Source organism: Electrophorus electricus, chromosome 24, assembly GCF_041902795.1.
Source record: "Electrophorus electricus isolate QZ-2024a chromosome 24, ASM4190279v1, whole genome shotgun sequence".
Classification (NCBI taxonomy): Eukaryota; Metazoa; Chordata; class Actinopteri; order Gymnotiformes; family Gymnotidae; genus Electrophorus; species Electrophorus electricus.
In genome coordinates, this window is record NC_137520.1 from 9,109,209 (window position 1) to 9,249,321 (window position 140,113).

General features: G+C 41.1%; 11 protein-coding genes and 3 long non-coding RNA genes across 21 annotated transcripts in view; 4 read left to right on the forward strand and 10 right to left on the reverse strand.

Annotated features, from left to right (window-relative positions):
- Nucleotides 1-4,954: 4,954 nt before the first annotated feature.
- On the reverse strand, nt 4,955-9,013 carry LOC113575469 (N-fatty-acyl-amino acid synthase/hydrolase PM20D1.2). The gene is made up of 13 exons (XM_027006995.3): nt 8,589-9,013; nt 8,036-8,122; nt 7,682-7,917; nt 7,495-7,581; nt 7,233-7,366; nt 7,018-7,137; nt 6,682-6,757; nt 6,509-6,570; nt 6,315-6,393; nt 6,151-6,222; nt 5,599-5,764; nt 5,329-5,428; nt 4,955-5,187 (listed from the first exon to the last, which is right to left on the reverse strand). Exons 1-13 carry the CDS (start codon nt 8,875-8,877, stop codon nt 5,058-5,060), a joined length of 1,638 nt encoding a protein of 545 aa, XP_026862796.3. The 5' UTR covers nt 8,878-9,013; the 3' UTR covers nt 4,955-5,057.
- Nucleotides 9,014-9,073: 60 nt separating this feature from the next.
- On the reverse strand, nt 9,074-16,321 carry lemd1 (LEM domain containing 1). Its single transcript, XM_035522546.2, has 10 exons — nt 15,148-16,321; nt 14,142-14,253; nt 13,604-13,741; nt 13,132-13,193; nt 11,482-11,547; nt 11,072-11,155; nt 10,540-10,620; nt 10,311-10,415; nt 9,869-9,933; nt 9,074-9,773 (listed from the first exon to the last, which is right to left on the reverse strand). The coding sequence occupies exons 1-10, from the start codon at nt 15,340-15,342 to the stop codon at nt 9,488-9,490; spliced, it is 1,194 nt and encodes a 397-aa protein (XP_035378439.1). The 5' UTR covers nt 15,343-16,321; the 3' UTR covers nt 9,074-9,487.
- Nucleotides 16,322-23,121: 6,800 nt separating this feature from the next.
- Nucleotides 23,122-28,118, forward strand: LOC145653530 (uncharacterized). Of its 2 annotated transcripts, XR_014119764.1 has the most exons (4): nt 23,122-23,220; nt 23,614-23,871; nt 24,416-26,480; nt 27,311-28,118. It is a non-coding gene; the product is annotated as an uncharacterized LOC145653530 (long non-coding RNA). The 2 variants fall into 2 exon arrangements; XR_014119763.1 differs by having other exon boundaries at nt 24,416-28,118.
- Nucleotides 28,119-29,060: 942 nt separating this feature from the next.
- slc60a1b (solute carrier family 60 member 1b) lies at nt 29,061-35,097 on the reverse strand. The gene is made up of 10 exons (XM_027006939.3): nt 34,579-35,097; nt 32,077-32,266; nt 31,611-31,853; nt 31,004-31,148; nt 30,797-30,912; nt 30,527-30,700; nt 30,279-30,426; nt 29,946-30,016; nt 29,741-29,861; nt 29,061-29,631 (listed from the first exon to the last, which is right to left on the reverse strand). Exons 1-10 carry the CDS (start codon nt 35,004-35,006, stop codon nt 29,510-29,512), a joined length of 1,758 nt encoding a protein of 585 aa, XP_026862740.2. The 5' UTR covers nt 35,007-35,097; the 3' UTR covers nt 29,061-29,509.
- A 426-nt stretch (nt 35,098-35,523) lies between these two features.
- Nucleotides 35,524-38,138, reverse strand: LOC145653531 (uncharacterized). Its single transcript, XR_014119765.1, has 3 exons — nt 38,072-38,138; nt 37,948-37,968; nt 35,524-37,583 (listed from the first exon to the last, which is right to left on the reverse strand). It is a non-coding gene; the product is annotated as an uncharacterized LOC145653531 (long non-coding RNA).
- Nucleotides 38,139-39,931: 1,793 nt separating this feature from the next.
- Nucleotides 39,932-45,386, reverse strand: nucks1b (nuclear casein kinase and cyclin-dependent kinase substrate 1b). The gene is made up of 8 exons (XM_027007016.3): nt 44,906-45,386; nt 43,639-43,688; nt 43,424-43,475; nt 43,023-43,051; nt 42,812-42,934; nt 42,310-42,477; nt 42,067-42,207; nt 39,932-41,942 (listed from the first exon to the last, which is right to left on the reverse strand). The coding sequence occupies exons 1-8, from the start codon at nt 44,920-44,922 to the stop codon at nt 41,656-41,658; spliced, it is 867 nt and encodes a 288-aa protein (XP_026862817.2). The 5' UTR covers nt 44,923-45,386; the 3' UTR covers nt 39,932-41,655.
- Nucleotides 45,387-45,682: 296 nt separating this feature from the next.
- LOC113575468 (acidic mammalian chitinase-like) lies at nt 45,683-48,425 on the reverse strand. Its single transcript, XM_081706791.1, has 9 exons — nt 48,274-48,425; nt 48,119-48,175; nt 47,868-48,033; nt 47,471-47,595; nt 47,173-47,296; nt 46,909-47,094; nt 46,591-46,710; nt 46,318-46,459; nt 45,683-46,122 (listed from the first exon to the last, which is right to left on the reverse strand). Exons 1-9 carry the CDS (start codon nt 48,408-48,410, stop codon nt 45,830-45,832), a joined length of 1,350 nt encoding a protein of 449 aa, XP_081562917.1. The 5' UTR covers nt 48,411-48,425; the 3' UTR covers nt 45,683-45,829.
- A 3,267-nt stretch (nt 48,426-51,692) lies between these two features.
- On the forward strand, nt 51,693-56,955 carry uba3 (ubiquitin-like modifier activating enzyme 3). 4 transcript variants are annotated; one of them, XM_035522544.2, is made up of 18 exons: nt 51,694-51,760; nt 51,873-51,911; nt 52,644-52,758; nt 52,852-52,932; nt 53,189-53,271; nt 53,409-53,489; nt 53,619-53,662; nt 53,765-53,829; nt 54,068-54,223; nt 54,553-54,655; nt 54,912-55,025; nt 55,134-55,187; nt 55,407-55,443; nt 55,596-55,677; nt 55,784-55,884; nt 55,991-56,054; nt 56,133-56,187; nt 56,372-56,955. In XM_035522544.2, exons 1-18 carry the CDS (start codon nt 51,741-51,743, stop codon nt 56,458-56,460), a joined length of 1,383 nt encoding a protein of 460 aa, XP_035378437.2. In that variant the 5' UTR covers nt 51,694-51,740; the 3' UTR covers nt 56,461-56,955. The 4 variants fall into 4 exon arrangements, with proteins under 4 accessions (XP_081562915.1, XP_035378437.2, XP_035378436.1 ...); XM_035522543.2 differs by having other exon boundaries at nt 51,696-51,760; nt 51,873-51,943; XM_081706789.1 differs by lacking the exon at nt 52,852-52,932 and having other exon boundaries at nt 51,693-51,760.
- Nucleotides 56,956-57,973: 1,018 nt separating this feature from the next.
- On the forward strand, nt 57,974-64,898 carry LOC113575480 (chemokine-like protein TAFA-4). Its single transcript, XM_081706792.1, has 6 exons — nt 57,974-58,066; nt 58,847-58,946; nt 60,179-60,334; nt 61,401-61,525; nt 61,966-63,516; nt 64,763-64,898. Exons 2-5 carry the CDS (start codon nt 58,847-58,849, stop codon nt 61,981-61,983), a joined length of 399 nt encoding a protein of 132 aa, XP_081562918.1. The 5' UTR covers nt 57,974-58,066; the 3' UTR covers nt 61,984-63,516; nt 64,763-64,898.
- Nucleotides 64,899-65,993: 1,095 nt separating this feature from the next.
- On the reverse strand, nt 65,994-90,016 carry tafa1a (TAFA chemokine like family member 1a). Of its 2 annotated transcripts, none has more exons than XM_027006989.3 (6): nt 89,555-90,016; nt 88,523-88,652; nt 69,811-69,948; nt 67,203-67,327; nt 66,941-67,002; nt 65,994-66,627 (listed from the first exon to the last, which is right to left on the reverse strand). In XM_027006989.3, exons 2-5 carry the CDS (start codon nt 88,650-88,652, stop codon nt 66,976-66,978), a joined length of 420 nt encoding a protein of 139 aa, XP_026862790.1. In that variant the 5' UTR covers nt 89,555-90,016; the 3' UTR covers nt 65,994-66,627; nt 66,941-66,975. The 2 variants fall into 2 exon arrangements, with proteins under 2 accessions (XP_026862790.1, XP_026862789.1); XM_027006988.3 differs by having other exon boundaries at nt 69,811-69,951; nt 89,555-90,014.
- A 20,544-nt stretch (nt 90,017-110,560) lies between these two features.
- Nucleotides 110,561-113,713, reverse strand: hsd17b10 (hydroxysteroid (17-beta) dehydrogenase 10). Its single transcript, XM_027006942.3, has 6 exons — nt 113,566-113,713; nt 112,866-113,030; nt 112,503-112,667; nt 111,964-112,092; nt 111,762-111,870; nt 110,561-111,333 (listed from the first exon to the last, which is right to left on the reverse strand). The coding sequence occupies exons 1-6, from the start codon at nt 113,587-113,589 to the stop codon at nt 111,143-111,145; spliced, it is 783 nt and encodes a 260-aa protein (XP_026862743.3). The 5' UTR covers nt 113,590-113,713; the 3' UTR covers nt 110,561-111,142.
- Nucleotides 113,714-114,054: 341 nt separating this feature from the next.
- LOC113575444 (uncharacterized) lies at nt 114,055-118,544 on the reverse strand. The gene is made up of 3 exons (XR_003410417.3): nt 118,408-118,544; nt 114,980-115,040; nt 114,055-114,561 (listed from the first exon to the last, which is right to left on the reverse strand). It is a non-coding gene; the product is annotated as an uncharacterized LOC113575444 (long non-coding RNA).
- Nucleotides 118,545-119,733: 1,189 nt separating this feature from the next.
- On the reverse strand, nt 119,734-138,609 carry fam120c (family with sequence similarity 120 member C). 2 transcript variants are annotated; one of them, XM_081706660.1, is made up of 17 exons: nt 137,209-138,609; nt 136,591-136,837; nt 136,409-136,491; nt 136,157-136,285; nt 135,938-136,040; nt 135,622-135,695; nt 135,214-135,500; nt 133,947-134,193; nt 132,065-132,236; nt 131,232-131,481; nt 130,024-130,138; nt 129,425-129,634; nt 129,072-129,291; nt 127,306-127,441; nt 127,085-127,145; nt 125,644-125,927; nt 119,734-125,501 (listed from the first exon to the last, which is right to left on the reverse strand). In XM_081706660.1, the coding sequence occupies exons 1-17, from the start codon at nt 137,713-137,715 to the stop codon at nt 125,495-125,497; spliced, it is 3,132 nt and encodes a 1,043-aa protein (XP_081562786.1). In that variant the 5' UTR covers nt 137,716-138,609; the 3' UTR covers nt 119,734-125,494. The 2 variants fall into 2 exon arrangements, with proteins under 2 accessions (XP_081562786.1, XP_026862765.2); XM_027006964.3 differs by having other exon boundaries at nt 127,085-127,148; nt 137,209-138,608.
- Nucleotides 138,610-139,356: 747 nt separating this feature from the next.
- The window catches only part of LOC113575448 (isocitrate dehydrogenase [NAD] subunit gamma, mitochondrial-like), a 7,145-nt gene continuing 6,388 nt past the window's right edge, over nt 139,357-140,113 (forward strand). The window contains exon 1 of one of the 2 annotated variants that reach the window (XM_081706661.1): nt 139,357-139,702. In XM_081706661.1, coding sequence (XP_081562787.1) covers nt 139,625-139,702 — 78 coding nt within the window. In that variant the 5' untranslated portion in view covers nt 139,357-139,624. The remainder of the gene's footprint in view (nt 139,703-140,113) is intronic. The other variant, XM_035522676.2, reaches the window with a different exon arrangement.

The following is a 140,113-nucleotide window of genomic DNA, read 5'->3' on the forward strand; positions in this document are numbered from 1 at the left end:
ATTTAAGATTTTAAATTAAAGTTAAGATTTAAATAAAAAAAAAACATTCTAAACAATTAGGTTAATAACCTTTGAATGCATTAATAAGCAATTTATGTTTATTTTACCTTGTAGAAATTTACCTATTGAGTCCTTTTGGTAGGTTTATCTATGTGAAACTTTGTGAACTAACTGACTATTTCTAATCTACACTGCCTGGCCAAAAAAATGTTCACCACCTGGATTTAACTAAGCAAATAGGTAAGCGCCTCCCGTTGGATAATTACTGCATGGGTGATTGTTTCAGCTGGCAACAAGTTATTTAACCGTAACTGCTGCAGTGAGTAGCTTCTCATTTGTTAAACAACCATGTTGAAAGACATATCCTGTGGTCATGGAAAAGATGTTAATCTGTTTCAGAAGGGTCAAATTATTGGCATGCATCAAGCAGAGAAAACATTTAAGGAGATTGCTGAAACTGCTAAAATCGGGTTAAGAACTGTTCAACGCATTATTAAAAAGTGGAAGGAACATCATCTTCGAGGAAGGAATGTGGTGGGGAAAAAATCTTGAATGATCATGACTGGCGATCACTTAAAGGTGTGGCGAAATCAAATCGTAGAAAAACAACAGTAGAACACAGGGATACGTTTAATAGTGAAAGTAAGAGCATTTCCACATGCACAATGTGAAGGGAAGAAGGTCATGTGGTCTGATGAGTCCAGAGTGACCCTGTTCCAGAGTGATGGGTGCATCAGGGTAAGAAGAGAGGCAGCTGAAGTGATGTGCCCATCATGCCTAGTGCCTACCATACAGGCCTGTGGGGGCAGTGATATGATCTGGAGTTGCTGCAGTTGGTTAGGTCTAGGTTCAGCAATGTTATGTGCCCAAAGAATGAGGTTAGCTGACTACCTGAATATACTGCACGACCAGGTTATTCCATCAATGGATTTTTTTTTCTTCTTTTCTTTTTGGCACGAGCATATTCCAAGATGACAATGCCAGGTTTCACTGGGCTCAAATTGTGAAAGAGTGATTCAGGGAGCATGAGATATGTTTTCACACATGGATTGGGCACCACAGAGTCCAGACCTGAACCCCATTGAGAATCTTTGGAATGTGCTGGAGAAGACTTTGCACTGTGCTCCAAATCTCCCATCAATACAAGATCTTGGGGGAAAAACTCTGGGCAGAAATAAATGTTGTGACATTGCAGAAGCTTGTGGAAACGATGCCACAGCAAATGCATGCTGTAATCAAAGCTAAAGGCGGTTCAACAAAATATTAGTGTTTGTGACCTTTTTTTGGCCGGGCAGTGTATCTATAGTAAAATCTATATATTGTGACTTTTTTTTCATAGGTTTAGCTTCTTAGTTTATTTGTTATTTCACAACTGGTCCCAGTATAGACCTAATGATGGGAAATAATTCACTGTGCATTCATTGTCATGACCAATGCAAAAGTGATCACAAAGTGATAGGCCACGTAAAATGCTGAGGCGCATAGTGTGCAGAGGTCTCCAACTTTCTGCAGAGTCAGTAGCTACAGACCTCCAAACATCACGTGACCTTCAGATTATCTCAAGAACAGTGTTTAGAGAACTTTATGGAATGGGTTTCCATGACTGAGCAGCTGCATCTAAGCCTTACATCACCAAGCACAATTCAAAGAGTCAGATGTAGTGGTGTAAAGCACGCCACCACTGGACTCTAGAGCAGTGGAGACATGTTCTTTGGAGAGACAAATCACACTTCTCTGTCTGGCAATCCGATAGATGAGTCTGGGTTTGGCAGTTGCCAGGAGAATGGTTCTTGTCTGACTGCATTGTGTAAAGTTTGGTGGAGGTGGTGGGGGGTTGTTTTTCAGGAGTTGAGCTCGGCCCCTTAGTTCCAGTGAAAGGAATTGTTAATGATTCAGCACACCAAGAGATTTTTGACAATTTCATGCTCCCAACTTTGTGGAAAACGTTTGGGGATGGCTTCTTCCTGTTCCAACATGGCTGCGCACCAGTGCAAAAAGCAAGGTCCATAAAGACATGGATGAGTGAGCTTGTTGTGGAAGGACTTGACTGGCCTGCACAGAGTCCTGACCTCAACCCGATAGAAACCTTTGGGATGATTTAGAGTGGAGACTGTGAGCCAACATCAGTGTCTGACCTTACAAATGTGCTTCTGGAAGAATGGTCAAAAATTCCCATAAACACACTCCTAAACCTTGTAGAAAGCCTTCCGAGAAGAATTGAAGCTGTTATAGCTGCAAAGGGTGGGCCGACATATTAAGCCCTATGGATTAAGATTGCAATGTCACTCAAGTTCATATGCATGCGATGGCAGACTAGCGAATACTTTTGGCAATATAGTGTATTTGATTTCACAGAAGTCCCAGTTTGAATACAATTTTGGCTGTCGGAGGACAGAACTTTGGTCCTTCTCAGTAAGAGTTCCTGCTGTGAAATAATATTTAATGGATCTTTGCAAGAATCTGTACACATGGTGCCACACCACCTTGTGCTTCATCTTCTGCACTTAAATCCCCATTAAAAAATGTTATAGCATCATAATGGATGGTCATTCCCTACCAGATCTGTAGCATCCTTTATGGAACCAGCATAAAATGTACTGACAATCAGAAAGTACCTTTTGCTACCAGAGGAAATGAGGGGGTTGGTTTTGACACCAAGGAGAGCTATGAAATGAAGGTTTGGAAGGGCCTTTGTCTGGGCTCTGGATGTGGATGACTTTGCAGGGAAGTTTTGTTGAGAGGGAACGTACCCTCTTATTAGCCACCTCCAGAAACTCCTAAATATTGGTACACTGCTTATTAGATAAACAGTAGCAATGCTTAATCAATATTACAGGTTATAAATATACAGGGGCATAATTTGTTCATAATTTAATTTAAAATGTAAACTGTCATATACTTTATATTGATTACATTTAAAGTGACATATGCCAAACATTTCTTTGTTTTACTTTTGGCTTATAGCTCATGAAAATTAGAATCCACTATCTCAAATAATTAGAATATTTCATTTTGAGTTTGAGTACTATTCAAACAGTATAAATACTGTGTATTTCTCATCTAGTTCAGCACATGCAACCACAATCATGTCCCCATGACTGCTGACTTGCCAGTTGTGCAAAAGACAATCATCAACACGCCACAGGGAGGGTAACCCACAGAAGATCATTGCTGAAAAGACTGGCTGTTCACAGAGTGCTGTATCAAAGCATATTAATTAAGTTGACTGGAAGGGGAACATGTGGTTGAAAAAGGTGCACAAGCAACAGGGATGAGTGTAGCCTTGAGAGGATTGTCAAAAAAAACCCATTCAAGAACTTGGGAAAGCTTCACGGGGAGTGGACGGAGGCTGGTATCAATGCTTGAAGAGCCTCCACGCACAGACATCTCCAAGAACAGAGCTACAACTGCCGCATTCCTAATATCAAGCCACTCTTGAACCAGAGACACCATCAGAAGCGTCTTACCTGTATTAAGTAGAAAAAGAACTGGACTGTTGCTCTTTTCAGATAAAAGTCCATTTTGAATTTTATATGGAAATCAAGGAAAAGTAGGGGAAGAGTGAACAGGCATAGAATGTGACGTCTGCGATGGTTTGGGGTGCCATGTCATCTGCTTGTGTTGGTCCACTGGGTTTCATCAATTCCAAAGTAAACGCAGCTGTCTACCAGGAGATTTTAGGGCACTTCATGCTTCTATCTGCTGACAAACATTCAGCAGATTCCTTTACCAGGATTCAGAACCTGCCCACAGTGCCAAAACTACTACCAACTGTTTTGCTGACCATGATATTACTGTGCTTGATTGGCTAGCCAACTCACTGGACTTTAGCCCATGGGCTACAAACTTACTGCCACCATGCCACACCATACTGATGCAGTAATTTGTGGTAAAGGAGCCCCATCCAAGTACTGTATTAATGAATGTATTAATGAACATACTTGTCAGAAGTTGGACATTTCGGTATAAAACTAAAACAAAAATAAAGCTAGAAATATTTCACTTTACATATAATGAGTCTAAAATATATGACATTTACATTTTTTATTAAATTTTGAACAAAAATAAACTTCTTCATGATATTCTAATTTTTCATATTTCCTCTGTGGCCAGCCCTATTTGTACTGTTTTTGCCCTTTCTGGCTTGTGACCTATTTATTTTTTGACCAGTTTTGGATGTCCCCTCTCCATCTGAACTCCATCATATGCATCACAGCTGGTCTTTAGGCAGGCGTTTCTCTTCACAGAATTCCAGGCAAACACATTCCACACATTAATGCCCATGTGTGAATTTATTTTCCTGCACAAAATAAAATCTATCTTTCTGAGAAATGGATTAAAACCTTATGAGGTCATGAATCAGTTGGAATCGTTCCATGAATGTGTTACGGGGTGCTCCCCCCCCCCCATAAGTCATGTGGTACAGCCTGCCGTGTGTGTGTGTGTGGGGGGGGGGGGGGGGGTCACGCCTGTTTGTAGCCACACCCCCGCGATGGCACGCACCTGTACGGGGTTAATCGTTAGTGTTTTGTCAGTCTATTCAACCCCCATCAGTGCATGCCTCACTGTTGGTCATTGTAATGTTAGGATCCATGTTAGTATAACCCATGTTGTCATTAGCGTTAAGTGTGTTTATGTTTGCTGTTACTGTTATGTGAGTGCCACTATTGTCGTACATGTTTCTATGTCATTAAATGTTGCACAAAGTCGAGGAAGTCTGTGCGTCCTGTTCCGCGCCCTGCTGCACTTGGAAAACGTTATAGAATGAAGAACTAGCACCTTAAAAGCTGCTTTTCAAAAGTCCCTCATCTGCCCTGTCTCTTAATTCATTTATAACATTCTTACAAAAATTAAACAATATCCATGTATATATAAAAAAAAAAAAAAAAAAAAAAAAAAAGGTAAATTACTAATGATAAAAACTTAGAGGAGTCCACTTGTCATGAAAATGAGATTGTAATGACTGGTCTGTTAGTTAGTTCAGTTGTAAACACCCAGTTTAATTCACCCAGTCTCAACAAAACAAAAATGTTGTGTCCAACAATGAAAATATTTTATCACAACTCATGCTGGCCAGTATGAGATGGGGGTAATATTCGGATGTCACTTTTCTGTATGAGCTGAAAGTAAAAAAGCACAATCTCTTCATAGTTCTGCACAGACATCCTCTCGTTGATGCCATGGATTCTAAGTAAGAGTTTAAAACACAAGAGCAGGTGATGTCATACACTGTATTTCTTACAGTACCCAGCATTCCTTTCTGACCTTATCTGGCTTTATTGCCCCCACCAAGCACCCACCTCCCCTAGCTCAGTTCCAGGCACTCACCTCTCAGGTTCACCTGGCCTGAGCCAGGTCGGGTTGAAGCGGTAAATGTCCTGGGTGAGGTCCATGTAATGACGGCTGTCGGTGTTGCCAATGCAGATGCCTAAGGAGAGGACACAGGTAGTTGAGCAGCAGCAGGGTGAAAGTGAGGCAGGGAACAGAAAAATAGCTTTCTTCAGACGCAACTGGAGCTTAATGAAGAGGCACAAGCACCACTTCAGAAGTAGCGGTATGAGGAGTAGATGAGCATAAAAACAGGCCTGAAACTCTTACTTGGGGCCACTGTGACCTGAGGAAACATGTCCAGCAGTGTCTTCTTTATGATCTGGTACCCAAATGACTGCTCGTCATAGGAACTGATGGGCAGGGAATCAAACCCGTCCACCAACTCCAACTTCACGCGGTTGTCAGATATAGTCGACTTGATCAAATCCAGGACCTACAGAAGAGATGGGAAGAGGGAGGGAGCAAGGTGTCACAAACTCAGAAGTGATGTTCCATTTTCAGGGTGTCATGCAATTTGCACGTGTTAGATTTATGCGCATCAAGTACTATGATTATACTTCTTGGGGCAGGAGACGTTTTAAGAGAATTCAGCTTTTTAGATATTAAATATTTAATAATATGTAATGATTGATATAGTATATATACTATATAAATTACTATATAAATTATATTCAGTTATATGTGTTTTATGTGATGTGAAAAAAATATGGTGAGCGTTCTTCAAATCTTTTGGCTCCTCATAATAAGCGGAGCAGTGACGTTCCCTTTACCCCAAATGGTATAAAGTCAATATCCCCAAGACAACATGTGACCTCTCACCTCCTGCAGTGTTTGGGCAGGGTGGATGCGCAGATTCACAAAGGCCTCTGCATGAGATGGGAGTACATTAACCTGTAGAGGGAGAGAAAATTATATGCCTCGATTCAACAAATTAACCTTTCCCTACGCATATGTGATTTATGAAACAAATAGAAGTGCTGTACCTTAACACCAGAGTTAAACATGGTGACCGCGGTAGTAGTGCGCACAAAAGCATTCATGTCAGGTCTTCTCTCCATTACCCTACAACAAACAGCTGTTCAGTTCAATGCCCACTCCAAATGATGTTGAGTAAATTATGGGGCAGTTAGCAGTGCTGTGGTTTGTGCGTAATATTACGATATAAGATATGAGCTACCTGCTCAGCAAGGGGTTGAACAGCCACAAATTGGACATCATGAACCTGAGAGGGAACTGAAACTGCAATGTAAATGAGAGGTGATTAAAGCTACTCATAAAAAGTAAATTTAAAGCAAAAAAAAAATGATGACAGGATTTGATTTATAATGTCTAGAGGGAGTTTGAGCCTGCCTTATGTGCCAGGTGTTCAAAGGTGCTCTGCTCAGGACCATAGCCAAACAGTCTGGGCATTGGGGACTCCTCCAACCTGCACACAGGACAGTGCAAGGGCAATAGAATGTTTTATAAAAGTCAGCTCTACTGTTAGATTCATTTAAACTTTACTGGCAAATTCCATGGCATGAAGGTGAAATCTAACTAACTTAACTAATGAGAGAAAATAAAGAAATCAGAGATCAATGTTTTCACAGATGGCTCTTGAGCGCAAGAATAGGCAAATTATTTATTTATGAAGAAGAGTAAGGTCTGCACTATGCAGTATTAAGAGGTTATAAGGACTGCTTTTACCTTGTTATTGCAGCAGCCAGAATGCCAATACTGTTCTCCTTTGGGGGCATGGAAGAATGACCCAGCCTCGTACTGGCACTAAGTTTCACAGTGGCCTGCCCTTTCTCACTGACACCAATCCTATGACCAACAGGCACACACACAGAGGGTAAAACCAAGTCTGAATTGAGGTTTCAGGTGAGGCTGTGTGAAACGGCTCAGAGAAAGGGTCTCACAGCGCTGCCGGTCCATTCAGGCCAGTTATAATTCCATCCATCACTGCCAGGCCTTCATCCAGAATATACTGCAGCTTCACTCCACCACTCTTCAGCACTTTGGCTATATTCACTGCCCCATTATATCCATATACCTTAAGACAGCCAGGAGAAGGCAGCATTTCATCAGGACAAACCTGCGGTGGCTACCTCTTCTAATTGGTTGTATAATGCATAGCACAATCACACTGTGGGAAATGCCCAAAGTACAAGCATATCTGACCTCCTCATCATGGCCGAGGCCGATGTAGAACCCTCGCCGCGGAACATATCCTCGCTCTAGCAAGTACTCCACGGCCTGAAGGATCCCCTTGTTGGGTAGATGCGATCACATTCAATAGCAGTTTGCAATGAACAACTGTAATATTGCTTTAACCAACAAAGGGCACTGCCCTGCAGGCTTGCCGTACCATGACACACTGTTTATTGTCGATGGTCCCTCGTCCATAAATGAATCCATTCAGCTCTTTAGCAGAGAAGGGAGGTGCCTCCCACCCGTCCACCTCGTTTGCCGGCACCACGTCGATGTGTGCCAGGAGCATGTAGGGTACCAGTTCCGGATCAGTCCCCAGTACAGTGAACAGGTGGCTGTAGTTACCCACCACCTCATGCTTAACCAGGCTGGATGAGAATACATTTGGGAAGACTGCCAAAGACAAACGTAACTTGCATTTCAGTTTACGTGCAGAGGTTTTAACGAAGAATGTAAACAGTGGCGAAAGAACTTAATTGCGATTTTCGACAGTGGCCATATGGGGTCTAACCTCTTCTCAGAAGCTGGTCGAACTCTCGCAGAGCGCTTGTGTTCTGGTGCGTCTGCGAAAATGACACAGAAGGGATCCGAATAGCCGCTAATTAAATAAATAGGAAAGAAGGGAAACTATGGAATTATAACCACTAGAATTATAAAAAAATTTTTTAGAAAGAACAGGGCAACAGGAGACAGTAGACGCCAGATCAGTAGTAATAGTCTATTAGGCTATGCCGCAAATTTCCGAGCAAGTACCTAGCTTGTTTGTTGTGCCATCGCCATGTACAAATAACTGTACATATTTAATTGTGTAAACAATTGTACAAATAGTGAATCTCAAATAATTCATGTTATTCGCACAATAATTACATTTTGCAGACAACACCATTAGTATAACAAAGGACTGTAGGTCTACACAACGTACATAACACTGGGTCCACACGTCAGTCGTATCAAGAGGAAGTGTTGGGTGCAGGGTTAACCTTAGCAACTTGTTTACAAAAATTCAAAATTACGTCCAATAGTTAACCTATGTGGTTTGTAATGCACGAGTTTAACACAGATACCTTTGAAATTTGCAAGAAGGACCTCTCTCTGTTGTTTGCTTATATCGGCGGATATGATGGTTGTATTTTCCCACTGTGCAAACTGAAGTCCCAGATTTTCCTTTAACGTGAACGTCCTAGACATAACCACGATAAACAATATTAACAATACCAGTAGCAGACTCAACCCCACCAATGTGAGGAGTCGGATTATTCTCCATTTATTATGTACAAGCATCTTTCGGTAAACGAATGCGTGCAATGCGGCACATTCAATGGGACTCTCCGGAACAAAGGTTGAATGTTGCATTTCTGGTCACATGATAGCACCGTTTTTTAGACGTCTGATCTGTGTAGACCGGGGTATCCAAACAACAAAGATTGCATGTGAGCAACAGGTTTCATAAATCAAGGCATTTCGCGGTTAGTATTTAATGAAGTCTTGCATTGATATAAATAAATAAATAAATAAATAAATAAATAAATAAATAAATAATCATGCATAGTTCAGTGATCAACAATACTCAACATCAACAATTTATTTATTCAGCAAAAAATATATATATATCAGCAGAAAGTAAGAGTAAAATGTATTGTGGCTCCTGTGGACATGAGCTGGGGCCTTGTTGCTCTCCAACCAAGAATTTATCATGAATTTAAGCAAGAAGAAAAGAACAGGCCAGACATTTTAGCAAACAAGCAAACAAACAAAACAGGGAAATATAACAACAAACCACACACATTCCACGACTTACACATATTTGTACAGACATTTGATCATACGCTCTTACTGCGAATAATAAAAACACTTTGTAAATTCATGATTACATTGGAGCTCTTTGCAAATACAAACACTGAAGGTCAGTAAACAGTATTAAAAACTAGCTTACACTCTGTCTAGGTAGTCATCTCAGATGGACCTACGACTTACAGCTCCGGCTGAGGGTGGCCTCATCACGGACTGCCTCCTGACTCGGGCTGTCCAACAGTGCACTAAAAGAATTCTCTGAAGGGTTCTCCATTAACACATAAATAAGGTAGAGAAGACCAGCTAGTAGCAGAAAGACGAAAATCTGCACCCACAAAGGCACCAAGCGCTGTCGGATTTCCTGTCGCACCTGTGCCGTGGGACTCATCAGGGTTTCTGGGTATTTGAACTGCACAGGACGACCTGCAGCCCCTTTTATAGGCCGTCTTTTAGTAGCACTAAAGAACCAAGACATCAAAAGGGGGGAAATGACAACATGTAATTAATTCAGGGTAAATTGAAAGTAAAAGCACTTCTAAAAAAATGAACTCACGTGATTCCAGTTGGTGTAACTACAGCATCTGGGAACAGCTCCATCAGAACATCAGTTATTGGTTCCTACAGAGATATAAACAGACACCAGCTAAGGGAGGGGGTGGATTATATAGTAACATGGAAGAAAACAAAGATATGGAAGAGGCAGCAAAACATCCTGCAAATGAACTTATAAAGCTTAAAATTAAGAAACAAAGAGTACAATGTCTAAGAGCAAACAGAGTGAATCTGAAAGCTGTTTGGAAAAGGCTGGCTTATAGTAATGGATCATTCAGAACAATCCACATGATATACGGAAGAGAACAATGAGCAGAAAAGGAGTGCTCCGAGGTTCAGGGAGTGAAAAAGCCCATTAACTAAGACCCTGGGGTGCGATAACAGCCTGCAGTCAAACACCAGAGTGTAAAGAGAGAGAGATGTTAAAGACAGGGCAGAGTTACAGCAGCTGGTTGTACTGTGGCAGTTTGTTTCTGATGGGTCAAACACTCAGGGGTCAGAAAAAGAGATGCATCCGTCATGGTGTTTTTGCTGAGCCGCTGAAGATCCTGATAAAGATACAACATTGACATATGCTCATTCTTTGGGCATTTGCCGCAGTGTGACTGTTGATTTTTAAATCAGTGTGATTTTTAAAAAATGAGTCACTACGCCCCTAGTAGGGTTACTGACCCACTGCCCCCTGCTGGCCACTGGTGTGTAAATACATCCCCTCTCAGTCCCTGCTGGCCTTGATTGAGGACTTAGTCTGTTCTCCATCTGTAGGTCACACAGCCACTCATTAAACTCACATTCTTGGACAATCAGTGAAGTAATAAATAAGCACCTTACACCTTATAAAGCTGAGATTCTATAAGTAAGATAGTTCACGTGTTGAAAACAGGTAAATTGTGGGTTTAGCTGGTTAAATGCTGTGCTATTAGATGTGCTATTAATTCCAAAACAATACTAAAACACATTTACATACATCAAGTCACTGACTATGTTTGCCTCAAATTAATATTTTTGTCTTTAATTTAATTAAAAGGGGAAAGAAAAGTTAGTTATACAGCTAAAAGGATGTTGTTCCAGCATTTAAATCAGGGTGGGAAAAAAAAAAAATTGGAAAAATCTGTGTATGTGTACCCCTTTAAGGCCAATGACACATACATACCATCTCACAAAACAGCACACTTCACACACAGACACACACAGACACACACACACTTCCCTCTGCCACCAGCTGGGTGATGCTGAAGAATTGGGAGCTATTTCCACTGCTCCCCAGTGACCTCTGTTGATTATTGCCCTGTAATTCACACATCCAATCAGCCACAACCACAATCACAACCAGTAAATCACAGCCACAAAACAGCGGTATCATTAACAGGAAACAAGATGAACAGCTAATGCATCACAATTAATTATTCATTCTGCACAAAGAGCACCAATCATTCTCATTCATAATACACCATTTGTGCAATGACCAGGGGGGACAGTCAAAGTGTGATTTTGCAAATAAAAATACAGAAAAAAAGGGGCGGGGGGAGGAAACTATGAGGATTAAATAAAACAAAACTTCGTCCCATCACCTCACCTATCACAAGAAAGACCTGTTCAGTCTCAAAACTGTACCTGTCTCACAGGGGGGAAGAAGCACTGAGGATAAAACATTTCTTTGCTCTGATTTGACAATCCCACCTGCAAGTACAAAAATGCAGCAGACAAAAAAAAGGAAAAAAAGTTTGCAACCTCAAGAAGCTCAAACAGAACTTTTGGCCACAGGTCTGTGACAATGTACTGAAGTACATCATCTATATAATTTAAACAGACTCAACTATTTTGCACAACAGTTTTATTTATTTGCTTGTCAGTTATAGCTTATTAACAACAGATGTGTGTGTCTAACAAAATCAACCTGTGTAACAGTTATTCTTCACCCCTGCAACATTCGCAGATAAGCCTAGTTAATCCCGCACTCATTTTTCTATCCTATCGGTGCTGTTGGTGTGCATGCCACAAAGCGGGGTATAAAAAGGCATACATTTATAGCATTTGGTAGTTGCCCTTGTCCAGAGCAACTTAAAGGAGTGCCTTGTAGTCTCCATCATAGTACAGTATTGTTAACACTGATGTATCTATCAGGATAAAGCCCCAACTAGAATGGAAAAGACAGAGAAAAAAAATTCCCTACAAGTGATTCTTAGTGATTCAGTGACAAGGTGTCTTCAATCTTCATTTGAAAAGACTGTGACTCAGCCATACAGCCAGCCAGTGGAAGTAGGCAGGTGCAGTGGTAGCTCAGTGGTAGCTCAGAAGGTTGCTGGTTCAAGCCCCACCACTGCCAAGTTTCCACTGTTGGGCCCCTGAGCAAGGCCCTTAACCCTCAATTTCTAAAGCTGTACTCAGTCATAATTGTAAGTCGCCTTGGATAAAAGCGTCATCTAAATGCCATAAATGGAAGTTACTGCCAGGACAGAGAAGAGCCTTGGTGCAGGTGTTCTTGAGGGATGGTGGTTCAAGTCAAGCAGTACTAAATACATGAAGTCAGTGTTGAACTGCAAACTTCTTTTTTTTTTTTTTTTACTTTTTTTTTCTGAAAAGCAAAATGAACAAAGGCTGGTTTCAACTTGCAGAATGAAGAGCAGTCTAATTAGGTGCAACCTTAATTCCAGCCTTCCAGTTTTGTAGTATCTGCTGCATCACAATCAAACATTTCTAGTTCCAAACAGAACTATTCATTAGTCAAGTGTGCTAATGCATCAGTGGAGTGTTTGCTGTGGATGCAAAGATGAATTGCAGATCTTCATGCAGCCTGACAAAGTAACCACACAGACATGGTGTGTTCCTGTGACTACACACTAAAATGATTTAATCAAAAGTTAACTGCAGTTAGTAATCATAATCACAAGATGACTGAAAATAACATCCTTCAAAATAAAGCAAACTGCATAACAGCACTCTACATTTCCATGACATTCTCTACTTCTTAAGTTTTATATTTCTATATTTAAAAAAAAAAGTTTTATATTTGTGGTGGGCTTTGCTACAAACATTTTCAGTCATTATACATGCCTCAGATTTAAATTTTTCTTTTAGAATAGGTGTTTTACTCAAAATAGGGGCTCCTCAACCAAAGCTTTGAGGTTCTTGTCCTGAAACACTCAAAACTCTGCTCTCTGTGATCTAGTAATCCAAACTTTTAAAAACAACAACAACAACAACAACAACAAAGAACTAAGTCTGTATAGAGCTGTATAGATAGAAATAAGAGATTTCACACACCGAACCAGCAGTTGCACTAGTCTCAGCATGGGATGGCATCTTGGAGCCATACAGTTCTGATCCTACAAAAAAGCAAAAAGGAAAATAACTGACAAATGAATAACAGCAAAGAAAGGATGCAAGGGATAGCCGTTTTGCTGTATGGGGATATGCTGCCCTCAGCATGTTCTCAGAACCTTCAAAACTTTTAAATCCAGTTCTCAAGGGCTACTCCACATGTCTGCACAGGTGTGATAGGAGCTGTTCTGGCTCCTGTCACACCTGTGCCATGTAATAGACTGCAGAGCCAAGGTCAGTTGTTTGGGGAGGGTATTTTGCTGCTTTTCGTCTGTATTCGGGAACAGAGCAAAAAATGTGCTCTGGCTGGGGTCTGGAAAATCTGTCTTGAAAACCTGTCCCATGACGAATCATCAAGACGATATGCTCAAGATAGAATAAAAGCTGGGGGCAGAGAATTAACAGTAGTTCTTACCAGACTCCTCATCTTCATCTCCTTCCTCCTCCTCGCTCTCGGAGTAGTGTCTAGCATCAGCTGCATTACTGCCCCCATGCTCTGGGGCATGCACCAACAGTCTGTGCAGCTTTCGCTCATACAAATCTCTGGTGCTGGCTGCATCCACACATTAAAAAGCACTTAAAAACCACTCAGCTGTTAAAAATCATCCAATAACAGCCATGTAAATAGTCACTGCCTGTTGGGGAGTTAATCATTGATTTTTATTTTGGTTTTGGATGATTTAACTTGATTTAGTAAACCCCAAAATTGCATAGATGAAATACATCTGAAAATGTAGCTCAGCTAATTTTTTAACCTTCCCGAGAAGCAAAGAACATCACTGAAATTATTTACTTTAGCAGCTGCAGTTCACTGTGGATCTCTGGAGGGCTTTCTAATCTATGGACTATTAACATTAATTAAATAAGTGAATTCTTAGAATTAAAAAAAGAAAAGAAAATATTTTTCTGGCACTTCACATTTTAGAAAAGGGTTTTGGTTTGAATGTACCAACCTAGAATTGGTCCAGCTTTGATTCCATATTCAAGTAATTTGTCTTTTAACTGATCATCAGTCAATGAGCTCAAGTTCACCATGTCTGACGACCATTCTTCCTCCGTCTCCCCCTATCCAGGTAAACATGCAATATTCATCACCACACAATCGAAACATTTAAAACAGCTTAAGCTTATAAAAATGCCATTAGTAACAAAGGATATTGAAATCATATTTCTATTATTCGCATTCCTATTTAAAATGATAACACTGTGTCCAAACTTTAACAGCCCCAAAATATAATTTTCTAGCTGTAAGTGAAGAAATGTCCAAAGGACTTCAATACAACTAAAAGCAAATTACACCAGTAAAACCAAAGCAAGAGATTACAGTGCATCAAAAAGGGGTTTTAACTGTAGTTTCAAACCGAGCTGGCTCAAATCCCTAACACTCTATCAGGTCACTGTATTTGAAATGCTGGTCTTCAGAGTGCCAATATAGCACTGCTCACAAACTATAAATCTGACACCAAGACTGGATTTCCAGAGTGTGACCCAGACACCCAATCCTTATATATAATTAGGGGTGTCTACTTATAACACACATGCGTGTGCACACACCCCTGGTTTATCACTCCATTACACCCAAACTGATGTGTGCGCATATGTATAAGGGACAGCTGCAATGTTACCCCAGTGCCCTGAGGAGTCCTGTTTCAATCTTGAGAAATAATAAAAGATTCTATTTGGTTTCTTTACTTGTCTAACTTTAGCTGTTACTGATGGATATAGTTTCAGTAATTTAATTGGCTGTAGAGTAGACTTCCATTACGGTAGGAACAAAGAAGCAATAATAGTAGTATTTTCATCAACTTCCACTTCAGACACAGGTACCATCAGTCAATACAATGGAAAGCCGATTTGGCCAGTATACTAGCTAGTCAGCTACTTATCTGTCTTTGCAGTACTTCAGTGGAAATTGCCCTCTTGGAAAAAGTAGTCAGGCAGAACTGGTCATGAACTTACGTCGCCATTCTGAATTTGGTCCTCATCATCACTAGAGAAATCAGCGGTGAATTCATTCCCGACATGTTTCATATAAAGTTCCACGTAAACCTGTTTCTTACTTTCTCTTGAGGGCAGTTCCACATTATGCGATATGAGTTCGGACCTAAGTCGCTGTTTGGAAAACTGACCGGGATCCTCTGCAAAGACCGGCATATCAACTTTTGGGAAAACAATTTATGCCCCCAAGTCACGCAACCTTCTAAGCTACTTCTCTAGAACAAGGAGGGACGTAAACTAACCCTAACCTAGGTTAGCTCTCTTAAACCCCTCAGTAACCAGCACATACAACGCAGACACATAACCTCTCAAATTCCCAACAGCTATGCTATGGTATGGACAACAGGTGTTCGCAGAGCAACTGAGTAGCATATTTAGATATTTAGCTAGGTTAGCTGTGTAGATCAATTGCTAGTAATGTACTGAAATATCTAGCGTTAGCAAACTAAATATTTTGTGATTCCTGACAAGTTGGCATACTAGCAATTGCAGTTTACAAACAGTCTATGCCGTTCTTATGTTCATGTGCAACACTGGTCAATATTCACACTTAACTCACCACTGTAGTCATATAATAACTACATTTTCGAGTTAACAATAACTCGACATCCAAACAAGATAAATTAGACCTCTAACTAGCTAAACTTTCTTGCGCCTTTTTACCATAAGTAGTATTATGGGCGTGAAGGAAGGCTGTTGTTTTTTGTTTGTTTGTTTGTTTGTTTGTTTTGTATGAGCGTGGTTGTTTTTATGAATTAAACTATAATACCAAATTAAGCAAACGCACGAACTTAGTATCGGTGCTCTTTTAGTTTGATACATCCATGACCCGATGCCTAAAGCTACGTTGCGCTTTTAGTTTTTAAGCACAAAAGGCGTAGTGCATAGCAAACTGCATTGCTGTGACTCAAGAGCTGCTCATTATTGCTATATGGGGCCGGATAGAATGTGGGACTGTTGTATAAAGTAGCTTACACTGACCTACCTAATGTAAATATGTAACTAGAAAAAAAATACGACCAACCTAGACCGCCAACATAACGTTCATAATAGCAAAACCCTATTCTAGCAACATCTGCGAAGGTATTTTAAGAAGCAAATTATATATTTAAAATGTAAAAAAAAAAAAAAAAAAAAAAATCCATTTCAAGAATTAATTAGCAAAATAGGTATGAAACTTACACTTCTAGGTTATAGATAAACTGCCTACTGATACAGCTGATTCTCTTATAAATGCTGATAATTGTTTTTAACATTATAAAATTAGGTAATTTTGATATTTATTCTGTTTTGATGAAGGATATTGACTAATTCTAGCCTGGTGACAATTGATAAATTAATAAAAAGGAAAATAATATTTCTGCTCATTTTCTCAGCACATGAAGCAACTTGTTAACTTTCTACACACTACTTAATAGCAGTCATTTAATAGCCTATAAAATCTTCTACAACAGAGATCGATAAAAGTAGCTATAAATATACACAAGATGAGTGTAACAGAATTACAAGACCCACCATGGCTTTTCATTTAAGCCAACACAATTGTATTGTATTGCCTGTACTGTATAAGCAGTTTAGAAACATAACAACAGTTCTAACATGAGAAAATGTTACTCATTTAAAACAGCTTTGCATAAACAGAGCTCTAATGATTTGCCTAATAGCAGTTTAACTGAATGTGGTTCGAGGTGAAAGCCAGGTCTAGCTTAATTTGTCTGTGTCCAGAAGTGACCAAAGCTTCCCAGCCGTGCAAATAAGTCATTGAGACAAGAGAAAGAATTGCTTTTCGTTCTCATTCCTTACACACTCCAGGCTGTGAATTCCATGTGGACTGAACTGTGTTTTAGTTATTCATCAGGCTTATATCTTCCTGATGCATTACTGTGCCCGTCTCCCAGCAAAAGGATTATCCTGTTCTACAAGGCACTTTAATAGGCTCCCACAGTTGAGTAGGATGTGCCAGCAGGAAACGTGCCGAGCATTACAACTGCACTCCTTCTCCCTCATGTCACCAGCAAGTGCAAGCACAGATGCCCCGTGTTCTTCCACTGTGGTGCATCCCTAGTGTATGAGCCTTGAGTCATTATTATCCGCATTCTGGGAATGCGGTGTCTGTTGCCCAGACTAGAGTGCCACGCTGTCACTCATCAGCATGCATAGCGTGGTTCCCTCCCTCTTCTCTGTTTGGGCTTTTTTTTTCCCCCTTTGTTTCTTGAATGGCTGTGTCTGTTCTCCTCGAAAATCATAATGCACGGAGAGGAGAAACGTGAATAAAATGTACTCCTTCACACTTGTGAATCTAAATGTCAAGGCTGTCAACAACAACAAAAAAACATTGCTGATATAAACATCAAAATAGAAATTAAATTCAACAAAACATGTTCCCTAAACTATAGCCCTCAGTAAGGTCCTTTTTAAGCACTGTCATTTACATTCGGTAAAAATTATTAAACAAACTAGAACTCCATCGAAGGAAAAAGGGCAGATACTCATGTGGTTTTGTGACCTATTAAGACTAATATTGTGATACTGGGGTCTATGAATAATTCATCTTAGCTTCATTTTCCTTTTGCCGGTTTGCCACTCTGCACCTAATGGCTTTGAACCCTACATGACATGGTAGAGAAATCACACAGGAATAGAAAGCCATAAGACACAGCAGTGATTTATGCAGCATTTCATTAAGTGCTGACAATAAAAGAAAATGAAAATAAGTTGCTCTGTTTTGAGCTTCTTATTGTGGCGCTTTATCACAGCCAAAAGTATATAAACCACTTGAGTCACAAGCAGCACAGAAGATTAAAAGAATCACATCAACATGAATAATTAAACAAAAGAAGGAGTATTATTCTGTTTGGAGTATTATTCGCCCTTTTCTGGCCTGAAGGAATAAAAGTGTTTGTACCTCATTATTCTTTTTAAGATAACTCCTCAGAGAGAGAGAAAGCTTGCCTTAAAAAAAAATATCTATATCTATCTATCTATCTATCTATCTATCTATCTATCTATCTATCTATCTATCTATCTATCTATCTATCTATCTATCTATCTATCTATCTATCTATCTATCTCACATCTCACACCAAGCCACCTCTAAGCTCTTCTTGCTGCTTCAGGACTGAGATCTGACTGAAAGTCACTCAGTCCCACAAGCCATTCAAAACAGTCTTTGATGAAAACATGGTAACCATGCCAAGGAATGAAAGGTACAATGCTAATCAAAAGGATTTTGTAGTTGCCATGGCTTGGTGAATGCTATGGGGATTACACAAACATTCATTTTCCATTCGACACCACAACTCTTTGACTTTCGCCTTCCAAAAAATCTCCTGGAGAATTACTTCACTGATCGAGCCTACTGCCTGGAGAGCTCAGTAGATTTAGATGATTAACACAATCTTTGTGTGAATAGTTAAAAGCGAACTCTGGGTTAAGAAGATGCCACATAAATTCTGCCCATTTCAGCCTGCATCGCATGTTTCATGCAGTAATCTGTATGAACGACCCATTGTGGGTTCAGTCTACATTTAGCATCAGAAAGGAACAAAAGGGAATCCATTTTACTGACTTGTCTCTACAGCCTTTAAAACTGGGTCAGGGTTTGTGTTCACATTTACTGTTGTATTATTCAGTGGCTCTTCATGATGGTCCTTTGGTTATTGCTGTTATGAACGTAGTCTCCTGATATTTGTCCAAGGGTGTTTTCTCAAATCAGTTTCCTCAGATCTCCTTCAATTACAGAATTAAACTAACTTGTAAGTTCTTTAGGTCTTGAACAAGACTGTGAATGTGTTTTTGAATATCTGATAAGATGTTGATACAAACATTCATGAGAATTATAATAATTGTTTATATGGATCTGCTAAGAACAAGCCTGTTCATGTTTCTAGATGATCAACATTTAATTAAATCTTTTTATAAATCCTGTCTGCTGAAAAGCATCACATCTGTGCTTCCAATTTAATGACCGCATTATATTTATCCTGAGGGAATTAAAATTCTGTGCTATTCTATCAGATTTCTGCAGTAATTCAAGATACATTCAGTAATGTGTTTATCTTTCAACTGTAAATACAAGTGGGGCTCACAGGATTAACTGTCATTATAAGTAAGTTAGATGCTTTTTAATAATATTTTATTTTTAATGGTGGTTTAGTTTCATCTTTTAGAAAGCTGCTAACTTCTTAATCATTTTACTCTGTGTTAAATTTACAGTAATATTTTTTCTGCAATGTTGGCCTATACCCTTGATTCAATTTACACATTCTTCTTTTTTTTTTGCATTAATAAGCTTAGGTTGCAAACACTAAGCCACAATATTAAGATGCATTTTTTTCATTTATTACAAAAAAAAAAAAAAATCACAGACAACAAAGCACATTTGAGACCTTGTTAAGACACCAGGTGAAATCTATACAACTGAGGCCTCACGTAAGTGCAGGAAGAGAAAAATTACTTTGGACATTTCTTCTCCACTGGAATAAAATGCAAAATCTTGAGGTAGACTACTAGAGAAAAAAATAAGTCTTCATTATAACCAGTTGTTAACCAGCCAGTCATGAACATAAGACAACATGCATTACCTACTGTTCTCTTCCTCAGCTCCTTCTTCACACCTTCATGCTCAAACACAGACCGGTTGCTCTCTTTTCTCTTGTCTTATTAGCTATAAATTGGATTCTAGGCTTTATGCAAAGCACTTGTACCTGCCCAGTTGCATTATTTCAATTGACCTCACTTCTGCGGTTCAGAATTTAACACAGCTCCCTGTGATCTTTGAAAGGCATCTGTGAAGGGTACTAAATGACCCCATGGTTTCTCTAGTCAATTCTATCCTGCCATTTCTCCACTGGAAAAAAAAGAAAGAAGTTATTTTCTGTTTTATGGAGCATTTATTTTGGTATGTTTATGAACCCTGTTTTCATTGGCCACCTCAGAAAAGAACTGAAATGATCACAGTGAGTATGTTTATTCAAATGGAATGGGTTCTTTACTCAATGTGACGTCACAACAAAGTAAATTGTTAGTAAGCCTGCATATGGGGATTCCAACATACTCTACATATTTTATGTTGTATATTGCTGCATTGCGCAGAAGGCTGCAATACTGTAAATGAGAAGATATAATTAGAACCTTATAAAAGTAGCTAACAGGACTGCAGTACCTAATTTTGAATGCCCCTGCTAGTAAACCTCATCAAAATCAACATTTACATTTACTTCCAATAGGAAGTAATAATTCCAATAGGCCTACCGAGATGGTTACAAACACATTGACTTTATAAGTCAGGACAGGAGATCTCCAGCCTTTGAGTTGGATCACTGTGTAGTGCACGCAGAGGGCAGCAATCATGGCCCAACTTTAACTTGAGTCTTCCACATGGCAAGGGTGTGGATTCTTTAGTAGTCTTACAATGTTAACACCATTTCCAAGTCTTTCTGAAGATTTGTGGGATGGGTGGTCCAAAGTGAGGGTGTCATTTAGCTCCGTGTATGCTAGAAGTGTTTAATTGGAGTGACCTAAATGAAACTTAAGCTTCCAAAGTCAAGGTCTGGTACTAAACTACAGACTTTTGCATGGTAAAAAAAAAAAAAAAAAACCCCAATAAGGTTTCCTGATCTGTTTTTGCTGCCTGCAAAAATACACTTCTATGATGTCAATATCCAATGGCCAGAACAGATGATTATTATCAGGCCCAGTGCCACTGGTTTTAGATCATTAAGATGGGAGAAGAGCATGCATTGTCAGTCTGACTTAGATTACACATCTCCATTCTTCCTAAATGGAAATACTAAAATATTTGAATATGAAATGGACTACTGTAATATGAAATACCACAGGAACCAAAGCACCTCTTGAGACCTGGTTAGGACACCAGGTGAAATCTATTCACTTGGAGGCTCACAGAAGTGCAAAGGGCAGAAATATTACTTTTGTCATTTTAGCTTCTTCTTGCTCATCTTCTTCGTTTTCGTCTTCTTCTTCTTCTGTTCCCCTCCCAAAATAGCATCGATTCATGTAATCTGACTTCATCTGTAAATGTGTCCTCAGGGACATCTTAAAAGGTATGGATTATGCAGAGCCCATGTGACGGGTTGTTTGAACCTTGGTACTGACAACATTTATAGGAATGTGCAATGGTGTATTGTAAAGTATATCTTAACCCAAAATTCTCTTTTCCACAAAGTCAGTTCTGAGTCTTAAATTTAGTGACTTCACTATATACGTACATCGTTTTTTTTCCCAAAGGATATTACACCTGCTATTGTTCAGAAATGGAGGATACTTTAAATCTTATGACAATATGTTTAATGTGTTTTAAGTTTAAAACTGCATGGTGTTCGTTACTGAACTTTTTTCACATAAACAAGATAAGGTATATTATACATCTGTGAAGCATAAAAAGCATAGCAAAACTTCATTCCATTTCCCTGTGGAGTCTCCCATAGCCCCTCTGTGTGCTCAAACATTCTCCATCAGTTGTAGCAAAGCTAATTATTCGCTATCAAAGCTGATAATATGTGGATATACAAGTATCGCACATTTTCAAGATACACGTGTTGCTAGCAAGTGTAAAAAAACAACACAAGAAAAAGCACGCTTACCTGAACTTCCACATCCTCTGTGTTTGAGTGTGTGCAGATGACGGGGAGAATGCTAGTCCGCACTGCTTACTGTCTGGGCTGGGGAAAGGGTGGAGGGATGCAGAAACAGAAACTTAAGATATATTTTTAAATAAATAAAGATGTGGTCAAATATAGCCATTGTGAAAATTCTTCATAAACACATATTTTTAGCTCACTGCATGCAGCATAGTGAGTGGAAAGTGGAGAATAAAAAAAAAAAGAAAAAAGTTTAAACCCTCCTTAATAGCAGCATAAAGGGAGAGCGGGGTGAGAATGGGGCCCAGCTTCATGCAAGCCTCTTTCTTACTTTCTTCAATGAGTCCTTGCTTCAGCCTTGGCTCTGTGCCCCTGCCTCTTAGCCTGAAAGAATATAGTGGGAGGGGGGAGTTCTTTTGTTCCTGCCCCCCTCTGCTTAAGACTAGAAGCCGATATCTAAGCTGTACAGCCAGCAAATGCCAAGTTTTCATAGTCCAAGTCCATTTTTTTCCCCCCAACTGTTCATCCATGTGAAAATAGAATGAACTATTCTAGTATCCTTAGAAACGAACACATGCAACTGTCGTCATCGCCCTCTTAAGAACAGACTTGAAATTGTCACATAGCATCACAGAAAAAGGAGTCGGTTTGATTGGAAATGGTGCGCAGCATTTGCAGTTTGTGAAAGCAGGTGCAGCATGTCTTCCTCCACTAGTCCTGAGCAGGTTTCTCCTCTGCATGAGCCCTTGAGCCCAGACAAGAGGGCTTTGCTGCAGGGCAGCAGGTGCTTTCTTGCCCCTGGAGTCCCATTCCTGTTTCCCCTCTGCATGCTTCTCTTCTTTCAGTCCCATGCCCTGTCCCTCTGCCTCTTTGCACAGGCCTGCCTCGCTTAAATGCCCTTCCACAGAAATCCAGGAGGGCCCTCCAGGAGACCCAGCAGCAGTGCTGGAACGACAAGTGGGAAAAAAAAAAAGACAAGAAAGGGGGGGGGGGTGAAAAAGGTAAAGAATTTGAGTTGCTGAAGATTCCACAGTATGTCATCTTCAGAACTCTCTGCCCGTTGACAGGAGAGAACAGGAGGGTGGAAGCAATGAAAGGAGAAGTGAAAGAACGTAAAGACTGACGGATTATTTGGCTGCCTCCATTCTCCTCTGCATCCCTCCACTGCTCTGTGCTTTATCCTCACAGCTCTCACTGCATCAATACACACACACACACACACACACACACACACACACACACACACACACACACCCTCTTCTACTCCCCCCCTCCTCTTTCCCTCTGTCAAATAGACACACCAGCTTAGTTCATTACTATTCACCGGCTTTCTCAGAGACACACATCGCTACTCTACAGAGAGATGGTGGATGGGAGAAAAAAAGAGACAGACAGATACAGACAGACAGAGGCTGAGACCAAGAGAAGGTAGGTGAGTACCCAAGGAGAAGACATTTAACATTATCCAATAATCCCTTATTTATAGTCACGTAAAAAAAAACAAAAAACATTTTTCTGGCATGTTGCATGTTACATATTATTACACATCAGAATGCTAGAAAATGATTTTTGCACTAGTTCCACTGCCAATAACAACATAAACACAAACAAAAGCCTTGTGATGCAATGTGTTGCAATGGAATTTCCCTTCTCTTGTGACCAATGCACTGTTTGGTGCTCCAGCAGCAAAGCTTTTAGCTGAAACCTGATTTGAATGTATATGCCCTGCACTTATTTAGTTTCCCCTCAACCTTCCACTGAAAACTCTCACAATCCACTGACCAGAGATGGTGGGGGGTTGTCCCTCTCCCACTGCTCTCTGCAGGATGGTCAGTTGTGCATGGCTGAGCAGTTGTCAGCAGTGTGAGAGTTTAGGAAGTGGGAGACAGAGAGGGCACTGAGGTCTCCCACGCGAGTCCAGTTTCGGACCACTACTAGCCAGCTACACTGCAGCTGCCCATAAAGGGCCTGGTGATTTCCAAGCACTGCATTCTCAGAGGAGCTGAAAGCAGAGCATGGTGGGAGTGCAGTAAGAGCAGCGGCTTCGGTGCTGTTTGAAGCGGTGTGAGGAACTCACCATTGTGTAAGTGTTGGCTTGCTGCCTTTTTATTGGTTTGAAAGTCATTTTTGCAGTGGGTTTTCCACAGTATTGCTTGGTACAAGCTAATAGGTGCCAGTGTCTTGGTGTCTTCTGCACAAAGGAAATGAAATTGTTTGGAATGTTTCTGCCTGCACCAAAAATGAGGATTTTCCCACCTCCAGAGTTTTGTCAAGGCCATTTTACAACAGAGTTGGGTCACTGTCTTGCTGATGCTTGTTTCTCAGCTCAGTCCCCTCAGCCCTCCTGAGAAAAATGAGGCTCAGTATTAATTTGACTGACAAGAAAAGAGGATCAAAAGTAGAAAAAAGGGAATGAGGATAAAGATTTAGGATCATTTTAGAGGACATATATGGGCATTGTGTTTAAGGATTTAAAAATGCTGATTTAGATTTGCTATAACAGAAAATACAAGAGATAGCTTCTGTGCTGGTGGGGAGGTAATTCTCTCTCTCTCTCTCTCTCTCTCTCTCTCTCTCTCTCTCTCTCTCTCTCTCTCTCTTTCTTTCTTTCTTTTTTTCTCTCCCAGCTGTCAGTTTGCTCTCGTCCAGTCTGGCTGAGTTCTATTTTAAGCAGGGGCACGGCTGGGGGATGTAGACTCCTAGATTGAGGCACCAATTCAATGAAAGATACCAGCATGGTGAAAACCCTTCCAGAGAGCCTAGAAGCTCAGACACTACTGGACAATACAGGCCTGCTCATATCTTCTAACTGCATACACCTTAAACCAAAAAAAGAATATTTATCAAAATTATCAAAGTCTAACCTTAATTAAAATAATAAAGACTTAAGGGTTTAGCTGACAAACTGATCGATCCAACCATATATACAAATACATTAGAAAGTTGGAATGTGTTCGTCTTCTCATTATCTACCGAATCGTGGTAAGACGATTGTGTGCAGAGCTCTTGAAGTTGATTATTAAGGTCTTGTGTGTCATGTAGCCCTGACAGGACAGCAATAAACAAACCATCATTATAAGAACAAGGGAACTGGCTGTGTCGCATTACAGCCATCTTATCTCCCCTTGCCTGCTCCATCCACCATCTGGATTCTTCTGAAATCGTCAGAGCGTCCCACCCAAATACACAGCCGAATAGCAGACAGCACACCAGGCTGATCAGGGCACAGATTTGCTCCGGTGTTAAAGGGTAGCTGTCACCACATCACATTGCCGTGGAGACAGTAAATCTGACTGCAGTCAGGAGGGTGACACTCCTCTGCCTTCCCTCACTCAAATGCGTGTCAGTAATTGACAGAAATCTAGATCCGCTGCCTCCAGAGGCAAGCAATGCAAACCAGCAGAAAAGCTGTTGTCGATGTTTAAACAACATGGAGTCTCTTGTTTGTTCATTTTAATGGAAAGTTAATGGAGAACAAATGATCTTTCACCATGACGACCCAATGAGTCAATGACAGGTATCTGGAAACTGAGACTCAGGCTGTTTGGACAGTGCTTTAACTGCATTCCAGTGCTTTAAATGTGGTCTGGCTCAATCTGCTGGGGCAGCCTGGGGGGGGGGGGGGGAGGCAGCGGGCTGGGAATGCTCAAGTCATGCCAGCACCAGGCCCAGTCTCACGCCTGCCATGGCCTGATTGATCTTGTTTAGAGGGGTGAGATTGGCTTTTCAGAGAAAGTATAGGATACAGTTCTGCGTTTACCTGGAGGCGGTGAGATAGATAGGCTGCCTTGCTGTGTCACGGTGCAAAGGATTGATTTGTGGCGACTGTGGTCTGGGGAATAGAGGATTCTGGGAATGACACAGTGCTTTCATTATCTCTAAATCCTGAGGCATTCTTGACCAGAGTCAAGAGTGTTGATCTGCAAATGTAGGCTGTATATCTACAGTTCCTTCACATTAAAGTTTCTGCAAATTTTATGTCTTTATTTATCTGGTTACCAAGTATTTACCAAGGTTGTTTTTATTATAATTAGTCAGTCAGGCCAAACTAAAACCAGGCAGAGGTATATCAGACTCAGGCACATCAGACTCAGATATATCGGACTGGCCTGTCTCTGTAGAGAGGGAGCACACAGCAGCGCAACAGCAGAGTGGTGAGAAATGACAGTGGAACACAATGGGAAATTTACAGGGAACCAAAAAAGGTAAAAATGAAACATTGATGAACTGTTTTCATCAAATGTTTTACTTATCAGGTAAACAGTTTTGTACAAAATGCATTTTTTCAAACTGTTTTACACAAATCCTTTCTTTTATAGAAAAGTATAATTACTACAGCCATTAAACTAAGATTTAAAACATAAAATGTTTTATGCAGCTAAATAGGTGATAGTCTTAGTAGAACTAAATTAAAAGTAAGTAAAGTAAGAAAAATATATATTTAGGGCACATTTATCACAGGTTAAGCTGACCTGTTAAGTGTTGTATAAAGGGAAAAAAGACTAGAGAAAAACCATGTACAAATTTATAGGCTTGATAACAGATGAAATGATTAATGGACCAAAAAGGTCTGAGAATAAAAATATGTCTTTAGACTTTTTAGATTTAAAAGCAGAGACGGATGGAGCACTTCTAATATGCACTGCTTGGCCAAAAAAAAAGGTCACCACCTGGATTTAACTAAGCAAATAGGTAAGAGCCTCCCATTGAATAATTACTGCATGAGTGATTATGTTTCAGCTGGCAACAAGTTATTTAACCCTAACTGATGCAGTGAGTAGCTGCTCATTTGTTAAACAACCATGTCGAAAGACACATTTTGTGGTCGCGGAAAAGATGTTAATCTGTTTCAGAAGGGTCCAATTATTGGCATGCATCAAGCAGAGAAAACATCTAAAGAGATTGCTGAAACTACTAAAATTTGGTTAAGAACTGCCCAGTGCATTATTAAAAAGTGGTAAGATAGTGGGGAAACATCATCTTCGAGGAAGGAATGTGGTCAGAAAAAAATCTTGAATGATCATGATCAGCGATCACTTAAACATGTGGTGAAATCAAATTGTAGAAAAACAACAGTAGAACTCTGGGATATGTTTAATAGTGAAAGTAAGAGCATTTCCACATGCATAATGTGAAGGAAACTCAAGGGATTGGGACTAAACAGCTGTGACTTGTCAGTGAGGCTAACTGGTAAAAATGGCTTAAATTTGCTAGGGAGCATAAAGATTGTACTGTGGAGCACTGGAAAAAGGTCATGTGGTCTGATGAGTCCAGATTTACCCCGTTCCAGAGTGATGGGCGCATCAGGGTAAGAAGAGAGGCGGCTGAAGTGATGCACCCATCATGCCTAGTGCCTTCCATACAAGCCTGTGGGGGCAGTGATATGATCTGGGGTTGCTACAGTTGGTCAGGTGTAGGTTCAGCAATGTTATGTGCCAAAAGAAGGAGGTCACCTGACTACCTGAATATACTGAATGACCAGGTTATTCCATCAATGGATTTTTTCTTTCCTGATGGCACAGGCATATTTCATGATGACAATGCCAGGATTCATCGGGCTCAAATTGTGAAAGAGTGGTTCAGGGAGCATGAGACATCATTTTCACACATGGATTGGCCACCACAGAGTCCAGACCTGAACCCCATTGAGAATCTTTGGGATGTGCTGGAGAAGACTTTGCACTGTGGTCCAAATCTCCAATCATCAATACAAGATCTTGGGGAAAAATTAATTAAAATTAACTCTGGACAGAAATAAATGTTGTGACATTGCAGCAGCTTGTGGAAACGATGCCACAGCAAATGTGTGCCATAATGAAAGCTAAAGGCGGTCCAACGAAATATTAGAGTGCATGACTTTTTTTGGCCAGGCAGTGTATGATAACAACTGGTTCCACAGTTTAGGAGCAGCAACTGCTAATGCACTGTCACCTTTTAGTTTTAGTCTTTACAGTATATGGAAGGAACTCACATATCAAACGAAAATGACAGCTGAGAAGGGCTCTTTCAGAACACTGTCAGAAAGGCTGTGTATGCCCAAAGCCTGACATCTAGTGTTGAAATGAGGAACAATGGTCACCATTTTCAGGAACAGGGAACATGAAACCTGAGATATACAAAGGGCTGAGAGAAGAGATGGAAAAGATGTGTAAGTTAAAGGCAACAGCGGTTTCCATACTAATCAGAGCACTAGGGGCTGTGACCTCCAAACTGAGAGAATCCCAGGAACAACATCCAAGAGCTCTGTCCAGAAGAGTGCAATCCTGGGTACACTTACTATGTAGATACTACGCAGGACCCAAGCTTGAAGAAAAAAGACAGGAGGGTGCATGAGAAATTGTTTGTTTATATATATATATATATATATATATATATATATATATATATATATATATATATAAACAATTTCTCATGCGATAGATAGATAGATAGATAGATAGATAGATAGATAGATAGATAGATAGATAGATAGATAGATAGATAGATAGATAGATAGATAGATAGATAGATAGATAGATAAAACATTCTCTCAAAATTAGAGTGTATATTATCCAAATGGCAGTGAAGACTAGATGGAAAAGTCCTCAGTGAGTTGAATAATGAGGTCCAAGGGCAGATCAGTGTGGGGTGAAGGTGAACTGGACCCAGTGGTTAGGCGCAGCAGATGAAAGGACTGCAGTAAAGATGACCCTTTCTTCAACAAATGTGAGTGTGATGGTGAACCAACATCATGTTTGTTACATCATGTTTGCACAATTGTAATTTATTACTAATTGTCAATTGTAATTTATTTCTAATCATTCAGTTTGTGCCCACAATCTGCTCAGACGATTAGGACTTCTTCACCATAGCTCTTTTTTTTGCTGATGAGTAATTGACTGGGAAATGCATCGTTCCATAGTAATTGTTAAAATGTGTTGAGCACCTCTCAACAAATAAATACAATAAATGCAATCATACAAACAGTAAACATTTGTACTGAAATATAATTTAAAATGTATTTCTGGATTATTTGTAGCAAGTTATCTGAATATAATGTTAACTATAGGGCATATTTTAATAGGATCAGGTAGCTACTTACAAATTTATGTCACATATGGACATTAATTAACAAATTTATTACAGTAAAACTGTAGCACTATAACTACAGACTAGGAGGAAGGTAATTGTGAATGGGCCCAAAGTGGCCTCAGTGGAAGAAGCGACATGGAATTAATTGCCTTGTCAGATGGTGACACAAAACCCATTATCAGGTAACTCATCACAGCATGTTTCATTACTCACTTAGCAAATTACCAAGAGTACCTCGGGAGTAATAATAATGTTTATTTATTATTTATAGAGGTGAAAATATGCACAGTGAAAATATCACTGACAAATCACTGTGACATACACAGTGAAATATATTTACAGTATCATACCATCTACAATAAATGCAAGATGCAATGCAAATAGAAGCAAATGATATTTACTACTACTAATAAAGCTTCAACAGTAAAATGCACAATGACTACTACTTTCAGCACTGAAATAAACTCAAGAGACCAGTGACCTTGGTGGTGCAATAGAAGCACACAGAATATTAAATTGGAAACAAGATTTACTCGATTGTGGCATCAGTAATAGGTTAATGACAGGTACCATATGTGACAAATACTGACAAAAATTAGTTTTGTGTTTTAGGTTGCAGGGGATTGGTCTAAAACACAGTCCTGCAGCTGCTATGTCCCTTCTGCTGTCTCCTCGGTCTTCTTCTGTGCATTCTCCACTGGTTCCTCATCTACTCTTTGTGGTGCATGAATTGCATGTGGAGCTGCTGCTGGTACTGTCTTTTTGGGTGGACCTTTTGCAGGAACAAGAGGAGATATAGATGCAGAGTGACACTACTGGTAAGCCCCATGTAACAAGAGGTCATTTGGTGTGCTGCTGAGGAAGTAATGTTGTATGGTTACCTCTGAGATAGTTCCCGTGGAAGCGCTGACATAGCACCAGGCCGAAGAAGAGCACTAAACTAATACAACCAGAGGTCATGCTGCAGAAGAGAAAGCTATAGCTGCCCGCTGTCTGGATGATCTAGAGCCAGAGTGTGCACATGATTTGTCTGTGTAAGCTCAGTAATTCTGGAATATTGGAGAATACATGATCCTGACTTCTTACCGATCCAAGCAGCACTTGCAGGACCATTTCACCCATCCCAGCACACGTTACCAGGACTGTGGTGGCACATCCTGAAAAGAGCAGGTTGATGAGCTATGTAGAGTACGGTCTGTTCATGTCCCCACATTGAATTAAATGTTAAAATATTTGTCTTACAAGGACATTATATGAACCGTAAACTGCCACTAACAGAGTGCAGACAGACAGTAAACAGACAGGCAGGCAGATGTGTTTGTGTGTGTGTGTGTGTGTTTGTGTGTGTGTGTGTGTGTGTGTGTGTGTGTGTGTGTGTGTGTGTGTGTGTGTGTGTGTGTGTGTGTGTATTTGACCCACCCTGGTAGTCCAGAATATCCTCAGCATAGGCAAGCATGCATGGGAAGACGTTGCTCAGGAACAGGCCCAGTAAACACGTCCCTACAAACAGGAAGACCCTGCTGGTGGAGAAAACCAACAGCAGCACCACTGTGGCTATCACCCCCAACTGAAGAACAGACACAGTGAGAACAGTGTTCACAAGGTACCCTCATACAGTAACTGAGGTTAGAGTAACCGAGGACCAGAGTGAGGCAGCCAGTGCTTACCAGGCTGATTGTGAGCAGGTACACTGGTTTGAAGCGACAGGCGAGTGGGATGGACATCAGTCTTCCACCAGTGATGGCCGCCCAGAAGATGCATGGCAGGTAACCTGCCATTTTGGCATGCAGTGACATCGGTGGTGACACAGCATATGTGTACGCAAACCCAGCATAGACCCCCTACAACCAATGCTGTCAATGTGTGAGACAAACGAAAACTAAAGCTAAAGCTAGAATGGCCAAATGAATTACTACTGAAAAAAAAAAGCAGCTTACCACAATGCCATCGGTCATGAAGAGGACAAATCCACCAAGAATATGGACTCCGAAGAACGAGGCAGGGAGCCCACGGAGGCTGTCGTTCGTGCAGCAGCTGAAAAGGTTACTGTGGCCTAAGGAAGTGAGTCAAGCATACCTGAGGTCAGCCCTAGTCACAGATGTCTCTGGTGCTTTCTACCGATGCTACCTGCTCTCCAGCCATACCTTCTACATCCTTCTCTGGGGCCTCAGATGCCGGGGTCTCCGTGGCTAGCTCATCTTTGTTAAGCAGGCATGGTGGCCCCATGGGGCAACATGGGATCAGCTTCTCCTGATACATTAGCACAAACACAGCGATGGGCACAGGCAGCTGGGACACAGGAGACAGGGGGCGAGGCTTTAGTCCAACACCAAAACACGGCACTTTGTGACAGTCCCTGTTTGTTGCAATGGGAGAAAAGGTGATCATTTTATTGATGAGAACTGTAAATAAATCTGTAGGGTTAACAAAAAAAGTTCCAAGTGCAATTCTGAGGAAGCTAAAAGCAGTCCACATGTTTGTACCAGCTAACAACAAGCCTAAAGTGGGTTGGTTGGGAGCTGAGATAGGAGACAAATATTGACTTACTGGGACTTACTGAAGGATGGACTGTGAACTTCTGTTAAATAAATAATGATTGTTCTTATCAAAACTGAAAGATCCATTACAGTCATGATTTATGCTGTAAAGTGATGGTCCTGCCAGCAACCAGAGTCCCCTGAAATTGTGTCCTTACTACCATCTTTATGGCAAAAGTAGTCAAGGGCATATGAGGGTGGTTCAGTGGCCTACATTAATAACAGCCATTATCCAGAAGGCGTAGGATACACCGGCGTACTCTATCACTGGTCCGGGCTGCTGAGAGAAGTTGAGAGGCACGGGGCTCCTGAAGCCAGATACCAGGCTATGCCTGAAGTGGTCCATTAGCACTGTGCCATCTCCTGTGCTGTTGCTACCCGGGCAGTGCTCTGACAAGAATGGGTCTGCAATCAGAGGGCTCACCAGAGCCCCAAATCCAATGAAGAAATGCAGTGCCTGGGAAAAAGGAAAGACACAGATGCATTTTTTTCTTTTCATATATATATATATATATATATGGCATGTAATGTACATACATGTAGCCTAATTTACTAAATGTTTTCAATTATACACATTTGTTTTTCCTGGTGGATAAACATTTAATTTTCATTGTGTAAAAGCAAGCAGTGACTCTTGTGAGAGCATGCCGGAGTAAATATATGCTTGTACTTTCACTTACCTGCAGGAAGATTGCAGAATCTTTCTGATACAGAGTCACCAGCTGAATGTTTGCAATAGTGTCAATGATGCCCATCGCCAACCCTGACACCGCCATGGCAACAGCTAGAAGCAGCACATTGTAGCAGAGAGGGATGATGGCAAAAACCAGTGAAATAAGGAGGGTGGACAGGAGCAGAGCAGCAAGGGCACTGAGAGAGAGAGAGAGAGAGAGAGGGAGAGGGAGATAGAGGGAGAGAGAGAGAAAGAGTGAGAAAGAGAGAGAGAGAGAGAGAGAGAGAGAGAGAGAGAGAGAGAGGGAGAGAGGGAGAGTGAGAGAGGGAGTGAGAGGGAGTGAGAGAGTGAGAGAGGGAGAGAGAGAGAGGGAGAGGGAGAGAGAGGGAGAGAGTGTGAGAGAGGGAGAGGGAGAGAGAAAGAGAGAGTGTGAGAGAGAAAGAGAGGGAGAGAGAGAGAGGGAGAGGGAGAGAGAGAGGGAGAGGGGGGGAGGGAGAGAGTGAGAGAGGGAGAGAGTGTGAGAGAGAAAGAGAGGGGGAGAGAGAGAGAGAGGGAGAGAGAGGGAGAGGGAGAGAGAGGGAGAGAGTGTGAGAGAGAGAGATTGAGAGAGAGAGAGAGAGAGAGAGAGAGAGAGAGAGAGAGAGTGTGAGAGAGAAAGAGAGGGAGAGAAAGTGAGAGAGAGGGAGAGAGAGAGAGAGAGAGAGAGAGAGAGAGAGAGTGAGAAAGAGAGAGAGGGAGGGAGAGGGAGAGAGAGAGAGAGGGAGAGAGTGTGAGAGAGGGAGAGGGAGCGAGAAAGAGAGAGAGTGTGAGAGAGAAAGAGAGGGAGAGAGAGGGAGAGAGAGGGAGAGGGAGAGAGTGTGTGAGAGAGAAAGAGAGAGAGAGGGAGAGAAAGAGAGAGAGAGAGAAAGAGAGAGAGGGAGAGGGAGAGAAAGAGAGAGAGAGAGAGAGAGAGAGAGAGAGAGAGAGAGAGAGAGCAAAAATCTCTATGTTTTTCCTGATATTATGTTACAGTATGTCACTATTATGTGTTATGTTAAAAATCACCTTTTTAAATGTGAATGTCCAAAACTATTTCTGGTATTACTATACTTTGTTAAAGAAAGCAGATGACATCAGTGTCAGCCTTTCCATCAACAGCAATTTGGAATCTTGGTGTCCATACTGACTTTCGAGGCACATCTTAAAAATGTATCTAAAATTTTATCACTTATGCAATATTGCCAGGTTGATAGCATTTTTATCACAGAATGAAGAAAGACTAATGCATTCTCTTTTTACCTCATGCACTGACTTACTGTAATGTTCCATTTATTGGCCTACGTGCTAGACCCCTTAGGAAGTTACAGTATGTGCTGGATTGTGAACCTTGTGGCCTTACTCATATGTCTCCTTGTAAACATATCAATACTGTGTTCTGAAATTACATTGGCTTCTTATCTGTGAGAATATTAAATGCAAAATTCTTAACATAAAAGGCAGTTCACAGTGCAGCACAGAACCAAACATCTCTGTGATTTAATTAAGCTTTATGTGCCTTGTGCTCTTGGCACAGCAGGTTCCCTCACAATGCTCCAGCATTCCTGTAAGCTTAGATATATGGCTGTAAGAGCCCTGTTGTGGGATGCTGCTCAGTCATAGGATGCCTTGTCTGAACATTTACGAAACGCCCCCGCACTTGACAGCTTTGTACAGAGTTTTCATCTTAATGCTTTTTCTATAACACTTAAACATCATTATTGAATTGTTGCTTGCATTTTACTTTTCTGGTTTAATTTACTCTATATTATAAAGCTTTTTATATATATATATATATATATACACCATTTTTATATAGTTACCTCAAATTTGACAGTGAGTTTATATTCAATGAACATTTGCATGTGTGAGCATTTTTTCATTACCCCAAACATTTCATCTTAAAACAGGATTAGTGGTTGCTCTGTTAGACTTGCATTTTGCACTTGCATTAGAATATGCACTTTATGAACTTCCCAATTACGTTTTAGATTAGGTTCTAGATTAGGTTTTACATTAGGTTTCCCAATTAGATTTTAAATTGGCTTCTAGATTAGGTTTTAGATTAGGTTTCCCAATTAGGTTTTAGATTGTATTACTCTCTCCAGTAAAAACAACGCAATATTTAGATTCTTTTCCAGTGCACTACAGTGTGTGGCTATGAATGAAAGACCTTTCTGTATGTCTGCTCTATTTAAAAAAAATGATAACATAAAAGTCACACAGCTATACTTCATCCAAATCTTTTAGCCAAAAGGGACTGATACCAAATAACACATTGACTCCATACAGCAGTTTATGCAACAGATCAGTGAAAAGCTTAAGCATGGTCTGTTCAGATAAATTAGTACATTTGTTCATATTTCTACGGCGTGTCATGAACTCTTCATAATGCAGATATCTTCAGGGAGGAAGGGAATGACAGCATAGCTGTCCTAAATGACCTTTTTGCCTTTAACAGACTAAGCTGTACAAAGGGCAAAATAAAACTCACGTTCTCTTGAAAATGCCGCCAATTGAACTGCCAAGAAGGAGGCAGAACTGCTGTGAGAAGAACACCCAGGTGATCTCCTGTAGGGTAGAGTTGGTCTGACATTTCAGATCTAGAATGGTAGGCCCCAGGAAGGCTATGCAGAGTCCAAAACTGAAAAATACACTCCAATACGTCAGGGTATGTTGACAGTTATGTTTGAAAAGTGTTACTACACGATCCTCAATAAACATATTGTCCTGAGCAAACAGCTCGAAAACGAATGTTTGTTGGATGTCTCTATTTCTGAAGGTTTTGGGGGTTTCCTGCTCAGCGCTATGCTGCCAGTACCTTTCTGACATAAAAATGTAGAAGTCTGTCAGAAACAGCAGATGATAGTTTATGTTTATAGAGTCATTCACTCCCTCTCCCCCATCAGAAAAGACATACATATTTTAAGTTAATACCTGAAAACAGGAACTTCTCCTCTTGAACTGTCAATGATTCTCACATGTTGAAATGTGTTGAAATCGGATTTCAGAGGAAGCTAGTTTCATGGTTTAGTCTTTCTATCCTGTCTCTTTCAGGGTTAATTAGTTTGTGAGGCTGCAATGACCTTCCTGTGGTCCATGTAGACAGTAAGATGCAAGTACACATTCTTTGTTCTGTAAGTTGAAAGCCGCAGTGGAGCAGTATATATTCCTGGCCCATAAAAGTAAAAATAAATATTTTATAGATATTAAAGTTGTTTCATTAATTGCTTTGCTAATCAAAAGATAATTTCTTTCCATTTCAGTTGATGCTGGTGAAACAAGGCATGAGGAAAATCCTCCTTTTAAATCTCCAACGTGTCTTATATTTCCTGTTGGTTAAGAAATAAATTATGGTCCCTTCCCTGGTCCTAAGAAGTGTGGACCATTTTGCTACTTTCATATCACAAAATGATCAAGCTTTTTTGTCACATAATAATTCATCTGAGAAGCACTTTATTGAAATCTCCACAACTGGATAGAGCAAGCTATAACTTTATTCACCTTGTCAGTACAGCACACACTGATCACACCGACTTGCGTATGCTGTAGCATGGAAGCTCAAATCAGTTCAGGTCCAGTTGTTGCCCTGCCCGGTTTAATTCTGTCTAGCGGGTGATTCTATTTCTTGTTCTATTTCTAATTACACATTTCACTCAAGATCACTGGGGCACCAGTAAGTGCTGATGCTCATTATCCATTCACATTTCATCGTTGTTCTGAAGTAATTCTTTGATTTGTCTAAAAAAAAAAAGCCCACCATCTCCCTTGCAGATAGAGATGAGGCAAGTCACTGGGAGTGCTAAGTGGTCATCTGCGCTATAGGAAAGGAAGTTCCCCCACATATGAGTGTTTTTATTATTGATACTCATTAACAAGCAGGACTGCACTCTCACTTCCTCTTTTAGAGTTATACTGGCACAGAGTGACTTATTGTGAAGCAGTTTTAACCTGAACCTGAAAGCTTCGTACAGGTTTTATTGTAGGGGTGTTAAATTTCAACATGTCCCATCTGGGGAGTTACAGGGAAGGATTTGGAAATACCTGGCAGATGGCTTATGTATTGGAGATTCTTCATGAAGCTCTATCATTAGGTAATGCGTATTTGTTAGTAGACTTAGTATGAAAGCCATACGTCTATAAATTTAGTATATTTATATTACAATGGGTAATTGCGCTAGAATTCTTATTGCCCACACTAGGCTGAGTGCTAATTAGTAGTATATATCAGCAGTAAATAAGGGATTTTATGTTGCTTATTACTTACTTATTTATTTAATAACATTAATTCATGAGGCAAACCTCTAATGATATATTTTCTACATTTACTATCTTTTCCATTTTTAAACATATTGGATAATATGGTAAAAAGTGCAGTAATGACATTGCCAGCCTATTTAAAATTGGTTTGATGGAAACCAGGAACATGACTGCACATTGCATACAGATGGCCAGAGAGGTGGAGCTAAAATTGCTTGATGTAAAATTATACTCCCCATTCTTTTGAAATCCAGGTGGATGAGGTTAGTAGAGGAGTGAAGATGTTTTAAAATGAATGCTGTGATGGTGGACTCCCCGTGAATCTGGTCTTAGCCGCATTTTTTCCAGCATGTTCTTCCCCCGTGACAGAATGACCAACCATTTTTGGAAGCAGAGGTCTCCTTTTTGTTTTCTTTTTTCATTTCTGTTTCTGCATGTTGTTGGCTCTTCTCTCTCTTTTTTAGCAGAATCTGCAGTCTGGCGTGTTAAGTGCAGTGTTCCCCAGAGCTCATGGGGAGCTCGTTCCACCCCAGAACTCTTTGTGCAGGTAGTTCTCCTGGGAAGCAAGGACATTCCCCGAGGCTCACCGGGGATGTCAGTCCCGCCACCATCTCACACCAGGAGACCTGTTCCAGCTTCCTCATCCAAGGAAGTGAGGAAACATTGAGCTGAGCACTGCCTCTAAGGGCCGAGCACTGCGTGTCTATAACCACGTCAGTTCAAGGGAGGGGGACCTTCTCTGGAATTTCTTGCAGGAGCTAGCGTGACGGTCTAGCATGGACCGGTCAGCCCCAGGGGTCACTCGGTCTGGATGCCTGTCAGTCTGGAGGTATTATAACCAGTTTTTTTACAGGCACAAGAATGGTGAATGTCACTCGGTTGACCAAACAGCCCTATCAATGCAAGAGGGCGCCAGCTCTGTGTCCAGTTGACGAGAGGGGGCTCTGTCGACGTAGAAGGGTGAAATCTACACTCTCTTTCTGTGGAGTGGGGCCCAGCCAATGTGTGGCGGTGCTGTCTTCACTCCCATTCGATGAGGGGACACAAGCAATAAAAGGATGTTGACACACCCAGGGCTTGGGAATCATGGTTTCCTCTATGCCCCGAGCTTCAGGTAGCATGATGCGCTCTGTGCCCCAGGCATGGGTTGGGCACAGTGCCTGCTGCGACCCCTCCTCCCCTCCCTGCGCTTTGCCAGGCATGCGTTTGATGGAGCGTATTGTGATGGTGCAGTTCTTACTGAACATAGAAGTAAATATTTATGCGTTATGGGCACCAATATTCTAGAAATACCTAAAGACAATTGCACGATAAAGCATGTAAATAGAAAGACAAATTGACATCAACAGACCTTTTCTAATGTAGTAGTACAGTGTCATGTGATTTCTAAATTTATAAATGTGACAAATAGGAATGTCAATGTGAGCAAATACTGGTATAATTCAAAAACAACTACCGTTGTATGAGTACTATGGATATGTGTTAGCACCTCAGGATATATTGTCTAAAATATGAAACATGTGCCCACAGGCTACATTACATTTATTGGATCATTTACCAAGAGTGTGTGTATGTGTGTGTAAGGGGCGGTGCTCAACATTACCTCCAAGAGCAGTCTGAGCATCTGAAATTAATTTCCAAAGGCTTTAATTATAATTTTTGTCATTGCGATTAAACACCTCCTGTATTCATCTAGTTGTTATATATGGACATTGAGGCTTACTTACTTTAAGACCTTGGTTTTGCTGGAGATGGCAGTGCTTTAATTCACCTTCATGAGGAGAGCTATGAAACTCTGCATGGACACTCTGAAATGTGATGCAGACAAGTGGACGAATGCCTAAACCCACATTCCACAAGAGTCAAGTGATATTAAACACACCTGTTATGTCCCATGGTTACCAATGTTCTGCTTATGTGTCAAATATACACTCACCACCCACTTCATAAAATTATCTCTGGCTACCAAATAGCATGTGAACAGAAATGTAGTGTAAATATAGTACAAAGTTAATGCAATGTCATATCCAGTATCAAGCAGCAAATTATATTAGCTGATGACGACAATTGATGAGCCTTGAAGAGATCTAGTGACCAAATAATGTTGTGTAGTGAAGAAATACAGCTGTAAATAGATGCACATGTTAATATTATAGGTCAATTTCCTAGATATAGATTCAACCTAGTTTGGAGTTATTACAAGGTTTTTCAGAACATAAGAAAGTACTTTCACTTGCTTTTGGTTCGTTATCCATTTGTAACATGAAATTGTACATTGTAATACAGTGTAAAGACATCTGAATGCCAAGTATTAATACTGAAGTTGCCAAAATAGAAATTTTGATTCATGTTTGATTAATGCATGATTACTTGTGTCATTCTACATCTCAGGAAATTAATTTGTATTCCATAAATGCTGCATTTTACGTGCTGCATAGTTACAACATAACAAAATTTCATCATATATTTTTACACGTTAATTTTGCTAGTACTCCTCTCAAAGCTTTAGGATGTTTACCTAAAGTTGGATCTGTAATGTAACTTCAGTATTCAATGGGCCATCATACGACACCAAAGCATAATGGAGGGTGTGTCGTCCTAATTTTATTAACTCCTGACACATACACACAGAACAAATAAAGCCTTGTTATTGTTTCTGTTGTTTGTTTCTTCCCATTATTCTGTTTTTTGTTTTTTTTTGTTTTTGTTTTTTGCCTCATCTGTTAAAATAACAATGGCTGGGCTATTTCCTTCTCTATAGCATGTGCAAAAGGATATGACTGTTAAACCAAATCATCAATGACTAATTGATGTCATTGGGTTTCATTTGGAAACCAAGCTGTACATTGTAGAGTATCTAAATCTGATTTTAGAGCTTGCTAATATTATTAATGTTTACCCATCTGGAGTAACAAATCTCTCCACTGTTGTAAGTAAATACTTTTTAAATATTAATTTTGTACTTGGTCATTAACACTTTCAGTAACTTTGAACTTCTACTTCAATTATAAGAGTTGGATCAGACTTTGAGTTGACTACATTTTCATGCAATCGTAGTGTATAATATTTTTTATATTTTACTTTTTAAAACGTAATTAAATAAAATTAAATGCAGTTCTTTGGAGATTAAAACATTTCACAAAGATCCTACTGTCATGATAGGTTCATGACAAATTCACCATTAATTTTTGGTCTTGACACATGGGTACTTTTGTACAACTCTTTATTAGTCTAACTTTGATTCGTCATGTACAGTGTAATATACATCCGACAACTGATATTTGTCTGTATTATTTATGCCCCTTTTTGGCCATGTTGAATTCTTAGAACTTGAATATGCAGCTCAGTTTTTGCCACCATGAATTACTTAAATTATGTCTAATACATCTCATTTCACGTAGTATGGATAAGGCCTGTTCCTCCTTCAGACATCCTTTTGTGTAAAGACATGGTCTTTATCTCTGATGGTCCCCACCACATTGGAAATTGTTAAACAAAGATATAATTATTTAGCAATATTTAACATTTTATTTTCATTGTCCATTCACAATGAGAACACATTTTTAAAAAAGACACAAACTCCTACATTTCTTTAAAGGCAAGATACATTTTATTTTTTCCTTGTAAAACAAATATTCCAAAAATCAGAATAGCTTAATTAAAAGTTTCTTTTAGATAAATTATTATATAGATTGAAAGGCTACATAATAGGACAGATATAGGAGCCAGGAAAATAGAGAAAAGAAGCTGAGAAAGCTTTGAATGGTGTGCATTACAGTCTGTTTTCCACTCTGGCTCAACAGACAATTCATCTCAAAGGCATCTATAAACATCAACATACTTAGAAAATACACATACGGAGCATCACAAAGTCAATAGTAAGGTTGTTACTAGCTCGCTTTTGACATCAGTCTCTCTGATTAAGATTTTTATGTTTATACACCCACACCAGCTCATTTTTTCTGTCATACTGCCTAGAACATAACACAACACACAGGTACGAGTAGGCCATCCCATGAAGAGTTATCACTGTTGGGAGAAAACGAGTAGATTAAGTATAAGCTGCAGAAAAGTTCAAACCAAAATATAAACGCTCATAAATCATTGTCATCATAACATTGTTAAAAATATTCAGTGTGATGTCTGTTGATAATGACTGGTCTTTTTTATGTATTTAGGAACCAGGTCTCAAGGCTTTTTTAAAAATATAATCCTAGTGACATATTTCCACACTAACCTGGTTTGTGATAATATGCTGAAAGCATGCATATGAGCAAATGTGGTCCAATTTGGATCTTAAAAGACCTGAATCCTTATTAGATTTTAGAAACACTGGACACAAGAAAAACAATTAACTGGACTGCCTGTCGAAATGCTCCGTGTTAACTAAAGCCTAAATTAAAAACTGACTGCAGAGAAAGTGTCAAACTATGGCTAATGACTATAAAATGTTACATGCTCCTGTAGCACTGTGACTGGTCAAATAAAACTGCACTGGACATAACATTGCTGAGTTATGTTGCCATACGGATACACAGAGCAGCTCAATGACATAATAAATCTTAAGCATACATTCACTGAATCATAAAACTGAGTCACAAACCTGTTCACTGTCCATACAGCACACCTATGCTCAAGATCAAAGCGATTACATGGATCGGAAGCTTCGTTTACAAGGGGGTGAACTAGTGTCACCCATTTCCCCACCTCCATCACCACAGATCTTATGGCATTATTTTGCCATGTCTTATTAAGTTTTGCTTTAGGAGTTATATGAACACTGTTGTTATTTTACCTATATCTGTTCCTCACATTGCACCCAATCACTGTCTTAATTATTGACATGGAGAAGAATTTATACTTAACTAGTTATTTTTTGTAGGGTACGATGTTGGAACTTGTACATAATGAATCTGCCATGAATGTAAAATTCACTTGGGTACACCACAGAGTACATTTTTTTGGCTTCACAATTGTCCCACCCTTTTATGTATCTAGTAGCATAAAACTAGATGGGCTTAGCAAAAAAGGCAAGCAATGCTAGAGCCGAGGCAATGATCAACATTAATATAGGTAACCTTACACTGGACGTATAGAAAGTGACACAGGTACTTAAATGATACCATTTTAGAATAGTGTGGATGATACTTCACAGAGAGTTCTTCTGAAATATTGTATTTACAAGATGAAAGATTTAACAAACATCCGAAACACCCAGAGCTGTTGTGGAAAACAAATTCCACTGTTCCACATTAAGAAAAAGACAAAAACTGGTTAAACTTTTTTTTCTCTGCGATCAGACAGAAGACAGTCAGTCTTCGCCTGATGGAGCATCCTCCTCGGATGCATCGTCCTTATCTCCTTTCTCCTTCGGCTCTTTCTCCTCCTCTCCGTTGTTGTCCTCCCCTTTAGCAGCGCTCTCCTTTGCCTTCTTGGCAGGCGGAGAAGCCTTCTTCTCTCCATCTTGCCCTTCCTCTTCTTCCTCTTGCCTGGAGGTCTCAGCGTCGTCGTCCTCTTCTTTAGGTACAACCCGCTTGGACACAACTCTCTTCACCTTCGTCTGGCGTTTCCCTCTCCTCTTGCTTGGCCCTCTGCTCGCTATGACGAAAGAAGCATAGTGAAACATCACTTCTGTATTGTGAGAGAAACTGCGTAAGCACTTCGGCTTGCATAGTAGGTGCATTCTGGTGTGACAGCAGATTTCTGCCTCCGCTGCGTTTACCTGAAGATCTTATCCTGGGTTTTGGAGACTTTTTGTCTTTGCTCCTCCTGCTCACTTTCAAATTCCTCCTCCTTGGCCGCCCATAGTCACTGTCGTCATCATCGTCCTCTACCATGAAGTCTTCATCACTACCTGAATCCTCTATGAGCACAAGAGCACACAGAGCCCGACCTAATTACCATTCTACCAACCCCATGATGCAAGATGCGTTTTCTGGCCGTATAATGAGGAAGATATCAGTACCTCCTGTGTAGACATCACTGTCGTCTTCTTCTTCATCCTCTTCCCCCTCCTCTTCCTCACTGCCTCCATCCCCAAGAAGAATCTCTCTCTGTTTGGAAACAGCTTTACTTGCCGCCTGTCGCACCTGCCGACCCTTCTTCCTAACAACCTTTTCATCATCACTGTCATCTGAGAATCATAAAAAAAAAATAATAACTAAAAAAAAAAAACACCATAAAACACAGAACCTCACAAAACACTACAGTTAATAACATGCTAAAGCACTACCTCTTACCACATTCACAAATATGATACAGTAAACATTATTTTCACTAATTACAATGATATCATTTGTCTGTAAAGTAAGAAACTACATACTACATTCAGAAACTACATTTGATCAAAACTGACATGTCTGCATAGTGATAAGAACAGTTCTACAAAAAAAAAAAATATGTTCTTTCACATGGTTATTAAAATTAGGATGGCTGCGTGACAGTTTCTCCAGTGTTGCATGAAATACCTTCAGCTCTTTTCCGTTTAGCTGGCGCTTGCCTTCCCTTGCTAATCTTTTTAGTCTCGTAGTCACTGTCACCACCGTCATCCTCCTCCTCCCCGTAGTCATTATCATCATCACTAAATTCATCTGGAATGGAGAGTAAAAAATGGTTCTGGTGAATGGGTAATGGCCTTATCATTAAATATGAAAAATCTGCAACAGGAATTTGACTTACTCTTGTGGTCTGTGAATCGAGACTCATCACTGCACCAGAAGAGAGAGTGGTTATTTGAAAGGACAGAGCTATACATTTCAGAAGTGACCTGAAGATTATGAGTGTTGGTACTTGTATCTGTTCAAATTACTGCATGTCTAGTTATTTTATTTTAATATAACGGACTGTCAATATTATGTTCATTTGATCCATGTTAATGCAAAGATTTGGTATGTGGAACACTAGTAAAGTATAATGAACAGGTAGGGCCTATATAAATCATTATTTATGATATGAACAAGTACATCACATTTAGAATAGAACAGAAATACATTTTTGTCAACTTCATTTACATAAAATTCAATTTTTTATTTTGGCAATGGCACAAAAACACAAACATTAAAGCATTTAGGGAACCCAACCTGTGTTTCAGTGCTTTCTTGGGTTTGTCAGAATCCCCTTCATATTCCTCATCTGTATCCAAGTATTCACATGAGTCAGACAAGGTAGAAAATGATCTTAGCATCTTATCACTTTAATGTGCAGTAAAGCATAACTTTGCTTAAAGGTTTGCAGCTCTATGAGATTAAATGCAAACTAGATTACAAACTAGGATATGATAATTACTATAACCCACCAGCATCATCAGACTCTTGAAACTGGGCATAGTCAACCACCCTCTTATTCCTGTAGGTACAGGAAATTTTAGTGTCATGTAATAGTACAAACACGTTATGCCGCAAGCATCCTTAATTTTCATTATTAATGAATGTGATGAATAAACAGCGTACTGCAGACAGAACACAACGATTTATGGACTGCTGCTCAAATGAATGGAATGGGACAGAATATAATGGCGCCAATATGATCCGATACGGGAGGATTTCCTCCCACATTTTTCCCACTGAAAGACAGCCTACAACATACACGAGCTACGTTACAAGACATCTTAACGTCTTGAATTAAATTATGGTCTCTTGTATGAAGCTAAGACAACGGCCCGCGCATATTATATAGGTACTCTGAACAAAATGTTTTCGTTGACTGCTTAACCTTATACTACTAGCCCCATTTAAAATATGTATACTTCGACCTTTCCATGTGATGATAACACCATAGCAGTCTGGCTATGACCGTCGAATAAACAAGAAAGTTTGGGGGAAACTCCGAAACTCTAGCTATACACTAACCTAGCTATCTCACTACCGTCTATACACTTAACGTAGAAAGGATAACTAGCTAGTTAACCACGTCTGATGTTATAATAACGTGTTAATAATGCAACAATACTTTCGCCATCAGAGTAGGAGAGATTGCTAACGCTAGCTACTTGTGTTTATGCCAGTCAGATAGCGTTAGGTAACTGTTAGCGAGCGATCAGTTATGCCAAGCCCGTGAAAACTTCGCCAGGTCATCAAAGTCCCCAGACAGTTACTACTGCTAAGGAGTCTTCATTTCTAATATCCACGTATATGAAGTGATCGGAAACCACTAATCAGACAGTTGGCTGGCCAGCTATCTTAGTAGCTAGCGCAGCTAAACAGACAGAAAAGCAAATAAACTATTCACAGACAGTGACGCTGGAGCGCGTTGTGCAAGTAAACAGCGCTCATTACGTTTTAAAATTCAGGATCACCCGCGATGTTGTCTTTTCGTGGTCTGTGGCTTCAGAACATGTCACGAAAGCAGATCCAAGAAACTAGCTAGCTGCCTAATACCTAATAAATGATCTTAGGTTAGCTAACCAGCTAGCAGCGAGGTTTCCAGTTAACTGTCGCTGTGAAGTTAGCTAACGCTAGCTAGCTAACGTAGTGACATTGTCAAACACACAGACGCAATTAATAATGTGAAGTGGACATGTATTAGCACAAGTAACATAGAATACCTTAAAACACTCAACCTACCTCGAAGGTCTTGCCATTGTGCAGATACGATTCCGTAACTTTCAGATTTTCAGTACCCAATAACGTTCGCAGAATATTGGCGGCAGGTTCAGTTACACAAGGCAGCTCCTAGCCAGCTAACTCTAGCTTATTTCTGTTAGCTCCTTCGCAAAAGCCTCCTGGTGCTTCCCTCGGCAGCTCAACCAGTTGTCTTTCTTGCTGACACCGTTCCGTAAAGATGAATTGTTATAGTGGCTGGAGGCTAAGCTAACCCACGCAGCTAGTGTTAGCTAAGCCAGGGAGGTACAATTACATGCATACAACCCAAGACGTATGCTTTTCTCGCCGTCTACTCACGTTGAAGTAGGAGACGCATGAAACAACGGTTTGACTAACTACAGCGCGGACTGACCCGGCCTATCGACGAACTGTAGCTAACCAGCTAGCTAGCTACTACAGACAGCATAGCGCCTGGCCTGCGCCAGCCAGGAGGAGTTTAGCGTGTGTAAAGTGGGATGGGCTGAGAGGCTGAAAAACGCAAGATGCCCGCAATTCAGGATTGGAGGACCGAAGTGTTATTTAGATTCCAAGACTAACAATATTGATTATATACTATATTGACTATACCGGCCTCCAACTTGCTCATAACTTTTACTAGTCTTTAACGCGGGAATGTAAGACTCATTTGGTCTAAATCACTGTAATACAAAAGTGCTTAAGACATCTAAATATCTAACCTATGTAGGAAACAAGCATGAGGAAACAATCAAGGCCGTTTTACAATTTTTATTACAGATGATCAAACAATATGGCATACAAAGGAAGTGAACTGCTAATCAGTAGGTCACTTTTCCTTTTAGTAATATAGTATTTAGGGAAGGGAAATCAAAGCAGCTGAGTAGTGCTGCTCTTGAGCAGCTGGTCAGCAATTTAACGTCAAAGTAGTTAACTCCAGTTGCAGCATGAGCAGCTTGTGTCAAATACCAGCCCAGATGCACAATTCTGAAAATATGTTTTTCCATCACTGCACTCATAAAACTTGTTGCTGTTGGCAGCGAATGGGTAAAATCCATTGGCTTTGGAAACACAGAATGAGCTGTTCATGCCACTTGTATCACCAGAGCCCCCCCGACTGGAGCTTCCCCCACTGGAACCACCCCCCCTAGTGGTTTGTGGACTGGGGGTAGTACTGGTCAGTCCTGCTATTGGCGGCAGTGGGGTTGCAGGAGGCTTGCAGGCTTAAAATAAAGAACAAAACGTATTGTTAATGGCCAAATATGGAAAATGATTAATTAATCACTAATAACATTTTCGATCCCATTTTAGGTCCTGCAATTTGTTTCAGAGCTGACAACAGGTTCATTGTCAGTGTGTGGTAAAGGAAAAGATTGGTGCTGCAATAATCTATTATTGATTATCAGTATATTTCTTACATTGTTGGTCCAAATTTAATGCCTTGTGAAGCACATTGATCAGGGGATATTTGCCCTGATTACAGAAGGTGCCCAAAAAGTCATCCATGTCAATGGTCCACACCATAGCACCACCAAAGTTGCTCTTCACCAGCCACTGTGCCTGTAAAAACATGTTGACTTGCTTTATTTTCTTTATCTTTTAGTACTTCTCTGTTGCTTCTGTTTGTATCATAAAGTATGGCAGACAACATTGCATTCAAACATAACTTCTAAGCAGTTTAATCAGTTTACCTTGAGCTGAAAGCTCTTAGTATTGTCATAGCCAACCCACTGATTCCCGCTATAAGCATAAGGCACGTCTTGTTGGGCATTCCACACTTCTGTCGCACCGTCTTTCAGGAAGGAACAAATCTTGCACACACGGTGAAAAATAGCAGACAAATATGTCAGACCTACCATATGCATGCAATATGTTTACTCTTCTTATTGCAGCTGTTGGCCATTTGAAAGCAAATGGGAAAAGATACCTTTTAACCCTAAGAGTAAAATAATGACATACATAACAGGCATTATACACATATAACAAAGTGTATCAGCAGATAGGCACACCTCAAAATAAGCAAGTTCCCCTGCTTCCTGAGTGTATTTTCCTGCTGTCCCAGCCCCAGAAATTGGAGCGCCAATGCCATGGTTTGAAGGGTTTCTGAGGGTGAAAGTGTTTCCATAGGTGGGGAACCCAACTAGTAGTTTCTCTGCAGGAGCTCCATTGTTCTTCCAGTAGTTCATGGCATAGTCCTGTAGAATACACCAGGAAAGTTATCTAGACATGTTTTACATAGATTTTTTAATACGTGGTTTTGGTTAAATGCTTACCACATTGAAGTAAATGTAGCCTCCGCTATCAAAAGAATCCCTGTAGAGGGGACTGCATTCCCCTGTGAAGGGGTCCCATGAGCCATGCATGTCATAGGTCATTACATTAATCATATCCAGTGCTCTGTAAGGAGATTTTTTTTGCAAAAAATAAAAAATCAGTGACATGATTAATTACCAAAAGCTTGCAAGTGTAGTCTTAATCTCCATACTTCAATATTTAGGGTCGCTCTTCATTTGTGTTATGTAATGAGACTTTTAGAAAAGTCATAGGAGAAGAGAATTAGGTATGGCTCACTGTCCAAGCTGAGGAATCTGATAGGCAGTGTCAACGGTGCCTCGACCTGAGGAGACAGCTGCAGACATCAGGAGTCGAGCTCTGTTTGTCTGCTTGGCTTCAGCCTCAAATGCAGCCCTCATCTCCTGTTGATCAGCACAAATACAAAATTGTTTTTAGCTTTTACTTTATAGATTCATGGATATAATTCTATTTATTTGTATTTGGTATTTTTTTCTGTTTTTTAGCCTAGTGATTTACTCATCATTATGATTTATATATATATATATATATATATATATATATATATATATATATATATATATATATATATATATATATATATGTTGAGATTTATCTCTGAAAAATATCCACATCAATTGTTTTTTTTCTCCTGAAAAACAGAGATAGAACCCACATTAAGGAAAACAGAAAACAGTTGTTGATCTTGAGGAGGGCTTCCTCTATTGGCTGGATACTCCCAGTCAATGTCCAGCCCATCAAATTCATATTTCCTCAAAAACGCAATCACAGATGAAATGAAGGTCTGGCGGTTAGCTGCAGTGGCCACCATGTTTGAGAATCTAGCAGGAATAATGGAGAAAAATGCAGTAGGGTTCACAGTCCATATGCTTTGTACTTTAGATAAATTAAATTAAAAGTTCCTACCCTGTGGAGCCAAAGTTCCATCCTCCAACTGATAACAGAGTTTTGAGATTACCATTTCTGAATGGGGAGGGAGGAGGATGGCACATAGTTCAGTCATGTTCTTGTTGTGTAATAACAGAAAATATGACATGATATAGAAGCAGCAGCTCACTCACTTGTCCTTCAGAGCATTGAACTGACTGTAGAGTTCCACATCATTCCACTCGTATGTGGCAATTTTGTAGTCATTGGTCATGGTGGCAAAAGCATAGAGGAGATGGGTACATAGGCAAGGGTCAATGTCATTGGGCATGTAGATGGTGGGAGGGGGCCGGTACTGAGCCCAGTTGGTGAAGTAGCATGATAAAATGTAGGCAGAGCCTAGCAAAGCAAAACAGTCAGTGTGGTATTATACGTTAGTTCCTGAGTTAAAAATCTGTTTAAATGTTCAAATGGTGAAACACACCAAAATACTTACCAAGCTGCATATGCAGCAGAAGGGCGAACGCTTTATTGAAAATGAGAACCAGAAAGATGAAATCAGATTATTTTTGTTTCATTAAATAGTGTTGTGACATCTTCAAACACAAAAAGTCTTATTTAAGGCATAAAGACAAAAAATCTGAACACTATGCACTATGTGCTTCTTATTATAACAACCTTTTAATTATTATCATTATTATTATTAAGAACATTATTATTATTAAAACTGCTTACCTGGAGCCAAGACTACCTTGTACATAATTGCCTTGTACTGAGAGGATGGCAAAAAGCACTTGGTCTTTTATATGCCCATAGTTGGCCTCACAAATTATATTCTTGGCAGATGTGAGTATTTACAGTAGATTGTGATACTTAAGATTACGTATGACTTCCATGATTTCGGCTTCATTATGTGTATTACTTTCCATCCAGTAATACTACACAGTTTATCTTATTTGTAACCTAATCAATCTCACATATTGTTTTAGCTTTCACAGAGTTATTCTCATGATTTGTGAAAATTTGTGTAAGTTTCTTTTAACATGATCTCTACATTTCTTAAAAGAGCAAAAACAATAGTCCACACCACAACAAAAGAAAAAAAAACACTAAAGAAAGGTAAGGAAACATGTTAACTTGTGAAAATTTAAAATGTTCCATTTTTTATGCAGGAATGGACAACTCGTACCAGTTTATAAATCCCTATGATTAAAATTACAGTAATTACCATTTGTTAACATGTAATTATATATTGACTGGGAGTATTCAGTCAGTAGAGGAAGCCCCCCTCAAGATCAGCAAATCAGTAACTATTTCCATAATGGTTCTAGCTTTAAAATAAAATGAGGAGAAACTGTATTTCTCATGCTTCAGTACTAATAAGCTACGACATCAAAATATCCCAGAACCTTCATTCTGTTCCAACTTGAGCTGCTTGTGCCTGTTAGAGAGATACCTCACTATCTTGGGAAAACCAATTTAATTATTTATCTTTAATTAAGAGCGTTAGGAATGCTTATATAAGAAATGGAGTGCTGTTCTGTCAAGAATGAAATGGAACCCTAGTAATGATATTGTTATCTTAAGTAAATTTAAGTGAGACTTAGCTAACCTAATTTAACATTCACTTAGAGTCAATACAACTGCATGTATAGCTGAGGCGGTTTCGCTATTCTTTTTCAGATATTTACTGTTAAATCCATGCCGTGTTCTTTGGCATCTAAGACTTCAGTAACAACAATGATGTTTTTGCTCTGTTAATTTGTCACATAGATACTCGGTTACTGTGAAAATTAAACATCTGTAATGTAGTGATAATGGGGTTTTCTATAAAAAAAAAATAGAAGAGGAAGGATGTTTATAATGCAAACAGTGATACCAACACATTTCACGTTGCAATACATTTTGACAGACTTCCTCAGGCTGCACAAAGTTCTTTTTAAGTCAAATTCAAAGTTTGCTATGAGGAACTTTTTTGTTGGAATATAGTGAAACATTCCTATTGTTTTTAAGGGGTGAGTATTAAAGTCATTAAGGTCACCTCTGGTTTGGCCAGCTCTGTAAAGTACCCTGCTGAGTAAGCAATCTCTGATATTTCGAACATAATGAATGATAAGATCTACCATGACTGAACAAACTGTGTGTGGTTATGTTCAAGGTAGTATTTTCCCTAGCAATAGCTAAAAATATATTGTGACAAATAATGTAAAAAATTGAGGAAAACCTGCAAAAGTAAATAAATCTAATTTTAGCCATGTTCTGTCTATGTAAAGTTAAAAACTGATCAATGAAAAGTGAAATAGTTGTTTATTGGGGCAGTGGTAGCTCAGTGGTTAAGGTGCTTCATTTGTAATTGGAAGGTTGCTGGTTCAAGCACCACTGTTGGGCCCCTGAACAAGACCCTTATTGCTCAAGTTGTACTCAGTCATAATTGTAAGTTGCTTTGGATAAAAGTGTCAGATAAATGTTATTATACTTTAACTAGGATGTGGAATATAATGAGTTATGATAATGACTTATGAGTTAGACTCAACATTAGTTTGTGCATTAATGTGATTGATGTGATGTTTCCATATTTAGTGTCATAAAACATGCACTTGAAATCCCAGGTGTGATTCTCGAATGGTTTAGGGGGGGCAAGGATCTAAACAATAGACTTTTTTTTTGCGTTTTGAAGTTAAAGAAGGTAACAAATTGTGCCCACAACAAAGAATAAGCATTCCTTCTTTTGAGTTTCCCCTACTATAGTTACTACTGCACTCTTTTTAAACTCATCTTGCAACTATTGCTTGGATTTGAAGACCTGAAATTCAGTGTAATACCCTCTAGGACATTCCAGGCTGGTATGGCAGGTCCTAAAAGCAGACATGCCCTACAAATTAAGTCTGAAAGCTGCAGTAGGCTATCCTGAAAACATTTGCAGAATAGAGCCGTCACATCACGAACACAAAGTAAACATCTGGTGTTGATTGAGGTCTTTGAACATCTTTTTTTAAATTTTAAATTGTAAGCATTACTGGAATGCAGGCATATTCCAGTAGGGCATCATGAGCAAAGGGGGCTTTAAAAATGGGTTAAAAAGAAGGTTTGCGTCACGTTGGCATTTTTCATTTACTGCATTCATATTCATGCCATCTCATGTGATAGAGCTCTAAAATATCAATGTTTCATGGCCTAGGACCATAAAAGGGTTGAATACAGCCTGACTATAAGAAAAAAATAACCAGGCCTATAAAGTAATATATCTTTTAACATGATTACATTATTTTAAACCTGATTTACAGTCTATGTTCCATGCACAGTACAATTTATGCTTGATTTAAATTGGACACTATAAAACACCATTTATGTCAATCATTTTTAAGTGCCAGCAGAGACTTTTTTAGTCCGTGAATGGTCCATACATTTTACTAGGGATTAGAGATTAAATTGTACATTCTCATCACATTTGTTTTAGACTACCTGAGAGTATTACTGTAGTAAGAGATGTAGAGATATTCAAAATTGTAGTAAAGTAAAGCACTACTGTTCCCCAGCTGATGAAGGACCTCGGTTCGGACAAATAAAAACTCCGACGAAATTCTCAAAGTTCAACTTGAGTTTAAGTTCGACCCAGTGGCAAAGCATTCTGGGAAGGCATGGAACGGTGAAAGCATAAAGTATGGCGGATGGGGAAGAGCCGTAAGTAGCATTGAATGAACGATATATTTGTGGAACAAATAATGATAATATGTTGATGACTACTCTGTGATATTTGAGCGTCATTGAGCCTTCTTTTATTCTCTCTTTTTAGGAAGAAGAAAAGAAGGAGAATAGAGGAGCTGACTGAGAAGTTAGTGATGAAATGCTAAGAGCTGGCTGCAGGTTTGAGTATTGCACAGCATAGGGAGTGTGAAAATTCATCCTCTTTCACTTAGATAAAGCACATCCATTTAGTGGAAAAATACAGAATGCGGTTCGGAAATGTAGAAACCGTAAGCCGGAATGTAACCGATGAAGTGTCTTGTATTTGCGATTGCGCTTCATTGTAACATATTAGCGCGCTAATGGCTAACTAGCGTAGCTAGCTGGCTATATGATATCGGCACAAACGGCACACAAAAGGCCCATGATGTGGTTAAAGAGAAGTAAAGAAACCAAGACTCTCTAAAGTGGTGATGAATTTTCACATAATGTTCTGTAGCCAAAATAGCTAGCCAGCTTATCTGCAGCAAACCTCTTTGGAAACCGATGTCAGTTTTTGCCTTTGTTGTCATTTGTGTTATTCTGTTGCCCCAAATAAATACTAGCTAGCTAGTTAGAGCTAGTGCTAGTGCTAGTCGCGCAAGCTATCGTTGTACGTCGGTTACAGTTTGCCGAATTGTAAAAGGCGAATTAATATTTTTGCAGTGTTATAAGTTAAAAATGTTAGTGCTGTTCACTGGAAATGCTTATGTGTCATTGCCGGTAAGAACAGCCGTGGCCAATTACGCAGTGACGAGATCTGTCTAACCATTAATTGGTATGTGGTTGTTTTCCTGCTTAAATGCCGTTTGATATGTAGTGATTAGTTTTTGCTCTCCAGAATGGCACTGGATGTCGGCAGCAGTGGAGACTGGGATGGGCGATGGCGTCATGTACAGAAGTTTCTGGAGAGATCTGGGCCCTTTACACATCCTGACTTTGAACCAAGTGAGGAGGTGAGCCACTGAAATTTTAACAAAGTAAATTTGATTACTTTTGTTAACCTCTTTAGTTTTGGAATCGCTTATTTCTTTGCCATTTCCTTTAAGACGCTCCAGTTTTTGTTGGAGACATGCAAAATTCTTGTCATCGGAGCAGGAGGTCTTGGATGTGAGCTGCTAAAAAACCTGGTAATTGTCTTTAAAAAAAAAACAACAACAACAACTTGGAAATATCCTGTCTGAAAGCTGAAAACATGTTTTCATATCATGCAGTGCAATGCAGGCAATTGGGGTTCCACTTCTGAGTTTGTAGATTCACGTAACCTAATATTTGTTTGTCGTTCATGTTTGCCTTTAACTGGAAAGTTGGAAACATATTAAATTAATTTAAAATGGCTCATTAATTTGGCTTAATTTTTGTTTTACTCGTGTGCTCCTTTTTCAGGCACTGTCAGGGTTTCGTCATATCCATGTCGTAGACATGGACACTATTGACGTGTCCAATCTGAACCGGCAATTCCTCTTCAGGCAAGGCTGCAGTCTGTTCACCTAAATAGCCAGTACACTCTCCAGGAGACCACAAGGATTGGAGTTTGTTGCCCTTGTCATTCATGAGTTTTAATACTGAGCTTTGTTTTCCCCTTCTATGTATTTTTCCTTCAAAGGTCTAAAGATGTTGGGCACCCCAAGGCAGAGGTGGCAGCTGACTTCATAAACAGTCGAGTTCCCGGATGTCATGTTGTACCGTATCCTCCATAACGTGACCATACTGAATATTGAAGCAAGCCATATTGTTTGATTTTATTTATTTATTTTTTATTTTTTTGTATGCCAGTGGTGGGTTTCTTCACTTTGTTTCCTTAGCTTGTATTTAGGCACTTCAAGAAAATTCAAGAGTTTGATGAATCCTTTTACAGACGTAAGTTCTGCATGCAAATGGTTTTCTACTTGTAATTTGCTTAACAAATATTGATTTTAAGAAGTAGTTCTAGACTAATCTTGTGGTGTCTCAACTCCACAGAATTCCACATAATTGTGTGTGGGCTGGATTCCATCATTGCTCGTCGCTGGATGAATGGAATGCTGGTAAGTTGTGCTTTTGACATTCGCCTGACATCTCTGTATCTACAAATGTTTCAAATGAGCTAAGAGTAGAGTGCTGTTAGAGCCCAGAGTTCCACCTAATGCAGAAGACCTTACATACTGTGACTGTCCTTAATGCAGCATCAATGACACAATGGCCACATGACCATTTCACATACACAAAGTTGGAATTTCTGTGTCGTGCGTTCATGACTTGACTGTTTGTGTGGGCTCTCCTCAGTTGTCACTGCTAGTTTATGACGATGGGGTTTTGGATCCTAGCTCCATCATCCCACTGATTGATGGAGGTACAGAAGGCTTTAAGGGGAATGCGAGGGTCATCCTGCCTGGAATGACTGCTTGTATAGATTGCACACTGGAGCTGTACCCTCCACAGGTACTGCAGTTTCCTCCTTTATGTAGGTCATATTTAACTGTATCCTAATACGTCACCCAAAGTTGTCATCAGCAGTGTGAAATGCCACTATCTTTATACGTTATTTGTGTAGGTACATTTCCAAAGGTTAAACAGTCTTGTATGTGGAGGTTTAGCTCCGTCTGTGCTACTATGTTTACTATCAATATATAAAGGAAGGCTGATGCTGTAGTTTGTGCTTATTCAGAAACCCTACCACTGTCATGCATCCAAAGCTCAGCCCTTTACCAGCTTCTAAAGTTTATACCAGTGAGAGTGAAATATATGTCTGATTCTTGGATTTGTTCCAGATTAATTTTCCCATGTGCACTATTGCATCAATGCCGCGGCTGCCTGAACATTGCATTGAGTATGCAAGGATACTACAGTGGCCCAAAGAGAAGCCATTTGGAGGTACACATGAGCGCTCTCACTCGCAGTACCTCCATTCCTAGCCTGTTGGTACTGATGTGCTTGCCACTTTGCATTGAAAGGGATTGGTACCCTGATCAAGAAAGTCTTGCATATGACTGCCTTTATAGAAATAAGTATTGAACTGAAGCTTTGAAATATAAGCTCGGCACATCCAGGAGTACTGAGAAGAGCAGAAGGAGTTGCTGAAGCATAGAAATCTATTTAAAATCCTTAAATGTGTGACACTTGTGTGTAGATGGTGTAGCTCTGGATGGTGATAACCCAGAACACATTCATTGGGTGTTCCAGAAGTCCCTCGAGAGAGCAGCTGAATTCAACATCATTGGGGTCACTTACAGACTCACTCAAGGTAAAACCCTAAAAATTCTAAGTATTGAGTTTCCAGTTTCCTGAAATGTTGCATCTGTAGTATCCCATCTGTGATTGACTGACTGGATTTCATGCACTGGTGTTTCAGGAGTGGTCAAACGTATCATCCCAGCTGTGGCGTCCACCAATGCAGTCATCGCTGGTACGGTCCCAAGCAGAGAGAACACAGCTCTGTTGCTTGTTGCTCACTATGTCCCACTGTTTTAAACCCCCCAAATTAGGAGAGCGCATGCAATCATGAAACCTTATATTGCTTAAATGAGCACACCGTAAATGGGCATGTTTGTTATAAATAAATGCCAAAATGCAGTTCATGTTTAGGGTGTTGTGCTTGCTAAATCGTATGTTTGTTTATTTACAGCTGCTTGTGCTACAGAGGTTTTTAAGATTGCTACAAGGTGAATCTTTTCTGCCTTTTTGTCCTCTGCTAAATGAAACAAATTGTAGCATTTATGAATATACAGTAACTTTACAAAAGGTTGCTCTCTATATGTTTGGATATCATTAGATATTTGTGTTAGTAAAATTAATTTGTTTCTGACTCTTTCAGTGCTTATGTTCCTTTGAATAATTATTTGGTGTTTAATGATGTGGATGGACTTTATACTTACACCTTTGAAGCCGAGCGAAAGGTAAACGTGACTACTTTGAGTATTATGTTACCACATTGCAATTTAGGTCACCTCATGGATGTCTATTGGTGAAAGGTGTTATACATTTGTCATCTCTTTCCAATAGGAGAATTGCTCAGCATGTAGCCAGGTTCCCCAGAAACTACAATTCCCACCGTCGGCTAAACTACAGGAAGTACTGGAGTATTTGACTGAAAATGCCTCTCTGTGAGTACAACAGGATGTCTTAATAAAGAATGCCTCTTCTTTAACTGATCCCTGAGAGCATGGTCACTGGTAATTTAAGTGGATGATGTTGATTGATTAATTTCAGACAAATGAAATCTCCTGCTATTACTGCGACTCTTGAAGGCAAAAATAAAACTCTCTACTTACAGGTAAGTTGCCATTTCTCGCCAAATGCTGTATTTCATTTGAAAATGAATGTATTTTCATGTGAATTATTGCTTGTCTAGACAGTTGCTTCAATTGAAGAAAAAACGAGGCCTAATCTCTGCAAAACTTTGAAAGGTGAGCTCTTGTCTGTCAGGTTGGACTTCATCTGTTTTCATAGTGAAGGAATTGAACAAACTATACATTCCATTTCCATTACTTGTCCTCTAAAATTCCATTTATCTTGCATTTAAATAAACTACAAGCTTCCCTTAGACCGAAACATGTTCTCATCTTTGTTTAATTGGTTGGATTTTTCCAGAGCTGGGATTGGCTGATGGGCAGGAATTGGCAGTGGCTGATGTTACCACCCCTCAAACAGTCCTGTTCAAGCTGAACTTCACATCCTAAACACAGTGTTGAACCCCTTTAGATGAACCCCTTAGATGAATACTGCAGCAAAAGCTCTCAACATTTACTAGTGACTGCTTATCACTTACAAAAAGATAAATATTAGCTATAATTCATATTTAAGTATAAATTTTATTGTAATGTAAATAAGGCACTTTGCTGATTCTGGATACACTTGTAATATTTTGGTTCTGTGTATTTATCCAGTCACGCAGAAAGCTCCTTTTTATTTTAGGTTTCTCACTTCAAAACTTATGCTTTTGTTTTACTAACCAAATATATAAAATATGAGGCTGAAGAAGACATTTGTCAGCGCATACAGTATTCTGCTCTGGTGGTAAAGATTTGTTTGAACACTGACAACAATGCTAGTCTGTTTTTATCAGAAGCTGGTTTTGTTTATCTGATCAAATGTGTATATATCAATAATCACTTGTATGTCAGTAAACAAGCTCTGTAAAAATAAAACTTAAAAGTTCTTGAATGCTTTCACAATGACAAAGCTGTGGTAAAACTTGCATATACAGGTGCACATTATTTTATTTATTTATATATACACACTGTGGAAACCTATGTCTGAAAAATTGTATGGTCCGCACATAAAGGGTGGCCTCAAAATATCACTTGTCAGTGTCACACTAAAGGTTCTGCTTGGGCCCAGGACTCTGCTATCCATGGTTCTGAAATACCTTTAAAGCTGGTGTATCTCTCAAGCAGTATACTCTTGGAAAGTAAAAATATCTGAAAGCTGCAGTATGTTAGAATTACAACATCTTATAATTGTTGACCAAGCCGCAAAGTAAAAGATTAGCCTGATCCTTTATTTGTATGCTGCCAATCAACGCAAGTAATCTCCTTTGGAGTAATAAAGGAAGAGGTCTGCTATAGTTCGGGAGCAGATGGTTTCTTGATTATGTTTGTACTTATGGATAAAGCCTCACCCTTGCGGGTAGAGAATCAAACTGGGCTTCTGTTTCGCCCACAACCAAGAGGAAAAGGTGAGCTGTGGTGCGCTACAAACGACCAAGAAGAACCCAGCTCTCCATTCCCTTTTGTATTTTCATTTAATTGCCACTATTGGGCTTCTACCTACACAATAGGCCTAATTGTTTTCATAGTAATGATAGAGGAAAATATTTTAGATGAAATATAAGGCATAATTATCAAAAGAAATCCTGAACACTCCGTTAGAAGATGATAATCTTGATAAATTTACTTAAATTCTGGATAATTTTCACAAAATCTGTTCGAAGAAAATAAAGGTTTACGTTCCGTCTTATATATATTTGCTTGGGGCAAATATAAATATAAGAAGATTATTGTAGATATTTTAAATTAGCATTGGAGCATATTGTTATAAATATTATAAATAATCTGCTTTTATTTTCATCACTTTTCAAATGTTTCCAAAACCTCCGCACAGCGGAAACTTCCGGTACGTATTTCCAATGTTACGGGCTCTGCTTCCCAGCAGGATAACAACACTTAACGGAATTTTGACACCACTAGTCAAGTCGATGTCAAGGTCGTAAACTGAAAGTGGGACAGCGGACTAGCGTGATCCTCGGGGAACTGTTATTTTCTCAAGTATCTACCTCTCAAAAAGGTAAGGTCTATGTAAATCTAGTGTGTTGTACAAAGAATGTTCTGAATGTATCATAATTACCTGTGTTCATAGAACAAAAAGATCGGAAAACTTTTAAAGTGTTTGTCAGTTTGTGATTATTGATACATCGAGTGAAATGTAGATCTATACGTTAAGTGTCAGTTTGCTGGGCTTTGAAAATTACAAGTTCATTGTCGAAACGAGTTCTTTAGCAGATACAGACTGGAGTTTTCCACTCCATGACATATATCGCAGAATACCATTTTTGAGCTACCTGGCAGGACAAACCACAAATTATGCTGAGATTTTAGTTTTAAATCAGATCTCCATTTTCCGAAATTCCTGTTGCGCGACTTCCGTTGCTAATTGACTATTTGACCCTATCAACTGGCCAGTGATTTATCTCAGGAGGAGGGGCAGTAGAAAATGAATGGAATGAATGTAGCTACAGGATATCAGTGGGTGGCGAAGTAAGGAGCAGAGGATGGAAGATCAGATTAACCCTAGGGCTTGAGAACATGATTTGGCAGTGGTACTAACACTAACTCTCTCTCTCTCTCTCTCTCTCTCTCTCTCTCTCTCTAGCTCATTGAGAAACACCGCACTTCTTCGGTGTAGGTTTTCTAGATATGTAAAACTTTATATATTGTATTGTTGAGCTGAGCTCAAAACTGATGTTAGAAAACATGCTTTGCAAATTAAAATTCTCTATGCAACGCCTAATAACGTCCAATACATTATATTCCTATCGCCCCACCCCCACGTCCAATCCAAAAGTAGATGAGTGAAAAGCTGTTTCTGAGAGCCCTGCTGCTGGGTTTGTGGGTCCTCTGTGCTCAATCAGTGTCCAGCGGCAACCGAAGCTCCAGGGGACAGCCAGGTGTGTGCTCTCTCTCTCTCTTTCTCTCTCTCTCTCTTTCTCTCTCTCTCTCTCTCTCTCTCTCTCTCTCTCTCTCTCTCTCTCTCTCTCTCTCTCTCTCAGGACTCATTACACATTACACCTGCTGGACACTCAACAAAGCGTCCCTTTGAGAGATCATTCAGACCAGCACTAATTACTACTAAAGAGCTATTTGCAGCTCAGCCTCCGCGAGCCTCTACAAACCCACTACAAACCATGAAATCAGGAGGTGGCTACATTTTTTTTCTTGAGCATTGAAGATGCCTTTATAATGACATAGAAGATTATTAGCAACACATACCTTGTATCTATACTCTAGATACATCAAACGTCTTTATGCATTTTATGGATGTATGGGTTCAGAGTGTAATTCCTGTTGACAAGCAAAGTTTGTCAGTCACCCTCTACCTCAATTATCACATGTCACTTTCTGACCAGAGGTCCAGTACTATCCACATATTAAATCGGAGGTAGATGTTGATGTGGTGTAAACAGGACTGTGGGTGTTGCACTGTTATGAGTGCACCAATCACATTCTGCATTGCTGGAATTTTTGCATGTGTCAAATAAAAATAAATGTATCCAACAACAATCTTGTGGTCAGAAACTATCCACTGATAAAATATAGATGGATGACAAACACAAAAAGCAACAGATGCTAGCAACTGTAGTCTGTACATAAACAATGTGTTTTTAATAAAGTTGCTTTTATTAACGTGGATGGTAAGTGTGTTTCTACATTTGAGGTTTAGTATTTGTTAGATCACGGTTGAGTTACTTACACAGCTTGTAAAGTGAAATCTGTTTCACAGCAGATGTTCTGAGACATCTTTTGCTGCTACTGTTTTTCTGTCATCTTTTTTCATCATTTGATTCTACAGCAAGGTGACCCTTGCCTGAAAAGTAGGTACATCATGTTAAAAATTTCTGTGACTGACGAATTTGTTTCAATACCTCAAAATAAAACCATAACAAATGTAGAATAATTCGAGACTTTCTACTTAGTTTAACACATTAATTCATACCATGTGCTCACTCTAGAATGCTAAAAAAAGATTATGCGCATCTAAATACATTAGACTGAAAGCATACAGCTGGAAGGTACACACTGATCTGCATATCTATATTATAATAATTCTCTCTCCCTGCTATCTGTCTGTCTCTCTTTCTCTCACTCTCTCTCTCTCTCTCTCTATCTCTATCTCTCTCAGGTCATTCTGGAGTGAAGGCGGGTACGTGTGAGGTGATGGCTGCCCATCGCTGCTGCAATAAGAACAGGATCGAGGAGAGATCTCAGACAGTGAAATGCTCCTGCCTGTCTGGGCAGGTGGCGGGGACCACCCACGCTCAGCCTTCCTGCGTGGATGGTAGGCTATCACACTTCTCTCGATGAAGCAATTCTGGACATGAAGTCAAGTCACCGAAAAGCCTCGCGAGTGAGTTTCCTAAAGAAGTGAAACTTAGCCTCGCAGTCTTCAGGTTTGGTTTTCAGAGAGAGAGAGTTCTGTTCTCTCTAGACTGTCCAGAAGGGGGCACTATTAAATCAGTGGTGTGAGGCTCAGCATTGCTGAACACTTGCTCTTCTCACAGAGGACTGTCATTGAAATAATGCTAATTTTAGACATAAAGGTCATCCGGCTTTTAGCAAACAATTACCGAAGACTTCCTGTTTTTTTCTTTGTTCAGGCAAAACCATGTTAAAATCTATTTAAATTTACATTCTCTCACAGATTCAAAATGTTTCCATTAGTTTCATTAGGCTTTGTTCAAGTCATCATGCCGACCTGGAATTTAGAAAAGTGGAATTTCAAAATGCCCTCTCTTAGAAATAAAAAGTGTTCTGCCTCAGTTTCGTTTAGGACTCGGCCATGGTTGTACAAGTGTTATAGTTTCACTGGTCTCCTAGAGGGCACAGAGCAAACAACTGCCACTCATGTAAATTATATGTGTGTGATCCAGGGCACACACACACACACACACACACAGAGTACTGTGTCTGTTTCTTCAGTCTTCAGTCTGTGGAGATGTAACTAAGAAACACTTGATGGTGTTCAGCTGAGACTCAAAGAACTGTTAGACAAAAAAGGTTTGTGTGTGTGTTTGTTTGTGTTTGTTTGTTCCCATGTGTGTGTGTGTGCGTGTGTGTGTGTGTGTGTGTGTGTGTGTGTGTGTGTGTGTGTGTGTGTGTGTGCGCGCGTGCATTTTTTGTAGCTCTATTCTCCAGACTGCTCTGTCTTTTTCAATTTACTGATTTAATATAGCTGTTTACTGATTTAATATAGCTGTTTCAGGAACATTTCTTTTATTCAGTCCAACTGGAGATAGAACAGTCTTTACCTAATCCTTCATTCTCTCTCTCTCTCTCTCTCTCTCTCTCTCTCTCTCTCTCTCTCTATCTATCTATCTATCTATCTATCTATCTATCTATCTCAGCATCTATTGTGAGTTTGAAGTGGTGGTGTCAGATGGAGCCGTGTTTGGAGGGTGAGGAGTGTAAAGTTCTGCCTGACCTCACCGGCTGGTCCTGCACCTCTGGGAGCAAAGTCAAAACTACCAAGGTGAGCCAGCTGGTGTGACCCAGCCGAGCTCTCCAGCTAGAATCCATTTCCCCTCTACCCAGTGATTTCCTTGGAGCACACATGCTAAACTCCAGAAGTACACAACATGATGGAACTCTGCGATCATGCACAACTGTGACTCGTGTCCTAAATATCCGATGTAGACTATGGTTGCCGCTGTTGATACCAGTATGTATTTCAGACTTCATGGTGCTTCTCAGCAGTCGAACACTTAGGGCTATAGTAATATTCCAGAGTGTTGGCTGTGTCTACTGTGATTAGGTTATGGGCTTTTTTTTAATCTCTGATTTTTTGCTCTTCTATTTTGTTGCATAGGTGACGCGATTACACAATAACCTGATGACTGTCCTAATACCTATAAATCTGTCGAACTCTTATGCCTTATAACTATGGGTTATCATGAACACCTACTCCTGTAGGTATTGCAGAGGGTTTGAAATCAGGAGTTGAAAGAGACACACACGAACACAAATGGATAAATGTATGAAGAGGGCACTGTATGAAGAAGTTATTTTAAGAGAAGTTAAGTAAACACTGTTCCACTGTGATGACTTCAGAATTTCTCTTACCATATTTGGGCTTTAGAAATGTTGGATAATTTTCTTACAAAAAAGAAACTTGCAAAACCAATTTTGATAGTCAAGGATTTGCCTTAGATGGCTTCACAGACTTACATATGCGTCATATGAAATTCAGTTCCATTGAGGCATTGACCTGGAAGTGATATGTTTGGGAGGTTCTGATATCCTTCTTTCTCTCTCTGTTTTATCCCTATATACACAACAGAATTCTGTCTGTGGCCCAGGATATCTTTCTGTGGTAATAATATCCAGACACACATACACGTTGGTCCTCTATATTTTATCATAAGACTAGTTTGACACACTAGCTGCAATGTTTGAGGAAGCAGCTAAATGTGGAAGTCTGCAGCCAAAAAGCTCTGTTTGATATGCTAATCTGAGTGAGAGCAGCAGCAGAAAGTGGGTGTCAAAGCTGAAGCTATTTATCTTATTTGTTTTATTGGACTTTTTCAGTGGTCATCTTGTGCTTGTTTAACGCAGTTTTAGGTGACCAAAAGTACAACCCAATCAGGGTGTTTGTATGTTCTATTTTATAGTCTGTGTTAGTGTGCTTTGGGGGTAGTGTAAAATGCAAAATTTCACAAATGTTCTCAACATTCCCAACAGAGATTACAGCCAGCATTTTGGAAAAAGTTTTTTTGTTGTTATTTTTACCTACCTCCCTGAGTTTCTCAATCAAGGCTATTTAAAATTAAAATCACACATTTTATGAAATATTTCACACAAACTCTTTGATCTCCTATATGTTATATCTGACAACCTGGCTAAGGGAAGATAAATCGGGAAATACTTAAAATGAATACATATCAATTTTAATGATATACAGTAGAGTAATTGTTCTGGATGTAATTGTAGGAGGCTGTATATAGGTCTTAATGCATGCTGCATGAGCAGCCCTGGCGGGGGGGATACCCTGGCTCTGGGGCGTTTTAGTGGAGATAAAGCGAATACAGTACCTGCATATAGACCAGCAGGAATTTAAATCCTGTTGGCATTCATAATGACGTCAATGGCTGCACTTTTGCTCTCTGGTGTGAATTGAAATGTTAATTTTCTTCACATTTCACACTCACATGTGTCACTCGTGTTTGAAAATTAATTAAGTGACCTCGATCTGATTGTATTCTAGAATTACTTGCAAATGATTGTTTGTTTCTACACACTTGAGAGCAATGTCAGGTCAGAGTTGCTGGGACTGGAATGTCATGTATGCATTTCTCTTTACATTTCAGAGCTTATTCAGGCAGGAAATTCTGACTGGCAAGATTCTGTTTGTTGTTTAATTTCAGCTGTCATCCCTGAAATTGTGACTCATTACTGCACAGATCATTTCTTTCTGGTCTCTCCACTGAGTAGTCAATTGAAGATGCTGTGACCTTGAAGATGTTGGTATGTTGGCAGTTAAAAAACTAAAAAAAAAAAACAACTACAATAATTATTGTGATGGAATGGTGTAAACAACACTGCATGTAGTGGCAGTGTCTCACTGAACGCTCGCAATAGCCTGAGATGCGTTTGTGCCTTTAACAAGGTGTTTATACTCAAGCTATTCCAAGGAGACTGTCCTTGTTGGCCACTGGAAGTTGTTTTTAACAAATAGTGTCAGTGCAACACTAATCCTGCACACCTGCCTCTAATTATCAGTTGCTTCTGAAGACCAATATGGAAGCTTTTTGTTTATATGAGGCTGTAACAGACTTCCATTTGAAATGCAAAAGCAAGAAAATACCTTAATTTTATTCAGTTTGAAGTTGCTGTATAGTTCCTGATGGTTCAGTGACTCTCTGCTTGGTCATTAATAAATCTGAAAGCTGAACTGTGTGAGCAGGTATGGTACCAGTTTTAAATGAGAGTTTATGGTAGCGATTGTGCCTTAACTAGGAGATTAAACTATACTCAGCACATGAAGCTACACTGAAGTTCTCGCAGCAGCAATGCCAAAGAGAAGTCAGCTTCCTGGGAGGATAAATTGTCTTTTTGTCTTTTAAAGATAAAGTCAGCTCATTTATGGCTATACTAACATATTAGCATGTTCAACATGTTCATTAAAATAGCTGCATTGTCACTGGATAACTACTGTAACCAGAAATCAAAATCAATTCACTTCTGCCAATGGGATGAATAATTTAATTAAAACAGATAAAGGATAATTATGTCTAAAACTGCCCCCTACTTCCTGCTCCGGACAAATCCATTTAAAAACTGTTTAAAAGGCTTTTGCTTGGTGGCTCCCCAGAATGTACCGTAGTAGAGTACAGTGCGGTTTAGATGACTTTTGCAATCACACTGAAACATTACAACATTGACACCATTGTTCTAGGAAAGAACACCTTAAGCAACTACTATTTAGAGTGCAGCATTCAGAACATAGCCTAGTTTTTAGCTTAGTCTCTATAATGTTAGAAAATCCACCGGTACTTCAAACATTTGTACAAACACCCTATTTTTATGTGTAGCCATAATTTATGCACAGTTAAGGAATACACCACATCTCAAGAAATAAGAGGGATACAATGGATGATGCACTGGTCTTTTATTTTCCACAATGTAAGCTCAAATAAGAGAATACTGACTCCTTTTTTAATTTATTTATTTTTTGATGTGTAGATAGTAATTTGTCTCCTCTGATTTTCAGCTGTTTGAAAAGTGGCTAAAGGTGTTTGTGAGGAAGGGATGTTCAGGCCCCTGCTCCCCAGCGTGGAGTGTCATCAGTGTGGTGATCTGTATTCACACGGGGCCTAGGAGAGCAACTCCCCCTTCATGCCGATATCAACACCAGGGCTCCTATGTGCTAGGCTCCCTGCTTATCATGCTCATGGCTACACAGTCAAAGAAGAGAGAGAGAGAGAGAGAGAGAGAGAGAGAGAGAGAGAGAGAGAGAGAGAGAGAGAGAGAGAGAGAGAGAGAGAGACTGTGTGCGTGTGTGAGAGAGAGAGAGAGAGAGAGAGAGAGAGAGAGAGAGAGAGAGAGAGAGAGACTGTGTGCTCTGGTTCCTGAATGCTTCTCCTTGGAAAGGACTTTTTTTTTTTGGAAACGACATGGGAAGATCCGATGAGGCACTGGGGTTTTTCACTGTCCTTCAGTACTATCCACGTTTCTGTGTCTTAACATCAACTGATGGATGCACATAATTATCTGTCCTCTGATTTGAACCTGTTAATTTTTCAAACCACCAAGACCCAAAGAACACAATTATTAAAAACAGTGGTGTAACTAAACAGATTATAAACTGTACTGGAGTTACTATTTTGTTTTGTTTTTTGTATTGTATTTTTATAGGATTTGTTTTACTGTTTGTTAGTGACATTAATGTTACAGTTACAGACTAAATCTGAAGAAAATTTTTAATTTGGCACTGTAACTTTCTTTAAACTTAATTACAAACTTTTTCTAGATGCCCTAGGGTTATATAGAATTTATGCTGTATGTGCTGATCTGAAATTGAAGATAGTAACTGGTTGACCAGAAGAAAAAAAAAAAAAATTCACATTTCAACAGCTGTTTAATGAAGGCAAAGTTCTAGAGAGCTGAATGTAAATTTGATTGAGCATTTAAATGTCATGGTATTTTATATCTGCACGCAGCAGCAGATTCCTATCAGACCTCATTGGCTTTGATATAATGAGTCTGAGGGATTTTTACATAGATATGGTCTGAATGAAGCTGCATCGATATATCATTAGGTAAATGAACCCAAGGAATAGCTAAATCATCTCATTTACGGACTACAACTTCACCAACACCAGCAGTGGACCTAGAAAAGTTAGCATTCATACTTTTGCTTCACTGTACTTTTGCCATTCAAACTGTGCCTTTTTTAAGCTGTAGTTTCAGACATACACACAACACACCACACTTGTAACATGTCATTTTCATCTGCCAGGCTTTTTACTTTTACACAGTTTTAGTGTCTTCTCACTGCCACACAAACAATAATGTGTGTGGTTAAACAATACTGAATGCCTGAAAACAGATGTATGTTACACAAGATCTCAGAAATCCATTTTGGTCACGGCAGATAAGTTTGAGTGTGCATGTAAAGAAAGGAAGCCAGACAAGGGTTTTTCTCCACTCAGCCAGAGATGTGTTCTTCCTTCCAACAAGAATGAGAAGCTCATGTTTTTGAATGGCTGTAGGTGAGTTTGTCAGGTGAGCCCCCTCTGGAGAAGGAGCACCCAGGAACCCGCAGAAGAAAATAATTTTGGGCGAACTAAAGCTGGTACAAGAGAACTCAACAACACATGAGAAGTCTCAAATCACCCAGCATTTACAGCATGAAAGGAGATGTTCAGATGGACAGAAACAATAAAATAATCCAACGACAAAGAGTCTGTAGGCCAAGAAGAGCTCCTCAGTCAGCCAAACGGCAGCACTGTTTTTCAGAAGTCAAATGCCTAAAAACCTGACCCTAATGTAATGTCATGTGAGAGTTCACCAGCCCTCTGCCATTGGGGTCTTTGTTTTCATCCTCTTGTATCACCATTTCATCTTCTTATATCCCTGAGATGAGAAATGAAACAAGCACACATGAACATAACATTACTCAAAAACAAATCCATTTGCTGCTTCTCATTGCTGTGTGAGTGATTTAATTGTAGAAGCCGATTTCTGTCTGTAAAGCATCCTTGGGTTTGAGAAAGATACTATATAAATGTGACCAATAATAATAATTTGAGCATAAAAAAAATAACACCAAGTATCAATATTGGTTTGTTGCTGTATAAATATTATGATTATTTATTTATTTTTGAATCACATCCTTTATATTTAATCAAAGTGACCTTGTTACAGGGCATTAATAGAACATACAAACCTTTGTGATTGTTTTGCACTGAATGGAACCCATTGCTACAAGGATGTATATGGATGGGTGTTCTGTAACACACACACGAATCATAATTAAGACATTCATTTTTAATTCGTCTGGCACATGTAACATGTGCACCCCACACTTCATTCATGTGCACTTACTGCTGTAACAATGACCCATAAAGCATTTTTAGTGCTGTCTTATAAGCATACAGTGGGAATCCACATCTCTCGGAGCTAATGCCTGCAGATGAACTAGCACTCACCCTGGTGGTTTTAATTTTGTTCCCAGAGTAGCACATCCAGCCCGAGTTGTCTGGCAGAGTCTTGCACTCCTCTCCCTCCAGGCAAGGCTCCATCTCACACCACCACTTTCCAATCACTATCGAGGCTGAGGAGAAACACTGCAGTCACACATCACCAGCCCCAAACTAGATATGTTTCAGGCATTAAAGAGGAAGCTCGGACAAAGATGCTAAGCCATTTAATACCCGACTAAAAGTGGGAGGAGCTGACACTATGCAAATTACATTAGCAAATTTGAGCTTATCTGTTTTCCTTCACTTCCCGTGCTCTTAGCATTTCACTTGACTGTTTTTTTGTTTGTTTACAAACTGTAATACAGTCTAAAAGAGGTCTTTAAAAGAATCTGTAGACCTCCATAAACAGAGTTGGACACCATGGGTTCAGAGTTATATACACATTGTTATAGTAACCCCCCCCCCCCCAATCAACTTACAGATAAATGGTGAAGAAAAAATCATTAATGGCTGCAGTTATATGATCATAGCATATACTATGATGGGGTTCCAGAAAGTTGTCGTTTTAATGCAATGCATGCTACATTGTGAAAAGCCTTGTACTGAGGTGAAGTGCTCCATTTGTTCATTTAAATCCATTTTATCCTGCGCCATCTAGAAGTCTAATATCTCAGACCCTATAATTCAGGCCGATTTGCTGCCAATAATAGGCCGAAATTGACATAAATACCGTTTAAGTACATGGTTCAACCGGGAGGCTTGTCAAAGGAACTGACATTGTAAACCTTACAAAAAGCTATCAGTTTCACTTTGTCGTGTGAAAGTGTGATCATTTTCAAATGGTGTGAACTGAGGCCATTATATGCACAGAAAAAGTGCTGGCACAGTGAGAGAAAATGTACCAGTGATGTGCTCAGAATGCTAAGAGCATTTTAAACTTTCATCATGCAGACATTTGTAACAACAGCATAATAATTACTAAGACTTTAACTAAGTTCAGTTTATCCATTATGGCAGATTATTATTATTCTTAAAATAAAGTGCATTTTAGTTTCCAATGTTTCATAGTTTTATATATATAGTCGGAATTGTAGTTTTAGTGCAATTGAACAATGACAAACTTTGCAGTACTTTCTACCTGCCATATAAGACACATGCGCTACAGAAAAACGAGAGGAAGCTACAGACTAAAGACAAAGTAGTCTTATCATTACTGGTTGGTTTATTTAGTTCAACATGAAAGGGTGCGAATCACCATTAATTCAAAAGTTATCAGCTCCATTTTTTTACAATGTGGCATCATTTCACTGACTTGCTGCAATGCTCAACTTTGTTGAGAACCGTTCCAATCCTGTACCAACTTCTCTTGGTTCAAACTGTACATTTTGTAGGTAAATCTACAGCTGCTCTTTTGAAGTGACACCCTCCATTTTTCTGCTCTTCCACTGATCCATTACTGGTTCAGCATGAGCAAGCTCACCACAAAAAATATCAATAAATGCAACACCTCAGGCAAGTGTTCCTCGTTTTGATTAAAATTCAGTTTATCTTTCGCCCTCATTCTCCAGAAAGTAAACAAAACATCTCATACATAAACTATGGTCCTCAATGTCATAAAGTCCTTTGACAGGCAGCAGTGGTGGCCATCAATACGGCTGCCATTCTGGGACGCCAGCCTCGTCTCACCCGCACCCATTTTTGAGAGGAGATAGAGGACATCGTCACTTAGCTAACTCCCCGTAATGGGCAGCAGTGCATCTTCGATATGTCCATCACCTCAGCTTATGTGCAAATCATAACCACCCACACTACAATGCCCAGCAGTAGAGAACTAGAGTTAAAGCAAACATGAGCATGTAATCCAGCCTACAGCAAGCACAGTAATTAGTTGGTCTCTACAGGCTGGTGTAGTAGCCAGATCATTAAGCAGGAGTCAAATGTGAGTGAGGTACTTTTCAGTTGGCACTTCTTTGCCAGGGGTTGAGGCTGAGGTTCCCCTCGCAGTGGCTGCTTGGAGCACATCATTTGTCAAAAGGACATAGTGGTAATAACGAGCAGCCCCGAGCACGACCGGGTTTCTGGGACGAGGAGCTACAGGAGGGCGACAGCACCTGCTCAAACACTGCTCAACACTTTCTGTCCTTGTTTTTGGGTGTGATGGTGTCTGTTCTGATGCTGCTCAAATCCAGACCACGGCAGGAAGCGTTTTCTGAGCTCTGGACTTGTGCTTGTGCTTTGGACCAAAGTTTAGTGGGGTTTTGTTTATTGTTTGGTGTAATGTCATGGATTTCATTAATCAATTAAGCACAACACGTCCAATCATGGCAAGATAAATGACGACACCTTCACACTGTGAATTTATTTCAAGCTCAACAGTACATACAAAAAGGTGCTCAGTGCGGCTAATGCTGCGCACTGTTTCCACACTGGGCTTAATGTGCATGAACCAAAAAGAGCCAAATCCCTGCTGGGCCAGCAACTCACCATCAGTTTGGTTGGAGTTTGGCTGCATTTAAGCATAAACCCAGTTGCTAACGCACCAACATGTCTGATTCCCTGCCTGGGAAGTGTTAGGTGGCACTGCGTGTTTTACCCTGCAACTGAACTCACTCACCATCCACACAGGAGGGCTTATTCCTGGTGGTCCCCGCCACTTTGCCCGGTAAACAGGAACACTTCACTGTCTGGGAACGCTCTTCAATCTTGTTTTTGTTGCAGCATCTGTGCGCGGCAATCACCTCACATGTCCCTCCTTCTGTCAAAAAGAAGGGCAGATCAATAAAAAACATCAAACCTCTGAGACAATTTGTCTGTTCTCCCACCTCGCTGTCATTCCTCATACGATGTCTCGGGCTAGTCTTACGCCATCACTAAAGTGCATTACCCAGTAGTCATATCGCTACTCTGCAGGTCATAAGAACTGAGAAGAGTGCAAAGTCCTCAAACGACAGTCCGGAAACTGGGTAGATTAAGGTATATCCCCCGCGGTTAGCGTGGGGCTGCGGCACTTAGAAAGAATGATGGAGTGTGCGTGTCGTGGCGGAGATGAGAGACCCCGAAGCGGGCTGCTATCGTGTAAAAGTGCATTAATGAGGAGGAAAGTGGAGTGAGAGAGTGACAGAAAAAGAGAGGGAGAGAGAAAAGAGAGAGAGAAAAGAGAGACAGAAAGAGCATGTAAAGACCGAGGCCCCGCAGTCGCGCACTGCGAGTGAGTGATTACCAAACGCTCCGGTGCGTCAGCCTCGGGGACCCCACACATCCACATGCGCACAGAATGCGGGGCTCAGGAACACCACTTAAACTGCACGCTACGCTGGGTGTCGAGATGCAAGCTCCTCAATCAATGGCATTACGCTCATCAGTGCCGGTGTGCAGTTGGGAGTGCGTACTGAGTCCCTGGCATGGAGAGATGGAGCGAAGCATGCCCTCAGGTTAGTCCCGCTTGACATGTGGCACTACTCTGCCAGCCTGCGGTCATGGCTTGTGTCATCAGAAAGAAACATCGTTTGGAGCAGTTAGTCACAGAAGGGCGAGAGACAGCGACAGAGAGACAGAGAGAAAGAGAGGGAACAGATACATCGTGTAGCACTGCACATGACTGAGAAAAGAAGTTCCAGTATCAGATGAATCAAACGTCTCGAAGCTCCTCGCCCAGGCCACATCCAGCCGAAGATCTAATACTCCCTGTACGGCTAATAGTGAGATAATCAATTAAACACAAACGCCGGTGAAGGCCACACATCAGAGCCATTCACTGAGACCGCTTGCCAGGATTCCAACCGACTGGAAGTGGATTGGTCCCCGCAGCTGAAGGCACGGTTTGCCTACGAGGAGCAGAGGGCAGAACACTGAAGACAGAAGCAGCAGGAGCAGGAGACGGCGGGGAATCCAACGAGGACACAGAGTTGCCTGAGCTAACTCTCCATTAATTATGAAGCAGTGAGGCTTCAGACAGAATACACAGGGGTTTATTTTCTTTAATGCGCAGTTTTAATTACAGGCCTAGTTTTTTGCTTTGATCTGCAGGCAGGGATAAAAATATAGAGTGAGAAAGCAGCTTCTTGACAGAAACATATGCACGTTTCTCTCCAAGCAAATAGGAGATAGGGGCTCTCAGAGGAGAAGTTGAAAATAAGCATTGTTAAATGTACTTTTAGAAATCAATAAAAATGTAAATAGTCTCCACTTCTCCAGCAGGCTTACGGCTTTCATTAACTCCAGAGTGAAGTCAGTCAAAACAGGGAGAAGGTGGGGGGGATCCGAGCCCCAGTCAGAGAAATTGTGAGGGAATGTGAGAGATAGTGTACCCCGCTGACTGTTCTAAAGGCGTATGCGAAAGGTTATGAATATTTAAAAAAACTGTGACAGTGGACATCTCAGAGCCATGTAAGGGAGTGATTGCTTTTCATATCCTTTGTGTGACTGAGGGACAGACGACTGCTGAACTCCAGGGCCCAGTGCTGTCGCCCTGGTAGACTGTGTGCACACACTCTTATTCGGTACATTAAACATGACGTGAAGTGCTCCAATTGCACTGACTTTGCTGAGCGTGAGAACAAGGGCAGCTCTTATGGTCAGTTAAGGGTGTGCATCATTGTGTGTTTCTATGTGTGTGTGTGTGTGTGTGTGTGTGTGTGTGTGTGAGCATGAAGTGAAACATGAAGCGAAACATGAACACCAATCGTTTTATCGGTCCCTACTGAGCAGAGCTGTGCTGTGTTTTGTGCTTCATCTTCCTCTCTTCCTCAGCCTCACAGCGTGCCCCGACCAAACCACAGGGCCTTGCTCACTTCTGTGCTTCTCCTTTCACCTGCCTGATCTTTAATGCTCATATATGTGAGCTGCACATCACATGAAGCTCACATTTCAAAGTTAGATGCTGACTTGTAGAGCAGAGATGGGTCTTACCCAGTATGGCGGCTCCCATTGGAGCTGTTTCATTTGCGCTGTCTTAGTTGGGGTTTCTTATACTGCATCTATGAAATTTATGACCAAATCTCATTTTTCACTTGAACTGTGGGCTCAACAGCAGGGGTCACGGCACCAGCCATCCACCCTGCCGCGCTGTGCACTGACTCGCAAGTACCTGCTCCACGGTTGCAGGCAGACAGCTGGATGGCAAGCACGGCCTGCGAGCCATGTCCTGATAATGATGCGTGGGAAAGGACAGCATCTGTTTTGTGATGACTGCTCTAAATCTTCACAAGTAAGAATAACACAGAAGAACTGGGGCCAAGGGGCTTGCGCTCTGTAAGGTTAACGCGGTCGACTGCTTGCGGTTGTTATGCGGCGATGACTCCTCAAGATTCTGAATTGTACAGGATCACTAGGCGTTGTAATAAAATACTACTGATAGAAATAACATAGCAGGATCGCGAGGAGCACAATGCGATGTTTCGGATAAGGCTGAAAACAGGTGCATTGGTTTACAATACAAGGCTACACAGATCAGCGGATAATAGAGGAAGTGAGGAAATGAAGGCAGTAGCAGATTTGCTCAGGGAGGCTGAAAGTGTCTGAAAAGGCGGGCAGGGGTACAGGCTGAAGCTTTTAAATGGACCTGCGCCATATTTGCTAAGGAGTACGCAGTAACAGTAGGCTGTCATCAAATCACTTTCAATAATTGTGTCTGTTTGATCCTCTGTCATAACAGGAGTCTCAGAACCTGCTGGCAAGGAGTTCTCACAGCAGAACACTGCCCCCTCCATGTTCCACAGCGCTCTCCAGCCCATGCTGAGCATCATGCTGCTGCCAGAATGTATTACTTCACATTTGGGCCAAACGATTTAACATCGTCAAAACACGGTACTTTTTTTTTTTTTTTTTTTTTTTGGCCACACACTGCGTTTTTTTGGTGGGTATTTTATATTTTGATAGCAGGCCACCGAAGGTTGTTTACCAGATTTTGCTGCCAAATTCAACTGAATATTTCTGATACAGAGCTGCACAAATCATTTTGTGCTTCAGGGCATTTAGCCACTGACAAGAAATGTGCATTTCCAACTTGCTTACCAGGTTTTATTAACAGAATCACTTGGCGTACACTGGGCCTCGGAATATGGGACATGGAACGCACAGTTGAGAATATCTTGATGAAATCTCATCTTTAGGATTTCAGACCAGTGGGTGTGAGACTTTTTTACATTTGTGTGTCATCTCTTAAACTCTGATTTACGGCCTCCTTTGAAACACCTTCCCATACGGGGCACTGTTTTAGACAGAGTTGTACTCGTAACACATCTGCCTCATTTAAATGCTTTATCTGGTGTTGCAAGCTCGTCGCCCATCTTTCCTGTGAAACGCTTTAACTAGCGTTCCAGGGCAAAGGCAGGAATTTCGAAATGTAGGACTCCCTTCTGAAGCCAGACCTCTGGTTACTGCACCTGAAGTTATAACTCTGCTGCTTCGTTTCATGCTGTTCCATCACTGCTGTTAAAATAAGTCCGCTCACCAGAGCTGACGAGCTGTTCTGGTACACAGTCACAGATGAACAGCGAGTACCATGCTGGCTGCTGGTCAGGAACAGGTGAGATGAGGCCTTTTTTTAAACTAAAAGTGAAGGTATCAGGAGTTATATTACGAATGTAGGACATCATCAGTCCTTCCGAGTCCTTCAGATCCACATAGATGGGACACTGCGCTAGTGATTTAGGCTTAGCACCTGAGCTTTCATCTGCAGCGCCGAAGCGGTGGTCCTCGGACGCCCAGTGGGACAGGAGCCTGACACAGTTATAGTTCAGCATATGTCATGCTCGGAGAGTAAGGCAGCAGTCCTGAGGAGGGCTGTTATGTGTGGCACAGGAGCTGAAGCCACTGTTTCAGACTAATAGATGTAAGAACAGTGCAATGTAAGTTTCCACTGGAGGCCAATGAAGGTTCATTTTTTCCTTAGCAGCCCAAGGATATTATTGCATGCATATGACTATAATTTACACTACTACTCCTGCTCTTGCAGCTCTCTCCATCAAACACACCAGACCCACAAAACACAATCAACAGCGCATCAACATGCACTGTACGGCTCTGTCCTTGAATACATAAACTGGGCTCGGTGTGTGGAACTTGAGAGGTGGGGCAGGGTGGCCTCCCTTTATGAATGCAGTGACAAGCAACGCAGGGAGAAACAAAATCCAGGGCTGGTAAATCGCGCCAGTCCCTCTCCCAGCTGGAGTGCGTAGAGGTGGTGGGACTCCTCCGGGATTCAGCGCACAGACGCCACGACTGCACCGAGGCTCTGAGCTGACATTCAATTTAAACAGCTTCACTCGGGGTGAGGGAGACATTTGGCTGAACTGCCACCTGCTAAGCAGCACACACACTGACACATGCTGTAGCTACACTTATGCATAACCCTAACCTATCTTCAGTAACCAAAGACTTAGACTTACACACACACACACGCACACACATTTCCTGATCAACTTCCACGTTATTTAGCCTAAGCCGACTGTTAATAAGCCGATTTTGCTGAGTCAAGTCAAGAAAGTGACACCGCTCCTGTGTCACAAAGTGGACCATGTGTGGCTCAGTGGAGCTGAAGGTTTTGTCAAGGTGACCACAGTCTGACCGAGAGCTCAATCCCTCTGTGTACTGTGGCGAAGTCTGACAGCACTGTCAACAGCTCTGTCAATAGCAGCTAATGAGTCTGCAGATGGAACTCACACACGCACGCACGCACACACACACACACACACACACACACACACACACACACACACACACACACACACACACACACACACACACACACACACACACACACCCTGGAACTCCACTGCTGCTGCACATCGGTCTGCACCGCTTTATCCTCCTGGGCTCGCGGTGCACACACCAGTGTTTCCTCCCCTGGGAGCAAAGTGAAATGGGCACCAGCTTGCTGATGAATTGCTGCTCTGGCACAACCCTCACAGCAAGTTTGTCTCCGATGAGATGGAGGGAGCACAGCACGCGTGACTGATGTTTCTCACAATCAAACCCATTTCCAGAGGAGACAGGGATGATCGCTGAGACGATAAGGGCAGAGGCATCATCTGTCCAGGAGCTGCTGTCCACGTCCATTACAGCTGGGCCTACTCCATCCACAGATCGCAGAACACTCGGACCATTAGCAGTCCTCTGGAGGGACGAGCTTGCCACCACTCCACGGGCACATACAGGCGAGTAAAACACTGCCGAAAATGAGATGTCAAAGAATCAGGGCGCTACAGTATGCTTGAGGATTCAAGGTCAATAATGACATGGAACTGGGTTTTACTTTTTTAAAGAACACATTGCAGTCACATAGCTGGCTATGATTTTGAAGACTTCGAGAAAGTTTTATGGAGCATTGGGATCGCTCTGTCTGTCTGTCTGTCTGTCTCTCTCTCTCTCTCTCTCTCTCTCTCTCTCTCTCTCTCTCTGTCTCACTCTCTCTCTCTCTGTCTCTCTCCTTCTTCTTGTATCTCATCAGCTGATGTCAGTCCAGTGGAGCACTGGTGTTCAGGGCTCTGAGAATGGCCTGATTCAGTGTAAGGAATTTTGCATGGGGAAATAGAATAGGAGGCACAGATATACATATGTTCCAAAGAGCCTACTACTGGTGGACTAAACACACACACACACACACACACACATGCACACACACACACACACACACACACGCACGCACGCACACATGGACGCACGCGCACGCACACGCACATACACACACACACACGCACACACACACACACACACACACACACACATACACACACACACACACACACGCACAAGGTCATCTGTGATTCTTAAAGCCCTCAAAGGCACAGAGAGGTGAATTTCTCCAGACTCTTCCTGGTGTGGATTTCTCTCCTCTCCTGCACTGCCGTCTTGTTGTTTTTTTTTTTTGTTGTTTTTTTTTGTTTTTTTTTTGAAATCAATAAAAATGTCTTGTCTATTCCCATACAGCTAAGGGCAATGTGCTTTAATAAGCGGAGCAACACAGTGCACTGCAGCCTGTAGTTTTTGCCCGTGACGTCTGAAGGCACGGGAGTATCTTTGCTTTCCCTGTCCTTTAGACCTTCTTAAAGCCTGACAATGTTCCTCACACCACACCAAACCCAGCAGAGGTGATTACATACATTTTTTCTCTAAAGATGAACATTTCGCTTCAGGGAGCAGTGACAGTGTACTGTAGACTAGGTGTGTTGCAACAATAAATTGATTCTAACTGATGCATCAATTCCAAAGGTTGTAATTCCGTCAATTAAACGTGTTCATCGATACATGACGTTCTTAAAAATATATATTTTTAGAGTTTATTAAAATATTCAAGAGTTTATTCCAATGCCTTACAAAAAAATCAGTGCCTCAGAAAAAAAATCAATATTTCATATCATGAAATCGTATCACACAGCCCTATGGTAGACAACACATTACATAATCTTGGTCCAGAATGACAGTTCTCTTATATCAGCTATATTGGACTAGTGCTGCTTGGGTGCCTGTTCTCAAAGGAAGAGGGCCTACTGGCCCTGAACAGGTCATGTATAAAAGTATGCTCCTATATGTAGAAATAGTGAGAATTATTATTTTAGTATCCTTATATAGATGTGGAAAAATTGTTACATGCTTTATGAAGGTTGACGCGACAAATGACAGTGGCCAAAATTTACGTCTGTAGTAACGGCTAATGTAGTTCAGTTATTTGAAAATGCTCAATAATTCCGAAGAGTTCCCTGAATGCCCCTTAGACAGGTAACAGGTAACTGTATGTTCGTACAATTATATTTAACACACTTAGCCATCGTGCCAGTTTTAGAGGGCGGCCAATTTTTCTATTCATTGATAATCTTTACTGTAGCTGCTTGAGCCTGAAGCTTAGCCTATTTATCAAAGAGGGTTTTGAGCGCTCTCCATGGTTATGAACTGTGCAATTATTTCTCAATCGTAAGCCTGAGGGCTCTGGAGGTAGCTTGTGTGTGTGTGTTCACGCCGTTAGGGTTGTGTACCTAAAATTGTGGAAGCCGTATGTTCATGTGTCAGGGGTTGTGGATGTCATGTTTTGCAGCTGGTTCCAGCCTGATCGGTGCTTGTGTTACTTGCTTCCAGAATCCAAGCAAAGGATTATCTGTCAGTGACATAAAGTAATACACAGCCTGTAACTTTACTTATAAATAAGAGGAATATAATTGCTTGTCTACCCACCTACCATTTAAAGTCTACTACCATGCTCAAACTTTGTAATCTTCCTAGTAATAGCACAACTTTAAAGACTATTTTTACGTAGATGCATTTTGTTGGCACTCGTGATGTGTCTGTAATTTATTATGTAAGTGACTCTTTGCAGCAGGGGAGATCTGAACTGAGAAACTCTGCCCTTTCAAATGAATTCAGTTACTGTTTCCCCAATATGCGCACTTCACACATGAGTGCAGCAAATATCAGTTACGAGCCTGAGAAAGCCGGTTGCATGCAACACAAAGGAACGAGAGGTTTTATAAAGACCACACATGCTTCTCAGCACCGCCGTCCTCACACGAGGCAGAGAGCCAGTCCGCCGAGGGAGACTCGTTAAACAAGTAAGCAAACAAACAAACAAACAAACAAACAAACGAAAACGAGAAAGAGAGGACCACAGATCCGGTACGTGACGCCTGTGCTGATTTTAGAGTGGGATGAGCAGAGGGAGATGGGGGAGAAGAACAGAGGGAGTGGAGGAATATGGAGGCATAGCCAGACACAGAGAAGGAGAGAGCTGAGACCAGATCCCGCAGGCAGTATATTCGACCCTATCAATATGTGCTCGCTCAAAGCCCGTCAGCACGCTGTTGCATTCAGAAGGGCAGATGAAGCAACACACCGCTGACTGCGCGGCTGATCTGGGGCGTGAAATCATATTCAGCCTCCACCGCGGGGCCTTAGGGAAGGCCGCCCTGCGAGGAAATAACGCGGCGGCAGCTACTGGGTGCGGAGATGCCTCGGAAAGCCGGCGCTCGTGCAATCTCGCAGGTGACCTCAAGTAACGGGGCAGGGGATCAGCGGCGTGGAATGCCGGCAGAGGCAGAGAGAGACAGAGAGAGAGAGGGGCAGAGAGAGAGAAAGAGTCACACTCCAGAATGTGGAGTGAGAGAGTGAAAGAATAAGACACGTTCTGTCATACACCGACAGGTGGGCGCAGCAGTATCGTGGGTGTGCACGCCCCGTGCTCAGGCATGCTTGGGCGTTAATCGCTGTTCCAGGGCTCCATCTTCGCTCCTCCGGCGTGAACTTTCTGCCCGTCCCCCTGTGGAAGCTCGCTGCTCCCCAGAGGAGGCAGCAGTGTGTGGCGGGGCCAGGTGTGGTGGGCGTCCAGACCCGGTTCCTCTCTTCCCCACGCTGCGGCTCCTAGCTGTCCGCAGTAATTATGAGTGCTTCAGCGCCTCGCTGGGGTCGTGATGGGACTCGTGGAGAGGCGTCATCATAAACTCAACAGCCTGAATAATTTTCCCCTCAACGCTGCGGAAAAGTGTTTCAGACAAACACAATTATGCGGTGAGGGGGTTTCAGCCCACATACATGTGGAACTGAGACATGAGAGCTTGCCAAACGGGCAAACTCGATTTGCTCTGGTGCATATGAGCAGAATAAAGCACGTACACCTCGCGTTATCCAAGGCCGAGGTGGGCTGAGCACTCCGTTTGTTTACTGAGACACAAGCTTATCTAAATGTAATGGACTGTTTGACTCTGCTGTTTGGGACGACTAAGTCGGCTGGGAACCCGAGTACTAAAAACTCCCGGCTTCATCCATCATCCTCAGAAATACAGCACCAAATAGCCTCTTCACTCTTTCCTGGGCTTAGAAATGTAAGCAGCGTGAGGCGTGGTCGCCATCTCTTTACTGAGCAACCCTTCACACACCTTGCGCTGTACACCAGCGCTTTCACAGCTGGTGCCGGAAGCCATCATTTTGAGCGTCTACTAAAAATGTTTCTCGTTAAAAGTTCAACCTAAAGTGGATACAGATTGAGTTTACTGTTTTCATTAACTGGTTCATTAACGTATAACTTGCAAACACTTTGGGTGTGTGTGAGCACGTGGTTTTTGTATTAGGTATATATGCTCCCCTTTGTTTACTGACACCTACAGCTACTACCAAGTTCCTAATTATGCACAAAAACTTAATTAGCCTGCTAATTTATGATACTGCCCTCACTTCTGGACCCAATTAAAACCTCTAAATAGACTTTGATATAATAAGGTAATGGTGATTCATTCTGCGATATCTCCCTTAAGACTTTCAGACTGAAAGAATACATAATCAGTTAAAGAAAGGATTCCATATGATGCCATGAAAGGATTTGATGACATACATACAACCGTGCACACACACACACACACACACACACACACACACACACACACACACACACACACACACACACACACACACACACACACACACATTATATATATAGAAATTACTCTATTCTATCTCCAAACAGTAATTAGCAATTTAACTGACTGCATCTGCAATCCATAGCCACTGATGGCCCCTCTCACCCTTATAAAGAGCATGGGCCATCATTTTCGAGCAGATTCAAGGCCATCAAATATAACTATCACAGTGACTTTTAACTTGGCCTGCTCAAAAGAACAGAGACATCCAGTGTTGTGATTGAAAGCAACAGGCTCATTTCTAGTTAGGACAAAATCTGTTGATTCAAAAACTGATTCAGGCAGTGACTAGATTGACAAAGGAACACTAAACATTAAAACCTTTACAGATTTACATCATACACAAGCCCTACAGCATACAAGAATATTATTCTGTTCTGATCAGACCTCCTGAATACCAAACAGGTTGATGCATTAGAAAGGAACCAAACAATTGATGAACCTCATATGGACTTCTTATGCATGTTTAGTCATAAGTGCATGCATTTTCATAAGCATGTAAATGCACATCTGTGAAAGCCTGTGAGATGCTGTGCGATTCTGTTAGTGGTGCAGGGTTCTGTGCTCTCCCAGTGATGCCTGTGAGATGCTGTGCTATTCTGTTAGTGGTGCAGGGTTCTGTGCTCTCCCAGTGATGCCTGTGAGATGCTGTGCTATTCTGTTAGTGGTGCAGGGTTCTGTGCTCTCCCAGTGATGCCTGTGAGATGCTGTGCGATTCTTTTAGTGGTGCAGGGTTCTGTGCTCTCCCAGTGATGCGTGCACAATGAGGCCTGAATCACACTGGGCCAATTTAACTCTCATTACAAAGATTAGTGTTCACACAGCCTGGGGAAAGAAAAACAAATTAATATGTCTTAATTCAAGCCCAGCTATTTCATGGCTTCACTTAATTCACATTATCTCGGATGACTTAATGATATACACATTTTCAATAAAACTTGGTAATGTCTCTTGTGCAATCTGAATATCTTTGTGTTGAGTCCAGAATGTATTCAGTGTTCACTTACTATCCAGTATTATTCTGATAGGTCTTCGAATGCCAACCCCACACTGCCAGCCAGTGAAGGCAGAGTCACTTATCTCCCTGCTGTTTGCCCTGTCGATCTTAGTAAGCTCTGTTCTGAACAAACAGTGCTTTAGAAAAAGGAAGAGATCTTAGGGGCTCCAGCAAAGTTTGCCCCGCGGAGCAGTTTTGGGGCTAAGTTCTATACTTTCTGAAAAGGTCTGTGTAGTCTTTGTATGACTTCAGTATGACTCAGTAGAGCAAGATTGCCTGAAGACCTGTCTCTCTCTGTGGCCCTCTCATTCTTTAAAAGAGACCACTTCTATAGCATACTGCAAATATGGGGTTATTACCGATGGGGGCCAGTGGAAGGACTTTTGTTGGAGGGCTTTCGCTCTCAAACACTCCTGCCTGCTTTTTTCCCCTCTTACAGACATGAGATAAGACAAAGCAGGCCTGACAAGCACTCTCTCATACGAGAGTACTCTCACATTCCACAAACATCCCAAATCCTAGCCCAAATAGACATCTACTTCAAAGAACAACATGCAGATGAAAACTGTGCAAAACGCAGCACTGATACACTCTATCGACACATTCTATAGAGAATTGTGACATTTAACAAGTAAATGTATCAGGCAGTGAATGATGAGTACAAAGAAAATAGCCATTAAATCCATGAGTTGTGACAGATCTTGTGTTATACTCATCAGATAAGATTCACCTCCCCACCAAAGATGACTGTTTCTTCCATTAGCAGCGCAGCACTTTTTGATTGATCGCCACTATTCGTTTGGTTGATAGCTTTTAGCTTAAGCATGCAAACAATTAGCCCACGCTGCTACCTCCACTGCTGCAGGGGGAGATGGGACGCAGTTGCCCCAGGAAAATTCCTGGCCTACCCTGGCATGTTTATTAATGCATGGTGATTGTATTGGAAGTTGCCGGCTGTTAGCAGTCGGCAGTGTGAAATGACCGAGTGGAGTGTAATCAATTAAGCTGTAGGCAACCAAAATCCATTTTTCCCAACCGGAGCCTGTAGATTCTTCAATTATTCCTGCTGTTTAAACAATTACACACAAGTATGCTTGTGTTACATAGTCTGAATTATTCATTGAGCCAGCAGGAAGGGATGTTTAGCTGCACACAGGCAGGGTCAAATTTCCCACCCACAGATGTGGCAAGCAGAACCCAGAAAAATAAAGCAAGTGGCCAAGTCAGACCCTGGTGCATGCTGGGAGACGTAGGCAATTCTCCTTGAGCAGTGATTGAGGATGCACATTTAAAGCCTCATATCTCCTAACAAAGATTCAGTCTTCACTCCTTTTAAATCGATGACTGTCATATGTGTCCTTCAGCTGCTTAATGCACTTTGCTTTCTAAATTCAGCTCTGAAAAGTTTACACACTGACAGGCCATTTCATATTCTCTCTAAAACATGAGAGCATTGCTATAATGCATAAAGGCCAATACCCGGCTGTTGGCCCACTGTGTGATTTCAGGAGCCACCTCTGTGATTCATAAATCATAGAAGGACTATTTTCTTACTCACAAATGATATGTTGCATTTCCATCTCGAGATGGTTGGATTTTAAGGTGGAACAACACCCGCTCTCACAACTGACTGCGTTCATTCTAATTCTGGAGCTGTCAACATTTGTTTCTGAAAACGAACACATTTGCAACTCCAACAAAGCAATAAGGTTGTTTGGCTATGCAACACTAGTTGTGTCTCTGTGCGCTGCCATTCTGACCAGATTTTCAGAGGATCAAAAAAAAAACAAAGCTCTTGTTCACTGAATTAGAGTTATAATAAAGTTATAACATAATAAAGTTATAACAAAATAAATTAGAGATCAGTTTCACTGTTGCTGTTGGGGTGCTGGAACACCAACATACCTTCCCCCTATGTACAGATAAATAAAAAGACACATCATATTAAATATATAAAGGTTTTGCAATATTCAAACACTTGGAAGAGTAATATGGAATAATGAACAAAAGAGAAATGATAGCAGTGTGATGTATGACTGCCAGTGAGGTGAGTAATAAGGGGACATATATACATGTGCACACACAGATTTATACGTAAATTTTTATTTTTCGCAATCCATAGTTAATGGTTCTTTACTGTTTGTGTAAAGGTAAACAAGATGTTTCTTAGGTTATCCAAATTCAGCATGTTAGATTAACCTCACAAGGTTGCCTGATATGACAAGAAGTGTTGATCATATGGTCTCCGGTTATTCAGGATGTGGAAGAAGCAAGTCTCATGAGGTTAGAGAAAAATGATTGATTGAGAGAGAGAGAGAGAGAGAGAGAGAGAGAGAGAGAGAGAGAGAGAGAAAGAGAGAGTGAATATCGGGGGACAGAAAGTGACATGCGGCAGATAGAGGAGAGCCCAGGGCCAGACCTGCACGAGTCAGGCCTTGTTCTTACAGAGAAGTGGCCACTGTCACTAAAGATGGATGGAAGAGTTAGAGATGGACACCCGCATCCCTGCCAAAATAATGTGCCTTCAGGACCTCTGTTATATAAAGCTATTAAACTGTCAGCGCGGGCCAGAGTGCATGTAGGCGGACTACCTTTGTTTTGCAGAAGATCAGAAGACGGGGACAAAAGCTCCCTTTGCTGTGGGTGCGGACGCACACGTGTGCCCTAGCTCAGTGAAGAGCGCGGCCCACAGAAGCGGCAAGTCTCTGCGGCCTGTTTAACGGCCCTGACGTATTTAATGCAAACCAGGACAGGGGAGATGTGGCAGCTCTTCTTGGGCCCTGATTCTGTCAAAGGTGTTTTTTTCCACAAAAGTCCTCGGACACGGTGGGCGGCCTGAACAAGCGCATCAGTCAGCAGGCCCCACGCTCACCCCCACCCCCACGCCTACCTCCACCCCCAGTTCAGCTCAGAACTTTTGCCCTGGGCTGACGTTTGAAGACCCATTAAGCACTACTTGTGTGTCTCCCTGGAAGGCTGCACGACACTGACGGTTTATGGGGGCCTTCGGCTGGCCCCTACAAGGCAACACACGCCTTCGCTTCTCATGCAACATTCCTGTTGTAAAATAGAGCAACATTTCCTTTTCCCTATATCAGATGTTTCCTCAAGTCATAGTGGAAAATTTTACTCGTGCACGTTTAGCGGCAGGTGCCCAGATGAACTGGGTTTGCAAGGCTTTTCTCTCAGATGCAACAGCAGCACACCAACAAAGCAGAGTGTTCTGCAGGAGTCTGTGTGTGCTGGAGGAATGAAAGGAACATCTGGTGAATAAAGAATATAAATCATGGGAGCTGAATTGTTTATACTCATGTTCATAGCCCAAAAGCTTTGGAAAGCTTAAATGACTAGCAAAAGAATTGCAAGAGAGAGTCATATAATGACTATTGTACTATACTGGCAATGGAGGACACCAAGAAGATGCGGTAAAGACACTAGTAAAACCAGTAAAAGACTACTAGACTGAACATCAGAGACATTGGTGGTGGCTCCAACTCATTTTTAGGTCTGAATCCCAGCTGTACAATGTGTCAAAACTGGCTGGCAGCAGCAGCCCAGTCTAAGATACACCACCCCTGGCTTCATGTGCATTATAGGCCTTTATCCTCTCAGACTGGTGATAATGATGGTAAACACCTACTACACTCAGAAGTGGCAGGGAATAAAAAAGTGAGCAAATGAGAAAATGGGTGAAATGTCATACAGACATAAACATCTTAGTTGAGCTGCTCAAAGCCTCTAAAAAGCATCTGATTAAAAAAAAAACAGACTACACACTATTATGCGCTGTGGTTGTGGTCAAAAGGGAAGCACCGTATTGATCTAGTGTTATTTGTGCAATCCCACTGAGATCTTTACTAATGCACACAGTCACTAATGATAAGAAATGTTTAATATCTTCACCATCCTAGAAGGTTGCCTACGGTCTTCAGCTACGGACAACTGTGCAACAAGCCATACCAACAACTGAGGAACGGATGGGCCAAGAGATTAAATGATGTCTTCTCCACTGCCTTCAACATACCAATACTCAGGTGAACCCCTAAAACACGGAGCCAACAATTCAAAGAAACAATATCGTTTATAGATTTCAGCGAATTTTACAGCAGATATATTGGCTTCCCCGGAATGCATTTATTTCAGCTCCTGCTCTGTTGTCTACTAGAGATAACTGTCTGTATCTCTGTGTGTGTGTGTGTGTGTGTGTGTGTGTTTGTTTCTTTGTGTGTGTGTGTGTGTGTGTGTGTGTGTGTGTGTGTGTGTGAGTGTGTGTGTGTGTGTGTGTGTGTGTGTGTGTGTATAAGGTCTACTCCGGTCATGGTTGGCCAAGACAAGAACATTTCCTACATCTGCAGAGTTCAAACTCATGACAGTAAAATACGGTGCTTACACATGCATGAAAAACAACATTTGCTCTGTCCTGTTGCTTCTGTCTACAGCGAATAAAGACCAGCTCTCATGATTCACTCGCCCTCATCTGCCCGCCTGAGACTCGGGCTGGCGGAACAGCCGGCAGAACATCTGCGGACGGAGATGCTCACTCTTCCTCCCTCCCTCCCCTCGTTGCTCTCCTCCCTCTCTCCCCTCTCTGTCTTCTGCTCAGGCCCCCTCCTCCTCCAGACACGCGCGCACACACACACACACACACACACACACACACACACACACACACACACAATCATCTATTCCGTTCCCTGCAGGTAGGAAACGCACTACTGCAGGCCTTCTGAGTTGAGCTCAAGCCTGCACATTGCCAAGTGAATTCCAAACACATGCAGGCCCAACCCCAGTGGACAATTATGTGCCCATTTGTATTACTGTCCAGCGAAAGGCTCTGGAGCAGCTAGGCCTGATGTTTTGATGTATGAACTACATTGCACTTGGAAAGTCAGTGGAAACATGGCTGATGGGAAATAAGAAAGTATGACAGGGCTACAAAAGACAAATCTCACAGCATGAAGTCACTTACAGCCTATTCTCACATGAATTCAATGGTGCATAAAAAAATTTTCAAGCTGTTACAGACAATAAAACTGAAATACAATACAAGAAGGAACACAATCATTAGAGGGAAAACAGAATCAATATTTTCTATTACTGTAATAGAGGCAAATGTTCTTTTTCTGTAACAGAATTTGTGACTGAGGTATTTTGTTCCATTTTTAACAGACTCTCTTTGACCTGTTTTTCACCTTTTCTCCCTTTCAATTCTGACAGTGATTCTTCACCTGCATTTACTGTATCTCCACCCCCAAACTTTCCATGGTTTTATAATGAAAGCTACAATTCCATAAACTACTTATTTGTTTTCAGTGGTCTCTCTGGAAATTCATGTAGAAACAACAGATTCTTAATAACTGTTCTGAACTTCTTTAAACAAAATCAGAACATCCAAATGATCTCAACTCACTCCAAAAACTACAAGGAAACACCATATTTCCACTTTTTGCTGGAGCTATTTCCTGAAGTTGTTTTGGTCAACAGTTACATTAATGACTTTGATGAAAGGCCCAATACCCAAACACTTACAATTCATGACCTGTCAGGCCTGATACCCAGGCCAATCCAACAGACTCAAAGCACTCAGTGCATTCACACACACACACACACACACACACACACACACACACACACACACACACACACACACACACACGCACACACACACACGCACACACACACACACACACACACCCTTTCGAAACTGCTGTCTGAGGTGTTTAGGGCATGATGGTGCCAGCCCATAGTAGTCACAATAGCACCTAAACGCACCACATAAGCTCCCAGCTTGGCTGATAGTAGACCAAATTCAAGTAATTTGTACCACCAGGAACATGTGAATTTTTTTTTAGTTTTAGTTTTAGTTTTAGTCTTCTCTTGTCTCTCTTTATCAACGTCCATGTCTCAAAGAATAATATTTTAGAAATACATGCCCATCTTTCTGCAGATTTTAGGAATCTACGTTTTTTAGAATGTCACAGATGTCCTAAATTTTGCCGTATTCTTCCATTTTAGAATAACATATGGGCACTTAAACACAATCTCAAGTGATTCATTCCTCTAGCACCAAAAGGCGAATGTCATTTTACATGGCATCGCTAAAGCTCATAAAAGCTCAATCTGTGCTGAGGTCCATCAACATTGTTACCCAGCTTTACTGCTGCCGAAATCTCTTGTGCAAACATACTCAGCCCGGAAGTAACTGGGTGTCACACATTGTCCCTATATGGAATATTTTCCGTTCCCTGAAATGGCTCATTTCACCTCGGCCTCAGATAAGACAGCATCTGAGGCTTCCCATTTGTGCACTGTCGCCATGCCGCTCCCAGAGCCCCTGATTTCAATAGGCATTTCAGAACCACAGGCAACGTATGTGTGTAGCTGCAGAGGAAATCAAAACAGGGGCTTTTATTAGAACAGAGAAAGGAATAAGATACTTAGTGCAACAAGAGTGATATAATTCATCTAAAGCATGAGGTATAAAATCAATTCCAATTGAGGATCCAATCCCAGTAAAGTGGTTCAGGCTGGATCAGTTAACGTGAGTAGTCCCGGCTGCATTTGCTATTAGCCCTCTCAATTTGAGGTGTGAGGTTACAAGCAGTGTTTCAGCTCCATAACAAATGAGGCACCAAAGAGAAGCTACTAAAGTGCGAGGCAATATACTGGACAAATGTCGCGATCTGTACAGAAGATCCATAATGTCAGGCATTTGGAGTACTCTGCTATTGTTGCAATCTCCATTCTTAATTCTCTCAATCATTAGGACTGTATAGTATTGTAATTACCCAAGTTACATCACTGCATTAGTCAGGTCTTAGCACTCCTGGGCATTCTTTGGTGATTGAGAAGCATAATTATTCTATACAAAAATGTCAGAACCAGTGAAAATAATACTGATCAAGCTAAATTTACAGATAGATTGTATTATGTATCTTGTTATAAATACAGTCATTGTGATCACCACTGATGTAGATGCAGTCTGGGATACATCATCCCTGTGCTATTTTTATAGCTATACTCCTCTCCTGTGATGCCTATACTTACCACCTGCCACAAGCCAAGACAAATAACTCTGTTAGATGATAAGGACATAAAGAGGAGCAGAAGCTCGATACGTCCTCCATCTCCTTTGTGCCTACATTGTACAGACACTTTTGTCTTCTCGTTTGTGTTTCAAACCACCCGGCCACAGTGCATCCGCCACTTGCACACAAGCGAAGCAAAGATGCCATCTAAATAGCAGTCTAATCATGGCAGCTATGAATGGCTTTTCGCCACCCACGCGGTGTTTTCACGTGGTTGGCCAATGCAAAGCAGCACTCTGGAGTCTGTGGTGGCTCTCACTGAGGTCAAGCCACGCAGCCGAAACCTTGAGGGAGCGCAACTGTGCAGTCGCCGTAACAAGATGTTCAGCACCTGCGTGCAAGTGTGTGTGTGGCTGTGTGTGTGTGTGTGTGTGTGTGTGTGTGTGTGTGTGTGTGTGTGTGTGTGTGTGTGTCTGTGAGAGAGAGAGAGAGTTTGCCTTTATGTTGAAACACTGCTGCTAGAACGAATAAAATAGTTCAGAAACACTCTACATCACACGCTACATCACAATCTACAGTGTAACGTATGGAGTAACAATGTGTTACAATGTATTCATAAGATGCATTCACTCTAGTCTGCGATATTCTGTCTTGTATTATATAAATACAAGATATCAATACATTGTTGCACATTGTTACTAAGTATATTACAGTGTAACTAATGGTAGCTCGACTTTGTAATCATGGCTGTGTACTGTAAAGTGTTGCTACCTATTCTTATATGTCACGCTGATATTCAGAGAGAAAACAATTGGATGTTGAGCTAAAGCAGAGGAGTGAGATACTTCAGCAAACTTCAGCAGCCCCAGGGTGCGGCGTGAGACGAGGCAGGACCAGACTCACCAAGGATCTGAATGTTGGTTCCAGGAGGCGCCAGGTGTTGCTGTATTGTCTCGTAGAAGGTGGCATCACACACCAGCATGACTGTCACACTGATCCACACCCACAGCAGCCAAGACATCCCCACACTCATCTGCAGAGACATACACCCACACGTGCACATCCACATGCGCACACGTACACACGCAGACAGACACACATATACAGATTTTCGTATCTGTTTTCTTTGGTACTTCTGTCTGTATCGTTCTGAAACTCTCGTTTTTTTTCATCCTGTCTCTGCATCTCTCCCACATCTCATACTAATGCATTACATACTGTATCCTGTTTTGTCCACCTACACACACACACACACACACACACACACACACACACACACACACACACACACACACACACACACACTTCAGTAATGTAGCTTTTGCTATAGAAAGTATTTTACCCATCAACTTTCTACACCAACTAAATGTGCTCGAATTTATAAACGACTCCAGCTGCAAAAATCATATCTGTTCTATCCTATTTGTCATTCTGAGTTCAGGGATAGATAGAGTTTCCCTCCCGATTCAATCTTTAAGCCTCTTCCTCTCTGTCTTAGCACAAATTTACATCAAAGTGACTTTTTTCCAAACAGCTTGCAGCTAAATGTGTGTGACTGCAGATAACAATAAAGTATATATGATGTGGGAAAAGTTATATAATACAATTTTTTATATGTTGTAATATAATTTTTCGCAAACTCAGAAAAAGAAACTACTTCATGGAACTTAATTGCACAACCGCAGTTCTGTGATACAAAACGCATACCCACGTCGAGCATGTCTTTAACCGACTCTCCTTCTCCTGCTTTCTCTGAAATCATCTGAATTCATCCTTACCAATGCTCCGACATAACGGTCCTAAAAAACTACATGATACACCGAACCTCGTTCTCTCAGGTTTAAACGCCGCACACCACGTCCACCTTTCTAACCGTTCAACGATACAGCGATACAGGATTTGGGAACAAATCAATCACAAAATATATTTTCTTACCTGTGTTATCTAGAAGCAACCAAAGAAGGGACTCAACACGTTGTTAATCCATCCATTATGAACTTGTATAATATCCCCTTGTCCTAGTTCTGTTTTCCTAAATGAACTCTCACAGCTCCCTCGTGTGTAGCCTGCTTAGCCCGCTCTTTCTTCAAGTACACGATGAGCGAAATCTCAAGTGAAAGAGGGCAGTGCTGTCACTGCTATATAACATTTAAAAAGAGCTTGGAAAAGGTGTCGCTGTCATTTAAAGGACCGGAATCCCTTTAGTGTCACCATTGAAGCGCTATTTCACTAGAAAAGCCGCGACCATGATTTTCTGCTTCACATTTAAGCACATGTGAAGAAAGAGCAGGTCTGGGGACTATCGCTCGCTCGCTCGCTCGCTCGCTCTCTCTCTCTCTCTCTCTCTCTCTCTCTCTCTCTCTCTCTCTCACACACACACACACACACACACTCTCTCTCTCTCTCTCTCTCTCACACACACACACACACACACTCTCTCTCTCTCTCTCTCTCTCTCTCTCTCTCTCTCTCTCTCTCTCTCTTTCTCTCTCTCTCTCTCGCACACACACACACACACACACACACGATGTCGCTCCCTCTCGGTCTTTAGGTAGGAATGTCTGATCCAGGGCTTTTTTTGCAGAAAAGTGAAAAAACGATTTGTTTTCATCCACTGTGACTGCGTGACTTTCAAAACGTGACATTGGCTTGTCAAGAGAGACAAAATAATTTATTTATCTATTTCACACTTAACTGCATAACTTCTTTTATTTCACTTGTACTTTACACTTTACAAAATGCTGCCCTTGACATTTAATCTTTACACTGGATTCAATTTTGGTTTGGTTTTGCCAGGATTCGCATTTCCCGCATCTTTCTCTTCCCATCTTCTTCACAATCAATGGTATTCTCTGTATGTATGTAAAGTTAGAATCTAAATGTCAAATCATAGCCTGGGGGAGGAACATTTTTATATGCATCTGTCCGTATGAGCTTCTCCATGTTCTGCAATATATTAACTTACCTGTCCATAATATGTCCAAACCTAATACGGCCAGCATTAGCAAGGATGTTTAGAAGAGATGTCACAGATTTGTTGCCAAATATCATATGTTTGGGGAGAAGGGTTCTGAGGGCAGGCATTGCCTAAATTCCTTTAGGCAATATAATGAAGAGTTATATATGAAGAGTTCAATGTATATATAAATACAAAACATATGATTGCTAGATATGCCCTCTAAAATCAAAATGTGCACTTTAAATATAGTTAAGTCAAACATTTCCTCATTGGTAAATTAAATGCCTTGTCAAAAGAAGGCAGGTTCTTAAAGGTATGCGCGCCGTATACTGTCAGTGCTTCAGTGTTGTTAGCAGATAGCATAGCGCATTGGTTTGGCGCTGTTTGGCGAAACCATAAGATTGATTTGATGATTTTGCCAATATGTTTGGACATCATGGAAAGGAAGACGCTTATTTTAGCTGAAGTTTATGTGGAATTGTTTGAGTGCTGCTAGCATGGACTAGCTTGACCGCTAGCATCGATTAGCTTAGCTGCTAGCATAGAATGTTTGCATATCAAATCATTGGATGTTTCCATTCACTACTGGAAAGATTCGTAATCCTGCTACAAATCGTAAGTATAAATGATAAAGTATACTATTTCTTTACAGTATTACAGCATTTACAGTATTTTCTCAAGCATTTACAGTATTAGCTAGTATAGTCGTAGTAGCTAGTACGGTATTTCCCATAATGATGCCAACAATGATGGTATTAAACCAATATTGTTGTGGAACTTACTAAAGTAACTTACTGTTATGTTTTGGCAAAAAGAAACATGCAAAGTTGATATATAGTGATTAATTACTTTGTTTGCATTGGAGAGGTTTAGGGACCCTTTGGAGAAGTGTAGGACACCTAGTGGAAAACATTGTGTAGATATTTGGTGATTTCATGTATATGCTCAAAACTGTTCAATTTATTACACAGGACCCTGGTGAATCAGAGAATGCAGAGTATGAGTGAAAATCAATCTCCAGTATCAATAGACACATTATACACCAAAAAAATCAAAGGCGTTTTATGTTTTTTTGACATTTTCTTCTGTATTAAATGAGCTCAAATGGAACCTAAATGATGGACAAATAATCCTGGATGTGAATGGATGTCTTCTCCCAAGTGTCTGCTTCAATTTGAATTCTGAATGATCATTGTGCTATGTGGACAATTTCAGATACCTAGTGTTAAAGTGAACAAGTACAAATCGTTCAAAAATGAGCTTAAAACTGCCAGTGAGTAAAGGGGTTGAGCTCTACTGCAAGAGTTGAGCCAAAGCTTAGTTTTAGTTTTTAAGTAATTAAGCTATTAATTTGTGATATGGTCTATTTTGATAGCAAAAGCTGAGGGAGGACCAACACGTCCATATGTGATATCAGAATTCTGAGGATAGGACTGTCGTGAATAAATGCCATGAGCTAAATTGTTGCATTGACTACGGTGTTAGCCATTCTCCTCACCAGCTGCTGCACAGTCCATCATAAATCAATGCTCGTCATATCTGACACTACCTGTTCTAATTGATCATCTCTGTTTTTGCGACAAGAAACATCCCTCTGAAGCTTCTTCCTCCTCTTGACATCCTAATGGAATAATATCAGAAGATTATATGAAACAAGGAGAAAGAGAAGAGATCACCTTGGCTACAACCCACATCATCCTAGGTAGCCTCTGAGACCTTCTGAGGGGCAGGATACCAATGACAGGCCTTAGCATGGGGGATCAGGAATCAAGCTACTGTTCTGAGGTCAGATTGCAATGGAGACTTAAAAAACAAAAACCAGCGGACCTTTTAAGACAAATCCCCGTCTCGGAGTTCAGTCAATGAGAAGCACATCATCATGCAGGCCAAGTAGAGGGAGAGAAGGGGAAAAACACCTCCATCTCCTCCGCAAGCTCCTGGGCTTCCCTCTAATGATGATGCAGAATTCTGCACACACACATGCAAGCATGCATGCACACACAGGTACAGTTCTTAAATGGCTTCGGTAGGACAGTGGATCAGGGCTGCATTGATTTTCTCAGTTATCAAATTGGAAATCGGCAACATAGGAGTCAGCATTTGGCTTTTGCTTACAAACGATATGGATGTCAGGCTCACAATGCAACATTTAAACAGAAAGAAGCAGGATCTTGAGCCATTATCAAACAAAGTGGAAACCCTCGTTGAGATCCTATCCTCTTCCTGAACATGTGTGCCATGTACTCTAACACAGTTACAATTCAGTCTGCCAGCCAGACAGCCTTTTCCTCCCAAGAGTGTCTCCCTCTGCCTGTCCTAAAGAGATTACTAATGACAGCAAGAATCAGAGAGGACTCTCCCTCCTTTCCCCTGGATGGCCCTGAGATCCTTGCTCTGCACCATAACATAATTAGCATGCATCTATTTGGCTTCTGAGGCGAAGCTTTGAGGTGTCTGTACTTTTGTGTTCTGTGGAAACCTTCAAGTCACATTAGACAGGCCTCCATCCCACTTTGCAGCCATTAAAGAAGTTAGAGGACTGAGAGGGAATTTAAATGGGCACATTCTGCGTTTCCAAGACAAGGCTGAAAGGACGTTCACAGAGGGCTGTCTGGTATGATGAGCACCCTGATTAAACATTTAGCCACTATAAGGCTCGTTCACACAGAGCACGTGTAGGTCAAGAGGATGTGATTAATGTAAGCCCTCGATTATAGCTTATCTTAGAACTGCGTGGTCTGCGGTGTTGCTTATCTGATGAGGATTCAGCAAGGAGTCCTGCTGCAGTGGTGGGAGTGGGGAGAGGGGCAGGATATGGGGGAGTGTCCGGAGTGACTTAAGCAGCGTGTGGGCAGCAAAGGGCCTGAGGTGGGATAAACTCATGATGTTTCTTCCTCATGTGCTCCAGGCATCAAGCACTTGGTCTGATATCTCACACACTCGCTGACATGCACATGTGCACACAGACGCACGTGTGCACACAGACACACACACATACGCACGCGCACACAGATGCACACATCGTGTTACCCCAGAACTCATCTCAGTGTCAACTGGCAAGTGCTGTCTGAGGTGGGATGGATAAAAGGAGATTTCAGGGGGTGGAGACAGAGGGAAGGAAGAGAGAAAGAAGCTGACAGACAAGAAGAAATGATTTAAGGAGGGAAAAATATATGAAATATATAATATATGAAGATAGATAGAAAGACTATGAGACTTTAGGATTGAGTGTCAGTGATCATTCAATGGCTGGCATTTCTGCCAGCACCAGAAGGCATATCCCAAAGGTCCACAGCAGGGTTTCTGCACCACAGACAACAACAGGCTGGTACTGTCATTTCAGCACCACAATTCAGTGGACAGCGTACACACACACCTGTGAGGAATCCTGGATGCAGCCAATTAACCCTAATTGGTGGTGGCACAGAGGGGGGACATGTAGAAGCAATGGTAAGTGAAAGGACATGTATTCATCTCATAAACAAGTGATCCCTGCTGCTCCCAGAGGAAGCAAATAGGGAGACTGCTCCATACTTGCAAATAAAGGCTCCCAGGAACCAGCACCAAAGTGAAGACAGAATTGTAGTAATTGACGTACCTGTATGACTTTGACCTATCTTTTCATGTCCTCAGTTTGCAGTATCTACGACTCCCCACGCACACACACAAGCACCTTCCAACCATTCTTAATGATTCTAATTGAGCTCCTTTATTTCCATCAATGTTGATTACCCTTATTCCTGTATTGGGCTTTCACAGCTGGCCAACAATGAGTCTCCTCATTTCAGAGCGTTTGCATGCACACAACAGCAATTTGGAAATTAATGAGCGAAGGTGCCGCAATTGGTGCCGAAAATGAAACATGGGCAGATGGAATTGAATGTGACTGTAGCACCGCTCGCTCTGCAATGCTGATGAATATCTCCAGAGAGAGCATATGTTCCAGCTCCTGGCTGGGGCCTTCGTTCCCCACTAATGAACCCAATGACAGAACTGCTAAGCAACAATTTCCTTCAGTGCATTCCCCTTTTTCCTTCCACGTGGAACTGAAATGCGTAGAGTAAGGCGGCAACCGCCCGCAGGTGGAGGTTAAATCCATTGCTTCACAGGGAAGATATTAAGAGGCATGTGACTGTGTCACGTGGATGAAGCACTTGATATATCTCATGCAGTGATGTCATGCATTGAGAACAATACTGCAGACTAGTTGTGCATGCATGGCTCTCACCATGCAGATTCCATGCAGATTCTCCTTATGTTAGACCTGGCCAAATGCCCTTGCACCGAAACAGACTCAAAGGTATCCTAGAGAGCGAACACTATGCTGGTGTAAGTGTGGGGTACAGTATATGCATGGACTATAGATGTATTAGTGGCATTGTGAGATTTAGCGCAGTGGACAAATTAAATGAAAAACTGCACTTTTGAAATTGTTATTAGCCTGTCTGATTACCCATTCCTACAAGTTTTTGCAAACATAATGAACAGACCAGCCAAATTAGTACAACTCAAGTGTTCCACTACATAAGGCTATGCAATTAAAATTCTCGGGTAGTCTGGGAACTGGAGTTTGTCTTCCTGACCATTGTCAGGGGGTCTACAGTAAAGGTCTATTCAACTTTTTGGAGCTTAATAAATGAGTGTTGTTTTTTCCTGTAGCACATTTGTCTGGATGGTTGTTTGAGCCAATGTTCGTATTGAGCTAAATAACAGGCATTCCGAACTACAGTGTCTGGAGGTATTTGCTCCAACTCAGCACATTCCCACATGTCTTCACTAATGAACTCCTTACAGAGAACATGCCCTAATTAGTAAAATCCTGTGACTAAAACAAATACCTCAAGGCTGTGAGCCTCGTAGGATCCAGCTAAGAATCACTGCCTTAATTTCATGAACCCATGAGTACCTCGTGTGAAGCTTACCAAAGGAACACGTTTCACATTTTTCATCACATTGTGCTCCACAATGTCAGCTTGCTCTAAATGTGTCTGAAAATGTATCCAGTGTCACCTTATACAACATTTTAGACTGGGTTCAGTTCAAAGCAACTCATCAGCCATTTGTATGCACAAGGGACAGAGAGATGGACCAGACAGGGGTTAAAATGGTGATCGCGACTATTGCAGGTGCTTACATCATCCTTCTGGACAACAAACATCTTTGATGACATCATAGAATGATGATGTTCCGGTATGTTGTTGCCCCGCAAATGTGTATTTGAAAATGTATTTTTAAAAAGTAAAAAAAACTGTTTTTACTTAATCTAATTTAGTCTATTAATGAACTACCAACACTGATTTATGAAACAGGCAGGGAATCATTCAGTATGTTATGAGCTTCATGTTACCTGATTCACTGAAATGGATCCCCCTCAGTGGAAGCAGCACACGTACAGTTTAGCACAAAATGTCAGGGTCACTTTTCTACGGATTAAAGCTTAGACAGGCTTTCAGGAAAGGATCGTCGACACGCCTCTATTGGATTCCTTTGACTGCTGTCTGAAGCTTTTATTCATGTTAAAATAGACCAGTCCAGCCCAGACAGCATGCTTACATCTCTGAAATTCCCCCCAAATATTAACATCTAAGACCAGAAATGGCAAAAGCATTTGTGCCTGTTTAGGGTCTTTTTGGTGGGGAATGGAACAATTTCTTCAACATCCCCATAAGACCATGTGGGTCCAATCACTGAGCTCAGCTATCCTTTCCCTTTTCTTCTAAATAGATGGATCTGTCTGTCATGTCTATTTCTTTGTGTGTGTGTGTGTGTGTGTGTGTGTGTGTGTGTGTGTGTGTGTGTGTGTGTGTGTGTGCGTGTGTGAGGGACGGAGAGAGAGAGAGAGAGAGAGAGAGAGAGTGAGAGTGAGTATGTAATATATGTGTTTTGTGGTGAGCAGTAAAGGACATGTTGTATATCAGAGGGCTGGGAAGATTGCTGGGGTGACAGGCAGAGCCCATGCTGGGCCTGCCAAACTAACACGTCTGCCTGAACACACTACATACTGACACAAAATTGGCCAGCTCCTTCTTGACACTCCAATTTACAAGTCCATTTCTGTGAATGAAATCATTTTCCTAACATGAACAGGGAGAAGAAAAACTTGAAGTTTAAAAGGGACTTTTTTGGGATGTGATAGTTGCATAAATTAAGATCCAGGGGGCTGATAAAGAAAACTAATCCCTCAGACATATACAAAATAACATATAAACCAACTCCAAACTTCTGATTCTTGGCTCTGATATTATTTGACAGTCATGGACAATAATGTCAGATTGAGGCTGGGGAATGAATGTCTGTCCTGGTAAGTACACTGGGGCTTGGCGTTCTTTTTTTTTCAGTGTTGTGCTCCTTGGAGAATGGAAAAAAACAACAGGAAAAAACAAAATCTATATCTCAACATGTTCTTGCTATTGCATATATTAGAAATGTCCAATAGCACAGTGAAGCGTCCTTCTCTCTGCCAGAGGCACAGTGATAAAATTCATGGTGCAGGCGAAATGGTGGGATGCCTCCTATAGGAAACTCATGCTTCTCGCAGCCTCACACCCACTCCAGGTAATTTCAAAGCCCCAACCCCTACCATAATAGGTAAACATTAGACTATGACAATAGCTGGTTTTGTGCCTTTTGCAACAATAAATGAACCAAAATTATTAAAAATAATAAATTGTGTCTATCTATAACCTAACATGACCTACTAACAGGCCCTGCTTCCAAGTCACTTCTCCTGTCTCTCAGGTCCCATTAAACACAATTCACCAAATAAAAACCAAATACCTCTAAACCTCTCTATAATGTCTATAATGTCTCTATAATGGTAGCACTCAGTCAAAAAAAAAACAAAAAAACATTAAAAAACTGTTTAATTATAAATAACAGGACAGTCTTAATCAAATTCACATTAACTGTTTATGGAGTCAGAACCACATATTAATAATGTTTAGTTCTGTTAACATGAAACAATACATAATTAAATGCATGCTATCGATGTCACATAAAGATTAATTTCTTTTTCTCAATTTGTAAATGCAGAGTTTAGTCTTCTTTCCCTGTCAAGGAAAGGTGGATCAAACTAAATACTTTCAGCAGAAGATAATTGGAAAAAGGTCAGTAACCAGTGAAAAACAGTTACCACATTCAAGGACCACTGAACCTTTTAGATTCAGCTGATCTGCTCAGTTCACTGATTAGCCAGCCTGCCTATTTCTGTTTCACTCAGTCAAAACACAACTGTACACCAAAGCATATTTACATTTTCAGCGGTTGAGGGTTTTTATTACTTCTTGGCTGAGCATAAGTTTCCCAGTCCCCTTACATGCAGAAGACCAAAATGGTAAGTATGAATCCTGAAATTGCATCCTATCCTTGGGATGAAAAGAGATTGCCTGGCAAGCACCCACCTTGCACTACAACTGTGGTTGCCAGGGGAACATTCCTCATCCCCAACGAGGAGCTTGTGAGTCAAGTTTATTACTTTTGGGAAACGGGGTCCTGCCTTTATCTTGGTGAAAAGACTCATAATTATTGCCCTGTAAATTTATGGTACGTTTCTGGAAGAGGCAAAGCGCAGTGAGGCTGCCAGCCCCACCCCCTCACCCCCCTCATGTCCCTGTAATGCATTATTGATAGATATGTGCCCTCATCATTCAATAGGGGTGCTTGCAATATTTCAGAGGAACCATACAGCAGAGGTCTTTTGAGAGACATTTCTCTCCTTTGTACTCTGCGTGTGTGTGTGTGTGTGTGTGTGTGTGTGTGTGTGTGTGTGTGTGTGTGTGTGTGTGTGTGTGTGTGTGTGTGTGTGTGTGTGTGTGTGTGTGAGTGTGCGTGTGAGTGTGCGTGTGTGTTTTGTATGCATCTGGAATGATTTAGAGAAGAAGAGAGACAGGGATAGGGAGAGCACTCTCATTCAGCCTTCAAGACCATTATGAAAGTGCTGTTGTGTTCTCACAGAGGGCCTTTACTACAGCAAAACTCTGCTGAGTTCCCATTCGAAACTGTGGGGGACCATCACAGGAGTGCATCTAGCCTTTTTTATTTATCTATCAATACCAAGGCAACCTAACCGAGGCAACCTAACCAAGACAACCTAACTAAGGCAACCTAACCAAGACAACCTAACCAGGGCAACCTAACCAAGACAACCTATCCAAGACAACCTAACCAAGGCAACCTAACCAAGACAACCTAACCAGGGCAACCTAACCAAGACAACCTATCCAAGACAACCTAACCAAGACAACCTAACCAGGGCAACCTAACCAAGACAACCTAACCAAAGCAACCTGCTGTTTATGATGCAGCATCACCCTTTTTATAACCTTCAAGTTGTGTATTATTTTATTCTCGTAAAAATGTAAAAACCACGAACTCATTTTTATTCTATACTATTGATTACATGCCAATCCAGTTTCCAATTAAAGAAATGAGACTGATTTAATGAAAAAACAATATTTGGTCAGCCTTCCTTTTGAAAGCTTTTGAGAAATCCCTCTCAATATTCCCCTGCAGTTGCAGCTCTCTGTGTTGGGTAAAGGTCTGGCAGGGAGCTGTTAAAAGGGAATGTTTTCAGTGAGCAATAACTACAGGGGGAAAATGAGTCCAGAGACTGCATGCATTGTGCTTAATCATCACTATTACATGAGCTTTGTACAGAGGGATGTAAGCCCTCTGTCTCTAATTGGACCATTGACCAAGTCGACAATTAAATAGCCAGCTTGTTTAAAGCACGGTTTGGTGCACAGCCAAGAGATTAGCGGTCAGAAATGAACCTGGCTAGCCCCGCGACCTTGGTTCATTATCTGATTGCTGTATTCGAGTTCCCTCTGGATGCAGAAATGATGTTCTGGATCAGGCCAAGGGCATGTTATTCACTCACGGCGCCGCACATCCACCTCTGCTAAGCTTGCACTGAATGCACCAATCAAGAGCCTTCGTTTCGTTTCATTCGTCGTCCTCCATAGTTACTTCTTTCTGGGTTTTTTTCTCTGACCTTGGCCTACACTCAGACTGCATTATGTATTCTATGTGGTCTCAGCAGACAGTCTAGCGGTCTGCCTGAAGTCAGGAGTACATAATCAGCCTGTCTCATAATCTCACGGCCCTGTCAAAATGCAAATAAAACACCTTTTAAACGTCTTCCATCCCTCATCTTTAGTGCTGCGTGTGCTACTCAGCTGGAACGCAAACAGGTGCTAACTTCCTGATTGTCCCAAGCTGAAGCTCTTTTTCAGGGAAAGGACTAGACTGGGAGTCAGTACAATTACTGAAGAGCACTAAGAAATGTTTTGCCAAATTGCAACCAAACAGTAACATTCAAGTAACTGAAGAAAAACTTTGGTATAAATATTACATACCTTTTTAGACTGTGATCCAAATAAGGAGAAGATTGAAGATGAATACAGTACTGTTATATGTACTTGATTTCCATGAAGCAGGGGCAATTTTAAGAAGTAGGCATTCACAGACTCATTTTTTGCAATAGGGGAAATAATGCACTGGTTCCCATCAGAATGACTCAGACTCTGAAGAACACTTGAAATGTGCAACAATCATCCTGTTCACACAGTTCGACAGCAGCGTTTGGTGTAATTGGGTGAGCAGGGTGTTGCACACAAAAGAACATGCTCTTCAGTGCTAACCATGCAAAACCTGCATGTGAATACACAAAAACAATCTTGCTGGGAATATGTCTACATGCCAAAGTGAACATTCACATGTGTAGAGTCTGAAAATGGTGTGTTGCTAATTAACTGTTCTTAATGTTTTAAATGAAAAAAAAATAATAATAATAAAAAAAAGGTAAATATGAAATATCTGAAAACCATTGCATTTTAATGTCAATTTATTTTTATTTATTGCCAATAATACTTATTTTCATAAATTTTATGCCAAACAAATTTTGCATTTTATATTTAATAACCATTAGAACATTCAATTTTGCAGAGATTATATGTAAAAAAAAAAAATCCATTTATATCAAGGTTTAAAAACAATAAGCATACAAAGCTGTGTTTTCTTGTACCTTTGATTTTCTATACTTTTTTATCAATAGCTTTTAATCATACAAACAACTTGTATGACGTTGCTACTCAGTTTCATTACAATAAACAGACCAGACTAATAATTCGTGAAGATAATATCTCATCCACCCTCTTTATTTCCTTCTCTCTTTGATGCCCTCTCTTGTGATCTGCAGCCTGTTTCAAAGTCAGTGGTGCGAATCATGTTCTGTTGTTTAGCCAGTGTGGATTGCTTTGGACTGCCCCTGAAGCTAATAGGGATAATGGCTGCAATTCCTTTCACTACAAGCGGAATCAGAGGTCTGGGCAAACAAAGGTGTCTGAGGGACATCGTACGGCTCAACCTTGATGATCTCTGATCCATCCCAGCACACCACCTTTGATCTGGGGCACAAAGGGAAGCCCCTGGACTGATGGTGTAATGTCTGTAAATAGCTTAACCTGCGAGCACCTTTTTACAAGCCACTGTAACAATGAAAGCCGCTGCATAACAATAGCAGGAGCCTACTGTTATACACAACATGAAGGCTTTTCCCTGTTGTCTGTCAGAAAACTTGGTGCAAGCTCACTTCAGCTATTTCTCGTAGTAATGGCACCATCCTTTCAGACATAACCAAGCAGGGTTCTTTATGTCTAATATACAGCAATGGGTTAGAATGGGTTAGGAGATCACGTAGCCCTGGTTGATCAGTTTCCTAAATTCCTTTTCATGAAACACATATGTGAAACAAAAGCTGCCAAAAACAGGGGTTCTTAAGATGACCACCAGTCATTTTGATCAGTTGATTCCGTAACATCAAATCATGTCATGAGGTTGTCGTCATATGTATTGTGAATGTAAAATGTATCCTGTAGAGCCCTGTACAAATAGTCAACAGTAACAAATGGTACCCATGTCATAAACATATTCTGATTCTAATAGAGTGAGATGACCTGTGTGTATTACAGTCACAGTGAACCTGCCGGTCCCACAGGCAGAGTGCTGTGTATTTCACAGTGTCATATTTGGCCTGTGATCCTTAGTGAACAGGAAGCTTGCGTGTGTGAGGGCTCATGTCAGTAGACCTGTGTGTGTAGTGGCTTGTTTAAGGCTCACTAGTGACCTGTATCAGATTCACCCTGCCTGGATCGTTTGCATAATTGACCTGCTGTTTGAATACATTTCAATATATTAAATCTGATTGGCCATGCTCTGGCATAAATGCCTGCAAAAGTGCTTTTCATGCAGCAGCATGTTTTTGTGCCTGGTCTCCAAGGTGATTATCGATGCCATCCCATATTATCATGAGTTTTGCCTCATTTGACATGAGAGCTGAAAGGAAGCAGAGACGTTTGTGGAATAAAAAGCAAATAAAACAATCAGTAGGCCTATGGTTTTTTTTCTCATTTTGATTCACACCTCAAAAAAAAAAGATGTAAAGTGAAGTGATTTCGCATAGGAACATCACTGCCTGTTTTATAGAAGCTGTAAGGGTTATAGGGCTGTTATCCTGCACCAGTAAAGGCCCGGAGCATATGTGAAAACGCGAGCCCTAGATCAGGCACCGGCGCTTTGGCAGCCCGGCCCTGAAGCGTTTAATAGCCGCTCTTTCGGCTTAAGCGCTGAGCTCTTGCAGGGAGGAGTGTGAGGAGGGAGACGGGCTGAGACCAAGGCTCTCCTCTGGGCGCCCGCTCCAGAAGCGGCTCTCCCACTAATGAACTTTCGCTGACCGACCCTCGTGCCTGCACCACGCTCGCACGAGGGAGAACAGGAGGCAAGCGCTTTTACGCAGAGGTTTGAAAAAGATTGATGTGCAAAGCCTGGGAATGGTACATGGTCGACTTCGGTGAAATACAGTTCATGAATGAAACAGACGAATCGCAAACGTATTGCTTTGTATGCTTATATATAAAAACTACTTAATCTTTTTGCCCATAAGAAAGTTGAATCAATCGATTGGTGATCCAATTAATAGATAGTGCATCAAATCACAGAGCGTTTTAAGAGCGCTAGTGTATCGGTATGTCAGGGACGTCGGATGCGTGTGAACTCGGGCCCATGGGCTAACGCATCGCATTTCTCCGCTCTCCCTTTGGGTAGAAGCAGGCTGACACGCTTCAGTGGGCTTGATAATTATGTCTCGTCTCCTCTCCCGCCCCTTTCTCTCTGCGAAAACTCAAGCTTTCATTTGCAGCAGGACTTACCCACCCTTTCCCCAGTGGACTTGTCGGAAGAATACCGGCTGGGCACTTAAGGTGGACTTGGCCTTACCTTAGATTAGATCAAATTCTCCAAACGAGAAAAAAAAAGGAATTAAATGGAATTTTACTCCCTTATCGCTCTGTTTGAATTGCCTGTTTGATTGTGGCCCACTTCAGCTTGATGGCTTCCTCCGTGGTTCCGTCCTGCGGTGATATCTGGAAGCGTGTTGGAGAGAGGCACCAGAGATCGGAAGCTCTCGTTTTGGTGGTTTCCATACAGATTATTTGTTCCTGGTGAGGAACAGGTGCTCGGAATGTAAAGCTGTCTTTGCAGCGACAGTGTCGGTGTGACACAAAAGTGACCCCCCGTTTACTGAACCTGCAATCTGTTGCCCTCTATCAGCGTTGTGACCATGACGCACACGAAGCGGGAAAAGGCCGCAGGTCAGCAATAGCTTAGTGTGTTTGTGTACGTTAAACACCTACAAATCCAACTGTTTGCACACGTCTATTATATAGCTCTCATTGCACCTAAAGAATCATTTGCCTGAACCACTGTCTTAATCAGTTAATCTGAGCTTTCGTTTGGTGGTATATGGGTAATAAAAGTTCCTGCATGGGACATAGACATTATTACAGTCATACTCTCATTGTTCAACTTTGAGGTCACAGGTACAAATATGGATCAGAACAACAAGAGCAATGACCAAGCCACTCTGACGAATGTCAATCAGTACCGCACAATGATTCCATTTCATAATGACCTCCTTTGGTTCTTTGAACTCATAAATCTCTCCTTTAAAACTGATCAAAACGTTATGCTAGTTCTACTGAAATAGATCTGCTTAAGGCTAGAACTGAAACTGGTTTATTAAAGTGTATTAAACATTTGAAACGGGTGTAGAAAAGAGCATTAGGAAATAAAATATGATGACAGAGTCAATATATCAGTAAAACTGCAAACAAAAGCATTTGTAAGCACAATACATATCAATGAATTTTAGTGGTAGTGGTCAGCCCATAGTCCAATCCAAAGTTGAGGACAGCAGAGCATGAAAAGCTCGGAAGAAGTATTTTATAGTCAAGACAGAATTTAATTGGTAGCCAGTGCAGAAGTACTGGCAGAAGTAATATGAGAACTCTCACTGCTGTTCCAACTGGAGTTTATTTAGTGTTTTACTAGAAGAGCCAGCTAGAAGTGCTTTACAGTAGTCCAGCCTAGAGGTTACGGGGGCATGGATAAACATCTCAGCATCTTTAAGGCTTAGTATCTTTCACATTTTTCCACCTACACACATATATTGCGTAGGTGGAAAAATGCAGTTCTGACTACATTACATATGTGTGCATCAAATGCCTCCTGCACCGATGTGAATTTGTTGTTTGACGCATTACACTGCCGGAATCATTTCTGAGTTCTCTGAGCCTAGATCAAGATGACAGGAGATTCTTCACATTGCGGTGTGCTTCTGTATGTGCAAAAGAATGTAAATGCTGATGACAGTCAGTAAGAAGCAGTTCTCCATAGCCATACCAACAAACGTTCATTTTTTCCAACAGCCAAAGAAAAAAAAGCATGCCTGCGCCTGGATCTTTTCTGGGGATGTTGGAAGTGCAAGCTTGTGTTCATCTTGAAAATGCAGAATAACTCTACTTGACTGACAGCTGTTTCATATTGAAATAAGGGCCTCAGATGAACCTAGAGATGGTATAGTACGTTAGGGCAGAGATGGTACATGTGAATGTGTTTATGAATGTGTTTATTTTGACCGGCCAGTTTAAATGTGGGATTGGATTCTCCCCTCATTCATTATTATACACTCTCCAACACATGCACAGACACTTGCGTGCACACATATGCGTGCACATCCGTGCACACACACACACACACACACACACACACACACACACACACACACACACACACACACACACACACACAAGTGCCCATGCACACAGACATGTGGACATGCACACAAACACACACACACAAACACACACACAGAGGATTACGCTCCCTCAGCACAAGCACAGCTGCTGTAGCCTGCACTCCACAGATAAAAACCTTCACAATGCCTCTAATAGGCCCCGGTAAGATGCCGTATCCAATGTTTCAGACAAATGTGTTTGTTTCCATAACTGCTTAGAAGTAGATTAGCAGTGTCAGACTGGGTTACAGTATTGTTGCTTCTGAAAGGCATCGTGAATGTGGATTTGGGTGATAATTTGCACATTCATGTGACTCTATGGGGAAGAATCTCTGAGATCACCAACGTGATGGCAGGGGAAAAATCATTATCATCTCCTCTCATTGTATAGCATGGTCAGCCGTGTTTATTCACAGTGAAGATGTCGCTCCTGAGATTCGGCTTCTTTCAGTTCTCCAGGGAAAGGAGAGAGCTATTGTCCCAGCAGTCCTCCAGCTCCCTGCAGCCATCTAAGTATCAAATGCAGATTGGTGGGCTGCCAGAGCGTAGTGTTTGGCTAAAATACTGCTGACAAAGTAACACTCACAATGTCCAGTTCTTAGCTTTCTAGGGAACGTCTCTATAGTACACCATATCAAACACAGTATTATTTGTGAGCTAAAAGGCTGGGTTGACTTTTTTTTTTTCCCGCTGATGTCTGTGCCCCTAGTGTACAGTGTATGTTTTTTTTTTTCTTTTCGCTGTGAGATTGTGGTTCTGAACATTTCTGAGATGGATTGTGGCATGTCAGAACAACTGTGGCTGACCCAGATAGATGACACTTCCTGGCTTTCTTATGCTCTCCTCCTCTCCTCTTCTCCCTTGGGTCCGTTCTCTCACTACTCTCGTTCTCTCCAGACCACTCTGTGGAAGAGATAGTGGCAGAGGCTGAATAATGTATTTTTAAAAAATAGCAGACAGCACAAGTGTGTACTCTAGCATGCTCTTTTGTTAGAAAATGTATTGTCCCTTAATCCCACAAACAGGTGCGGCTAATTACAGTCACTAAAAGCACCGATGGTGTCTGCTAAGTTTGGTCTTGTTGCTCATTGGTATAGGCCGCCCTCTGGAGTGGAGATGTTGCAAGTGCTTTGCACTTTGGCCAATTACATGCAAATTCAATGAAATGAAATCAAATGAAATGTAATCAATAAATGCACCTTGTCTTTGATCGCCCAGACTATGGTTTGTGCTGCAGAGACCTTGGTTCAGGAAGAAGACTTTTTGTGAGTTCTCCCAGCCACCCCTGTCCTCTGCACGCTCCCTGCGTTTAACCTTGCCAGGTTCTGGCAGCTGTTATGTTTGTCCTCTCTCCAAGCTGCAGGGCTCCTCCAGCACTCAGCGTGCATGCCTCTTCTCTAGCAAGGCTCTGCTCTCTTAGATGACAGTGAATGTCCATTATGTCTCTCTCGTAGCTCCAGACAGGTAACCAGGAGTCTGTTCAACCTTGGGAAGTACGTCACAAGCCACATTTTGAAGTCATTGTTGATAGTACGGCATGTACATATGTACACACATTACATACGGCATGTTTACTCATCTGTGTCTAATGACAAAAGTCAAACAGTCAATAATTTCATTACCCATACAAAACTGACCCATTGAGCAATATTATTAATGTGTAATAAAGACGAAAGCACAAAAGTCAATGAATGACGTGATTCTACCTTTAAATCCTTCAGAATGTTTCTATGGCAGTGGACATCTGGAAAAACAGAGCAATTGGAATTCCCATGTCAAGAATTAATCGTGTTTTTTACAGACAGATTAAATGGCATTAGGTTTTAGTTACTGTAATTTCAGTCAGTCTGTTCAGTAAAGAGAGGACCAGGGATTATTTCCACTGCCAAGAACCTAACATTACACTTGAGAAAATATGGTAATTATATCAATGGTGTTTCTCAAGTGTTGGACTACAGTCTCTGAGAAATCGCTGATAAATGTAGCTGCTCTTGAGTGTTACATAGCTAGATAGCTAATAAATATACATGTCGGCTTGCTAATAGTGGCTCATGTTTGCAGGGTGTGATGGGAGAACAATCACTCTTCATAGGAAACAAGGTGTTTACTGCTGTCTTCACTGCAAACCACTGCTAATTTAATTTATCTAGTTACGTTAGCATGTAGCCTCACACTGAGTAGTGTGGTATATTAAGCACTACTGAGAATGCGCACTTCCCACCTTTGTACATTTTGAACCCAAGGCCTGGGGTGGCTCAGACAATGCTACAATCTGTCCAGTGAAAAACAAATCAAAGGTGTTTCAGCCAAAGAGATTTTATATACTACAGTGATTGCAACCACGTCAATTAAAAAATTAGTTTATAACATGCAAAATGGGTTGTTAAGTTACATTTTGTTCTAGAAGCTTCTTTACTGCTTCAGTTTCACTGATACCTGCAGTGGCCATATATGTCTCCAGAAGACTCTTTTCCCTTGGGCAAGACTGTCCTAGAAAACCACTCATCCTAAAAACATGAGACAGAAGCCAGAAGTTAGCACCTTTTGTTTTCCGTTTTCCCTGTACTGCCTCAATCCGTCAAGGAAGTAGTCAACCAATAAATAAATAATCCAGATTAAGTTTTTAATATATTCCCCCAAAACCTTGTACCAAAGCATACATGCCAAACTGAATGCAAAACGAGGTTTTTTCTACAGTGGTTTTGAGCGCACGTACACCTATCTGTTCAGTTTCATCAGTCCAGGATTCTGTTCAGAACATTGGCATTTCACAAACACAAAGGCTTCTCTCTGTTACCATCTTATTTTAAGCGTTTCTGTAACTTGTCTCAGACAGAACGATACTTGCGAATTATGATGAACCAGTGCTGCCCCCTGATGTCGAGACTGTTGTGTGCTGCCTCATTCATGGACTTCACAGCAACACAGCTAAATTCGTCTTAAGAAGTGAACTTAGAGCGAAAAAGGTTCAATAATTGATGCAAAAAAATATGACAAAGATAGACAAATGTCTGTATCAGCTGACGATAACGTAAAAAAGCAGATGCCAACTAAAACGCTTGTCAAAGTATTAGCCCAAAAATATCTGCACCCGCATCAGCTCATACTGAATACAATAGTGAGAAAATCCTTGTGAACTTTTTGGAATGATTTGGATTTTAGCATTATAGCTGATAAAATGTGATCTCATCAAACCATAAGTATTAATACATTGATAAAAGGTGATCTCATAATATTTATTATTGCCATTTAGCTGATACTTTTATCCAAACAACTCACAATCACGGCTGAGTACAGCTTTGAGCAATTAAGGGTTAAGGACCTTGCTCGGGTGCCCAACAGTGGTAACTTGGCAGAGGTAAGGCAGGAACTGGCAACCTTCTAACTATAAGTCGAATACCTTAACCACTGAGCTACCACTGTCCAAACTAAACAAAGTGTAAGTAATAACAAAAATGCAAAGTCTTATTTAACAAACAAATTTTATTGTCATATGCCAGTATAGTTTAAACCACGGTCACTGACTGAAAATGAATATGTATCTCTAGAACAACGAGCAGGATCGTCGTGGGTCTGATCTCGGACAACGACGAGAGGGCCTACCTGGAGGAGATTAAACACCTGGAAAACTGGTGCCAGGAAAATAATCTCCTCCTAAACGTCAGTAAGACAAAGGAGCTGATCGTGGATTGCAGCAAGAAGCAGGAGCGGCACTACCAACCTGTGAGGATCAGTGGAACCACGGTGGAGAGAGTAGATAGTTTCAGGTACCTTGGTGTTCACATCTCGCAGGACCTGTCCTGGTCCCGCCATACCAGCTCCCTGGCAAAGAAGGCTCGTCAGCGTCTTTACCACCTCAGACGCCTAAGGGACTTCAGACTGCCCTCCAAGGTACTGCGGAACTTCTACACCTGCACTATCGAGAGCATCCTCACGGGGAACATCACAGTCTGGTTTGGGAATAGCACCAAGCAGGACAGACAAGCACTCCAAAGGGTAGTGCGTTCCGCAGAGCGCATCACTCACTCGGAACTTCCTGACCTGCAGACCACCTACTACAAGCGGTGCCAAACCAAGGCCAGGAAAATTGTGAAGGACCCCACCCATCCCAACAATAGACTCTTCTCTCTGTTGAGGTCAGGGAGGCGCTTCCGCTCCCTGAAGGCCAAGACAGAGAGGCTGAAGAGGAGCTTCTTCCCACAGGCCATTCGGGCCCTGAATCAGGGAAACTGATAAACTGTGGGGACCACCACCACCACCACGTAACATGACTGTATATCTGTACATCTGTATATATAGATTTAGATTTATACTCAATTAACCTGTTACAACAACTGTAGATATGGTATTATACAAAATGGATCTGTACATTCTGTAGATTGTGTACATATATACTCAACCATATACATTGTACATTGTGTATATAATCATAATATACATATATTGTACATACATTGTTAATATATTTTTGTACATACATAGAATATATATATTTATCTGTATATATATTTTTTTTCTCTATGCACCCCTGGTTCTCTTCCTCAGTTTGGACAGAGCACTCTCCACCATTTCACTGCGTGTTATACTGTGTATGACTATGTATGTGACGAATAAACCGAACTTGAACTTGAACTTGAACTTGAGGAATGACCAGGTGGTAAGTATAATATATACATTCTCAGACACCTGGGAGTTTGAGCGCAGTGTTTTCACTGTTAATAGGGCTGCGCTCTCCTGGACTGAGATTGATGCTGTCATTCCAGGGATGTTACAGCCTAATGCCCCACTGTCACCACAGGGGCAACCATGGTGTTAACTTTCTATAATCCTCTCCATTTCCTCTTCCTGTCCCTCATATTTCTCCAACTTTTTATACTCCTTACTTTGGATGTTTGCATCACTTGGGACCATCACATCGGTTCCCACTGCCAATTTCTATATCTTGTCCACTATCACAATGCCTGGTTGGTTCGCTGTTGCTGATCTGTATCGATCTAGAGGTCTCACATGATCTTAGCTTTGTTGTCCTCCACCACTCTGTGGCTCCTCCCATTTGGACTTAGGAGGGGGGGGTCTAGTTTATGTGTTGCATTTGCTCCTGCATATAATCCCTTCCATGTGGTTATCTCTCAGTACATGCTTTTGCTGCCAGAGTCTTGCATCCTACTAATAGTTGCTGGATTGTCTCAGAGGCTCCTGTGCACTATACAGTTTAGGTCTTCTCTGGTGTGATATACCCCTGCATCAACTGACTCTTCATAACAGTAGCTGGAGATGGTGGGATATACTGTATATGTCAACACTCCAGATGTTCCACTAGTAGAACAATGGACTGTGGCCAGGTGAGCAGAAAAAAACAAACTACTAGTAATTCACAGAAAACTAAATTTTGCATAAAAATACCACCTCTCATCCCAGGTTGAAGCATGGTGAAGTGAGTCTACTTCTCACATCATTGAGGAAAAGAATTAGTTTTTCCAACAAGGAAATTTTTTTAAATGGCTGAGTGCCAATTTTCTGACTGCCTATCTCGATCCCACTGTAATCCTGCGGCATGATCTCAAGCAGGCAGTCATACATCTTGAAATTACATAGAAACAGCATTACAGTATATAGAGGAATGGGCCAAAATAGCTCCTATTTGTTAGAATAAATGTTTCACTGCTTAACAAAATGCATGTTTTATAGCAAAATGCTATATCTTAAAGGTAATACTATTTTATTTTTATGACGTACCTGATTATCAGATCATTTTTTTAAATGATTGATTAATGCAGAAATCAAGGGTTCACAAACTTATTTCTCATAAAAATTAGTTATGAAAAATGGAAAAGTGGCAGTCAGGCAAACATTTTCACCTAAAAGTCCATTGTAGTGTTTTATTTCCCCTTCAGGTGTTCTCTGTGATGGCACACAAGCACACTTTATAGCTTTCTACCCAGATGTGCATTTAATGAATTAAAACATCTCAAAAGGGACTCAAGACAAACGGAAGCATTCATAAATTATAAGTTTCAGTAAGATGAAGATCTCTCATGTTCAGGAATTCTCAGGACAGGATTGAATCAGGTTCTGGCTTGAACATCAGCTCAAATGGTTCAACAAGTCAGAGGAAGATGTAACCTAAGTGTGACACAAACGTACGCACCAATGTCCCACTGCCTTACAGTACAGCATATGCATGCTCAGTACTAAAACATCAGAGCTAGAGTGTTTAAAAAGAAAAAGAAAACAAAAACAAAACGCACCTATAGATTTAAAAACAAACCACAACCAGTTACACCTTTTTAGGCAGAGCTGTCCTGAGCAGTAAAAACTGCACTCTCATTGAAACATGTTTGCACATCTGGTTCCATTCTGTTGACTTTATTTCAACACAGGCACACATCCATCCATCCATCCATCCATCCTCCCATCCCCCCTCCCCCTCCCCTCAGGGCTGCATCCGGATGGCTCCATCCAGACGAATCACCTCGCCGTTGATCATGGGATTTTCCGCAATGGAGGTCACGAGGTGGGCAAATTCGGCAGGGTTGCCCAGGCGCGAGGGGAAGGGCACTTGGCGAGCCAGGAAGCTGCGCACCTTCTCAGGCAGTCCTGCCAGCAGCGGCGTGGAGAACAAACCTGCGCCATGGCAACAATAAGTCATAGTGAGTGCGCATTCAACATAGCCCACTAAAACAAACCAGAAAATAAAGCTGAAAATTCCAAATATTAATGGCCTTTCTAATCCACAAAGGAGTCTATGCAAAGATCAGTTTACAAGTACTATTTTAAAAGCTAAATGGCACACATGTACGTCACACATGCACACAGTTTAAAAAAAAAAAAAAGAAAAAGCACAACTTAATTCCATAGGAAAGCTGGGTTATTAGGAGTGTACTGTAGAAGGATCCATAGGTTTGCATTTTTCAATGGACAGAGAAGCACTGGAAAGGACTCTACCAGACAAACAGACAGGTGCATAAAGTAAAAATTACAGAAAATAGGTATGCACAGCAGATAGCATGCCAAGGTGCACTACACAAGTACAGAAAGTGAGAGCAACCAACCTGGGGCTATGGTGACAACACGGATACCCATGGGAGCAAGGTCTCGAGCGATGGGAAGTGTCATTCCCACAATGCCACCTTTAGAGGCAGAATATGCAGCCTGGCCCACCTGACAGAGAGGTGACAGTTCAAGTTGAATACCTGCCACTGTGGGATCAAGCTGGCAATGTGGAGGAAAGTGAGAAGATTCCCCGTGCCTCACCTGCCCATCGAATGCGGCCACGCTGGCCGTGTTGATAACGCAGCCACGGTGTCCATCGGCGTCTGGCTCATTCTTACCCATCTCCCCTGCAGCTAGCCTTATTACATTAAAGGTACCAGCAATGTTCACCTTGAGCATGCAAAAAGATCAGAATAGAGGAAATCAAAAAATAAACACCATCAAGGGGAACACATTTTAATGCCTTAGGATATTAACTAAAGACTACCGTTTCACAAATTGTACAAATTGTCTATTTAGTTTGGCTGCATTATTGATTTTCCTTCTACAGCCAATTTCATTACTGGCTTACATTTTCCAGTTTAGCAATACTCTCTTTAAACCTGGAAGAGGTATGCATTGTTTATTTAATAATGAAACCAAGACAACTGAAGCTGTTCATAAATCTAGTGTTCACAAACCATGTAGTGAAACCAAAGTCATTATTGCACTCTTATGAGCGTTGCATCCAAACATTCAGCACCACTGTGGCGGTAATACAGTAGATAAGAACAACAGCTACCACCAAAAGCACAACTCACGGTGATGACCCGGCTGAAGTCCTCCAGGCTGTGAGGGAGGTCCCTTTTAAAGTTGTACGTTTTAAAAGCTACAGCAATGCCGGCACAGTTCACTGCCAAATCCAGTCGGCCAAACTTCTCTTTGGCCAAAGCTACAGCTGACATCACGTCTGACTCTGACGTTACCTGCGCCAAGAGAAGCCCGTCTGAAGCAGTCATTAATTCTTGTCCTAGATTTATGACAAGCTACTATATATTGAAATAACTAAATAGACCATTTAGTCTGGACCCAGATGTGACTATTACAAACTGAAAATAGCTAAAACAGAAATAGTGTAAAGATTTCAATGTACAGTGCTAACTTCCAGCTGATTATATACTTACATCGGCTGGAGCAAAAGCACAGCGGCCCCCAAGAGTTGTGGCCAGATTGTGCCCGTCTGAGCTGGGCAGGTCCAGAACCACAGCGCTCGCACCTTGGCTGATCAACCGCTCCACTGTGGCTCTCCCCAAACCCGAAGCACCTCCTGTGACCAAGCCCACCATGCCCTACGAAGAACAAACACAGAGGAACGCATGAAAGCACACTGTTGGCACGGACTCCATCCAGCTTCAGCCTACGTGCACTGTAAACCTAACAACCTACCAAAGCACCATCAGTAGGCAGGGAATGATGGGTTGTGACACTGTAGCGTTAGCTAGCCAGCTATCGCAATTAGCGTTTAGCTAGGTTGCCCGTTATTTCGAGCCGCGTCAACAACGTGGAGGACATTTGAAGAGACACCTAAAAAAACCCCACAGGCTGAATGAATTAAATTGCATAGGTTATTTATCTAGGTTTCTGGGCAGCTTTACTCCAGGCACGAAATTTACTCTACTTGCTAGCTAACTAGGATAAGCTATCTGAGTTAACTGCGTATGCTCAACTTGCAAAGCTCACCAGCTATCTAAACTTCTAACCATTAGTTAGCTAATAGTAATAAAGCGGCAGAGCTGTGCACTTTAGAGGTTAACCTGATAACCTTAAAAAAACATAGTTAGAATAGTTTCTTTAATGGGATTCATTTTTCATTCATTTTCTCACCTTGATACTTCTAATGTTCGCCATGTTCGCATGCTGCTTTGTGGCGAGGTTAAAATTGCGTCAGAGCAAGATGTGCAGAAAACTCCATGGAACTGTTCTTCCACCAATCATAAATACCGGTGTAATAACGCCCTTATCCTATAGGCTAAAAACATTTGATTGACAAGAGCTTAATTCTCTTAAACTACGGTTCAAAGACCTTCAGGTGACATCGGTTAAGAACTTGGCAGTCGCTTTTAAGTTTCCCTTGTGACGATCAACAGAAATAGTCCCCGTTGCATTAATGCTCCTGGCAATATTATTCTTACACGATTTTCTGCAAAAATAAGTTATTTATGTTATGAATAAAAGCGAAAAAATTATATAAAAACAGCCATCATTTATGGTTGAAATAATAGCTCGTGCCAACATATTAATAAGGTTGGTGTGGAATATCTGAAAGAAAAAAAAAAGTACACCACCACACAAGAAAAAGGCAGTATCATTCCATAAACTGTACTTGGTTTATTTAGATGAAGAGTGAGATAACATACAGATAATCAGCATCTCTGTAATTCCAGTACCAGGAGAACAACTTGTGGTTATCATTAAATTAGTTATTTAATAATACTAATACTTATTAAAGGTCACCTAAATACAAAGCCTTCAGTAAGAGGAAGAGGAAAGGAGACTCTTGTGTGGAAGGCAGTAAGATGTATAGTTATCTCCAGCAAGGGACAAACCATACCAAGTCCCCACAACAACACAACTTACTACCTCAGCACAACAAAGCCACAATCCTACACACTCCAGATACATACAAAAACACACAAAATAGTCATTGTTGCTTGCTGCTTCTAACTCCTGCATCCATGAAGGGAGCACGAGGTAATGGGGTAGCTGTGAGAAAGACAGTAGACTGTATAGTTATCTCCCAGATCTGGTGTGATCCCAAACTATACAAACTACTACCTCAGCCCACAAACCCCCAGCTCTGGACGTCCATGGCTTACAACCCTGAGGGAAGAAAAATGGGACAAATGTAGTAAATGTAGCCTTCAGGAGACTGTGTGAAACCTGCATCACACCTTATTCAAGAACACTAAGGAATATTTCAGAGTTGCGGTAACTCAATATGATTAAAAGTCGCTCACATTTCAGACCAAGACTGATCAAAGTAAGCATGAGAAAACAAATTATAAATTACCATTTTTTATCAGGCTAACAATTATTTCTTTGTTAATGAGTCTGAACATTGATAATCTAACTGGAGTTCCTCATCAGATTGGCTGAAGCTGCTTTATTAAAATAATGCAATCTCTTAATACAGCCATATAGGCTCATAATATAAATCAACATGAACATCATCTCTAATGGTAAAAAACACAACCCCTGAACACCAGGTGTTTTGATTTAGGAGATACAGTTCTCTTACCAAAGCTCAGTCATTATCGTTATTATATCATCAGGAAGCCATCAAAGTCCTCTTCATAATCCTACAGATGAAAGAAAAACACTCATTATAATACCATTAAAAAAAAAGAAGACATTTCTTAATGAGAAAAACACAATAAAATGATTAAAATGAGAGCTACTAAAGGTTGGTTTTATAATACTAACCAGTCAACATTTTTACAGATGTTAACCTTTCAAAAAGGACCATAGATCTTGAACCACAGTGCTAAAAAGATGGCCTATGATCATCACAGATGGAAAAAGCATTTAAAAGATTAACAAAATACCAATTAGTAATACTACAGTGCACAATAGTTCACCTCAACAAATGACCAGAGGTTTACAAGTTCAGCCAAATCAGTCTTAACTGTGCTCAGAATTCCCAGAGCTCACAGATATCAGTCAACATGGCTGCAATGTGTAAATGATCTCTATAATAAATCTGTATTTATTTACATGCTATTAGCTTTCTGAACAACCTTAGATGTTTCTGATGAGCGTGTAGAGAATGTTCTTTGATGATGCGTCATTCACATGATGCAATGTTTGGGCAAAAATAATGCATACCACTGTTTGACCCTAATTACTTTAACACTGTTAATGTGTACTGCAATTACAATATGTAGCAATACAACTGTAAGTTAATGCTGCATCAGTAACATCTCCAGCAAAGTAGGTGACCCTTCTCACTTCTATCCCTCCCACACACTCTCTGGCCACCATCCCTTTAATCCAGCAGAAGGTCAGATGGTATAGCAGCATCCAGACCAGTTCTGCCAGACTCCAGAACAGATTATTTCTGCAAACTGTCAGGATCCTCATCTAACAATCCCCAGTCACCCACTCCACTGCTTAAACAGGGTTTAAACTGTTCCCCCATGCACAAACAACTTCATTAGACTATATGACAACCTCCTTCTCTGAACTGTGCACGGTTACCACTCAAGCACTGTTCTTCACTTTATCAGTACTTCCTGTTATAACACTGCTACTTGTGATTATCTTTACATCACATGCATAATGCTACACTGCTGAAACAGTTGGCATGTAAATTTTCAGTATCACTATGCTCAGCTCCACATGCACTTATACACTACTCAGTCACAACCAGTCCTGTCCTGTGTATTTAGCAGAATACAATTTGGTGTACTGTGCAGTGTCTGATTTACTGCACCATGTACAGTCCTTGTGAATGATACACATAGTATGTGAATACTTTTTTTCTGCATTGCCTATTTGATTGTACTGTGTGGATCTGTAAACACAGTACCTGTTTTATGTGCACAGGCCCAGGAGATGTGTTGAGATTATTTTTTTAATCCATATTGTACAGGGTCGGTTATAGATAGAACTATCATCTGATTATTTAAAAATACCTTATCATTTTACCTCATTAGATTCAATTACAGACAAATATCAATGGCACATGTAAAGATTTCAAAAGTCCCTTTCCTTGCATGTGTTGTGCAAAAAATTCAGAGCATTCCACTGGCAATGAGAGTCAGCATCTATGGTGATGGAGAAAAACAGAAGTTGGTACTTGTCACCAACAGAGAGAACAACCAACAATGGTGCCATCCTTACCTCCTGAATGGTGCCATCCCTCCAATCCTGGCCCATCCTCTTATCTGTTTATCAACCCCCCCCCCCCCCCCCCATTTTAGAGTGTTTGGGGCAAACTACCATTATTTACTAATATCTGCTTAACTACCAAGTTTCTCATATCATTGTTTACCATCCACAAGGTGATTTTTTTTTTCCTTTTTAAAATTAAGCCCCAAGTCCTCTATTGGGCCTGATAGCTTTAACAGCTAGGCCTCAAACAGTTTACCTATTAGGCCTCAGAATTTAATGTGTGCGCAAACCATACAGAAATAGCGTCCCTTCCAAGGTGACACCACCGCATTCCTTAGTGAAAGCCAAGGTGAAAACCATTCTATACCTTACAAAGCTGTTAACCATTTACAGGAAGGGTGAAAGCCATTCTATACTTTGTTAGACTAAGAAAAGATCCCACACATGTGAAACAATTGGCCATTCTATGCCAAAACTGACTTCTCAGGAGCTCATCTACAATAACTACACATATGAATCACTAAAAACACTTAAAAGTTACTCGGTTGTAGAGATTTCAGCCATACGCCACTCGTACACGAGTTATTATTACCGAACACTAGCTATCTAATTTCTAGCCTGCGAATAAAACGTGACTCAATTCATTTTGCGGCTCACTTGCTATTTCCCCCCTCAGTGGCAACCCTCTCATCGGAGTTATGTTCAGTTTTGTGGAAAATCAAAGCAATGTCAAGTGCCGACTCCCTCGATTTTGTGTATTCCAATAAAGCCGTCACCGGTGCAACGTCCAGCCATCTCCCCGAGGTTTCTGCAGATTTCTGGAGGCTAGCTAAGGTTAAAATAACACACCTCCGGGCCACCTGTTTAGCTGAACACTTTAGTGCAAATCATCGAGAAGTGGAACTGAGACTCTCGTGATATCTCCTGACAGCATATGATGGTAATTTAACAGCCATTCCCCTTTTCTTATTTTTAAATTTGATAGCTGTCCAACTCTGTAGCTAACTAAACATTCCGCATCTTTCCAATGTCTTAAACGCTCCACAACCATAAAGAATGTATCGAGTTTAACTGGCCTATCCTAGTTATACCCACCTTGCTGGCAAGGAACGTGAGATTTCCACATAATATTCAACTACTATTTTTTAATTTTTATTTTAGGCCAAATGCTGACAGCTAGCTAGCTATCCAACCAAGTTCATCATACAAATGAAGCAGCTAGTTCGCTAGTAGTTTCAATATCTCATCTAACGACAATAAAGTCCCCACAATAGAACATTAAGCAAAAACAATTTCCTATCTAGCTAGCTAATTATGCTAACTAACTAGATGTTTGACTAGCTCATAAAGCAGTAGCTAGCCAAGCTAGCTAACGCTGGATAAGTAACGTTACAGCCACCTACAAATAACTGCTAACGACATGCTTTTTACAGCTAGGTTAGGTTAGCTTGCTCTCGCTTGAAATGCTGAAAGCCGTGTTGACCGCCTAAAAGCAATTTCAGGAAAATACTTTGTTTGCAATATAGACATGCTGTAGCTAATATTTCTGGTGTTATATTATAGCTAACAATTTCATTCTGGCTAGCCAGATGTTCAGATAGCTAGCTAGCTAGCTGTATTACAGTTAAATGAGTTATGCTAATTCTAAATATGAAAAATGGCGGTTCATGATTCTTTCACTGCTCGGTATGGTCTTCGAAAAACTACGTGTTTCAAAATTGATCTGCCCTTTCTTGTCCCCCCCGAATCATGACATCAGAAAGGTAGAAACCTATGTCTTGCCGAAGCTCTCGCCCACGAAAATAAAAGAAGAAATCGTATAATTTTGCTCACCTGAGACAGCGACTGTACATGCCTTCGCCATCTTACGGCACCAGCAAGACAGCCTATAACTGTCGCGAGACTCGGTATGTTTTCACGAGACCGTTCTCGTCCACCTACAACCCCCCTGCTCCAGGTCTTCTCAAACAGCAGCGCAGATTTGGAGTGAAAGATGTGGTCTTAGGCTATTCTCCTTGCCATATCTCGAGGAAATATATTTTACATGGTAACAAAACATTACCAAGAGGCATTATTACCATACGCATTTCACAAAGATGTACTTCTGTACTTTGCGTAAACCTGACTTGCACAAATCGGCTTCTGCTGCACCTAAGGTCTATGGCATAAGGCATAATCAGAAACCAGAATCTGATTCTGGAATCTCTTTACATACTCATAGTTGAAACTGGTGCCAAATGACCTCAACGGGATTCTGGGCACAAGACTGAATGACGTGCATTTTAAACAAGACCACTTTGCCTTAGATTTGCGAAGTGTGTCTCTCACAAGGAATTAGTATGTGCATGGGCACCCTTGTAAACAGGCAATGGCAAAGATGGGAAGCATGTAAACTGAGTGACTAAGACAAACCGTCTTGCTGAACTAACTTTAGAAGTTACTTTTCTACAACTGTTCAGTTCCAATTGGAAATTATCTGGTAGTTACTAATAATTGATTCCATTATCACTGGTAGTTAATTAACAGTTAATGTAAGTGGCATCTTTGTCATCACTCCTGACTCATATAAAGAGAGGGTAAACGATCGGTAGTATCAGGTGGGTTGGATTTGAGTACATCAATTCTATGACAAATCTGCCTGTAAAATACACATGCAGGACTGAATTTTGGATTCAAGGTTGAAACCCTGTGCTCTTGACTGCAAGAGGAGGTATGCTACTATATTTAGAAAATGTTCTGGCTGAACCAGGAGAAACAGGGGACAGGTACATAAAATGATAGACTGAAAATGCAGACATTTGTAATATATATTATTGTACATCAAACAGTTGTTTAGAAGTTTGCAGGTGCTAAAGGTATTCCCCCCAAATGACTTTGCACTTAACTATGGTTTCTAGGCAACAGTAGTAACAAGCAGCGATAGCAGTTAAAACATCCTTATTTGGGAAAAGCACAACATATATATACCAAGACAGATGGGGCATGATCAGATTGCATGTAAAAAAAACATTTAATCAGACTAGCTCCCTCCAGTTTCATTGTGTCAAGATTTCAGATGCCTGTAATCTTGTATAAGAACTACTGAAATAGTGCTACTGTAGATATTCTACAATGTTTATAAGACTTTGTTGCTTTGATTAAAGGATCAGAGACAAAAAATTACTAAAAGAATAAATTTTATTTCAGCACTGTAAGTCATTTCCCAACCATACAAACATGACTGCCAACTTCGACACTCTTTCTCTCAGCCTTTTGGCCTTCTTCTCAATGCATTGTGAAATCAGACCACAACTGCAAGACAAATAAAAAAAGGTTTCTTTCCAAAACAATCTGGTGCTTTCTTTATACTAAAAATGAGAAACTGTTAATAACGATCATAACCATAACAGCGATAATAATAATGAAGTTTTACCCTTCACTACACAAGTTCTTTTGGAGACCTTGATGCATGCATCAATGTATTTATCCTGATGAATGGATCAGTTTTCCAAGAACAGATGACAGAATGTGTTGCTTACAAATAGGGCTTGGAATTTTACTTGAAAATGTTGAACATGGTGGGGTAACGCTGTAAAATCAATAGGGGTCAAATGTAGAGGCCATTTATCCAGTAAAAGTAGAATGGATGTCAGTGGGACATTGTACACAACACATTGCTGTTATCATAATGGGATCTAACCCTTACAACACCTGTCCAAAGCGCACAGGTGTGCCTGTGAAGTGAAGGGCTACAGAGCTAGGATACAGGGGAACGGTTTTAAAGCAAGAGTCAAATCTAAGCTCCAGACACAAATCTACAGGAATGCACAGGCAAGAACTCCACACAATAGTGTGTGTTCGTGTGAGCCTGCTTACAGTTGTTTACATTTAGTCTATCTTTGACTACTGATGATACAATTTCAGAAGGACAATACGGGGGCACAAGAAACTGTAAAAGGTGGTAGGTTAACTCTTAAAACCAGCTTTCAAGGCTCAACTTCAGTAAAGGCTTTTAAAAAAAATTTAGCAATGAAACCAGACGATACACAACTCAGACACTTTTCACCAGAAAGATGTAAAGACCACATTTCCTTCATATGCTGATGGACCCACAATATGTTCCTATAATCCGAGTCACTGAAATACAAGTTTGGGTTCCAGAAACTAAAGAAAGAACCATAAATTTGGGCTAACAATAAGGTAATATGCACTTTGGTTTTTAGTAGCAGAGACAAAATTCTCCGTTTTGTGCAAGAATGCAATGATCAGGGTTGAATTTTCAGCCTTTCAAATCATCTTGACTCATTTAAAATGTTTTTGAAAATGTTCGACAAAGCTGCAGTTTAGTCTGATGACAATTACATCATAATGGTGAAGTGGTCTGAAACAATACCATAAGAGGTAAGGAAAACTCCAATTATTACAGTTGAAAAATATCTAGAACTGCTAAGCGTATTTTAATACTAACTGTAGCGACGGTCAAAGGAGTAGCAATTGTAATAACATTTAAAAATAGTTAGAAAAACACAAATTTTCACAATTTCAAACCAATGATAGGTTAGATTTTTTTTTTTTTGTTCATTGCTGAAAACATTTGTTTCCAAGTTCTGGCTACGATTACATACAGACTGATTATAAGACTGGTTATTATTGTTAATATTACCTTTACTGTTAGTATGATGGGGTAAAGAGATGGCACTGGAGTAGGATTAAATATCCACAGAGCCATGCTAGGAAAAATGATGAGAGGCCAGAAATGGTGCAACGAGACAGAGGTGGCAAATGGTTTTTGAAAAGTGGAGAAGAAAGAGGGATTTGTTATCATCGAACTACAGGAAGCAAGCATCTAAACTCTGGGAGTGCATGTTGGTAGCTTATTCAATAGCAAAATAGGGATTTTTAAAATCAACATTACATCTTCAATACAGTATCTATTGCCATGTGAGTAAATCAATGTTTTCTATATTACCATTATCAACTGGATGAAATTAGGGAAAGGGGTAAAGGCATACAATGATGAAAATGTTGATTCTAATTCATAAGACATACATCCCTTAAACAAGACTTAATACTGTAAAATATTGTACATTTGGATCTCTCCATTTTGTGTATATTCAAATCTCCACAAATGTCAGATTAACTAGCAAAAAGGAAAGAGGTTAGAACAGTCAAAAAGAGAATACATAAAATCCAGAAAAGAAGCTTTGCAGAGGGTAACTTGGGAGCCGCATCTGAAATCACTAATTAAGCATTACAAGTAATCAACTATTAAAAAAAAAAATCTGAATGCTGCACCACACGCATGTGAATTGGCATTACATTTTCTCTTGTAAACTACCTGGTGTCTGTCTAAAAATTATTTTTTAAAAAAAGTGTGTCCGTGTCCATTTCTGGGTCTCTCTCTTATTGTACACATTTTTGAGACAAACATTTGAAACTAAAAGTGTAACTCCAATAATTGATACTGATAATCAGCACTTAAAATGTACTAAAGATTTTGTCTGTTAAATGGAAAGAAACTTAAAACTGTAGAGTAAGTCTGAAGGAAAACGTGTGTGTGTGTGTGTGCGCGCACGCACGCACGGGGGTGTGTGTGTGTGTGTGTGTGTGTGTGTGTGCGCGCGCGTGTAGGTGGCATCACGCGCTTAAGGGATGATGGAATATCCGTCTATTGCAAGCACTGCTAAACGTTTTTCATTATCAAATGTAGCAAACTAGGTTTGAACTTCGAAATAAGGCATACTACTGTACTGCACTAGTTGAAGTATACAACTGGTAATGTTATGGTCTAGAATTGATCTGACTCAATAGTTCTGTGAAGTATGTCCAGTACGATCACATTGTTTTTTCTTCTAAGAAAAATGTGGATACTGCTCATCACAAATCCTTTGCTTAAATGGTTTCTACTTCTCATTTAGGGGGTGTTGAAATTAAACAAGGCAGTATTTAAATTGCAGAGGGGTTTCCACAAGTGTGGAAAACTTTAGAACAAACATAAATATGGGTGTCATTCTTTGATTTATAGAGCTTCTGATATACATTTCGCAGCACAAGACTAGACTATAATTTTTCTATATTGTAACAAAATAAGGTGCATCATACTGACATGCCTACTCAGACACTGATACGAAATTTAGACACTCAATCTTAAGATTTGTGATTAAACCAACTGTAGTATTAGAAAAGCCTCTAGTGTATTATGTCCTTCAATACAAATTTAAAGTTTATTCACGACATCCTCCATAAATCACTGGAGTGAAAATGTGTTCTCAAAGGAGAAGCATTTCCCCCATTCCCTGTGCGAAAATATCAAATCGTTGTGACAAGCAGGATATGAAATTTTCATTTTATCTAAATTTGTCTCAGCCCATTTGCCTCAACAAAAGTGCTCTCTAAAAAGTGTACAATTTTCACTTTCAGTCACAAAAACAAGACAATACACAAGGCATAATGTCATTTAAAAAAAAAGACTACATACAGTGGGTGTGTGAGGTCTAGGGAGGCTTTTCCCCCCCTTCCTTTTTCATTTTAGCCTGACCATGTCATAATAAAAAGGCTCTCTAGTTTAGGAATTGTTTTCAAACATCTTATACATTAAAATGACTTTAGCTATGGTGGCTGAATGCATGTGCACAAAGGTATTCCATGTATATTTTAGGCACAAAGGGAAGGAGTAAGGAGAATGAGGAGGGTTTGGATCTGGTAGCTACATTTTAGACCTGAAGCATCTGCAACCCAAACAAATCTTCAGAAAAAGTGACAGACGTAGCAGTGGAGTACTGTTTAGGGGCGGGAAAGAGGAACAGTGCATTCCCAACCATTGATAAAATCACTGCATCATCGCATACTGAGATCACGCGCATCTATGGATCACAAACACCCAAGATAGTCAAGGTATTAAAGTTCCCTCTCCACACAGCATTTTCCTTCTAGCTCTAGCAGAAGCCTCGTTTCCACTTTGTCCTAGTTCCAGGACAATCCAGTGCGTTTTGTGGTTTTAAAACAAAGTGCGGTTTCCTCTGCACTTTGTTCTCACATTCACGCCATGGTAACTATCTGCGTCATATTGGTTTGCAAGACACAAGAAAAATGCAGGTAAAGAGTTAGTTTGGCTAAAAGTGGAACCATCAATAAACGCTGGGGATATTTTGACATGACTACAGTTATAGAGTACTAGTTTATAATCATATCAAAGTAAGTGCTTTATGTTGGAATACAATTCATTTACAAGGGCATTTCTTTTCATGTTTGGTTTGGGGGCTTGCATATCTATAATTTGGGGCATAAGGTGCTTAATTTTTTTTTATATATATATATATATATATTAACTTAGAACAATCTTAGCAGCTACATCAACAATGGGATTCACAAGTCACAATCAATATATTTGTTTACTCAGGTGAGAAAATAGGACTCGGAGGAGGGGGGGGAAGAAAAAAAAAAAAAAAAAAAAAGATCGTCACAAGACTACATGAAAGGGGGAAAAGCTATTAAGTGTGGAGCTAGTACCATTCCTGACTGACCATCTTCATATATAATCACTTCACTGTAACTTAGGTCAGACCCATCAGTACTGTCCTGTCTCTCCCTTTCTCTCCGAGCTTGGACTTCACCACTCACCAAGAGAGCTGACAAGACCCTGTGCTTTAGTCAGTGGCAGGATAGTCAATAGCCAAAAGAATCTATAGGACTGAAATGAGTGAACCACCATGTGTGAATTAAGCAGTTCTCACTGTGACATGCTTTTTTTTTTTTTTTCTTTTTTAAAATTGATCCCTTATGGTATGCTGCAAAAAAATAGTACGGTTTCAGATTCTGAGATTCCTAGTTATACAATGTCAAAAACTAAAGAACAGGACACTGCTGTGCAATTTATAGGGCCCAGTGATGATGTCATGGTCAGTATGAACACCAGGTCTCATTCACCAGAGGCCATATTAACATTGCTTTGGAGAACTATCCATTTAACGCTAATCTACAATGTGCAGAGGGGCCTCTCTGCACACAGTCAGTGATCATCCGACAAATGTACCCAGGGCCCAAATCTCTCCTCCATTTATACATTTGTCAAGGGCGATTATAAATTCAACGGGCACCTGGGCTTGTCCTTTCTAAAGAAAAAGGATAGAGTACTATTAATAAACTCACTAATGAAATGGCAGCTATACCTTAGTGAAAGAACAGCTTGTAGGTTTTGATGTTAACCATTGGTTCACCACTGACAAGTCAATTAAGATTTTCTGTTAAAAATCTTTAACTATATCAATGGATTTGAAAAGGCATATGAATCACATGACAAACATAATTGATCAAAACTGCTACTACCAAATTTAAAAATTAGATTTAAACACCAAAATCATGTCAACAGTTCATTGTTACAGCCCTGATTACATGCCGGGTGTGGAGCACTACATCTACATGCAGGCTTGTGGTTTGCTTGATGGCTGCGTGATGTACAACAGCCCGTTGTCGTTCACAGGACTGGATGTATAAGGATTTGTTTTTCAGGCAGATTTACAAATCCTTAAAAAAGAAAAAAAAACAAAAACAAAAACAACAACAACCCCACACCACAGTTTAGGAGTAGAGTGCACTAAGTGCACTGCTCTTTCTTAAAATGTGTCAGCTGAATGTGAACATGGATTAAATTTGAATATTTGGGAAATATGGGCCTATGGTAGCCATTTCAGGCAATCATACAAATATAAACATCGATGTTCTAAGGTGTTTCAAAATAAAGCAATATTAGAAAGATGAAAAGACAGCTTGTCACAATGATCCAACCCTGATGGGGCAGTGGAAAGGCTGAGATCCAGAATCAAACGATTCAGTGCAATGTGCAATCAGAGGTTATGATTTTAACTATGCTCAGTTTCAAATCAGAACCTGCTGATAAGTTGACATAGACCGCACTCCTCTTCACACTGTCCATCTATAGTTTTCAGCATCTGTAACACCATAAATTATTCTTATGACAACACAAAGTGGCTACTGTGCCCTAATTATCGTATTTTGCAAGGAAAAGGCAGTCGAACTTGAATCATTCCCTCTTAACACAATCATTCTTATTACACTATGGGATGCAATTACTCCTCTTTTTGTAGTGCACCATCCGATGGGCAGTCGTCAAGGCAACAAGGGGCCTCTACCTCCACCCCATCTCCTGATTGGTTGTCTTTGCTGGCTAAGGCACACTGGATTGGCTGGGCCAGTGGTGGCAGGTCAATTGGTTGACCAGTGGCGCTTCCTGAAGAGCTGCCATTCAGTTGCTGGGACACACCCCCAGCTCTCTCACCAGTTCCAGAGGGCCGCCCCACAGTCTTGGGTTCCTCCGCCAGCTTTGGGGGGCTGGTCGAGGGGGGCGATGAGGGATTCTAAAAATAAATAAATATTTTTAAAACGGAAGATATGAGCTGTTATTACGCCAACAAAGGCCTAAAAGCACGTTTAAGCAAAAACATACTATGAGCAGATTAAGCAGGCATCAGTACAAACAATATATGGCCAAGCACATGATACAACTCTAAAATGGTTAGAAAAGCAAACAAAAACCATAAAGAATGATAAAAAATTAAATATTTAGTTGCCAGTAACATTTTCATTCTGTGTAGCCAACAAGAATTCAAATTAGCTTTATATGTATACCTACAACCTCCTAAATGTTTAGATCAATATTACATCTCACCATCATCTGATGCATATTCCAACTGCCTGTCAAAGGTGAGGATATTACATCACTAGCTTTTTTGACAGCGTTTATGGTTAAAAGTGTGAAGGCTGTGAGAACATCTGATACACAGCTTAGCCCAATTTCACATGCTCATTTCTCCATGCAAAAGGAACTAACAATATATGACAGTATAATAGGAGAAGCAGCCTACAGGATACATTAAAAATCTGATACACATTATAATTGGAACCAGTTAGGCTACTTTACTGGAATAATGCAGTTTGTAGTCAAAACAGGAATCCCATTATTGTTTCATTTACTTCACTTTCATAAATATTTATCATCAAGAGTTTATACACTATACACAAAGACAACGGTGTGTCATTGAGCGAACACACTTTATGAGGGATTATTCTTCCTCATAATAAGGGAGGTTTGCATATCAAAACACATGAATCAGACTTCTTAGTGGTTTCCTTCATTAAAAATGATTCATCCCTAGTTAATTGATTTTTTATCACCATAGGTGTAATTATATATATATATAAATAAATAAATAGATTTCAACCAATTTTGGAGAAATTTACAGCTTCAGAAACAGCAGCATGCCACATTCTGTGCACTTGAGCATGTCCATATCAGTACTATGAACACAACTGCTTTGGAAGGGCTTTGGAAACCTAGCCCAGTCCATCAGTCTAGGCTTTTTTAAGCACATGTTTAGGAAAGCTACATGCAGCAAGAGGAATGTTAAATCATCACTTCTGCTTTGAATGAACTGTGTAAAAAAAATGTATTAACCTTTGTATTAGTCATTTAGAATTGACTAGATTTCATGCAAGTTGTGCGCTCTGGTGTTACCTGTGTTCTGTTGGTGGTCATCTTTTTCCCTCCCCTTCCTTTTGGCATTACTTCTTTACCCCTTCTATGACAGAGGGACAGGTGATGGAAGCTTGAACAGACCTCGTTTGTCTGCACTTTCTTAATATGGCAACTAATTCGAAGCCCAAGTCAGTCATAATCGCCTGCTGCAGGGTTCAACATGCTCACTACAGCGGTAGCCAACAGTAGGCAGTACTTACCCTTTCCCTCCTCCCACTGATACCACCTGCATGTTGAACCCCCCTCTGCCACGCACAGGCTTGTTCCCAGCCCACTGCCCCACAACCATGCCAGCAATCTCCAGCTTCCCACCTTGTGGAGGTATAGACTGGATACCTAGATGATTGCACAGATCAAAAATAAATTTGTATGAAGACATCGTTTTAAGGCTAAAAATGTAAACCATCATATCACACACATTCATACATACAGTGGTTTAAAAAAAAATAATCCCCCCACTCATTCTCCCCAAGGCAGACCTTTTCCTTCAAGATCGGGTCCTCTACCGGAGGCCTGAGAGCTTAAGGGTCCTGTGCAGCATCTCAGCTGTTCCCAGGACAGCACACTTCTGGACCAAGATCTCAGATGCTGTTCCTAAGATGTGTTGGAGCCATTCACCAAGTTTAGTGGTTACAGCCCCAATTCTCCAATAATCACGGGAACCTCGAGACCTTTTCTAGCTCTTCCTTCGGCCCTTGGCATTTCTCAGGCTTTTCTTGTTCCTTTTTCCTGATGCTGCCATCACTCAGGATTGCCACATCTATCACTATTACCCTCTTCTGCTGTTTGTCCACCACTACTATGTCCAGTTGGTTAGCCATTACTATCTTGTCTGTTTGTATCTGGAAGTCCCACATGATCTTAGTACAGACATTTTCCACCCCCTTTTGGGGTATATCCCACTTAGACCACGGAACTTACTTACCATACTCAGCACATATGTTTCTGTACGCCATGCCAGCCACTTGGTTATGGCGTTCCATGTATGCCCTGCCTGCTAGCATCTTGCATCCCCCTGTTATGTGCTGGATTGTCTCAGGGGCATCCTTGCAAAGCCTGCATCTGGGGTCCTGCTTGGTGTGGTAGAGCCCAGCCTCGCTTGTTCCTGTGCTGCCATGATTAGTGCCTCTGTGCTGTCTTTCAGTCCAGCCTTTTCCAGCCATTGGTTGGATTTCTCTATATCAGCCACTTCCACTATCTGCCGGTGATACATACTGTGCAGGGGTTTATCCTCCCATGATGGTCCCTACTCCTCCTCATTTCCATCCTCCTCAGGTTTACACCGTTTGAGGTACTCACCTCAGCACTATCACTTGAGGCCACCATACAGCTGTACTCCTGGACCTTGGTTCCTTCATCCAGGATAGTAGCTTTGACGCTCACTAGTCCTTGGCCCCCCACCTTAAGCACTCATCACGGATGGCAGCACAAGCTCGAGCAATATGCCATAGCTCAATCAAGGTAGGGGTGCATCACACCAGAGAAGACCCAAGATGCAGACTGTATAAAGACGCCTCTGAGAACATCCATCTAATACCAGGATGCAAGATGCTGGCAGGGAAACAAGTGGCAGGGATCATATACAAGAACACATGCAAGGCTTATGGGCTAGAAACCTTCCAGTCCAAATAGGAAGAACACAATCAGCAAAAGCACTGCACCGCACCCTCAAACCGCCAGGCCTTTGGTAGAAGGCGTGAGTATGAGAAAAAAAAATATGACCAACCACTGGAAGGATGACAGAAATTTTTTATATATACCAGTTAACTAAAAGATCACACCAGATTTGTTTTTAGATTAGATTAAATAATTTGACTATACTCAAATGCTCCATTGCATCTAAATGAATATTGAAAACTCACTTTAGATGCACCAGTGTGCCAAAAACATGGTCTCCACTGACTAAGCCCCCAAATTCTACCAAGCAGAGAACAGACAGTAACAGGGACGGTGGGCGGAGTCAGACCTGGGAAGGCTCTTGGCCGGTGCTGGTGGTGTGGTGCATGGGGCATGGAGCCCAAGGGCCGAGGGGGGTACAGAGGGTGCATAGGGTAGAAGGGCGGCACCATGGCGGGCGGCAGGAACGCTGGAGGGGGCAGAGGCGGGGGCGGCGGAGGGGGGCGTGAGAGATTGATGCCTTCGAGAATGGCCTGCCGCATCTTCTCCACGCGAGACACCAATTCCTCCTACGAAGCAAGAGGGAGCAAGGAAGAGAGTCAATCACGTCAAACACAGCATTCAAAAGCATAAATTTGCTGAGAATAAGCAAACAGATAATTGGGGCTAATTTCACCAGCAGGGCAACAGTAGGTTCTGTACCTGGCCTTCACACATATCCAGTAAGGCAGCCCTGTCTCTGGTAGCCTTGGCTAGTTTACTCTGAAACAGTTTCCCATCAAAGAAGCCCCATGGGCAGCAGTGGTCCCAGGGTAGCGGCTGGCCGCACACATCGTTCACGAAAAGGGCAGTGTCCACACCACTCATGAACAGAGAGGCCAGCTGCACCCCACGGCTATCCACCTTCTCCACCTAATGTCCCCATCACAGGGAATGTGAAAGGAAAGACTTGAAACAGGAACTATGGCAGGGAAAAAAATTGATTTAAATCTACATTGTTCAAATTTTGGTCTGAAATTTGATATTTCACAGTTCAATTTTAAAACACTTTATGATTAAAGCTCAGCTCCAGTGTCATTTTATACACATTTGAAACGGTAGAAGAGGAACAGGTTTATTTTTATACCCATGTTCTGAAAACAATACTGACTTAAAAATATGTACTGAATATCAGTACATTCAATATACGGCCCAGCACTAACAGGCACTAGACTCATCAGTTCACGGATCAACAGTAAGTAATATTACACAGTGGCTGTATGGAAACCATGTGCAGTGAAAGCCAGTTTCTGGTCACCGACCTTGAGTTCTTGGAGTTGATCAGGCTCATAGAGCTGGTTGGACACAGCTTGGGCCAAAAAGGCATCAAGCTCGTGGCGCTGAAGAATACGGCCACCGGGCCACTGCATCAAATACCTGCATGCCAAAACACAAAAGATCATTTCTAGTGCTTAATGTCACAATACAAAAGAATCCCTTGAATTATTAATGTAATTATTATTGTACATATCACTGGCCACTTTATTAGGAATATTCTATCAGTTCTGGAGAGGACACGTGTTCTCACAGAAGAGCCTTAGCCATGTGCGAGATGCAATCTACAAGGTGCTGGAGTAGTGGAGTGCTGGATTCAGTGAGCTTGTGATTGGAGAGGCCATTGAAATACAGCCTAATTCACTGTAATGGAAGCAGTTTGAGATCAATTGGAGCCATTATAAGATTGTGTGCATAAAATTGTGTCCATTGTGTGGCTAAATTATCAGCAACAAAAAGATAGGGCATTCAAAAATACTTGTTTGTGGACTGAACGGCAGTGTGTGCCAAGAAAACTTTCCGCACACAATTACACAACAAGCACTAGCCTGTACTGTTGACACAAGGCAGGATGGGTCTACAGTTTCATGCTGTTTATCCCATATTCTGACCCTACAGATGTAGGTCGCAACACAGAGATTTCTTCATCAGGAAACATTTTTAAACTTCAGCTGGTTTCGGCGGGTCTGCGCTGACTGTAGCCTCAGTTTCCTGCACATGGCTGAGAGGAGTGAACTTAAACATGGTCTTCTACGTGTAGTACATCCACCTACAAGTTGTTGGGAGGACACATTCCAAGATGCTTTTCTGCTCACCACAGTTGTAAACAGTGGCCGTGGCCTTCCCCCAGTTCGAACCAGAATTCTTTTGAGCGCTCTACATTCGCGTCTCCACCTCCAGAACTGCTGCACTTGCAGCCCCCCTTTCTGATGTTTGATGTGAACAATAACAAACCACGTTTACATGATTTTGTGCATTCGGTTGTTGCTGCTGCGATTGGCTGATTGAATAATTTTGTAAATGTGCAGATGTATAGGTCTTCCTTTTAAAGTGGCAGCTGAGCATATATAATATTCAATTATTTTACCATTCTATTGGTGGAGGAGGTCTGATCTGAACATGCGGTGGTACACTTGCAGCACCTGTATTTGAGTTCTGCTGGGTCTTTAGAAGTACCGCTGTCCTGTGCATCTACCTGAGGACGCAGCACATGAGCAGCAGGTGCGATGGCACGCAGGCAGGATTGAGCAGGGCAGGGCAGTCTGATCTCATGCAGGCCAGGAATGCTCGGGTGCGGCGGCTGCGGTCCTCCGAGGCGCGGCCCAGCCACAGACGCCTCAGGTTGGGGCAGGTCCACTCCCGGAAGCACAGCGCCGGGACCAGCTCCGGGGTCAAGGCCGACTTGGCCTTGCTGGCGCACCACTCTTTGATGATCACCGGGGGCACTATAGAATGACAAACAGAAAACAGCCTTGACTGTGAGCATTTTTGAAAGCTTTAAAAATTTTAAGCTTCTTTTTCATTTATAACTAAGAGGAGCCAAGGTCATACATAATGCACCAACGGTATGTACGACACAGTCAGGTTCGTGATAATTTTCAATTCTGAGGTCAGGAACTGGTTCAATATTTTTATGTGAGGGGAAAAATTGTCTTAGCAATACTTAGCTTTAATTCCACACTACAGACAGGTTTGGCAAGAAACTACTTTAATTTAAAAACCAAAGACTACATAGTAGCATATCCTTGTGCACAAACATTGTTATGATCGGCATCATACAAAACCTTACACAGAATACAGAAAACACTTAGAAAAATCTCTTTGGTTTCTTCCATTACGGTTTTAAATATTTGATTATATTTTAATACACACTTTTCTGACCCCCCCCCCCCCCCCCCATTTAATAATTGGATTTTTCCTTAATGCATACAAAGACAACAATACACTCAAAACAACATAGAACAACCACCAAGACACCACTTCAGCCAGACACCCCCCACCTCCCCACCCGACACCCCCCCCACTCACCCTCCAGTGGAGTGCGCTTGCGCATGGCCACCCTCTCCAGTCTGCGCTGGGTCTCGGCCAGGCTGAACAGCACGCCGTAGGCATACTGCCGGGCCGAGCGGAACAGCAGAGAGGCAGGGGGCAGGTCGGGGTTGCACTCGTCCTCGATACACACCGGCATCTTCATCTCTCCCTGAGTGAGGAAACAGTGAGGTGGGGAGAACAGACAGCAGTGGGGGGAAAAAAACAAACAAGGAATCTAACAGACCGTGGTACCTTAAAGCTACAATAAGTATATTTTGGGAGGGGATTGCTCTAGGGGTTGAAAGTCAGAAATAACCTTTTGGGTTTTCACATTTTAAAATACTTTTGACACTGGATGTCGTTGGATTCTGATTACAAGATTATAGGGAATCTGAAGGGACCCCAAAATTCTTCATAGCTATACAACTGTTTAAAAAAAAGACTGAAACTAAAGACTACCTGTAGCTTCGAATCAACCTCTAATACCCTAGTAGACTGTTGTAACAGTGACAGATGTTATCTCTGAAGCATGAACACGCAATGAGCAAAAGTGCTTTTGCTCATTGTCATCTTGCACACTTTCACACCTCACACGTAATGCTCAATGCTCCATCCAAAAAGTCCTTGATATTCTAATTAGAATTGAAAACTTCTCTATAATGAAGTCCTTATCCTGCAAAACCGCCATGACTTTCACCAGCTGCCATGACCTTTAAAATTGAGACTCCTCTTTATATTACCTCCTTAATATTATGAGCATTCCTTTCCTATTTAGTTTTTTCCCCAAACATGTGTTAGCCCATCTTAGTGCAAACCCCACTTTCAAATACCCAAATTCCTGTTGTTCAGCAGTGTTTTACAGCTCTGAGCCATTTTCTCCCACAGAGCACACTACGGAAGGCTCTGCACATCCTCATCAAATGTTCCTACATTCCCGTTATGTCAGACTGTTTCATTCTTTCTAAGATTTTAAAAGCACCAGCAGTGTTGGATGAACTGGAGGGCTGTGAATCTTCCCATTATCACAAATCACAGATTAAGGATAATGAAATCCCCATGTCTTGAAAATGCCTTTCCATTGGGTCAAGTTTACTAAAATGAGGGAATTAGTGTGCTTTGTGTTTGTTTAAAGTAAATGACAATGTTTATCCTGTAATGAAAAATGCCAGTGTCCACATGTTACTCGACTCTAAGGCTGCTCAAAAGAACTGATCAAATTCTCTGCCAAAATGCTGATTTTAACTCTAAGAAAAAATATGTTTATGCCATCACGTGCAAAGGAAATGCCCTTCAGAAAAACAATGGATCATCAAGGAGAGCTGTGTAAAGTATTAATGTTTCACAATTTTCAGAATTACTAATGTAAACTTTGTTAGACCTGATATGATGCATCTCAGCTCACTGAAAAACTGATAACATATCAGCTTTGAAATCATTCACTCATTTATTCATATAACACTCACTATGCTACTTACTGGAACCAGAATGAAAAACAATGAAACTCAAATTCAAGAAACTGAAACTCAAATTTAAAAACACCCCACAAGAGTGCTGACATGCCTAATATGACAAATAGTAATTTCTGGCAGTGTGTCAAACCAGTTGCTGGAAAGCACTGTTGGCTAACTTACGCTGGCCAACTCTTCTACGATAGAACTTTTAGAAGGAAAATTAGCTATCTAATTTTTGCCCAACCTAGAGAATAGAACAGTGAGACAAAATTCCCATCTAACCACACCTTAACATTTCCAGTCGTCACATTATGTTTTAAGAGTAGGAGGGGAAAAAAGGGTGTCAACTGTTTCCTATGACCAGAGGAGTAGAACAACGCAGCTCATAATGGAGACTTGTCACATAAGTGAACACTGAAGGCCAGTACCTTGGTGAGGATGTGGTAGATCTGTGGGTACATGAGTCCTCTTCTGTGTCTGTGCTCTGCCACTCGCAGCACCTCCGCGCTGACCTGAGGCAGGGGCGGAGTTGTGATGTCCATGTGACTCCGTGTTGCCATGGACAGCAGTGATGGAATAGACGGCCCACTCCCATTGCCTTGGTGACCTTCCCCAGAGGCACCGCCCCCACGGCCACTGGGATCTTCCCATCTAGAGGACTTATCAGCCAAATGACTGAAGGGGTGGGGGGTGGGGGGGTTGGGAGAGACAAAAATAAAAAAATAAAAGATAAAAATCTAAATCTATGCTATTCACGCTTGTTTTTATAGCGATGCAATAATACATTACAAAGAGACTTTGGTGACTTAGAATTTGAAAGTTACAATAAAAACAATTATTTAGCCCCTGACCTTACTATGGTCTATTAAAATAACACCCAGTGATGGAACTTGGAGGTAAAAGCCACATACTGGCTTAACATTGCCTTGGCCACAACTAGCCTGCTACTTTTATACTTTTCCCCAGTAGTCTTTGGAAGACTCTTTTTAAGTGAAAGCACTGATGGACCAATTTGTACCATTATAGCTGCATTCAGACCATCCTTATCCTCACAAGGGTTCACTGCACTCTTTTCCATGGCACTGTCTGTCATTTTGTCTTTTTACGCATGAACTATAGGGTCAGTTTGCTTGTTACAGCCTTTGAATTAGAGGGAGTGGAAATTAAAGAAAAAGAATACAACAACAGCTGAAGCTATTACTTTGACAATGATGTTTCTTTAATCACAGGAAGGAATAGACAAATAAGCATATCTTCAATATCTATTTTGATGGTTTTTCCTCAATGGAGAAGCCCTTTCGGCACATTTTCAACCATATCTGGCAAGACTTTAATTTTCCAACTTCTTCACTGATGCCCCATATGCACAAGTGTTGAACATTAGCAAAGTGCCAGACTGAATACTTGGGGTGGAATTAGAGTGAAAGCTCACAAAATACACATTAACAGGACACCATTTCCACATAAACTAAGAGTTATAAAACAAAAGATGTCTTCTTTTAATACTGGTACGGGAACAAAACTCAATTTATAAACAATAGAAAACTACTAAGCAGACAAACTGACACTGCTTCTCTCAAATTGCTGTTACCCTTTAAGACATTTTTAGAACACCTTTGCCAAGAATAGAGTGGGAGAGAAAGAAGCCATCAAAGCAACAGAACAGTGCAGCAAACAGTTCAGGAGCCAACTCACTTGGTGCTGGTGTCATTTTGTTCCTCCCCATCAGAGGAAGATGATGGGGAAGGGGAAGGGCCTGAGGGAGGTGCGGTGTGGTGATTGGGCAGTCGGTTGCCACCTTGAGCAGAATCGTAAGGAGCAGACCAATCAGCAAAGCCCATTTTCCCAACAAGAGAATCATTGCAGTCTTGCAGTGGTGGAGGAGGGTTCTGGAATAGAAGGGCGGGACCAGAAGCTGGGCCAGGTCCATAGGGCCCACCGGGATAAGGCACCTTAACACCTGATACCTGGGGTGGACCAAACTAATGGAAAACAAGGCATAAAACACAAAAGGAAATCAGTTTTACTTGTATAAAGAACACCCAGAAGATTGCTATGACTAACAATACTACAAAAATGATGGAAGAGTATGCCAAAATTCACCTGGGCTTTACCAGACTGTACTGCCCCCATGTGGCCTGCAGGTCCGCCAAACTGACCAGGCCCAAAACCTGGAACTGTGAACAAAGCCAAGAAAGAGATTATGTGATCATGAAAGTGATAAAGACTCTTCAGCAAGCATTTTAATAAGATCATGAGTGACAGAACATATCACCTTTACAGCTGATATTGCTTCTACAGGAAGCTGACAACTATAAAACATTCAATTCTAAACACCCACCCACCTATAAACCTATCCATATATATATATATATATATATATATATATATATATATATATATATATATATATACTTACAGAGGTAAGGAGAAGGTCCCATTGAAAGAGGTCTTGGTTTACTGGCCGCTGAAAAATACTCCACTGCTTTCTTAAACCTTTCAATTTTATCTTCAGTCCGAGACTGAGCAAAAGAAAGATAGAGTATTTGAAGTGGAGCATGCCTTGATGTTAACAATGTTGCGTCATTCAGATGAGGTTAAAAAAAATTATAACAGAAGCATTTAAAAATAAATTTACCTGAGACTGTTTAAAAACATCCTTGGCCACAGCATCCAGGTTTCCGAGGTCTTTGATGGATGCAACATAATCTGATACAGCCTTAATCACAACCTCACAAGGAGGGAGGACTAATTGATGAGCCCTTACCTGAAATTAGCCAATAAGTAGGACAGAAAGAAGGACCATTTACTCCATATTTTCAAATTACTTATCAGCAGTTGCCTGAAAGAACAGCAAATCTGATAAGGAAACACACACACAGGTATGTACCTTGAGGGAGGCAAGAGGGTGTTCTGGACCCAAGAGACTCCAATGAAAGGCAGCCAGGTCTTCATCTGGCAGAATGTGATTCCCTTGAAAGAGCAAACAAACATCCTCTGATTAGCCAGGATAATTTACCATGAGCTAGAAAATCACCAGAAGTTAGCTGGCTCATGCTGATTTACTAGTACCGAGCAGGGCAGCAAATATGGGCAGGTGCTGGGTTTTGAGGCCCAATTGGCGTGCGGCCTCAGACAGCAGGTACTGGTGGGTAGTCAGATTCTTGCCGTTCCAGGAGAGCTTGAGCGCATGGGAGCTGAAATAGGCCGGGACATTGCATAGAGCGAACTCCGAGTCCTGTGCAATCAGGCCCTGAAAGCCATAATCTCTGTACAGGGATAGCACCTCCTGGTGGTGGTCCTCGAGGGTCTGTACCACCTACACCGCGAAAGGGAGGTGGACTTCACCCAGAGTTTTCAGAACAACATGCTCCCAGTTCCATACAGTCCTGATTCAACAGTATCATACTTCATCCAAAATATTTAAATGTGAAAAACATAGTATAACTATTGTACTTGTTAGGCACCATCAAACATTTATTAACACCTATAATCTGACAGTTGTTTAAAATATCAGGTATACATTCAACATTCTTATAATTAGTGGCAAAAAAGTCAACATTAAATTCTAGTGAACAAAACATTAACACACTGTTTAAAACAAACATCAAACATTTAATTATAGATCTACAGAACAACAAAGAAAACAGCCAAATGTTATAAATGAGCATTTATTTGAATTACACTTACCCGCACACGGAAGCGGAACATGGCGAGACGAACACAGTGGCTAAGGCAAGCCGGAGGCAGGAACCAGGCCCGCGGAGGCGGCGTGGCCTTGCTGCCGACGTGGTTTACAATGAGCTGCGCAGTCTGCCTCTGCCCCTGCGCCCGCCGCGCCCACTCCGGCCAGCGATCCTTCCCAAGTGTGCCGTTAAAAACTACCACAAGCTCCAGGCCGCCCTGATACAAACAGGCCTGAGAGAGGGCCGCCAGATAGCCGAGCATCGCATTCCACTCGCCTCCACATACCCAATCGGTCTGATAGCCCCCATACAGTCGCTGGAGGCCAGAGTCTGCATCAACAAGAATCCGTGCAGGCGGAGAAGGTGGAGGCAGCGAGCTTGGGTGATGGGGATGGTGATGGTGGTGTGGAGGCTGTCGGCCCGCTGTTCGGGCGAGTTTGAGGAGGTCTACTGGAACGGCCGCGCCAGGGCAACGTTTTTCCACGTACTCCTGAAAACCCTGCACTCCCATTTCGTACTTTATGTCCTGTTTTAAGACTCAAAGTGTGAGTCGAATAGCTGTATATGAAGTACCCCTTAGTTATAATCTGTGTGCCCAGTCACTCTCCGTAAGCACGGACCAACCCTGGGTAAAGTTAACTACTAAACAGAATTTTTAAAAATTGGGTGTGTCTACTTAATATGTAGCTAAATTTGAAATTAGAATTGTGGTTGAGGCTATATTTTATATTTGGTCATGTACGTGCAATGTGTATCCATTCCTTACTCTGTGTTTTGGTATAATGCCAATAATACTACCAGAACTAGAGACTATCCGTAATAATTACAACGTGACTCGGGGTGAAAGCATGACCGAGGTATACAATGTTACGATAGATAACGGCGTACACGCGGCCGTAACGATGTCGGCAACGTTCAAACGTCTAAAAATATAATCCTACATGCTAGCAAACTAGCTCCACGTTAAACTGCGACTAAATTGCGAGTCAATTTAGCAGTGTGCGGATGTTTTCCCCGGTTATTGTGTTATTTCGATCGTTTGATTATGAGAAGCCTAAAGATGATTTGTTTGAAATCAACAAGCCAGCTCACTTGATTAAACCTAAACCTGCAGTTTGTAGCGAACGAACCCGCTAGCTAGCTAACTTAGCTTGTTAGCCAAGAGCCCGGTGTGACTGTCGACTCGACTAGAGTAGACAAACCCGAGACAGGTGCGATTCGGAATGAAACGGACGATTGAACGTTAAAAAAAATAAAGTAAAAAAAATAACTAAAATAAAACAAAAACAAAACCCCAACGTAAGCGCCCTCGCTCTCTAGCTCACTCACGACTTCATATTGAGGAGAGGAACATACTTTCAAGCGACGTCGGCCATCTTGCGACTTCCCCGCGGACCAGCGAATAGTGGGAGGGGATGCGAGGAGAGGAAAGTGGGAGGAAGGGTTGGTCTGAGTTGTGGGAGACGTAGTTTTTCATTTGATTCGCAACTACAGAGAAAGCAGCGTGTAAAACTACGACTACCATCTATCTAGATCACTGACCCTGCTTGCCAAGGCAGATCCAAATGGAACACTTCATTCAAAAAAATGATTGGGAAATAGTTTTTATGCGTAAAATGCTAAATTACGCAATTAGCTCAGCAGTATGTGTACTTTTCCCTCAGTTTATTTGGAATCGTACTATGGAATCGTATTATGTACCAAAATAAGTTTTTTTTTTTAACAATATAACATACGTGCTTCCCGTTTTGCTTATTCTCTTAGTTCATGGCAACAAGTGCACCATTTACATACAAGATCCCATATGAGCAACATAATGAATTCACAATGTCGGTGATCAGCATGTGGGCCATATGCAGAATACACACAAAATTGGCCAGTTGACGGTGAAATTCCTTAAAACTGTTATCAAAGCGTTCATTTTATCGTTTCGCTGAGACTGAGTTTCAAACACCAGCCTAGGTATACATTGCGTGGACTATGGGAAAATAAAGGGAAATAATCTCGCTAGTTTTACAAGCGAGGCTACTCTAACTTGGAGGAGGGGTGCAATTTCTCAGTGATAAAAGTCTTTGAGAGATATTACAACTAGTGCTTAAGCAACAGTGTTACCGTAGTACACAGCTACTATCTACGTGACGTGTGATTTAATAAGGAATTGCCCTGTCTTCTTTCTTCGTTCCATGGAAAACGAAAATCATTTATGAGTTTACGAACGCTTAATCAATAGCAAAAACAGGACCGCAGGTGGCGCTAATGTAGAACAAAAGACCAAAAAATAAACCATGAGGCTTGTTCTCCTACGGACGGTGAAATAGCGCTTCAATGGACCTTTCGTTCTTGGTGTTCGTCAGGCCTGTCGAGGAAAGGTCTACCAAGCGTTTCCTTTCGCACTTGCTGTTCATTATTTTGGACGCATAATGTCCACTGCTAGGTCTGTACTTGCGCTCTCCAAGGTGGTACAGCCATGGGCCAGACTAAAGAGCAACGCGGCCAACGTAAGGTTCTTCTCATGATTGAATAGCGCAGTGTCCGTGACTTTTCACATCTTTTTAATGTTATGAATAGTATATTTAGATGTAATTGACTTGGTCGTAAAATATTATAATTATTGGTCCATTTCTGTATGACATCGCTTGTTCCTTAAGACAGCTTTGAACAAGGTCACCGGAATTTAGCTAGCTAGCCGTTTACTCTATATCGAAACCTGAATAGATTCTCTTAGATTACTGGTAAACTATTGCTCTGTACAAACTATCAGTTGGATAAACCACGTTATATCCGGTACTTATTTAATGTATTATTGTACTTTTGTAACGTTCCGACCCAGATCCCTAAACACTATAGTAAACGAAATCTCCTGATGACAATTCTTCATGGGATATTCCTTTCTCGCCCGAGCCGGCCTG

What these genes read in the sequence shown, in the direction of transcription:
- LOC113575469 (XM_027006995.3), bottom strand. Translation starts at nt 8,877, where the DNA reads ATGCAACATTCAACCTTTGTTCCGGAGAGTCCCATTGAATGTGCCGCA. An exon ending in CTGGCTGCTGCAATAACAAG is followed by an intron (nt 6,758 to 7,017) that starts GTAAAAGCAGTC and finishes TCCTGTGTGCAG; the next exon opens with GTTGGAGGAGTCCCCAATGC. An exon ending in AGGCCAGGTGAACCTGAGAG is followed by an intron (nt 5,188 to 5,328) that starts GTGAGTGCCTGG and finishes ACTCTTACTTAG; the next exon opens with AATCCATGGCATCAACGAGA.
- lemd1 (XM_035522546.2), bottom strand. Translation starts at nt 15,342, where the DNA reads ATGCCGGTCTTTGCAGAGGATCCCGGTCAGTTTTCCAAACAGCGACTT. An exon ending in ACCAAATTCAGAATGGCGAC is followed by an intron (nt 14,254 to 15,147) that starts GTAAGTTCATGA and finishes TTACCTGGATAG; the next exon opens with GGGGAGACGGAGGAAGAATG. An exon ending in TGGCCAGCAGGGGGCAGTGG is followed by an intron (nt 10,416 to 10,539) that starts GTCAGTAACCCT and finishes TATCTTTATCAG; the next exon opens with GATCTTCAGCGGCTCAGCAA.
- slc60a1b (XM_027006939.3), bottom strand. Translation starts at nt 35,006, where the DNA reads ATGTATGTCTTTTCTGATGGGGGAGAGGGAGTGAATGACTCTATAAAC. An exon ending in TCATGACCGATGGCATTGTG is followed by an intron (nt 30,701 to 30,796) that starts GTAAGCTGCTTT and finishes CATTGGTTGTAG; the next exon opens with GGGGTCTATGCTGGGTTTGC. An exon ending in ACCTGCTCACAATCAGCCTG is followed by an intron (nt 30,427 to 30,526) that starts GTAAGCACTGGC and finishes TCTGTTCTTCAG; the next exon opens with TTGGGGGTGATAGCCACAGT.
- nucks1b (XM_027007016.3), bottom strand. An exon ending in TAAACGGAAAAGAGCTGAAG is followed by an intron (nt 42,478 to 42,811) that starts GTATTTCATGCA and finishes TATGATTCTCAG; the next exon opens with ATGACAGTGATGATGAAAAG. An exon ending in ACCCAGGATAAGATCTTCAG is followed by an intron (nt 41,943 to 42,066) that starts GTAAACGCAGCG and finishes CTTTCGTCATAG; the next exon opens with CGAGCAGAGGGCCAAGCAAG.
- LOC113575468 (XM_081706791.1), bottom strand. Translation starts at nt 48,410, where the DNA reads ATGCCCAATGACATTGACCCTTGCCTATGTACCCATCTCCTCTATGCT. An exon ending in TGGAACTTTGGCTCCACAGG is followed by an intron (nt 48,034 to 48,118) that starts GTAGGAACTTTT and finishes TATTCCTGCTAG; the next exon opens with ATTCTCAAACATGGTGGCCA. An exon ending in CTAAGAGCTTTCAGCTCAAG is followed by an intron (nt 46,460 to 46,590) that starts GTAAACTGATTA and finishes ATGTTTTTACAG; the next exon opens with GCACAGTGGCTGGTGAAGAG.
- uba3 (XM_035522544.2), top strand. Translation starts at nt 51,741, where the DNA reads ATGGCGGATGGGGAAGAGCC. An exon ending in CACCAATGCAGTCATCGCTG is followed by an intron (nt 55,188 to 55,406) that starts GTACGGTCCCAA and finishes GTTTATTTACAG; the next exon opens with CTGCTTGTGCTACAGAGGTT. An exon ending in ATAAAACTCTCTACTTACAG is followed by an intron (nt 56,055 to 56,132) that starts GTAAGTTGCCAT and finishes TTGCTTGTCTAG; the next exon opens with ACAGTTGCTTCAATTGAAGA.
- LOC113575480 (XM_081706792.1), top strand. Translation starts at nt 58,847, where the DNA reads ATGAGTGAAAAGCTGTTTCTGAGAGCCCTGCTGCTGGGTTTGTGGGTC. An exon ending in AAGCTCCAGGGGACAGCCAG is followed by an intron (nt 58,947 to 60,178) that starts GTGTGTGCTCTC and finishes TATCTCTCTCAG; the next exon opens with GTCATTCTGGAGTGAAGGCG. An exon ending in TCAGCCTTCCTGCGTGGATG is followed by an intron (nt 60,335 to 61,400) that starts GTAGGCTATCAC and finishes TATCTATCTCAG; the next exon opens with CATCTATTGTGAGTTTGAAG.
- tafa1a (XM_027006988.3), bottom strand. Translation starts at nt 88,652, where the DNA reads ATGAGTGTGGGGATGTCTTGGCTGCTGTGGGTGTGGATCAGTGTGACA. An exon ending in TAAGCCCTCCTGTGTGGATG is followed by an intron (nt 67,328 to 69,810) that starts GTGAGTGAGTTC and finishes GTTTCTCCTCAG; the next exon opens with CCTCGATAGTGATTGGAAAG. An exon ending in ACAAAATTAAAACCACCAGG is followed by an intron (nt 67,003 to 67,202) that starts GTGAGTGCTAGT and finishes TGTGTGTTACAG; the next exon opens with AACACCCATCCATATACATC.
- hsd17b10 (XM_027006942.3), bottom strand. Translation starts at nt 113,589, where the DNA reads ATGGCGAACATTAGAAGTATCAAG. An exon ending in CGAACATTAGAAGTATCAAG is followed by an intron (nt 113,031 to 113,565) that starts GTGAGAAAATGA and finishes TGTTCTTCGTAG; the next exon opens with GGCATGGTGGGCTTGGTCAC. An exon ending in ACTTCAGCCGGGTCATCACC is followed by an intron (nt 112,093 to 112,502) that starts GTGAGTTGTGCT and finishes TGCATGCTCAAG; the next exon opens with GTGAACATTGCTGGTACCTT.
- fam120c (XM_027006964.3), bottom strand. Translation starts at nt 137,715, where the DNA reads ATGGGAGTGCAGGGTTTTCAGGAGTACGTGGAAAAACGTTGCCCTGGC. An exon ending in ACCCTCTTGCCTCCCTCAAG is followed by an intron (nt 136,286 to 136,408) that starts GTACATACCTGT and finishes GGCTAATTTCAG; the next exon opens with GTAAGGGCTCATCAATTAGT. An exon ending in TCTACCACATCCTCACCAAG is followed by an intron (nt 132,237 to 133,946) that starts GTACTGGCCTTC and finishes TTCCTCACTCAG; the next exon opens with GGAGAGATGAAGATGCCGGT.